This window comes from Cololabis saira, chromosome 22 (genome assembly GCF_033807715.1).
Source record: "Cololabis saira isolate AMF1-May2022 chromosome 22, fColSai1.1, whole genome shotgun sequence".
Taxonomy (NCBI): Eukaryota; Metazoa; Chordata; class Actinopteri; order Beloniformes; family Belonidae; genus Cololabis; species Cololabis saira.
Genome location: NC_084608.1, coordinates 9,460,235 through 9,597,355, shown reverse-complemented (window position 1 = coordinate 9,597,355; position 137,121 = coordinate 9,460,235). Strand labels below are relative to the sequence as shown.

General features: G+C 40.2%; 10 protein-coding genes across 12 annotated transcripts; 3 read left to right on the top strand and 7 right to left on the bottom strand.

The window, feature by feature from the left end:
- Positions 1–11,477: 11,477 nt before the first annotated feature.
- LOC133423621 (tubulin beta-4 chain-like) lies at positions 11,478–13,365 on the bottom strand. 3 transcript variants are annotated; one of them, XM_061713874.1, is made up of 4 exons: positions 13,306–13,365; positions 12,815–12,923; positions 12,616–12,726; positions 11,478–12,538 (listed from the first exon to the last, which is right to left on the bottom strand). In XM_061713874.1, the coding sequence occupies exons 1-4, from the start codon at positions 13,360–13,362 to the stop codon at positions 11,478–11,480; spliced, it is 1,338 nt and encodes a 445-aa protein (XP_061569858.1). In that variant the 5' UTR covers positions 13,363–13,365. The 3 variants fall into 3 exon arrangements, with proteins under 3 accessions (XP_061569858.1, XP_061569856.1, XP_061569857.1); XM_061713872.1 differs by having other exon boundaries at positions 12,616–12,732; positions 12,812–12,923; positions 13,306–13,362; XM_061713873.1 differs by lacking the exon at positions 12,815–12,923 and having other exon boundaries at positions 13,329–13,362.
- A 2,799-nt stretch (positions 13,366–16,164) lies between these two features.
- Positions 16,165–65,702, top strand: prkdc (protein kinase, DNA-activated, catalytic subunit). The gene is made up of 86 exons (XM_061712981.1): positions 16,165–16,471; positions 17,910–17,986; positions 18,070–18,174; positions 18,698–18,772; positions 18,970–19,078; positions 19,171–19,283; positions 19,504–19,603; positions 19,689–19,744; positions 19,843–19,873; positions 19,963–20,120; positions 20,208–20,354; positions 20,526–20,690; positions 21,746–21,914; positions 22,189–22,238; positions 22,359–22,475; positions 23,585–23,731; positions 23,919–24,028; positions 25,166–25,325; positions 25,516–25,602; positions 25,690–25,809; positions 27,136–27,295; positions 27,384–27,493; positions 28,325–28,412; positions 28,522–28,685; positions 28,794–28,946; positions 31,121–31,228; positions 31,317–31,543; positions 31,661–31,755; positions 32,079–32,181; positions 33,224–33,357; positions 34,181–34,411; positions 34,500–34,726; positions 34,804–35,012; positions 35,141–35,273; positions 37,111–37,269; positions 37,683–37,886; positions 37,976–38,164; positions 38,731–38,835; positions 38,946–39,113; positions 39,223–39,350; positions 40,226–40,433; positions 40,562–40,740; positions 40,821–40,989; positions 42,424–42,489; positions 42,580–42,643; positions 42,830–42,978; positions 43,129–43,269; positions 43,455–43,574; positions 43,705–43,848; positions 46,017–46,168; positions 46,259–46,390; positions 46,668–46,779; positions 47,467–47,588; positions 47,668–47,817; positions 48,358–48,531; positions 48,667–48,765; positions 48,891–49,101; positions 49,184–49,358; positions 50,721–50,921; positions 51,029–51,144; positions 51,240–51,371; positions 51,471–51,650; positions 51,760–51,968; positions 52,075–52,213; positions 53,182–53,370; positions 53,461–53,685; positions 54,319–54,427; positions 54,513–54,615; positions 54,690–54,852; positions 54,929–55,103; positions 55,898–56,085; positions 56,240–56,423; positions 57,749–57,909; positions 58,984–59,195; positions 59,288–59,375; positions 59,486–59,629; positions 59,856–60,063; positions 60,152–60,219; positions 60,312–60,532; positions 60,714–60,806; positions 61,184–61,270; positions 61,437–61,508; positions 61,588–61,789; positions 63,795–63,983; positions 64,776–64,915; positions 65,367–65,702. Exons 1-86 carry the CDS (start codon positions 16,309–16,311, stop codon positions 65,569–65,571), a joined length of 12,324 nt encoding a protein of 4,107 aa, XP_061568965.1. The 5' UTR covers positions 16,165–16,308; the 3' UTR covers positions 65,572–65,702.
- A 138-nt stretch (positions 65,703–65,840) lies between these two features.
- LOC133422931 (matrix metalloproteinase-17-like) lies at positions 65,841–82,632 on the bottom strand. The gene is made up of 2 exons (XM_061712980.1): positions 82,344–82,632; positions 65,841–66,100 (listed from the first exon to the last, which is right to left on the bottom strand). Exons 1-2 carry the CDS (start codon positions 82,600–82,602, stop codon positions 65,946–65,948), a joined length of 414 nt encoding a protein of 137 aa, XP_061568964.1. The 5' UTR covers positions 82,603–82,632; the 3' UTR covers positions 65,841–65,945.
- LOC133423326 (carbonic anhydrase 4-like) lies at positions 73,741–77,660 on the top strand. Its single transcript, XM_061713511.1, has 8 exons — positions 73,741–73,816; positions 73,909–73,935; positions 74,978–75,148; positions 76,382–76,530; positions 76,629–76,724; positions 76,825–76,903; positions 76,974–77,137; positions 77,232–77,660. Exons 1-8 carry the CDS (start codon positions 73,741–73,743, stop codon positions 77,415–77,417), a joined length of 948 nt encoding a protein of 315 aa, XP_061569495.1. The 3' UTR covers positions 77,418–77,660.
- Positions 82,633–87,247: 4,615 nt separating the features above from the next.
- garem (GRB2 associated, regulator of MAPK1) lies at positions 87,248–99,062 on the bottom strand. The gene is made up of 6 exons (XM_061713519.1): positions 98,735–99,062; positions 96,559–96,699; positions 96,152–96,282; positions 93,754–94,956; positions 90,747–90,901; positions 87,248–89,703 (listed from the first exon to the last, which is right to left on the bottom strand). Exons 1-6 carry the CDS (start codon positions 98,931–98,933, stop codon positions 88,842–88,844), a joined length of 2,691 nt encoding a protein of 896 aa, XP_061569503.1. The 5' UTR covers positions 98,934–99,062; the 3' UTR covers positions 87,248–88,841.
- Positions 99,063–100,717: 1,655 nt separating this feature from the next.
- On the top strand, positions 100,718–106,750 carry ncf2 (neutrophil cytosolic factor 2). Its single transcript, XM_061713420.1, has 16 exons — positions 100,718–100,900; positions 101,113–101,195; positions 101,322–101,430; positions 103,407–103,541; positions 103,824–103,931; positions 104,163–104,222; positions 104,350–104,393; positions 104,553–104,694; positions 104,777–104,842; positions 105,053–105,107; positions 105,207–105,250; positions 105,365–105,513; positions 105,606–105,711; positions 106,094–106,211; positions 106,303–106,390; positions 106,617–106,750. Exons 1-16 carry the CDS (start codon positions 100,727–100,729, stop codon positions 106,621–106,623), a joined length of 1,488 nt encoding a protein of 495 aa, XP_061569404.1. The 5' UTR covers positions 100,718–100,726; the 3' UTR covers positions 106,624–106,750.
- Positions 105,590–111,137, bottom strand: dph2 (diphthamide biosynthesis 2). The gene is made up of 7 exons (XM_061713421.1): positions 109,831–111,137; positions 109,507–109,675; positions 108,774–108,886; positions 108,262–108,482; positions 107,445–108,125; positions 106,896–107,078; positions 105,590–106,716 (listed from the first exon to the last, which is right to left on the bottom strand). Exons 2-7 carry the CDS (start codon positions 109,654–109,656, stop codon positions 106,595–106,597), a joined length of 1,470 nt encoding a protein of 489 aa, XP_061569405.1. The 5' UTR covers positions 109,657–109,675; positions 109,831–111,137; the 3' UTR covers positions 105,590–106,594.
- Positions 111,138–111,836: 699 nt separating this feature from the next.
- mcur1 (mitochondrial calcium uniporter regulator 1) lies at positions 111,837–121,888 on the bottom strand. The gene is made up of 9 exons (XM_061713700.1): positions 121,438–121,888; positions 117,660–117,776; positions 117,431–117,534; positions 116,028–116,129; positions 115,570–115,611; positions 115,360–115,431; positions 113,959–114,012; positions 113,666–113,780; positions 111,837–112,706 (listed from the first exon to the last, which is right to left on the bottom strand). The coding sequence occupies exons 1-9, from the start codon at positions 121,655–121,657 to the stop codon at positions 112,651–112,653; spliced, it is 882 nt and encodes a 293-aa protein (XP_061569684.1). The 5' UTR covers positions 121,658–121,888; the 3' UTR covers positions 111,837–112,650.
- Positions 121,889–123,810: 1,922 nt separating this feature from the next.
- On the bottom strand, positions 123,811–127,758 carry rgs9bp (regulator of G protein signaling 9 binding protein). The gene is made up of 3 exons (XM_061713363.1): positions 127,246–127,758; positions 125,532–125,838; positions 123,811–124,996 (listed from the first exon to the last, which is right to left on the bottom strand). Exons 1-3 carry the CDS (start codon positions 127,345–127,347, stop codon positions 124,614–124,616), a joined length of 792 nt encoding a protein of 263 aa, XP_061569347.1. The 5' UTR covers positions 127,348–127,758; the 3' UTR covers positions 123,811–124,613.
- A 652-nt stretch (positions 127,759–128,410) lies between these two features.
- On the bottom strand, positions 128,411–134,369 carry zgc:56231 (uncharacterized protein LOC406257 homolog). Its single transcript, XM_061714055.1, has 17 exons — positions 134,319–134,369; positions 134,129–134,221; positions 133,686–133,805; positions 133,459–133,597; positions 133,183–133,371; positions 132,426–132,587; positions 132,229–132,340; positions 132,093–132,155; positions 131,415–131,576; positions 130,242–130,407; positions 129,978–130,157; positions 129,694–129,833; positions 129,413–129,578; positions 129,118–129,238; positions 128,956–129,026; positions 128,763–128,882; positions 128,411–128,626 (listed from the first exon to the last, which is right to left on the bottom strand). Exons 1-17 carry the CDS (start codon positions 134,367–134,369, stop codon positions 128,411–128,413), a joined length of 2,271 nt encoding a protein of 756 aa, XP_061570039.1.
- Between the last annotated feature and the right edge of the window lie 2,752 nt (positions 134,370–137,121).

Sequence of the window (137,121 nt, the reverse complement as noted above, 5' to 3'; positions counted from 1 at the left end):
AAAAGCGCAACCGTTCACTTGCAAATTCGTCTCCATGGCAACGCCACGCGAGGAATCCGGGCCGTGACGCGATCTGCGTCACCGCGACCGCTGCTTTCTAATTCTAACTGTAATGATTTAAATGATTTAGTCCATGGGCCAGACCAGATATCAGCACCACTTAAGGTGACAAAACTTACTTATGATTTTCAGAGGTGTCTTCAGTATTCACATTCATTACTCAGGTAGAAGTATAGATACTAGAGTTTAAAAATACTCCTGTAGAAGTTGAAGTATCAACTCACGTTTTTTACTCAAGTAAAAGTATAAAAGTACTGGTTTCAAAACTACTTAAAGTATAAAAGTAAGAGTAATGTAAGGGAAAAAAAGCAATTAAGGACAAAAGCCATTGAAAATGAATGCATCTTAGTATAATGCAAATACATTAAAGAACCATATATGTGTACTATTGAGCATTAACATGTGTTTCAGAGAGCAGGAGATATGATGACTAGTTGCCTATAAGTATTGTAATGGTGCAAAAAGTCAAACTTCAGAGGCGTGTTATCATTTATCCTAACCTTTATTGGAATGTACATCCAAGTTTAGTTGCAGGAATCTGAGGGAACGGATGTAAGAACAAAACTGGACAAGAACATCTGAAACAACCACAACTAAATTCACTCTATCCGGATGGAGCAATTTAACTGGATAGTTTTTTTTTAAAGGCCGAAATGAAATAGAGTAACGAGGCTGTTTTTAAAATGTAAGGAGTAAAACGTACGGATAATTGCGTGAAAATGTAAGGAGTAAAAGTTAAAAGTCGTCTGAAAAATAATTACTCCAGTGAAGTATAGATAACCAAAATTTCTACTTAAGTAAGGTAACGAAGTATTTGTACTTCGTTACTTGACACCTGTGATGATTTCTGAAAAGATCCATGTCTATAGATGATATTCTGGTATTAAAACCTTCCTGAGTGGCAGCTGTATCAGTTATCAGCTCATGAAGTTCAGAAAAAATTACATTTTAGATGCTGGTGCATATCCTGGTTTAGACTCATGTACAGGAAATCTGTCAATGTGTCACAATATTGTGTTTGGTATAATTTTAAAGGGGGCCTTCTAAGCATTCATTCAAGCTAAGACGTGAATCTTTCTGACCAACATAGAGGCATAGAGACCAACACATCCCCAACAGATGACTGCAGATATGATTGAACTCCAACAGGAAATGCTAATGAAAAAATATTCAACATCTTGCTGCAGACGCTGAAGGGCGTAGGCTTCCTTAAGAAGTAAAATATAAATATACACCGCCACCACCTCCACTTCGTCTCTCATTATGGAAAAACTATCTGACTGAATCCTGGCTCTTCTACAATCCACAAATATCATGAACTTATACCATGAAATCATTGCATGAACTTGACGTGGACGTGAACGTGAACGGACGCACCCAGTACTGGAGGTGAGGGAGGATGAGGGGGGATGAGGGGGGATGAGGGAGGATGAGGGGGGATGGCATCCCCCCTGAAATAAAAACGGTCCAAATCATCCCCCCTGAAATAAAAATGGTCCAAATCACCCCCCCTGTAAAACTGCCATCCCCCCTTTCCATCCCTTATGTCATTTCATCAATGAATGTGGTTTTACTGCTATTTCAACATTTAGAGTCCTCACCAGAAAAATAACACCAGAAAAATAACTTATTTGACAATTTTCATCTGTTTAAAATAAATTCTCACTTGAAATAAGTAGAAAAATCTGCCAATGGAACAAGATTTATCTTCTCATTATAAGCAATAAAATCTTGTTCCACTGGCAGATTTTTCTACTTATTTCAAGTGAAAATCTACTTGAAACAGGTGAAAATTGTTGTTTTTTCCAGTGATGAGTCTTGTTTTAAGTGTAATGAGTTTTTTTTTACTGAAATGAGACATTTTAACTATAAATAAGACAAATATTCTTGTTAAGATTTTGAGTTTTTGCAGTGATCCATTTTACTTATCCTGTGAAGGACAGAGTCATACTGATAAGTTCAGAAAAGTGTTTTTTATTGTTGTGTTTTGATGTATTTGATGTAAGCCCAGTGGATATTTAAAGCTTACACAAGGCTGCATTGCCACAACCTAAACCAATCAGGGCAAATGCTGGCTGAGCATCTCATAATCTCAAAAGATTTTAGGCCAGAAACACCACTGTGACCTAAGTTGTGATATTTCTCCAGTAAATGGCCGGGTTTCCCAGATCCAACCTCTCTTAAGGATTTAAGAGAGGTTCAAAGAAGGTTTGAACTAAGAGAGAACCCTAAGATACGGGTGTTTCCCAGATGACTTCTTAACACCGTCCTTTAGTTTCGCTCTTTCAGACGCTCTTTGGAGCAGCTGTACGGTTCTGAAACCAAATGAATCGATGCCAGGCAAATCGATCACCGATCACTATCAGCGCATTTTCACACGCAGCACTGCCACCTAACGCACTAATTCCCTGCTGCCTGTGCGTTATAATAAAAAATTAAGATGATAAATATAATTCAATGACCCTTTTTCATCCAAACGGTGCGTTACTCCGTTATTTCTGGCTACAGTGAGGCTTTTTTTCCCCACACACGGAGACCGGGAGTAAACGGGGTGGGCGTGTGTGTGCGTTCAAAAACATGAGCCAAGAGAAGGCGAGTTTCGCAAATCGCAACGTGGAATTACAGCAAACCCTGGTTTTTCGCAGGGGTTATGTTCCAAAAAGAACCCGTGATAAGTGAAATTCTTTTTACAATTATAGAGGGCTTCAGATTGCAGAGATCATCCCCGCCTCGCACGTATTCCTCCTTTTCTGAATGATGCATCCCGACTCGCGCTGTATACAGCGCGAGTCGGCAGGTGGGTTTTTTCAAGAGAAGAAAATAGTTATGGGTCGTTGTCTTCGCTCTTTTCTCTTCTGGGCAAAAAGATTCTTTAATATAAACCGACACCATTGATTATATTTGAGACTGTAATGAACGATTCATCAAAGGATCCCGTTCTTTCAGCTGCTGCTTCCCTGTCATCACATATAGGTGCTCGGGCAGGAGGATCGGTGTCACGGCTGCCTGGACAGCGCGGTCCGACAGCACGTCCAGGGGACTGAAGTGCTGACGCACGAATGCGTTCATATAAACAGTTCTGCTTCGCGCACGGCGACGCGGTTGATTTGCAGCGAGAACATGCTGTATAGCAGCCAAATTATCAAATAAATGATATTCATGATGATCGTTTTATTTGTGCGTAAAGCATAAAGCATATACAGGAACACACTTGTTATTCCTTATTTTTCTTCTTTTTTTTTCCTTTGCTGTCACCAATACATGCTAAACAATATAAATCTAAAGTATAAAATAGATCAAAATTTGTGCGGGGTGCATTGTTTTAATATCTCATTGCTTGGTGTGATATTGATTTGCCTGACGCGGCTGGATCTGTGAGTCTTTGTTCACTAAGATGGTTGTAAAGACTGGGTCAGCAGCATCTTTCATTTCCTTCTTAATGAAAGAGATACTTAAGCTAAGAGCAACTCTGGGAAACGCGATTTTCTTTCACAGGCTCCTTAAGAAGGTTTGAAAGAAGTCTTTCGCTGTTAAGAACTACTTAACTGATCTGGGAAACCCGGCCAATATGTGTTAAATGTAAACAGGAAGAAGGAATCACTCACCTATGAACAAGAGCAGTCCATGACCAAAGCCATACGTCAATCATAGCACATGAATATGAGGCAAAATGATATTTGTAGTTTTTATTTTTAAATTAACCTTTTGCAGGTTAATGAAAATAAATTTAAGTGGCCACTGTAAGACCTCGGCAAGGTCTTCATTGTCAAGAAAGTGCTAAGTACAGTAGCAACGGTGATGACAGTTAACCATTGGATATACCTGCTGTCAATCAACACGAATCTAATTTGACATATATTTGTTACTTTTTTTACATTAAGTGGTCCAAAACAAACACAAAATAAAAATCACCCCCCTAAAGTTATCATGGATGACAACCCAGAAGTTTGAATGTTGCCCTTTGGTGGGCTCCGACTTGCACATCGATGCAAGTTAACCCATTACACAGGGTTTCAGAAAACATTTCAACCATGTACAAAATTAGGTTTAATATAAGTCAAAAATTACATTTCATTTAAAATCAGTTATTCTTTTTATTTGAAAAAGGGTAAAATAAACAAGACATGCAATTTACATACTGTATAACATCCAAAAAAAACCTTTGCACCAGCTTTTGCATGTCCAGCCAGGATTCAGAGCAGGAACCTCCTGGCTGGAAACAGAGCCATCCTCTCGATCATGCAGCCCACTCTCCGACCTCAGTTCGTAGGAATAAATGTTCATATTGTTCTCTATGAACTGAACAAAGTCCTTGACTCAGAGCCGGCTCTAGGCATAGGCGATATAGGCGGTCGCCTAGGGCGCCATCTGCTGGAGGGGGCGCCGCGAGGCGCCCCCTCCAGCAGATGGCGCCTCGAGCAGTGCAATGTTCCACAGCCTGAGGACACCCCAGGCCCATCAACACATCCTCAAGTCCATGAAAAATCTCTCAAGGCAGCACCATTGGACCCTGCTGACTGGCCTTCCCTGTCTGATAAGGTGAGGGTGGAATTAGACCACAGAGGGCCATATCAGCTGAAATCTGACTTTGAATTCCCAAAAAGAGGAGATGGGAGAAGTTGCCATCACCACTACTTCCATAGACAGTTAATCAATGGAGAGAAGTGTCTAGGCAGGTGTCATTTGATGATACCATAGATGCTTTTGCTGCAAGGAAGTCCAGACGTGTACAGTTTTAGTTTAAGTGAAAGACACTGTGGAAAGAGTTACCTGAAAGTTTGCTGCTGTCAAATTAAACTGTTGTGATTGTTCTTTTGGCTGCTGTCATTCAATACTTGAAAGTTTGCTGTTGTTGTTCAAATTAAACTGTTGTGATTATTCATTTGGCTGGTGTAATTTAATTGTGTGTGTGTGGAGGCGGGGGGGTGGGCGGTGGGCGGGGCGCCGGAGAGCAATCTCGCCTAGGGTACTAAATTAGGTAGAGCCGGCCCTTGACTTGTCTGGTCTTGTGGAGAAGGCTGATCTTCTTGCTTGTGTTTTGGTGACAAACGTCTTGTCTGCGGGTCGACCGTTCTTTTAATGCTGCATCATGCTCTTCCTTCACATTTTTGAAATTCAAGAGTTCTGTCTGAAGATCCTGAATTTTTCTGGCAAGCCCAGAGTTGTGGTTTTTAGCAGCCTCTGCAGCCGACTGCATCTCGGGACACTGGCTTTTCATGGCTTTGATTTGTCGGAGCTCATTGTGGAGCTCGTTGAATTGTGCTCTAAGTTCATTTCTCTCCACTTCAAGCGCATCAGAGTGACGCTTGTTCATATAATAATTGTCAATCCATTCTTTGGCACCGTCGTACTGGTCTTTCAGTTCCTGTACTTTACATTGGAGAATGTGGTTGTAATCCAGCATTGCCTTTCTTTGGGATTTCATTTCTGAATACTGGTAGCGCATCTTTTCTTCCACCAGAAGCTTTTCATTCAATCCCTGAAGCTGTTGCTCAAGGATGACGTTGTTCATGCGAAGAGACTGGTTCTCTTGCCGTTTTCTCTTTGACTTTTCTTCCAGATGCTGTTGTTTTAAAAGTGATTGTTGGGATTTCAAAAGTTGACTTTGGATCTCATCATTAATCTGGGTCAGGCTTTTATGCTCCATTTTTATCCTGTTGTATTCTTCTTGTAGTTCTGTCTCATCTCTTAAACTCAAATTTATAGCCACAATTTGTTGTTCGAGAGCCTTGTTGTTTCTGACCAAATTCTCCAGCTTCTCTTGCTTCTTCAAACATTTTTCCTCCAAGGTTGTTTGAGTCTGGCGCTTCATGGTCAGGTGTTCAACTTGACCTTTCAAGTGTTTGCCCAAGTCTATTGCAGCATGTTTTGCTGCTTTCAGAAACTTGTATCTGATCTTTGGGTCTTGGTCCTGTGACAACTCATTGCTTGTTTCTTCCGTTTGTTGAGTAGAAATGCTGTTTGGCTGTTGTGTATCGTCTGTTTCCTCCTCATTTCTCTCCTGTTCCTTGTTGAAAGTTTTACCATTGAAAGTTTTACGCACAAACATTGTGTTTTAAGCTTTGTAATAGCTTCTGGTTTTTAAAACGATGTTAAGTCTCTGAAAGGACTGTGAGCTTGTTTTGCCGACAGTTTGCAGAAATGGAATGATCTGGAACATCAAAGACCGTATGACATCATAGCTGACGTCATACCCTCAGCCACGCCCAGAGTTCTAAGCCTTTAGCTCCGCCCACATCACATGCCGCCGCCATATTGGATGTGGCAAGACTGCGCTGGAAACTAATACAAGTAAATGGACTTACTTTCATAAAGCGCCTTTCTACAAAGACATTTACGTTTTACGTCTCATTTATTCATTCACACACGCACTAATATACTTAGGAAACAGTTAGGCACCAAATATGATATATTTAATTTTCTCAGATGGCAAAAATAAGAACTTTATTGATCCCACATAGGAGTAATTCATGTAATATCAGCTATAGAGAACAAGGTAGTGCCGAAAAACAGTATATATCCCCCCCCTCACAAAAATAAAAAAAATAGAGAAACATATTTTCTCATCAACAAAACATGTTTTAAAATTTTCAGGTAAAAAAGTAACATATTTGAACCATTTTTCAGACAATAAAATAACATTTGAACCATTTTTCAGACAAAAAAATAACATTTGAACTATTTGATTTCATTTGATACTGGTAGCGCGGAAAACGCAACCGTATCACATGGTCCTGTTTGCGGGATGGAGTAGACGATGACGTGTCTACAAAGCAGCAGTAACAGCTTTTATTGTCTGAAAAATGGTTCAAATGTTATTTTGTTGTCTGAAAAATGGTAAGAAGCCAGATAAGATCATCAGGAAGTCCCGCTCTGTCCAGGGCTGCTCTTTGGACTCGGTGAGGGAGGTGGGTGACAGGAGAGTCCTGGCTCAAGTGTCATCCATCCTGGACAATGATGAGTCCCACCCCCAGCAGGGTGACCTGACAGAACGGTGGAGCAGCTCCACCCTCAGTGTGTGAAGGAAAGATATAGGTGTTCCTCCCTGCTGTTAAACTCCACAACGAACACTCTTAGGGTGCGTCCCAATACTCCCCCTCGCCCTCGTTTTGATCCCTCCCCCTAACTTTTGCGCGTTCCCGTGAAGGTAGTGGTGTCCCAATTCCTCTTTTCACCTAGGGGGAGGGGGCATAACGAGGGCTAGGGGCTGAGAATAGCCCCTTCAAATCGAGGGATTTCAGATGCTGACTTGGCGAGCGAGGGGGTATGAAAATCTCCCAGAATGCTTTTGCCGTAGGCTCTGCGTCGATTTGACTCGCCGACCGAAGGCAAACAGGCAGACTCGTCTCAGAGAAATAGAGAGAAATAATCCTGTGACTCGTCAGATTTGTTTTGGATGTTTCTGATATAATAGTTTTCAGAAACCACAAAGTAATCCAGCTGTTATCTGGGTAATTTACACACTTTCAAATAAAGTTGCCGAAAATCACGCCAGAATAAAGGGATTTATGGTTCCGCGTTACACCAACGCAGAGCCTACGGCGTAAGGTCTGCGTCGATGTACGCGGCGACGCGCGCCGTACGCCGTACCCTACGCCGTAGGCTCTGCGTCGATTTAACGCGGACCCAAACTCCGGAGCCGGCAGACAGAAATCTCTAAATTTCGGAGCAAATTTCTTAACAGGCGTAGCTACAACTGTTAGATTTCATCTATTAAACCAACATCTTCCTAAATGATTTATTTCAGCCAGCGTAATTCTCAACAGAGCTGCGTCCCTGGAAAGAGTTTCTCTCCCGGGGCTGACGGAGCAGCCTGACCCAGCGGATACGTCTCTTCTCCGGCTGTGAGCTGAGGCTGCTCCCCGGGGGCGGGGGCTCTTCTCATCTCCGAAAACATCGGGTCAAATTTCTTAACAGGCGTTATTTGGATAAACTGAGCCCAAGTTGCGGATCTTAAGGTTACCTTTATACCTGAAAAAATATTAAAACGTAATAAATTGCCATATTAACAGCGCTACAGCTGAAATTAAAACAGCTTTTTACTCTCAGCTTCCTGATCAGGGTAGGGATGAAAACGAGGGGTAGGGGGAGAATTGGGACAGGCACCTGGGCCAAGTGCCCTAGATCTCAAGTGCCCTAAAATCTCCCCCTTCTTTTTTAGGGGTTAGGGAAGAAAAGAAGTGCGAGTGGAGAAAAGAAGGGCGAGTGAAGAAAAGTAGGGGGAGTATTGAGATTGGGCCTTAATCTTATCTCCTATTCTGTGTTGTTGCAAACTGCAATTTCCCCATTGTGGGACAAATAAAGGTTTTCTTATCTTATCTTCTATCATATACTTAATTTTATTTCATACAATACTTGTGTCTCTTTAAAGTCATTGGCTGGGCACACCTTTTAGTAATCAGCCGGTGAGCGTATAGTATATGGAAGAGCAAGACTTGAGGCAGGATTTATGAAAAAAAATTTGTATACGTTTTAAGTTTTCTAGTAATAATGTCAGATGAAGCGTTCCAAACCAAAACGAATGAGCCCTCTAGTGTATCTGTCCGTTGCCTTGAACAGGCTGTGTGCTGCAAAATGTGCTGCAATTCCGGACCGGAATTTCCCGCGCTGTCCTGCGGATGTGATGTCAAATGACGCTGCATGCACGTTCTCCCCGTTCTCCCGTGCCGGCTTCGCTGTTGGCTGCAGTACCCCCGACGGTCGTCGTAGCGCTTATGAGTCTCATTTCTTATTCTTGCCTCAAGGTCCTTTAAGAAAGCCGATTTAGATATAAAAATATAGATTTTTGTTTACAGCAGAGTAAGTGAGGTCATGTTTTACTTGTCTACTTGTTTGCAGATGTTAATAACATCGCAGTGCGTAAAAGATATCAGCGTTGCGCGCCCACGTCTTTGCAGTATCTTTAAACGCATTTTTACATAAACATCATCTGTGATCACATGTTGTATTCGTGCTACGAGCCTATTGTAGTTTTGTATTCAATATCTTTGGGTTCAGACCTGCAGTCCTCACAGCAGCTGAATCGTGTCCTCATGGAGACTCTCTGCACTCATTTACGCACGTGGCAGAAATTCAGTGATTGGACATAAAGGCGCATTAACAAACTCCAACGAGCCTCACGGGTTAAGAGCGGGGGGTTTTCTTGATTTTTTATGTTGCTAACACAGACACCTGAAACAGGCAGAATTTTGTCTTCATTTGTTAAATTTTTAAATAAAACATGAAGATTGTAATTTTTTACACTTTAAAACGACATAGTTTCACAATAAATGTACTTTTGGTGTAAATATGCAAGGCAAGGCAAGGCAAATTTATTTATAAATCATATTTCACATGATGAGCATGGACTCAATATACTCAAATACATAAACAAACAAACAAAATTACAAGTTTACAATAACAGAAATAGACAAAAAGTATGACAAGAGAAAAACAACAATAACAACCAAAATTCCATTTTAACAAAAGTGCGATCACCCAGCCAACCATGTAGAGTTTACGCAAACGCCTGTGCAAAAAGGTAAGTTTTTAGTCTGCTTTTGAAAGAGGGCACTGTTGGAGCAGACCTTAGTTCCTGCAGAGAGGAATTCCAGAGAGTGTAGTAGTGACTGAAAGCACCATGAGCAGATTACACCCAATCCCAATACACCCCCCAGTGTGAATTCTAGGTATGATGAGAAGACTCGTATTATTTGATGATCTAAGGAACAGTGACATCTAGTGGATATATTTAGCTTGACACACATAAACCTAATGGTAGAGATGGCTCAATCAGGTTGAGGTCAGTTCAACACATTTTTCAATAAGAAATAGTGACTGAAAATTTGCTCTACCAAACGGTGGAGCAGACCTTTAAGAAAGAGATTTGGCATAGATCATAACTATCTTCTGTGAAACTGAAATTGAAACAACGGATCATCTGTTCTTCCATTGCAAATACTCTGGGACATTTTGGGAAGATTTGCCAGACTGATTGTCAACCAAAATCCAACTTGCTCCGCTCACAAGGGAAAATGTATTTGGTATCAACATAAAAGACACTAACTGTGATCGGGTTGGGAACAACCTGATACTCTTGGGCAAATTCTTCATTCACGCATCCAAATGGACAAAAACAAAACCACTTTTCTCTGTTTTTAAAAGGACTCCTCTGGATAATCACTTCAGCTCTTTGAAACTTATGGAAAAGAAACATGCAAAAGCTCTCCTGACAGCATATGAAACACTGGAAATATTTGAGGTTCCCTAGAACAACAATGAAGATCTGTACAGAAGTCTGAAAATAATTATATATTTTTTTTCCACTATCATTTGCTATATTTTACTTTAAATCAGTCAATTCCAAATGTGCTGTGTATGTTAAGAGGTCTTAATTGTTTTGTAAATAAATTCTTGAATAAAAAAATAAAAAAAGTTGGACAGTGCTCATTTTTACTTATAATGGAAAAGGGGCCTGATCACTGCCACGTAAGGGCAGCAGAAACCATGGAAAAGTGCTTCATTCAGACGTTTATGGTCTGTGTACTTCGCAGCCATCCGTTTGTTTTGAAATGACAAGATAAAAAGAGAAATAATCCGAAATAATCAGTTACCCGTTGTTTTAATAAAAACACAAACGGAAAACGGATTGTTAACCATTATCCGATTTCATTTGTGTGTTTGAAAATCGAAATTGGGAATTAAAACAGCGAGTGGAAAACTCTTCTCTATTTCCTATTCGTTTCCAAGGATACTGAAAACAAGGATTGGACAAATGGGGGGATTGCACATGCGCAGTAATAAATGAAGAAAGTTGTTTCTGGTTCTTTTGTTGATCAATTTGAAAATTAACAGTTTTACATTTTTCTTAATGTTGAAACAGAAAATAAATCAAATATGAAACCTGGGAGTGAAACACGAGTTAAATCTGTAATCTGTCTTCACTCCATCATGAAACTGCAGTGATGTTGTGACAGTCCGTTCAGCTGCAGCATAAAAAAAAAAAAAAAAAAAGCAGCGTCCAATCTGCCCCCCCCCCTTGGAAACGAATAGGAAATAGAGAAAAGGGTTTTCCACTCGTTTTAATTCCCAATTTTGATATTCCAACACATTTGTTTTTTCATCTGCATGACCAACTACAGAACAATCTGACCACGTTCACCGTTACAGCTTCAATTGCTAGTTAGCTATTCAGCTCGTGGCAATTACAGAATTAGAACTTACTGTACCGATAGTGAACAAAAACCAAGACAAATGAGCAATAGAACTTTTATTTAGAACACAAAAAACTGAACATACATAAGTTTGAGTGAGGAAGACATTACAAGAACTGCCTTTTTATCATTGAACAACAGTGAAACCTCAACTCAGAACATTGAAACAGGATGCTTTTTTTTTTTTTTTTTAAACTTTGACAAGGGAGAAATGAGTCAGAAAGTTTAGGCCAAATCCTCCTCCTCACCCTCCTCAAACTCTCCCTCTTCTTCAACAGTGGCATCCTGGTACTGCTGGTATTCTGACACCAGGTCATTCATGTTGCTCTCAGCCTCAGTAAACTCCATCTCATCCATCCCCTCCCCGGTGTACCAGTGGAGGAAAGCTTTGCGCCTGAACATGGCCGTGAACTGCTCAGAGATGCGCTTGAACGGCTCTTGAATGGCTGTGCTGTTGCCAATGAAGGTGGCAGACATCTTAAGGCCTCTGGGGGGAATGTCACAGACAGCCGTCTTGACATTGTTGGGGATCCATTCAACAAAGTAACTGCTGTTCTTGTTCTGCACGTTAAGCATCTGCTCATCTACCTCCTTCATAGACATGCGGCCGCGGAAGATGGCGGCCACCGTTAGGTAGCGGCCGTGACGCGGGTCACAGGCTGCCATCATGTTTTTGGCGTCAAACATCTGCTGGGTGAGCTCTGACACAGTCAGCGAACTGTACTGCTGGTTACAGCGACTTGTGAGGGGAGCAAAGCCCGGCATGAAGAAGTGCAGACGAGGGAATGGCACCATGTTCACAGCCAGCTTGCGCAGGTCAGCGTTGAGCTGCCCTGGGAACCTGAGGCAAGTGGTGACGCCACTCATGGTAGAAGAGACTAAATGGTTGAGGTCCCCGTACGTTGGGGTGGTGAGTTTAAGAGTACGGAAACAGATATCATAGAGCGCCTCGTTATCAATACAATAGGTCTCATCTGTGTTTTCTACCAGCTGATGGACCGACAGCGTAGCATTGTAGGGCTCAACTACGGTGTCAGACACTTTTGGGGACGGCATCACACTGAAGGTGTTCATGATGCGGTCGGGGAATTCTTCCCGGATCTTGCTGATGAGCAGGGTGCCCATACCCGAGCCGGTGCCGCCACCGAGGGAATGTGTGAGCTGGAAGCCCTGCAGGCAGTCGCAGCTCTCAGCCTCCTTCCTCACCACATCCAGGACCGAGTCCACCAGCTCCGCTCCTTCCGTGTAGTGACCCTTGGCCCAGTTGTTGCCAGCACCACTTTGGCCTAGGAAAAACATTAATTAGTTAGTTAGTTATTGGGAGGGGGAAAAAAAAACAAGACACTTTCAGATATTAACCCACCAAAAACAAAGTTGTCGGGCCTGAAGACTTGGCCAAAAGGCCCAGATTTCACGGAGTCCATGGTGCCTGGCTCCAGATCCACAAGCACAGCACGGGGGACATATTTACCACCTTCGGGGAGAGGAAGAAAAATGTATTTGATTTTTTTCAAGAAAAACAGAAATGTAATACGGCTTGTCAAATCCTTCTTTTCACTTACCTGAAGCTTCATTGTAGTAAACATTGATCCTGTCCAATTGCAGGTCACTATCCCCATGGTAGGATCCAGTTGGGTCAATGCCATGTTCATCACTGATCACCTCCCAGAACTACAGCACAAAAACGCAGAGACAGAAGAGTTAAATTAAAATGGCTTTCCCGCTTCCCAAAAAAGGCCACCCTTTTCACTTTGCAACAGGCCAAAATTTACAGGAAAAAAAAAAAAAGCGTTTTTCGATTAAACCTGTAGTGTTTATATTATGAAGCTCAATGAGATCAAATCATATTTAGGTAGAAACAACTTTTTATTAACTATATTTGGGCTTCAATCAATTTTTGGCAGGTAAAAAGACCCATTTTCAGGGGAGAAATCAGATTCTGGCAGGCAATCACTTTTTGGCATGACACCGGCTTTTGAAGCCGGAGCGCCGTTTTTAAATAAAACAAATCAAACACTCGGATTATTTGCAGGTTAAACATGTTCTTACTTACTTTGGCACCGATCTGGTTACCGCACTGGCCAGCCTGAAGATGCACGATTTCCCTCATGATTTCTTGACGATGTCACCTGTAACAGCTGAGTTTCTCCTGCACGTGTTGAACGATCGGCTCTTCCTGACGTCACTTCCTGCCGGTGGGAGGGGGAGTTGTTACCATGGTAACAACTCTTGTCACAGCAGCAGCACCGCTCCGCTCTTTCCCGTTTATCCATGGTTTATCCTGGCCCAAACAAGATGACATTATACAATATTATCAGAATCAGAATCAGAAGAAGCTTTATTGCCAGGTCAGACATAAATCAGACGAGAGAACTTGACTCTGGTTTACACCGATTTATTATATAGCCTACCAATATTAATATTATATAATAATATTATTATACTTAGATAGATAGATAGATAGATATTAAAATATATTAAAAATATTAAAAAATATTAATTAATATTAATATTAAAACCAAGCAAAAGGATAAAAAATGTGCCTTTTCATAAAAACAAGATAAAGGAAACAATACAAAACATAAATACAAAGTTATGTTGCAGTTCCCTCACTTATTAATGGCACTGATGGCTGCTGGTACAAAGCTATTTTTGTAACGTTTGGTTTTACAGGCAGGTACCCTGAACCTCCGACCTGATGGAGCAGCTGAAACTCACATTTAAGAGGGTGGGAGTTGTCTTTTAAAATAGAGCCAGCTATCCTCTGTAACTGTTTAGAAAACAGGGTTTCTGGCTGAAGCTGAGACTCACCAATCAGCTTGCTCGACCATTTCACGATTTGGTTTAAACAGTTTTTGTTTTTAAGGGACGCATTTCCAAACCATGAAGCAAGACAGAAAGATAAAACTGATTCTATAAAAGCACGATAAAACAAGATCAGCATGGTCCTGGAAATGTTAAAAGTAGACATTTTTTTTCAAACAAAACAGGCGCTGGCGTCCCTTTTTGTACACAGCTTGACAGTTTTCCTCAAAGTTCAGTTTGTTGTCGATGACAGTTCCCAGATATTTGTATGTGCTGACACACTCCACTGCCTGACCTTTTAAAACTGTAGCCTCTTGGTTGGGAGCACTGTTTTTGCGAAAGTCAATGATCATGTCTTTTGTTTTAGAAATATTCATTTGAAGAAAAGACTTACTGCACCAGTCAAGGAAATCATTGACAACTAGGCTGTGGCTCGTCTCATTGTTTTTCAGCGGGCTGACAATAACCGTATTGTCAGCATACTTTAAAATGGTTCTATCCTCTCTGCTACTACGGCACATATCCGTATAGAGGATGAACAAGAGAGGAGAGAGCACACATCCTTGTGGGGAGCCAGTGGAGGATGAAACCTGCTCTGAAACAGTTCCATTCACTCTCACTTTCTGTGTCCTGTCGGTTAAAAAGTTCAGAATCCAGCCCACAAGATTTTTGCTTATGTTAAAATGTTCTAAAAGCCTCAAAGCTAAAACATGGGGTTGAATTGTATTAAAAGCAGATGAAAAATCAATAAATAAAAGTCTTGCAAGTGTTCCTTTCCCCTCCAGATGTTTAAAAAGCAAATTTAATAAAGTGACTGTGGCATCTTCTACCCCTCTGTTGGGCCTATAAGCAAATTGCATGGGATCAAGGTCATGCTCAGTTGTCTTCAGAATTTCTGATCTTACAAGTTTTTCAAAAGATTTCATTAAAATCGATGTCAGTGCGATTGGTCTGAAGTCATTGAGGCTTTTGGGAGAACTGATTTTTGGGGCAGGGATAACCACAGCATCCTTCCAGACTACTGGCACGTGCTGCATCTTTAGAGACCGATTAAAAATATACTGAAAAATAGAGCTCAGCTCTACTGCACAAGATTTTAGCAAGCGGCCACAGATGTTATCAGGACCATGGCTTTTATTTGGTTTAAGGGAACAGAAAGATTTTTCAACGTCCTTCCTGGAGATAAAAAAGTGCTGATCATCAATCACTTTATGACTCACTTCCTGTGTTTCCTGACTAAAATCAAAAGCATCAAAGCGAGTATAAAAACAGTTAAGAGCATTCGCAAGTTCAATGTCCGTCTCAAAGCCATCAAAAGAGATGATACTGCTGGTTTTGGAGTGTTGGAGGCCTGCAATGGCTTTCATGCTTGACCAAGCAGATCCAAGATTATTCATAGCCATCTTTTTCTCCAACTTCAGTTTATAGTCCTGCTTTGCTTTTAAAAAATCCCGATTTTCACGTCCTTAGTGGCTGTGTGCAGCTCGGAGGCTGCTCCATGTTTAAAAGCAAGTCTCTTATTCTGTATGCAGGCCTTAACTGACCTAGTGACCCAAGACTTATTATTGGGAAATATTTTTACACGCCTACGTATACTTAATATACTTATGACATGAGTATCTGCGCAGCACTTAGCAACCAAACACCGCTACATTGCATTGTGGGAAGTTTCTGCTTAGCTAGTGTCCATCAATCCATACTAATACATTTCTCCGGAATGAGTATGGATAGAGCATACTATTGTGTACGTACTAATGTTTCAGACGCGCTTAAAAATTTCACATACTGTTTTTGCTACTCATTAGGGTGGAAGTATGGAATTTCGGACACACCATTAGTCTATATGACCTCTTACCAAGGCTATGACATAAAGACTTTCTAAAATACTGCTAGAGAATGCGAAAGCAGAGCTACAAACATTATCCACTGGAAACACCACTGAGACCTGTCACCTGGTGTACGGTAGGCCTTCTGACCCTGCACGATTTAAAAAAAATAAAGAAATAAAAAATAAAAAAATTAAAATCGAGACGGCTTTTATTTTGAAAGTTCTCGAGCGTAACACGCGGTAGCTTCCGGCCCTGGTTGTTCCTGGTGTGGGATTTGAGAGTGAAGTGATTGTGTGCCACTATCCGTGCAGCACTTTGTCCTATTTTTACGCTGTTGTTGCAGACTGCAAAGCGACTTTTTGATGATGCATTGGCCAAAGAAATGAGTTTATGCTGTTAATGTTAGATTAGGAGTTGCAGTTATGTCTTCTCAGAGGGGCGCCGCTTCGGGGATCCAAGGGCTTCTCATCAAACTTCACGAGTCACTTTCAGACGAAGACAAACGAGCTGCAGCTTTGACATGTCACGATATCGTCGGTGTTTTGGGACAAGAGTGCATGCTAACTTCCACCGAGAATGACCTCGGTAAGACCACGAAGTTGGTGAAACCTCAACCCCCAAATCAGTCTATTTATGTTTATGTTGTCATATTTCTCCTGTTGATATCAAAGGGCACCTTGTTGAATAAGGTGCTCTGTAGATTATTTCAAGATGGCTATCAGTTCGTCAAGCAGAAAACGTTTCAAAATCACCAATAAGGTTTATGTAAAGATAAGGTATAGGATAAGGTAAAGATTTATTTACCAGATCTTGTACTTTTTTGTCTGCATTAACACAACTTGCAAGCCACTCTGAGGGTATAACGCCGTTCTAGTTGTCCTCTTTTTAGCTATACAGGACTGTCTCAGAAAACTTGAATATTGTGATAAAGTTCTTTATTTTCTGTAATGCAATTACAAAAACAAAAATGTCATTCTGGACTCATTACAAATCAACTGAAATATTGCAAGCCTTTTATTATTGTAATATTGCTGATTATGGCTTACAGTTTAAGATTAAGATTCCCAGAATATTTTAATTTTTTTTAGATAGGATATTTAAGTTTTCTTAAGCTGTAAGCCATGATCAGCAATATTAAAATAATAAAAGGCTTGCAATATTTCAGTGGATTTGTAATGAATCCAGAATGTATGACATTTTTGTTTTTGTAATTGCATTACAGAAAATCACAATATTCTAATTTTCTGAGACAGTCCTGTATTACTATGCTTCAAAGGTTGACATCTGGCCCATTTTCAGTTCTCAAGAAAGACATCTTCAGGTTTTTCTAAAAAAAAAGGCACCTTAACAATTTATTACCAACTTTCCAGGCCTGAATGGAGAGCACCATCTCCACAGCATGATGCTGCCGCCACCATGCCTAACTGTTGAGATGTTGCTGGTGCTGGGTTCCTCCACATGCACTGTCTTCATTGATGCTGAAGAAGTAACATGAATGAAGTAACATTTGTGTCTCTTTTGACTGAAGTACATTCTGGTACAGGTTCCGGGAGTCTGAAATTGACTTTGATCAGTGATCTTGTCTAGTTTGTGTTTAGTTTGGATGGTTTTCCCTTTCTTTGCAGGCTCGGTGTGGTGCCATATTCTTTCAAGTACCTAATATTGGATTTAGTTTCGGTCCGAGGCATATTCAGAAGTCCTGATATTTGTTTTTACAACCCCAGTCCGTGCTGAACTTTTCCCTGACGTGTTTGAAGTACACCTTGATCTTCCCCTCAGCGCATGCCTGGTGGTGCCTCAATTAGCAGGCATAGATGATGTGGCATGAAATGTACACACAGGGCAATCAAATTAATTTTACAATCCTTTAAAAACCTATATTTAAAGAACATTTAGTGTAGCCACTACTACAAGATTTTGAAAATAAAGATATGCATTTAATTTACAGTTTATAAGACGAAAGCATAATACAGCAAAACACTTATTAACATTGAGATTGTCCTCTTTCCATCTTCTAATTCAGCATTACAGACTTCCTTGCTGTTCTCAAAAGACTATGGACTGCTCATCTTCCTCAGGAAGTCTTTGGCATTGGAGGAGGTGAGCAACGTAGGCCATCTCATAACTAAATGATCATGTAGTCAAGTGGGAACTTAAAGTGTTAACAGACTTATGTTTTTCAGCTACGAGACACCAGACATGACATCTTGTCTTTTCTGGAGAAGTTTCTGGACAAAGTCTCACCGAGAGTCAAAGGTTGGGAGAAAACATATGCCACTGACATAAGAGTAAGTGTTTTCATTGTTTGTGTAGTTTTCAGCATCATTGACTGCTGTTGTAGCACTAGATCTCCAAACTTTACTGAGTTAACTAGTGAAAAAATGCATGCAACCAGCTGCACAGATTGGTTGTTTTTGAGTCTTTACTTGTTCCTGAACAGTCAACTATGGTGAAACGCTCCTCTTTCAAGGTGCGGTTGGAAGTTTTTAATTTTATTATCTCCCTTGCAGGCTGATGAGTTCTTTCATGCCTTTATAATAATGCTTGCAGATACTGTACAGCTGGTCTGAGCAGCTTTTCCAACTTAAGTTATGCATTATATTGTTTTATAAGTTCAAAAATAGTGGCACTGTGTCTAAAGATGACCTTTAAATGCAACCAAGTGCTCACAGTGTTGGGCTCTGGTGTTCATCAATGGGACAGACTATGACCAAACTACTGCATGGTCCCTACTAAACATTTGCTTTTATACATGTAATCACTGGGTGCACCCAGTGATAATGTCGGGTAATCTTTCATTCTCTTTTGCAGGACTTGTGCATGACCGTGTACACAAAGGATAAGGCTGCCAAATGTAGGACTCAAGTGATCGATCTCCTGATCAAGGTTTGTTTCCTCCGACATAAATTAAGTTATTTAAGGTGAGTGTGTACTATCAGACTAGACGAAGCGATCCACGATAGACTAGTTCTACAAACTCATGAGTTTGTGAGGGATCTGTTGATCATGAAGATGACAAATACTTGGTTTGCTGTTGTTGCAGGTTTCTATGAGTAGTTAATTCTTACTAATATCTCTCACAGGTTCTCCAAATAACGAAAGCTTCCAGTGTCGCTGCAGACTTCAGAATCTGTGAGGTATTCAACAAATATTACAGCGAGCTTTGTCAGAAGAGCAGACTGCCCGATAGCGGTGAGAGAGCCTTTAAGCTCAGATTTAATTTGACATTACTTAATGTAAGAGTTAATTGACTTTGTATGCGTTTCTTGCTGCTCTTGCATTAGTTCTGGGTAAAATCTACGAGTTGCTGGGAATTCTTGCAGAGGTTCATCCCAGTGAGATGGTCAACAACTCAGATAAACTCTACAGAGCTTATCTTGGGGAGCTGAGAGAGCAGGTGCGTCTCACAGATGACAAACACTTTTCTGGGCTTTTTTTTTTTTCCTCAATCACCTCATGAACTTGTCATGAACAGATGAGGAGTTTTTGGTCATATTCCACATGTGCTTGTATGCTGAATCAATGGCATTAATATTTGAATACAGCTGCAACCTGACAGAGTTGCAGAGCCACGCAGCTTTACTGTGCTTTATTTAATTTTCCCCTTTTCTTCGCAGATGACCTCTTCAACGAAGGAGCCCAAGCTTTTTGTCGTTGCTGGATGCTTGAGGGGAATCACTGCCCTCATGGTCAACTTTACCAAAACCATGGAGGAAGGTGGCTGGCTACTTGTTTATTTAGGCATCTCTTATATATCTAATGTATTTCAGGACATAAATCAGTGCTTGTTTCTGACTTGTAGACTCTGCAACGTCCAAGGAGATTTTTCAATATGCCATGAAGTCGATCACTCCCCAGGTGAATATTGCTGAGTAAATTAAGTTAATATATTTGACATAATGTTTGCAAATTTGCAAAGTGGCACATTGAACCTGTTTTAAACGTTTTGTTTGCAGATGGAAATGAGTCGCTATGCAGTCACATTTGGTAAGAAATGCCCTTTTCTTTCTTTTCTTTTTGGCTAAATGATGTCAAAACTGATTTAAGAGTAACATTTCTGCCTCCCTCTTGATCAGCGGGGCTCAGACTGTTTTCCAGACATGCAGCCCAGTTCAGCAGCTGCCTGATGGACAACTACAGAGCTCTGTTTGACACCATGTGTAAGCTGTGTGGACACATCAATGCTGAGATGAAGAAAACAAGTTACTATGCACTTGAAGCCTTTCTCAAGCAGGTAAAAGCAGCACAGCTTTTCACATGAGAAGAGTTTATGTGTTTTTTGCTTCTGCTGTAATGATCTTATGACAATTATTTATTTTAGGTTGCAATGTTGGTGGCTGACAATATTGAAGAGCACAAAAGCAAGTTGAAGTTCTTCATGCAGAAGTTCTGCGGCATCATTAAAACCATGGATTCGACACACAAAGAACTGTCTATTGCTATAAGAGGATATGGATTCTTTGCAGCTGTACGTTAACCGCTCCCTCTATTCTGTAAACGCTAAAATATTCATTTCTGTATTGCTTCTCTTTTGATATTCTAAATGCAAAGTATTAGACGATTTCCAAGTTTGGTCTTGTAGCATCTGTTGTTCATGTGCAGCCGAGTGTCCTTCACATAAACCCCTTTTTTATTGCAGCCATGCAAGAAAGTTTGCCCACAAGATGTGGACTTGATGTATACGGAACTGATCCAGCGCTGCAAGCAGATGTACCTGACAGAGTCTGAGGAGGAGGACGAAAACTTCTACCAGCTGCCCAGTTTCTTGGACTCTATAGCCAGTGTCCTGATTCACCTGGACAAGGTTAATAAAATGATTTGTTTTTTTTGTTTTTTTGATTGATTGATTGATTGATTGATTGAACTTTTTATTTACGTGTCATGCACATGAAGTGCCCAGCCCGAGTGGGCTTACAAGACACCAAAAAAAGAAAAAGGAACATAAAGCAAATGAAAGCCAGACCACAGACCCTGTACCAATTAAACATATAAACAATCCTGACGCTTTATCCAGGCTTCAGAAACAAAATGAGCCAACTTAAAAACATTGAAGTTAAACAACCCGTCCATTCTATCATCATCAGAGCACCAGAACATTTCTGGGTTTTTAACAGACATTTCAGTAAATAATGGAGTTCTCAGTTCATCATACAGGGGGCAATATAACAGAAAATGTGATTCACTTTCCACTTGATTAAGTTCGCATAATTCACACCACCTTTCATCTTCGGGAATGTTTTTAAATCTGCCGACTTCAAGATTCAAGGGATGGATTCCTGTTCTCAGCTGAGCCATTAAAGACCTTTGATTTCTTGTTAGGTTTGCTTTGACATAAGGTTCACGGCCATAATTGTGCTTGATTTGGATGTATGTTAGTAATTTGGGTTTAAACAAAATATCATTTAACCATTTGGTCTCGAATAAAGCAAATAACCACACCTGCACAGGTTAAGTTATTACTATACATATACTGTAATCCAACCTCTTCAAATAATGCAAATATTTCTTTAGCCCATGGCGAGCCATTTAATTTACTCCAAATAAAAACTTTCTTATTGACCCCTGTCTTCTCACAATCTAATCATCTCACATTTACGTCTTATGGAACCAGGAAGCCAACCCATGTCACCTTGAACGGCCAGAATCGGAGCAAATTTATGAACCCCCAAGAAACAGCGAGCAGCTCTGTTCTCTATAGAATCTTCAATCTTAGTTAGTTTTGAACAGATCACTTGTAATCAGACGGAAGAGGTGGGAGTAGGTTGGTCTTAGCAGGGAACTGGAGAGTGCGGACGTTCTCCCCACAGCGCCGTAAAGCTTATTCTTGTATGAATTTCTGCCTCGTGTCTCCATCCTCAGATTCCAGAGGTGTACACGCCGCTGCTGGAGCGCCTGCTCGTGGTGCAGATTGACAGCTACCCCCAGTACAGCGAGAGAGTGCAGTTCACCTGCTGCAGATCCATCATCAAAGTCTTGGTGGCCGTAGCCTCTAAAGGACCCGTTCTGTGGAGTTTTATCAGCTCTGTGGGTACGTTGATCACGCTTACCCAATGAGTTCTGGATGATGGGACAGATAGATGGTGAACTTAACGCTGAAATACACCTGTTCTGTCTTGTTGTTTGAAAATATTAAAGTTGTCACCCGACATTTTGTACACTTTGAGAGTTTCTGATGTTATGTAGTATGCGATTTTCCCTTTGTTTTTTTACAGTAACAAGTCAGGTTTGTGTATTTGTATGTCCGCTTTTGTTGAAGATAGCACACAACATCAACAGAATGTTCATCAGTGCTTGTTTTTCAGTGCACCAGGGTTTGATTCGTGTCTGCTCAAAACCCACTGTGATTTCTGAGGTAAGAAGTACAATTAACCAAAATGTATTTGTTACATTGACAGTCAATCCACTCAAAGAAATATTCATGTATTTTTTTCTGTAAAAACTACGAGAACTGTGCTTCCTTTCCTTTTCTCAGGAGGCTGGAGGTGCTCCCTCTGAGTCTTCTCAGGTTCGGACGGGGAAATGGAAAGTTCCTTCCAGTAACAACTACCTTCCGCTGTTTAAAACGCTTTTAGACTGTGATCAGTTGAAGGTACCATCTTTTTACAGTTTATAACAGTTTTTTGTATTACTTTCACAGATTGTTTGCTTATAGTCCACATCACACTTGCAGCTCTGTTAAGAATAACCGCTGGCTGAAATAAATCATTTAGGAAGATAAATGTTGGTTTAATAGATGAAATCTAACAGTTGTAGCTACGCCTGTTAAGAAATTTGCTTAGAAAATTTCGAGATTTCTGCCTGCCGGCTCGGGAGCTTATTTATGGGTCCACGTTAAATCGACGCAGAGCCTACGGCGTACGGTACGGCGTACGGTACGGCGTACGGTACGGCGTACGGTACGGCGTACGGCGCGCTTCGACGCGTAACATCGACGCAGAGCCTACGGCGTAGGTTACTTAACCTACGCCGTAGGCTCTGCATTGGTGTAACGCGGAACCATAAATCAGCCTTTATTCTGACGAGGTTTGAAAAAGACTTAGCAACAACATGCAAGTGAGTGATTATGTACATCCACTGAGTGAATATTATGAAAGTAAAATATATATTTCTCGCTAGAAATGTAATCAAACAGCATTTTTATGCAGAAACTAAATCAAAATATTGATTTTATTCACTAAAAAATAAGAAATGTCCACCATGTTTTTTTTTTTAATCAGTCCGCAAATGACGACGAAAAGCATTCTGGGAAATGTTTCTGTCCCTAGATCAAACTAGTGAGCATCCAAAAACACTCGATCCGTAGGGACAGATTTATAGCCACTACACTACTTTTCTTCACTACCCCTAGGTGGAAAGAGGAATTGGGACACCACTACCCTCACGGGAACGCGCAAAATTTAGGGGTAGGGATGAAAACTAGGGGTAGGGGGAGTATTGGGACAGAGCCTTGATTAAGACTCCTCATTGACTCTAAGACAAATTCTAAAAACCTCCACAAAGCAGCTCAGATTACTAAAAGTCACTCATTATTCTGCTATAAACCTACTTGAAATGATGGTGGTGACTCTGCATGCCTTTGAACCCATCTTGATATTGTTGTTGTTTGAATGAAAGTCATCTTTTTGCTGATAGAAATGGGTTTAGATGGGAAATTTAATTCAGTTTTGGATTTGACACGTGTCCTGTCTTCTCCTGCAGGATTCGGGGTTTTTGGACGGAGCTTTTGAAAGTCAGAATGGTGCTCTCGGGTCTTTGAGCCATCTTCTGTACGATGAGTTGGTGAAATCAATTCTGCGTATCGTGGACAAATTGGACTTGTCTGTGCAGAAAATAACAGGAGAGGAGGTGACGTCTCACTCTGTCACATTACTATGCACATTCATAGAAAGCATTTAGTAGAACTGTACAAGGACTGTAAGCAAATGAACATGATTTTGTTAAGATGTATTCAGTGGGACTCATTAGGTAGTCATAAAGCTTTGTGCCTGTTGAACCGGGCTGTAATCCTCCGTACTGATGTCCTTGTTGTCAGGCTCCAGATGACTCAGCCCACTTCCTGCCCTCATCCGACCCCACAGCTCATCTCTTACCCAACAAGGTCAAAGACTTCACTGCTTTCATCAACCTGGTGGACTTTTGCAGGTACGGTCCTCCCAGGTGGTATTTTTTGTCTTAAAAAAAAAAAGACTGTAGTTTTGGACTCCTGTCCTTGTCACTCATGATAGATGTGGGGAAACTTTAGTAGTTTACACGACAGCGGACATTTGACTTAAAATGAAATCAAATGAGATGAATTAAGTTCTGCAAAATATTGCATTTAGACGCCAGATGTTTCATCCAACAAAATAAATAAGCAATTCAAGTCAGAGACGATACAAAAACAAAAATTAAGTACAAATAAAAGGCAGCTGAGAGAGAGTGCCGAAGATGCTTTTGCTTTTATTTCTCCAAGTAGTACCACTAAGAAACACTACGAAACTTAAAACCAAAGATTTATGGCTCACTATCTTTCAATTCTTCAACATCTCAACATCTCAGTGTCTATTGAACAGTTCAACTCCGATTACTGTCCAACTGTAGTTGAATCCACCTGAGATTATTAGGGCAAAATAATGCACCAGGACTTATAACGGTTCTATTAGAAGAGGGTTGCCATAGTTACACTGGTGCATTTATAACTAATAACCAAATTAACATAACATTACACTTATAATAAAATCAAACTATGTCAGTGTTTGATAATCGAACATTCCTGTGGGGGAAAGAGACAAGCAGGTTAACAGATATTAATGTTTTTAGCTTGACACAACCCTCCAGGGTGTTGTCTTCACATGTTTGTGCACCGCTGTCGAAATAGTAAGATATTTTAACTGCATGCTGCGTAGTTGCAGCAATGTTGTCATGGACTGTAGGGAAGTTTATTTTATTTGAATGCGACGTGTCGATTTACATTATTCATGTTGAAAAATGAATGTAATCGATGACTGCGACGCGTCATCCCAGCTCTAAAGACACCAAACACAAGTCCCTCTTAAAAATCTTAAAGACAACTTAACCGTTAACTGTTACCTTAAGGAGGACCCTCCCTGTTGCAAAGTTTCCTTGTTGTGTCATAGTTAAACCAACACGTCTGCACTTTTTACCTAATTTTTGACTTGTATCAACAATATCCACCCGGGAATCAAGCATCATCATATCAAGTGTCAGAGTTGTATAACTCTCATTATCCACCTCATGTAACGGTTGCTCTGTTGTTTGTCTGTTTTCATCCCTCTACAGCGAGTTGCTGCTGGTGAAACACTTGGAGTACTTCCACTCCTGGATGTATCCCTTGAGCCATGAACTTATCCTGCACTCCATACGAAACCCACTCGTCAGTGGCTTCTACAAGCTGCTGACCGTCACCATGAAAATTGCCAAAAAAGTAAAGTACTACCAGGTAAAAATGGTTTCAGCAGAGAGCTTTGCACATTCTCCTCCTCATCTTACCTTTTGTGTTTTGACAAATCTAGCTATCACGTTGGACTTAATGTCAGAGCACCTGTGTGGTGTGGTGATGGCTGCTGTTATACCACGCTGTCCTAAGATTAAATGTACAATTTACACGATCCAAATGTGTTTTTGAACAGGGAGTTGGTCTGAGAAGCTCTACATCTCCTCAGAGTGACCCAGTGAAGATGGCTTGCTTTGCCCTCTTCTCAAAGTTTGGGAAAGAGGTAGCTTCTTATTTTCTAAAGCAACTTACTTGACCAATTACCTGATGGGCAATGCAGTGTGTGTTAAAGCCGTGTGCTTGTTAATAGGTGTGCGTCAGGATGAAGCAGTACAAAGATGAGTTGCTGGCATCCTGCTTGTCGTTTGTTCTTTCACTGCACCACAACATGGTGGCTCTGGACCTGAAGGCCTACTGTCCTGCTCTGGAGGTAGGAATCCTTTATCAGCACTATTCTGTCATGTTTTCCTCATATTACAGTTTTTGTTTGATAAACATGGTTTTATGGAGCATGAAATATGCATGAAAGTGCATGAGATGGCATCAAAAGTCAAAAGGTGAGTTTGAACCTCATGCTGTAGAAACTAATCTATAAGAAAACTATAAGACTATTTTAGACTGCTTTGCAAACTTTAGAAATTCTAGCAAGAAAATCTGACTAGATTAAGGAATATTAGTCTTATTACTAGAGGGGCTGCTTTTGCAGTGCACGCTTAGACTCGTAGTTGCTCCTCAGATGATTTATTACAGATTAAAAAGTGAACATCCGGTGAGATTTCAACAGATTCTTTCAGTCCATGATCTCAGTATGCTCAAACCACAAATATTTGAATAATTTCGACTCTAATCTCATTCTTTCAGAAATTATCATTATCATCACACTTCTTTGAGATCATGCAACGCAGACGCCTCTCTCACAGTGCTTTGCAGATTTTACCTAGCTACATATGATCATCTATATTTAGTCAGTGAAAAACTTACTCAGCGATCATACGAGGCACATCCATATTTGATCCTCAATCCAAACTCTAATGCACTCACAGGTTGTTCACAGCGCTTAAACTGAGCTCATTTAGGAGACCAGAAGAGCATGCCTTCATTAATATCCATGCATCATCTCGTCAGTGTGGAATATCTCTGATGCCTCTCATGGAGCACTGCTACAGTTTCAGTGCATGAAAGCTAGAAGAACTCGCTCCTTTTAAAACCAACTGCAGTTTTATCACAAAATCAGCCTCATATTTCGTTAGTTTTACACATAAACACGACTACTGTAGATACCAAGAGTGAATATGAGTTAGCCAGAAGATGAGCAAGAGTTGGTAACAGTGTAGGCGCTAAATCGTTTTTAAAATTAAGTTATGGTTTAATAGAATATATCCAAGATAAGTGCTAACATAGGTGGAGGATCATGAATGAATGACTGATGCTGACTGCTGCAATGATTTTCCAATGGTTGGGGGATATATGGATCAAATATTCTGCTGCTTCAGCATAAATGTCAACTTTAACAAACCAAATTAAGCATTTACACTGCCATGATAAAAAATATCAACATCCACTCTTTTCTCACTTTGTTTATTATAAATAGTTTATTAATATCCACTTTAAAATCAGTGCTCTTTTGGAGCTAAAAGAGTTAAATCACATAACTGAATCTTCTTCTGACTGTACCTTGACAGTAAGATAAACGAGATTAGCCGTCTTTGAACATTCAAATACAGCCAGCTGTATTTGTGCTCTTGCCTGTGTCCAGACGGCTCTGAGGATGGGTCTGAGCCACGCTCCTCTGGCCAACGCAGCCCTGGATGCTCTGGAGGACTGGTCCTCCCACGTTCCCCTGGAGACCATGCAGCCCTGCTACACAAGCATCCTGCCTCTCCTGGATGGATACCTGAAAACCACCTCCAATAACGGTAAGACGGAAGAGCGGTGGGCGTGCTAGATTTAAAAACGGTTTAAACTTGACGTGGATTAAATTAACTTGGATGTCTTTCACTTCAGGCAAAGATGAGAGCAACTGGGAGGTGATATCTTCTCTGTCTTCGAAAACTGACAAGGGATACGGCAAAGTGATGAGAAGGCTCCTGAAGGAATCCAAAAAGCTTTCTGTGGTAACTGTTGACGGGGAAAGATGCTTTCTTGATGTTTTTTGGAGCGACTCAAAAATGTTGATCCGTTTTTGTTTGTCCCCATATAACTTTTAATTGATTTATAAAGAAACGTTACTACACCAAAACAAAGAATAATCTTAAGAGACAGGACGAGTGCTGCATTTCATGGTGCAGTTTAGGGCTGGGCGATATATCGAGATTTTAATATATATCGATATATTTTCAAACGCGATATGGTACGAGACAATATCGTTTATATCGATTTAAAAAAATATTTAATTTTTTTTATTTTTTATGATTTTGATATAGCTTATTTTGTGACAAATTGATTTGAATGTTTTATTTGAGATTTGCACAAATGTTTTGTTATTTGCACAACTGTCAACCTCAGTGGAAAAGTCTGCCTGTTACTGTCTACATTTCATTAATTGCACAGTGTATTTTAATTTAATTGTTATGCAGGAAAGGGAAATTTGTTTTATTTTATTCAAGAAGCATTTTTATTCTATATATGCAGGCAGTTTATTTTTATTTCATTTTTTTTATACATTTTGATATTGTGCAGACCTCTGTTAATAAAGGTACCTGTGTGACATTTGGCACGAGGCTTTGTATTAAAACTGACTGTTTTTTTAAGGGTTTGCCTCAGAAAAAATGAAGCTAACAGAGATGCTATGCTATAATGCTTTGGGGGAAACCCCAATTATGGCACAGAAAAAATATCGATATATATCGAGTATCGCCATTTAGCTAGAAAATATCGAGATATGCCTTTTGGTCCATATCGCCCAGCCCTAGTGCAGTTATTTATACATTTTCTTCTATTTGCAGGAAGATGCTCCTCTTGACTTAGTGAAGCTCAGAGTGGTGAAGCTGCTTGGTCACCTTGGAGGAAAGCTGAATAGAAACCTCGTGACTGGTGAGGATTCATGAAACGGCCCACAAACCTCTCTTCTAGTTGTCCCATGTATTCTGGGGTGTCGTGCTGTGTGGACGGCTTGTAGACAATCCTTTGTTTTGGCATTTAGTGGTATCCTCAGAAGAAATGATGAAGAAGTTTGTCGCCTGGGATTCTGAGAAAAGGCTCAGCTTTGCGGTGCCGTTCACCGATATGAAGCCAGTCATCTACTTGGACCCATTTCTGCCTCGCATCAGCGAACTGGCTCTGTCCACAAGTGACAGACAAACCAAAGTATGTGAGCCATTCAAAGCCTTTTTGTCATCTCAGGAAAGTGCTGGCATTCTGATGTGTCCGTAGAAATGAAGTGTCAGCATCGTCTCATTTGTCTCGTCCTGGCAGGTGGCAGCCTGCGAGCTGCTGCACAGCCTGGTGGTCTACATGGTGGGGAAAAGCGCTCAGATGGTTGAAGGGGAGAACAGATTGCCGCCTATGTACAAGCTGCACAGACGACTGTTTCCCGTGCTACTGCGTCTCGCCTGCGACGTTGACCAGGCACGTATAATCCATCAAGATAAATCCAGTTTATGACGGAACATCTAAAATAATCTCCAACATCTTTGAATTAGGAAGTTTGCAGTTGTGAGACATGGAGGTTAAAGCTGACAGACATCATAATAGTGCAGAAGGATGGATTTAACTACTGTATTGGCCTGAATATAAGACGGTGTTTTTCGCATTGAAATAAGACCGAAAAAGTGGGGGTCGTCTTACATTCAGGGTCTAGACGTTATACCCATTCACAAAGCTAGATGGCGCCAGATATCTTTAAAGCAAATGCTGAACTTAATTCCCCAGGCCAAAGCGAACCCCTGTCACGAAGAATCAAAATAAAAATAGCGGTATGAAAGAAAAGAGAAGAAAATAAGAGAAGAGATAACAGAAAAAGGAGAAACATAGCGACAATCTGGAGAAAAGTGGGCGGAAGATCGGCAGGTAAACCGGCAGCTGAGGAGAAGTTATGATGCAAACTTCAAGATGATGATTTGAATGAGGCAAAAGAACATGCTTTTTGTCTCGAATATATTGTTATAATCATTGTTTCAGATGTACTGTAATTATATTCTGTATAAAAATTGAGTTTGGTGTTCAAAAAGTCTTTTTTTAAACTTGAGTGTTGAAAAAGAGGGGGTCGTCTTATAATCAGGGTCGTCTTATATTCGGGGCAATACGGTACTATCCAGCTTCTATCTATTAGTAGTTTAACTGAGCTGCCTCTGAACAACCACAATCCATCAGGGATTTTAACCCACAACAGTTTTTCCATATTACTTTTCAAAATAACTGAACATCTGGTTAAAAAAATAATTAATACAGAAAAGTAATAACTTAATAATATGAATCTTCAGTTATTGGAAATGCGCGTTGTTTCTTTTGGAGCGATGAAGTATTATTATATTCCCTTGTGAAAACTCTATTTAAAAGGAAGGGAAGGATCTAAAGGATGAAAATACACAGGTCCTTATCCACTGTTGAGTTTTTTGTCTAACTTGGCTGCACTTTTTTATACATTTTTACCCAAATGACAACATTTCAATTTAACGTGCAGCTGTGGTTGAAGTTGAAGCGAATTGCAGCATCACAACAAGCACAAGTTGGGCTGCCTTTTACTTACACGGTCTGAAGTTGGTCAGTTTCAGAGCTGAAGTTAGTTCCTGAGTCGTCGTCTCCGGGCCAACTTCAGTTTTATAAAGTACGCTGAGGTTTTGGCACCTTTTTGGGTCAAGACTGGCTGAATTATATACCTTTTTATTTGCATTTTACACATTTTTCTGACTGCTTGATCCTAAATGTTACACGTACTTCACCAAGTAGACGAGACTAAAGGTAGCAGGATTCAGCACTTCAGCATTTCTTTCCAACAACAAAACATAAATGTGCAGTTTTCTGAATAATTAAATAATCAAATAAAATGAAATTAAACTTAAATAAATTAAATAAAATGTAGCTGCTGAAACTAAACATTCATATAAGTACGATCTATGTACGTGTCATCCATCAGCAGTACATTTAAAGTGAGGGGATCAACTCATGGATTGATATACTATTCCCATATCTGATCAACCTTTTTTTTGTAAATATTTGGACTGATATCCGATTCAAATACTACATAGGTGTATCTCAAGTGAGATACATGTCTTCTTGGGTTACAGAAATGACTTAAACCCTTGTTGGCTGTATCAAACTTAAGAAAAAGACCTCTGGTGTCTGTGGCGTGTCTCCAGGGCACAGTGGTTAAGGTCAAGCCAACGTGCAACTGCAGGTGAAACCACAGACGCTAACAGCAGAGAAAAGGCGTTTTGTCACGTAGTTTCAAACTCTGAATTTCATTCAAGCTGCAGACGAAACAGATATGGTCTTATTCATACAACGAGCAGCATACGCACCAGAAAACCAGACACATGAGTGCTGGGTCAAGATTGGGCCTTTTCACCTTGTAAAAAGGCGATAAACCATTGTGTCACTTCATATAATAATGTGTGAATAGAATCAGGGACGGAGATTTCATCTGTCTGTAAACTGAAGTAAATGTTAAATATATTGACTGTATTTGTAAGCAGATACCGGGTCTCTGCTGTCGCTAAAGGTTGTAGTATTGTGATGCTGGGCTGGTGCAGGGGATCGGTGGGGGTTCCCTCCATGTTTCTCAGTTTGAGCTTCCTTTCCAGGTGACCAGGCAGCTCTTCGAGCCACTGGTTATGCAGCTCATTCACTGGTACACAAACAACAAGAAATTTGAGAGCCAAGATACGGTAGCTGTTCTGGAGGCTATTCTGGTATGTTTTATGTTCAAATGAAAGTTACGTCGCTGCGTCAGAGGTTCAGTTGAATTTTCCTGATGTTTTCTGCATTCTTGGTCTCCAGGATGGTGTGATCGACCCGTTGGACAGCACTCTCAGAGACTTCTGTGGCCGCTGCATCGAAGAGTTTGTCAAGTGGTCGATCAAGCAAACCACCCCCAAGCAGCAGGAGAAGAGCCCCACCAACATGAAGTCCTTGTTTAAGCGTATCTACAGCCTGGCTCTCCACCCCAACGGCTTCAAGAGACTTGGTGCCGCCTTAGCGTTCAACAGCATCTACAGACAGTTCAGGTGTGATACTTTTCTCTCCGTCTTCACTTCAGTTAACGTTGAAAAAGAAACGTTCAGTGCAGTGAAATGTGTGACTTTTTAGCCGTGCTTGATATTTGTATTTGTTGAACTTCTCAGGGAGGAAAACTCGTTGGTGGAGCAGTTCGTCTTTGAAGTTCTCGTCATATTTGTGGAAAGTCTTGCTCTGGCCCACTCGGACGAGCGATCGATGGGTAAATGTTCCTCCACATCTGTTTTACAGATATTACATTCAGATTTCAGTCTATTTTCAGTGTAGTGCTGCATCACTCACTCACTGAGGTGAAATAAATAAATAAAATATAATAATAAATCAGATTTGTATTTAATACATTTACAATTGTATGTTGAAATATCACATGTAATTATGATTAAAATATTTAAAAACTACAAAAATTGATATGATTTGCTGATATTCAGTGTCTGTTGATAGTATAATTGGGGTAAGCGTACGATTAAAAGATAATTGTATTTGTAGAAGGGTGAAGAGCTTTTGTTGGTCCTCTCTGAAACGCAGGTACGTTGCAGCAGTGTTGCAGCGCCATCGACCATCTGAAGAGGATAATCAAACACAAAGCCGTCAGTCTCAACCAGCACAATAACAAGAGACGAGTCCCAAGGTCAGCGCTAGTTTACTTGTCCCTATGGGGGGAGGTTTTATCAGCTGAAGCACTTTTATACCAACTGTCAAACACTGGGACGGGCTGACATCTGGGTTTGCTTTGGCAGCAAAAAGTTCCTTTGAAGTCCTCTGCAAACCCAAGTATTAGAATATGAGACCCAGATGCCAAGACAGTGATCCCATGCGCAGCAGAATGTGTTTAAAGATAAAATGAATAATAAATAAACTGAAGCACTGTTAAGAAAAATAGGCTAAATGTTCATGGGAAAGATTGATAATGTCCTCTTTCTTCCTAGTAAACAGTGTGATGTGTTTTGGTGAGCGGGGCGTAGCTGGAGGCAAAGCACCACCGTGGGTGCAGCGTTATCAGCTCCAAGTTAACTAGTTTTAAAATGATGGACAATAATACTTGTAAAACTCACACCAGTGTCCTAGTCTAAGTGCATATGTTTATTTAATCACCGGGAATGTGAGTGTGAAATGAACCCCGACAAATGCAGGATAGCAGACTAACCACTGACCATCATTCAGTGGGAGGATGATTTAATCATCACCCTCATTACTGATCACGTTTCTGATTAGATGGAAACAATAACCACCAGTGTACATGCTGTGATACACACAACGGTAAATGCTTTTTCTTTTTTTTTTTTTAACCTGCCTGATCTGACGCCCGCGCTGCGGATACAAGCATTTTTGATCATTGCCTTTCTCCGGTCTTTTCGCCATAACACTTTAACCAGAGTTACGGGTGGAGCCATTAACAATATTTCCCCCATTCTGGCGTCTAACAACACGTTTACCCTGCTAAACAGCGGTGACTCTTCGTATTTTTCATTCATCTGTAGGCCCCGAAAGGGACAATAAGAGAAAATGATTACTTTAAGAAACTGTCATGAAAGGTGACTCATGTTCTTTTTAAACACTTCTGCATTTTAGCCAAAGTTTCACGTAAGATAAAGCGCAACACCTGATTTGTTCAATTCAGAGCTGAAATACTGGGTTCTTTATGTTTAATTTTCTTGTTTTATTTGTTTCAGGGGGTTTTCCCCCGATGAACGCCTGTGTCTGCCGAATGTGGTGGCGTGGCTGCTGGAGCAGTGCGGCCGACCGCAGACCGAGTGTCGCCACAAATGCATGGAGCTCCTCTTTGAATTTATTCCCCTGCTCCCAGGTGAGGAAAAACAAAAAAACGGCAAAATTTTCCTCCTAAATGGAGTACAACCTTTAGCGTTGCATTTATTTTTAATCAATGATCCCGGCCACAGACCAGCGTCACATGCTGTTGGGTTAGAACAGGGGTCGGCAACCCAAAATGTTGAAAGAGCCATATTGGACCAAAAACACAAAAAACAAAATATGTCTGGAACCGCAAAAAATTAAGTGTTGTATAAGCCTTAGAATAAAGGCAAACACATGCTGCATGTATCTATATTAGTTATAACTGGGGGAAGATTTTTCTTTTCATTATGCACTTCGAGAAAAAAGTCGAAATGTCGAGAAAAAAGTCGAAATGTCGAGAAAAGTCAAAATATCAAGAAAAAAGTCGAAATGTCACGATTAATGTTGAAGTACAATCTTGAGAAAAAAGTCGAAATGTCGAGAAAAAAGTCGAAATGTCGAGAAAAAAGTCGAAGTTTCGTGAAAAAAGTTGAAATGTCGAGAAAAAAGTCAAAATCTCGAGAAAAAACTCAAAATGTCGAGAAAAAGGTCAAAATTTTGAGAAAAAAGTCGAAATGTCGAGATTAGAAAGGAAAAAGGAAGAAAAAAGAGAAAAAAAGGAAAAGAAGAAGAAAAAAGAGAAAAAAAGGAAAAAAGAAAGAAAAAAAGGACAAAAAAGGTCAAACATTTTTGAAAAAGTTCCAGGGAGCCACTAGGGTGGCGTTAAAGAGCCGCATGCGTCTCTAGAGCCGCGGGTTGCCGACCCCTGGGTTAGAAGAAGCTCAGCTTTATATTTTATATCTTTCTGACTTATCTCCTGAATGTGTGTGAGTCAGGAAAGCAATCTCCACCTCAGTGGTTGGACGACATGTTGAAGGAGCACGGCATCGACTTCCTGATCTCGCGGTTGGAGGGTGGGGGTCTCCTCTCCCAGCCCACTCTCAGGAACCTGACGGGTCCTTTCAGCGTTCGAGCCACGCTGCAGTGGATGGACCTGCTGCTGGCCGTTCTGGACTGCTACAACACCTTCATCGGGCTGCACATCGTCAAGCCTCAGCACCTTCTGAGTACGTCCTGTTTGTGTGATTGTGGGATGATTCTTTTTATTTCAATATCAGGGATTTACAGAACTCCTCTTTTACTTTTACGTCTCAGGCTCAAAAGACAAATCGAGCTTCCTGAAAGCCACACATTTCCTCCTAACGGAGCTGGCAGCCCGTGACCTGGCAGCAGCAGAGAGCTGCTTCCCTCTCGGCGAGCGGACGTCTCACTTCAGCCCAAGAGAGGTGGAGCAGTACAACTACAGCAAATGCACCATCGTCGTCCGGCTGCTGGAGTTTGCCTCGATGATTCTTGTCAAAGGAGACCAGGAGTTTTGGAAGGTATCCCATCACTGCAGACTCGGTCCCGCCTCTGCTTTTGAAAGTGGTCCTCATGACTTTGAAACATTTATCGACAGCTCCTGGAACAAGACGTCTTCTGTGCCGTATTCTTTGAGTTGGTTGCAACGGTGGTTTGCGAGCCATCCGCTGTCGGTTTCAACATGGCCGATGTGGAGGTGATGAAGAAGCTGCCGGAAGTCTGCGTTCCCCTGCTCAAAGCTGTGCTGGCTTCGCCTTATAGCAGTCATCTCGAAAGCAGCTTGCGGGCAAAAATTTCTCATAAAAGGTACGAAAGTTGAATTATTGAATAAAATCATTGAATTTCTTTAATCAGATGGATGTCTTTTTGAATTTAGACAGAAAAAAACTCCTCTGATCTGATATCCTCCTGTATTTCTTGGATGCCCACTGCAGTGTGGAGGACTTGTGTGCTGTAGACCTTTACCAGTCAAGCGCAGTCAGCCGCCACGACCAAATGGAAATGCTGCTTTCTTCCTGTAAACAGATACATAAAGCAGGTTTCCTGAACTCCATTCTGCACAGCAAGGTATGACGATCGACCAAAATGTTAATAGTTTATAACGATATTTCTGAAACATGTGTTTTACAGTGTTGTTGAAAATTGCAATGACAATAGAACTTAGTATTTAATCAAATGACTGAAGTATACCGGGTTTATATCTTTCTGCTTTGCTGCCAACATCCACTCACACATGTGTGTGGAGGCCAGCCTATGGCCTCGGTCGGAAAGGCAAAGGATGTCCTCAAACTGTTGCAACAAAAAAAGTCCAAACAATAGATCCAGTTGGGTGGAGTTCCTGTTTATTTATTGGAAAATGATCAACGATCCTTTAGTCCAGTGGTTCTCAAATGGGGGTACGCGTACCCCTGGGGGTACGTGAAGGCACTCCAGGGGGTACGTGAGATTTTAAAATATACATATATTTAAAACGTAGCATCCATGCAAAAATCCTTTAAAAATAAATATTTCATAAATAATTGAGGAAAATATAAGTCTAAATTCATAAAATTAATTGTATCTTCAGGAGTAGGCTATTCAACTTATTATCCTAAAACGGCAGAGTATCCCCCACACCAGGATGGTTCCACCTAACCTGTCAATCACCTGGCTTCACCTGTCAATCACTTGGACCAACGATGGAGTCGTGGTTGAAGCGTAGCAGCAATATTTTTATGTTTAATAAATCAGTTACTGATGGCACAGTGCTCTGTTTTAGGTCTTTTTTTTACAACCAAAAGTGCTTTGCGCTGGTTAGGAGGTACTTGGCTGAAAAAATATTTCACAGGGGGAACATCACTGAAAAAAGGTTGAACAAAATGCAGTTAACATCCAACTAGAAGTACAAAAGTGCAAGATCCTCAAAAATGTGAGCAGTATTTACCGGATGTTTACAGTTTGTTAATGCAAACATCATATTGTGCAAAACATTGTACAAATGCTGTGGTAAATGTATTGTTACTCAGTATTTACATGCACTAAGAGAAAGTCGAATTACTGCTTTAGTCTGACTGATATTGAGTTTTTAAAAGTTATGAATACACCTCAGTCGGGTTGTAGCTGAACCGAACTGGAGTTCTTGAAATCAAGCTATTAGAGCCAGATAATGAGGTTCTGACTCGAGCTGTTCCAGCACGTATACGCAAACCACAGTAAGCCGAGCTGTTGACTGGCCTGGGAATCCCTCTGGAAGTGATGAGACCACGGAAGTGGGAATAACAACAGTCAGGGCTTGACAACAACACAGTAGCAGATAAAGAAGTTGTTGAGTGGATCATGAGGGGATAAGCGGGTTCTTCCCCGTGGCCTCCTCCCTTTTGGACACACTCAAAACACGTCCCTGGGGAGGCGTCCAGGAGGCATCCTCACCAGATGTGGAAGCTCCGCTCGATATGGAGGAGCAGCTACTCTTCTCTTGACTCTCTTCAGGATGACCGAGTTTCTCACCCCATTTCTAAGGGAGAGTCCAGCTGAAACTCATTTCAGCTGTTTGTATCGGCGATGTTATTCTTTTGGACCCCCAAATTCTTTCAAAACTTAATATATACGTGCTGTATATCCTTACAAAACAATAGGGCATCCAGACATTACCAATAAGAGCTGAGAGCTGTCGTACAATCTAAAGAAAAAAAGAACACGTTTGTTTTTACAGTGATGGGACGACAGAGGTTATTGACATTCAGACCGTGAATACAAGGAAACGTTATGGATTTCCACTCATTGCATTTCAAACAGTCTTTGTAATATTAATACAATGATACATTTGCAGCCCTGATTCTTTATGTATGCAAGTTACTTTTCTTTAAATACCGAAATACTGTTTGATTAGTCTACTCTCTCACGTGTCTGTATTTTTCTCTTAAAGGATTCCTCTTATAGCAGATCCCTTGCCTCCCGACTTCTGATGACGGTGTATAAAGGCATCGCACCAGGAGAAGAGAGGAAGGCTCTTCCATCCATGGACGTGAACACCAGGAGAGTGGCCGATGGCCTGCTCCAGCTCGCCTTTTCTCTTAGTCAGCAGGTTCGTGACCCCACTTTTTTTTATTTTTTTTTATAAATCTTTTTATTTGTATTTTTTAGGCAATAACAGAATGGTAAAAAAACAGAAATCAACCCTATCGAATATGCCATCTTTTAAACCCAACCCACCCACAATTGCATGGCTGTACAAAATAATATATAAATGTGCAGAAGAAAAAAAAAAAAAAAAAAACCTACAGTACAATAATACAAAAACAGATTGTACGCAGATTGTTGTGACCCCACTTTTCAGATTAAACCGGACACTGAGGAGGTGTTTTTGAATCAGTGGAATAACAGTCATCTGTCTACAGATGAACACATGTGTGTGTGTGTGTGTGTGTGTGAGAGAGAGGAAGAGTGTGTTCCACATGTTGTGCTACATTACTTTTATGTGGGATTGTTTCTCTCCAGAGTGAACAGCTGGTGGAGTTGCTCTTGAACACCATCATGCTTTCTGTGCCGGTGTCTGACACTCACAGCCGCAACTTCCTGAGCTTCTCGCATGGCGAGTACTTCTACAGCCTCTTCCAGACGACGATCAACACCGAGCTGCTGAGGAATCTGGAAACAACAGTGCCACAGCTCATGAAAGCCTCCTCTCAGAATCCCAGCATGGTTGTTCCCACCGTCGTCTAGTTTCAGATACTGCAGCTGCATGTGGTGGAAGGAGGCCTCAGTGTTCCTGACTGTTCTCGTGTGTTCAGGTGAGCGTGCTGCTCAACGGCATGCTCGACCACAGCTTCAGAGAGCGCTCTGTGAGGAAGACTCAGGGGAAACAGCTGGTTGAAGAGGTGCTGAGAAAGTGGATCAGTCTGCAGTCGTGGTGGGACGGACATTCATCCACTCCAGAGAGCAAAACCGCCACTCTGCTGTTGCTGTCCAAGCTCCTGCAGGTACGATGTTGTCACCCAACAAAACTGCATTCATGAAAACCCACAACTAGGGCTGTGCGATTAATCGATTTTAAATCTAAATCGGATTTATTAATCAAGACAATGTTAAAAAATCGGAAAATCGATTTTCCTTTTTTGCAGCTGGCTGCATTACAGACGGAGCCCGTCTAGTCATCTTTGTTTGGTCAAGAAAATTGTAAATGTTGTCACTTTACTAAACTTAAGGAGAATTTACAGTATCTTTCAATTGCACTTAATTCCCAATAGGGAAATGTGTTTGCTATTTTTCTTTAAAAATAAAGATAAAATATTTGAAACAATTTATTCCATTGTCTTTTGTAGTTTTACCAAAAAAAATCGAAATCGAAAATCGGGTTTTCAGAGAAAAAAATCTGGATTTTATTTTTGTCCAAAATCGCCCAGCCCTACGCACAAGTAATAATAATAATCATCATGAAATATGTCGAATGAAAGCCGATGAAAAGAAAGCAGCTCAGTCTACTATGACAACTTTGTTGTTTGAATGTCTTCTTCTTAATTAAAATGTGACTTTCTTCCCTCATCAGATTGATTCCTCTGTCTGCTCCGATATGAACCATGAAGCATTCAGACCGGTGTTTTCCACTTTCACTCTGTTGTTGCTTGACATGAACCTGCCGCTGAATCTCAAGGTAATGACACACACATCTGTTACTACCGCAGACCGCTGTGCAGCTTTGACCTTCTCGAGGCTCATTGAATTATGTGATCAGTTCTCATGTTTGGTTTTGGTGGACTTCAGAGTCAGGCACTGTTGGTGTTGCCTTTCTTCACCACTCTCCCGGAGGAGCCGCTCGCTGAGCTGCAGAGAGCGCTCGACGCTCTGGTCGCGTCCCACTTTCCCATGCAGTCGGATGAGTTCGCTAAGGGCTCCCTGCACCGGAACAACTACATGGATTGTGTTCGGAAGGTCAGGATGGAGATGATCAGGAGATTGATGAGTGGCTCTATTTGATTTAATGACGTAAGTTAATTCTTTGATTATCAAAACTGCCAGCCTGACGTGTCCATTGTTTTAGCTGCTGGATGCCCTGGAGCTTTCGCAGAGCCCCCTCCTGCTCAGACTGCTGGCATCGGTTCTGTGCCGAGACAGTAGACACATCATGGAGGAGCAATTCATGACCTGCTTCCAAAGAATTGCAAAGCGGTAAGTAAGGTTTCCATTTCTCTTTAGATGCTCTTTTAGGATAGTTTATCAAGAGACGTATGGTGTGCCGTTGCAAAGAGGTGGGAGTGCTAGTCTATTGGCTACAGAGGTGGGTTTGGGTGTGGAGGACCCAGGTTCAAGCCCGGAATGGCAAGATGGCCCCTGATTGCTCCCCAGGTGAAATGGTGTGTTTGTTCTCTCAGATGTAAGTCGCTTTGGATAAAAGCCACTGCTAAATGACAGCAGTAGCAGTAGCAGTAGCAGTAGTAGTAGTAGTAGTAGTACGCGATATGGTACGAGACTATATCGATATAGCTTTTTTTTTAATGATTTAGATATAGCTTATTTTGTGACAAATGGACTTGAATGTTTTATTTGAGATTTGCACAACTGTTTTGTTATTTGCACAACTGTCAACCTCAGTGGAAAAGTCTGCCTGTTACTGTCTACATTGTATTAATTGCACAGTGTATTTTAATTTAATTGTTATGCAGGAAAGGAATATTTGTTTTATTTTATTCAAGAAGCATTTTTATTCTATATATGCACGCAGTTTATTTTTATTTCAGTTGTTTTATACATTTTGATATTGTGCAGACCTCTGTTAATAAAGGAACCTGTGTGACATTTGGCACGAGGCTTTGTATTAAAACTGACTGTTTTTTTAAGGGTTTGCCTCAGAAAAAAATGAAGCTAACAGAGATGCTATGCTATAATGCTTTGGGGGAAACCCCAATTATGGCAGAGAAAAAATATCGATTTATATCGAGTATCGCCATTCAGCTAGAAAATATCGAGATATGACTTTTGGTCCATATCGCCCAGCCGTAGTGCCTTTATTGCATCTACTTGTCTGTTGGTCCGTGTTTGATCAGGTCGGACAGTGAGCGGCAGCTGCAGCTGCTGGGTACGGTGTACGGCCTGATCCACAAGGGTGACGTGTCCTCGAGCTCCGTGCTGCAGGCCATGATGGAGAGGGTTCTGCTGCCCCTCGTCTCACACTGTGGCACCAAGGCCCTGACGGACTTCTTCGTGGCAAATGTCTTTGACATGATGGCTTTCTTGATCGCCCGCTTTACCAAGGTTTGTGTCTTAACTGTGGTTACGAAGAGTGAAACGTTTTTGCAGCCCTTTTCTTTCACTGTGTTTTACTTATTTATTTCTTAATTTGGACATGTATGTTAAAGATTAATCAAATGGTTTTGTTTCAGTCAAGTGAAGCAGCGTTTGAGGTCCAGCTGCTGAAGAAGAACGGTTACTACAAGCTGATGGAGCTCCTGTATTCACGGCTTCCCAAAGAGGACCTTTATTCCAAGGAATCCCGCGTAAACCGAGCCTACTGTCGCTCCCAGACAGCGGAGGGGAATGAGTTGTCTAAGACTCTGATCAAGTGGGTCTTCACAGAATCTTGGTCATTTCTATCATGGTGTATTCACTGCATGAATGGTGATGGAGTTATGTTTGTGCTAGGTCATGCTTCGAGGCCTTCACTGAGAACATGGCCGGGGAGACTCAGCTCCTTGAGTTCAGGAGACACTACCACTGCGCTGCTTACAACTGCGCCATCGCCGCTGTCAGCTGCAGCTTCAGCGAGCCCAAGTTCTTCCAAGGCTTCCTCTTCAGTGAGAAACCAGAGAAGGTCAGGCCCCGATTAAAGTGTGCTGTGTTGTTATGATGTAAATACATCCATTTATCTGCAAATCATTTAAATCCTAAAGAAAACACAACCGAAAGAACATAACAGTAAATCTGGGTGATTTTTTTTCTTCTTTTTTTTTTTTTTCATTTTTACACTTGTATGTGTTAAGTAATTGGAACTTCTGTAGTTTTAATCATACTTTCCTTTATTTATTTTAAAGCACTAAATGTTTTTAGTGAGTAATGGATCTGGATTGCAAATGGGTCAGTCAGGACCTGGACCCGTGCACTCATTGTGTAGACAGTCGCACCGTATTTATTCGTTGTTTAGCTTTTATTTGTTTGCAATTCCAAATATACAAGTTACTCACATCATGTGCAGTAATGTATCACCACACGGTCCCAGGTGACGGCTTTTAAATTTTATTCAGCAGACAACGTTAGTTAGTTAGTTAGTTAGTTAATATTTATTTCAGTCAATCACAAACATAAAAATCAACAAACAAGATAACACAGGTTTTTCCCTGGTCATCATTGTGATTATTTTGACCAAAAAGGTCTGGGCTTGAAGCATAAAGCTTATGTTGCCCACCTTTTAACAGAATAGAATATACAAAAAGAACAAATGAAGTATCATGAAGCTACACAAAATAATAATAATAGTAATAATAATAATAACAATAATGGCGATGATGATAATAATAATAGTAATAATAATAATAATAATAGCTTAAATAACTCTAATAATAGTAATAGTAATAATAATGATAATAATAATAATGATAGCTCTGAAAACAGAAAGTGAAAAGATGCTAAGGAAACCGACAAAACCAATTTAAGTTGTCATTTTATCTCATGCATGTGTGCATTCTTCTTTGTTTGCTTATTGTGTTTCTATATATGTGTCCATTACCTTTGCTTTGAATAATATCTTGTATGCTTTTATTGAGTTTGCTAGTTTAAGGTCGTTGTGTAATGAGTTCCACAGTTTTACTTCTAAAACAGATATACATCTGCCCTTTGTATTTGTTCTTATTGCTGTTGTGTCAAACATTGCTGTTCCCCTGAGGTCATGTTTGCCCTCTCTTGGCTTGAACAGTTCCTGCATGCATGTTATAAGCTTTGTATATTATTACAGTGGTGTTCAGATTAACTATACACTAGTTCACCTAATATAAGCTCAGATCAGAAGACCTCTGCAGCATTTTCAAATGTTTTTATAAATGTATCTGCTTTTTCTTTGAAAAGATATATCGATATTTCCAATCACAGTTTATTATATTATTACTATTGGGTTTATATTATTCTCAGTTTGACAAAACAAATCTGCTGGATGTGCTTTTATTTAAGTCCAGTTGTTGCAAAGACGCGAGTGGTTGTCACATCTCGTGCTTCAGAAGGACATTACTGATTGTGTTTTTCTTTCTGGGTCCAGAATCAGTTCATCCTGGAAAACCTCATTGATGCTGAAAGGACCTACAACTTTCCAGTGGAAATTGAGGTATGTTTCTGTTCTGTTTGTTTAGTTGGTGAGTGTTTAATACGTTTGTTTGTCTTTCATCATTTCTTTTTTCTCCCCTCATCGTTTTAGGTGCCATTGGAGCGAAAGAAGAAATACATTATGATTCGAAAAGAAGTTAGAGAGGAAAATGGAGGTATTACAACACACCACTATGTGTATGAGCTGTTGGGGTTCATTCATATTGTTCGTTATGACTTTTGTGACGCTTTTGCAGTTACTGGACTTAATTACGAGAATTATCTGAACTTCATTGAGCGGGAAAAAAAAGCCTGGATCTTTAGAGTCGTAGAGGGTAATTATTATTTGATGGTTTCCACAGATGCGCCCGTCTATCTGTCCTCTCAGTCCTACATGGCCGACAGCAGCCTGAGTGAGGAGATGAGTCAGTTCGACTTTTCTACGGGAGTCCAAAGCTTTTCCTTCAGCTCACAAAACCCCCAGGGACAAAAACGCACTGTTGCCAAAAGAGTTAGTGTTTGGTGTTTTTTCTTTACCTTCTTTATACACATTTCTGAGTTTGCGTAATTGAAGGTTTGAGTTTGTGACGGTTAATTATGATATCAATACTTGTGGAGTTGATGATGTCATAAAAGCGTGTCCCTGTGTCTGCACTTGCAGGAGACGGAGGAAACAAATCCAACCCAGGATTCAGGCGTGGATTTGGAAATGGATGAGTTAAATCAGCATGAATGCATGGCAACCATGGCTGCGCTGATTGGACACATGCACAGGAACAACATAACCCCCCAGATCAAAGAGGTTATTCGCAGTTTAATTTTCCTAAACAGGTTAAAAATAGATGCAGATGTCTGTACGGCTTTGAATAAAATATTTTTACATTGCAGATATTATTATTTAACTGCCTTATTTCATGAATATAATTATTACAGAAATATTAGATCAGAATTTAAGTTTTTATAGATGTTATCATTTTAATGAAACAGGGAGATGTACCTAGTGAGCTTCCTCCCTGGATGAAATTCCTCCATGGAAAATTGGCAAACCCAGCAACGCCTCTGAACATCAGACTTTTCATCTCAAAGCTGATCATCAACACAGAGGAGGTGAATGACACTTTTAAATCTGAGTCAATACATAGATGCTGATTTGTTTGTTTTTTCATATGGTTCCTCCAACTTGTTCATTTTTTTAAACCGTGGGCTTAATCCTTGTTTTGTTTTTTGATTTTTCAAGGTCTTCCGGCCGTATGCCCGGCACTGGCTTGGTCCACTTCTGCAGCTCATTGTCTGTGGAAACAACGGAGGCGTGGGGATCCATTTCATGGTGGTGGATGTTGTGGTCACAGTGCTGTCCTGGACGAGCCTCACCACTCCCAAGGTTGGTGAAACCTTTGCTACAACATAAACATGGAGACCAAACCAGCCGGGATTCAGCTGTGTTTGCTGACATCCGATGCCAGCAGGAAGTAGAAGTTAATATACAAACAACTATTGGGGTGCGTCCCAATACTCCCCCTCGCCCTCCTTTTCTTCCCTAACCCTAACTTTTGCGCGTTCCCGTGAAGGTAGTGGTGTCCCAATTCCTCTTTTCACCTAGGGGGAGGGGGCATAACGAGGGCTAGGGGCTGAGAATAGCCCCTTCAAATCGAGGGATTTCAGATGCTGACTTGGCGAGCGAGGGGGTATGAAAAAAAGAGGCTCTGCGTCGATTTGACTCGCCGACCGAAGGCAAACAGGCAGACTGGTCTCAGAGAAATAGAGAGAAATAATCCTGTGACTCGTCAGATTTGTTTTGGATGTTTCTGATATAATAGTCTTCAGAAACCACAAAGTAATCCAGCTGTTATCTGGGTAATTTACACACTTTCAGATAAAGTTGCGGAAGATCACGCCAGAATAAAGGGATTTATGGTCCGCGTTACACCAACGCAGATCCTACGGCGGAGGTTACGCAACCTACGCCGTAGGCTCTGCGTCGATTTAACGCGGACCCAAGCTCCGGACCCGGCAGACAGAAATCTCTAAATTTCGGAGCAAATTTCTTAACAGGCGTAGCTACAACTGTTAGATTTAATCTATTAAACCAACATATTCCTAAATGATTTATTTCAGCCGGCGTGATTCTCAACAGAGCTGCGTCCCGGGAGAGAGTGTCTCTCCCGGGGCTGACGGAGCAGCCTGACCCAGCGATCACGTCTCTTCTCGGGCTGTGAGCTGAGGCTGCTCCCCGGGGCCGGCGGCTCTTCTCATCTCCGAAAACATCGGGTCAAATTTCTTAACAGGCGTTATTTGGATAAACTGAGCCCCGGTTGGGGATCTTAAGGTTACCATTATACCTGAAAAAATATTAAAACTTAATAAAGTGCCATATTAACAGCGCTACAGCTGAAATTAAAACAGCTTTTGGCTCTCAGCTTCCTGATCAGGGAAGGGATGAAAACGAGGGGTAGGAGGAGAATTGGGACAGGCACCTGGGCCAAGTGCCCTAGATCTCAAGTGCCCTAAAATCTCCCCCTTCTTTTTTAGGGCTTAGGGAAGAAAAGAAGTGCGAGTGGAGAAAAGAAGGGCGAGTGAAGGAGAATTGGGATTGGGCCTTAGTCATCCATCCAGCCATTAGAAGTTTCAAACTTCTCTTGTGCCTCAGTTGGGGAGCGATGGTCTAGTGGCTACAGAGGTGGGCTTGGGTCTGGAGGACCAGTTCAAGCCCTGGAATGGCAACCGAGATGAACCACCTTGGGCCCCTGAGCAAGGCCCTTAACTCTCATTGCTCGCCGGGTGAAATGGTGTGTTTGTTCTCTCAGATGTAAGTTGCTTTGGATAAAAGCGTCTGCTAAATGACGTAGCTCTCTCTCCTTGCTCTCTGGTCGTCAACTACGACCAGAGAGCAAGGAGACAAATGATTTCCTCTTTCTCCCCACTGCTGCTTTAATGTCGATCCCATGGTTCTACTCTTTGTCGTTGTGACTAAACTAAACTCGCAGAAGTTGTTCGAATACAGCGGTTGCTTTGTTTTGGTTAATTACAATGATCACGCTCCCCCACAGAGGGCGCATCGGTTCTTGCATCTGGCCCAGCGAGGCTTTGGGCTCAGCGTAGCACCAAGTTTCTTGCCACGGAGTCGGTGCTTTTTTCACAACCGACAATCAAACGGCAAAAAACTGGTGCTGAGTCTGGCACCCGCACCAAACTACCAGCGAGAACCATTGTGGTCGAAAAGCAATTCCACAAATTGGACGAGGTGATCTTAGAGATGCTTGATTGTGTTGAGAGCAGAGAGGCAGGACGCCTTCTCCTCCCTGGAAAGACATTAACAAAGCCTGTTTACATCGGACGGTTTTCTAGATATGCAAAGTTTCTGCTGGTTGTTACATAAATATAAAAGCAAAAGCTGAAGATTTTCCTCCAGAACAAAACTTAGCTATGTTTGACCTATTTAATGGTGTAATTCTGTTGCTGATGTTTGTTCTTACATATTAGAAATGAATCACTTTTTAGGTGAACTTTCTTGTACAAAGTTGTTATAACTTCATGTGTTTTTTATGTCAGGGTAACCCCAGAGATGAAGTCCTTGCCAACCGGCTTCTAGAGTTCCTGATGAGGCACAGCTTTCACACCAAAAGGGCCGTTTTCCGCCACAACCTGGAGATCATTCGCACTCTGGTGGAGTGCTGGAAAGACTGTCTGCACGTGCCCTACAGGTATCGCTGACACCACCAGAGAACAACTGAGCTGAATCTGATCCACGCTTTGCTCCTCATTGATCCCCTCTCTTCTCCTTCCTCACATAGTCTGATATACGAGAGGTTTTGCGGCACTAACCCGGACAGCAAAGACAACTCAGTTGGACTCCAGCTGCTGGGAATCATCCTGGCCAACAACCTCCCCGCCTACGAGGCTTCTTGTGGAATTGAATATGAAAGGTAGACTCCTGCATATATATATATACATATATATATATATATATATATATATATATATAATGTATATATATATGTGGACTTGTGCCTTACTGTTTCTGCTGACAGCCTTTTTAGTTTGCCACCTTCAGATATGTTTGTTTCCCTTTTTAAGCTCCAAAATGCTTGTTGAATGGCAGTAAAGCAGAAGCCAGGAGGTTGGACTGAGTTCAGGGACGTCGGCTGTGAAGTGAAAAGTCTTAAATCACCTCAGTCACATCTGTGTTGTGTGTCTTCTCAGGTACATGCAGTCCCTCGCCAACAACCTGTCATTCGTGAGGTATAAAGACGTCTACGCAGCTGCTGCTGAAGTCATCGGCCTCGTCCTGAAGACCATGACTGAAATGGGCAACGTAGGAACTTCCATTTATTCTTATTAGGGCTGGGCGATATATCGAGATTTTAATATATATCGATATATTTTCAAACGCGATATGGTACGAGACAATATCGTTTATATCAAATTTGACTTGAATGTTTTATTTGAGATTTGCACAAATGTTTTGTTATTTGCACAACTGTAAACCTCAGTGGAAAAGTCTGCCTGTTACTGTCTACATTGTATTAATTGCACAGTGTATTTTAATTTAACTGTTATGCAGGAAAGGGATATTTGTTTTATTTTATTCAAGAAGCATTTTTATTCGATATATGCAGGCAGTTTATTTTTATTTCATTTGTTTTATACATTTTGATATTCTGCAGACCTCTGTTAACAAAGGAACCTGTGTGACATTTGGCACGAGGCTTTGTATTAAAACTGACTGTTTTTTTAAGGGTTTGCCTCAGAAAAAAATGAAGCTAACAGAGATGCTATGCTATAATGCTTTGGGGGAAACCCTTATAATGGCACAGAAAAAATATCAATATATATCGAGTATCGCCATTCAGCTAGAAAATATCGAGATATGACTTTTGGTCCATATCGCCCAGCCCTAATTCTTATGAATGAGTCAGACCTGAAGTTGTGTCTTAAAAAGTTAAATTACAGATGTTTTTCATTACAATCTCTTTCTTTTCTTGCCCTCACACGCCACCAGCACCAAGAACTTCTCAGTCTTACTGCAAGTAAGATAACACTTCTGAAGAAAAAGGATCTGGATGACAAGTTCATCATTTGCTTGAACAAAGTGTCCAAACACTTCCCTCCATTCATGGATCGGTGGGTTTCTTTTTTGTGTATTCCTCTAACATAAAAGATTTTTCCTAAAGAAATTGTCTTTGACCTTTCTTCTCTTCAGGTTCGTCAATCACGTGTTCAGTCTCCTGCCAAAGCTGCACGGCGTCTTGAAGACGTTTTGTCTGGAGTGTGTGCTGAGCAGAGCTGATGTGATTCCAGACATCTTCCTGCAGCTGAAGATCACGGGCTTCATCCAGACGATGGCCCAGCGGTGAGTCTCACACCGACTCGGTTTACATGGAAATAGTGGTTCCGAGGTGTTTTCTTATTCCTCACATCATTGCTGCAAAAGAGCTTAACACATTAGTTCGTAAATCTGAAAGTTAATGTTATTTATACACTACGTGGACAAAAGGCTCTGTGATAGGATGACACCTATGTAATAAAACCTTTTAATGAAATTTGTTATAAATCACAATGAAATAGCAAAAGAGCATACTAAGTGCTAAAGTGCAATTCCAATGGTTCAGTTTAGTCCACGTAAAATGTTAATATGCAGACGAGTTTACATGTGCTGCAAAAAAGGGGAAAAAGTCCATATTAAAGTCAATGTATTTATTGAATGCAAAGTCATTTCAGCCCCTGTTGGTGTACCGTACTTGGCGGGCATCACATCATTCTTACCTATACAGAGCAGTTCGTGTCGCAACAAAATACTGATTTTTAACTGAAAGTTGGCTTAAAAACAAGTGTAAACGAGTGTTTGGAGTATTTCATGCTGAATGAAGTCCCTATACACTCCTCTTCCCAGGGATGAAGCGAGACAAAGGGTGTGTCTGGACATCATCCACAAGATCATCGCTCAGCTGACGCCGGTTCAGCTTCAGGAGCTGCTGGGAGCCGTGACGGCGTTTGTCTCTCACCCTTCACCTGTTTGCAGGGAGAGGATGTACGACATCCTCATGTGGATCCAGGATAACTACGGGTCAGCCTTTTGAGCTTTTAATAAGACGCATTTGTGATCCGGATAGTGGTAATGATGGCATTCTGCAAAATCTCTGTTCAGGGTTTGTTGTTGCATTGGTCATATAATGAGATTTGTGTTTTCTTTTTCTTCCAGTGATGACGAGAGCATGAAAGACGACACCTCACTTGAGATTTTGAGGGCAGCCAAAGAAACCCTGCTGCAGGGACTGTCGGAGGAAAACCAAGGCCTGCAGTAAGTCCACATATCAAAGAAAATGCTGTTTCTTTGCGTTTTCCCTTCTGACGTTGACTTCTTTGCAAAGTGTTTTCTGTTCAGTCTTCAGCTGTAAAGACCAGCCATCTCTGTCGTCTTTTCAGGCTTTATGTCCGTAACTTCTGGAGTCAGGAGAAGCGCCTCCCCACTGCCACCCTCGAGCGAATGTTGATGGTGCTCCGTTCTCTGTACTCTTGTCAAATTGAAAGGTGTTTTTTAAGCTTGGCAACAAACCTGCTGCTGGAAATGACCAGCCAGAGTCCTGACTTCCAACGACACATGTTCGAATATCCGCTGTCAGAGTGCACCTTCCAGGTCAGCGTGGGTTTTTCTTATCCAGACCAAAAAAAAAGGTCTGTTTAGGATTTTCCCTTGATATGCTCTTCTCTTCTTGCAGGACTACATCATCGATTCCAACTGGCGCCTCAGGAACACCGTAATGACGCCCATGTTTGTTGAAACCCAGAGCTCTCAGGGCCCAGAGAGCGTGGCAGCCTCCCAGTCTGGAGCCATGAGGGGGAAGATCCGAGCCACTCAGACATCATTAGAGTTCACGCAAACACAAATATCAGGTGCTGCTGTCGCCGCGTGTCACCATGTTAGAGGATCAAGGCGCCGCTGTGCAACAAACCTGCTTAAGATGCTGCATGACAAGTCCACAAACTTTAATTTACAAAAAGAGAAGATGGAAATTAAATCAAAAACTCACAATCCTCTTGCTTGGTATTTGACCGTCTGAATCTGACAACTGACACATTCAGATTTTCAGAATACTGTGACATCACAGACCCACATCAGAGTAAAATAATTCAGCTTCTGCATTTTTATCTCCACCTAAAATTCACATCTACACATTGGCTGTAACTCAGAAGTGAGTAACACAAACCTGTGAGTGACATGGGAGATGTTACTCCAATTCAATTACATTCAATTTTATTTATATGGCGTCTAATACAACAGATGGTGTCTCTAGATGCTTTCCAGAGAACCAGAACATGAACCCCGAGCAATTATTACATAAACAATGGCAGGTAAAAACTCCCATAGTGGGAGAAAAACCTTAAGCCAAACAGTGGCAAGGAAAACTCCCCTTTAGGAGGGAAGAAACCTTGAGCAGGACCAGGCTCATAAGGGGGGACCCTCCTGCCGAAGGCCAGACTGGGGGAGTCAGGGACGTCAGCAGCACACAGCAGGCAGGTGGAAGCAGCAATGGGATGACCAGAGGGGGGGGAGGGCCAGGAACACAGGCCAGCACGCAGCTCCTGAAGCTCCGGCCTGCAAACATGCACAAAAGAGAAAAAAGGGGGGCCGGCACAAGAAACTACAGGAACGATGAACAAAAATGATAGCTATGAGATATTTATAATAAATAAAAATGGTAATGGAGAAGAGAGGCAGGGAAAAGGAGAGGAGAAGAAGGGTGAGAGGCACCGCCCAGCGGATCATGTCGGTGCCCCCCTGCAGCATAAGCCTATAGCAGCATATCTACCAAGCTATATTTGAGACTAACTATTATAGTCTTGTTCTATAGCTGCAACTATGACTACTGACTCTAACACACTAGAGTTTACACTACCTAGAGATTTACCAACACCAGCTAGAGGTTTACTAAACACTAACTATAGGCTTTACTAAACAGAAAAGCTTTAAGTTTAGTTTTAAAGGTGGAGGTGGTGTCAGCCTCCTTAACCCAGATTGGAAGTTGGTTCCATAGTAATGGTGCCCTCCAAATCTACATCTACAATTCTTAAATCTTTATTTGTCCCTGGGGTGGGGGTGGGGGGTCATTTCACCCCCAAAAAGCTGGTCTTATGAAAATGGATCTGTTGCGCTGTATTTGTTTGGTATTTAAACATCTCAAAATAATAAAAAGGTTGATATAAGTCAACTTTAAATGGTGTTGACACAGGTATTTTGTACTTTGCTTTCCCAAGGTCGACGTACGTCGTACAACTGGCTGACGGGCAGCAGCGTGGACACGCTGGCTGATTATTCGCTCGGCTCCGAATCCCTTTCATCGTTGCTGGTGTTTGATAAGAAAGAGAGGCAAGCGCGAGCGAGGAGACCGGTGGGAGAAGGGTTTGGTCTGCGGCGCCTGACTGCACAGACGGACGAGGTGGACAGTCGCACCAGAGGTCCGTCACCACCTTTGTTTAAACCTTAGCAACATCTTATGGTTTAGTCTGGAATAACTTTAATTGAAAACGGTATAATCTTTTCCAAACGTTTGTTTTGTTAACAGCTGAAAATGAGCGACGGAGTAACATCCTGAGACTGAGACGCAGGTTTCTCAAGGATCAGGAGAAAGTCAGCTTGAATTTTGCACACAAAGAGATACAACAGCAGAGGCAGAGAAAGGTATCCAGCCCAGACGGCCAAACACGAGGCCTGCTGGTTTGTGTTGATCGATAGCTTTTGCTTTGATATTACTTTTGTATTTTTTCTCCTCACAGGAAGAAAAAGCTGATCAAAGGCTCCGAAAAGAGGCCCAGGTGACTCTGTATCGTAACTACAGAGTTGGCGACTTTCCAGACGTCCAGATCCCTCACAGTAGCCTAATCGCCCCCCTTCAAGCACTCGCGCAGGTACGGCAGCTTTTGTATGGAGACGTTGTAAAAATCCCTGAAAAGAAAAGGGAAAACTTCTGCTTTTGATCATTAATATCTTTGTTTCCCCTCCTAAAGAGAGATCCCATTTTAGCCAAACAGCTGTTTAGCTCCCTGTTTTCCGGTATCCTCCAAGAAATGGAAAAACAGCGCAATCCCGAGGAGAGCGGGAGGATTAAAGAGGAGCTGCGCTGCAGCATGAATACGTTCCTGAGCAAGAGCTCGCTCTGCTTCCCCCCGTTCATAGCATGTGTGCAGGTACTGAACTGTTTGATCACGGCAAAGACCATAGTTTTATTAAACCTGGCACTTATAATCCAGAAGAATCGAGGCTGACAGGTTGATGTTCTGCTGGATGTTTTGTTAGGAAATGTGTTATCAGCACAGGGAGCTACAGCAGCTCAGTCCATCAGCCATCAGCAGCACGTGCCTCATGAGTCTGCAGCAGCCGTCGGGCATCCTGCTGCTGGAAGAGGGTTTGCTCCATGCCAGCGGGCTGGAAGAACAGCCTGCCAAGAGACCTCGAGGACGCAGAGAAATCCCCCCCGACACCAATAAATGGATCCACCTCGCAAGGTAACCAAAGCAAACTGTAGTCTAGTAGTTCACTCACCCTTGGATGATTAGCATGCGATTGCTTCTAAGTGCATTCCTTAGTAATTCATCTCCATCTTTTCCCCAGGCTTTACAGATCTTTGGAGGATTATGATGTCGTACGGGGAATCTTTGGTGGGAAAGTCGGGACGAAGCCAATCACCTCCACTGCACTTCAAGCCGAGGCCAACACTGACTTTTCAGAAGCTGTGAAGCGTTACAACGAGGTACGTGCGTCCATCACGACACTCGCAGCTGCTGGAGCAATCCTGTTGCATTTGTACAGACATTTAAGGTAGAGGAGGACAGGGGCGTCAATTGGGTACGGCAAGGTACGGCAGTCGCCACACTTTGGCTTCAACGGGAAAATGTAAATGTTTGTTTTTTAAATACATTTATGGAATTACTCTGTGTCTATTTGTTTTGATTATTCTATTACGTTATACATATAGAATAACTACCAATGCAAATCAGAACAACAGGATCGATTTCACTAGTTATTATACACTGCAAAAAGTCAAAATCTTAAAAAGAATATTTGTCTTATTTCTAGTTAAAATGTCTAATTTTTAGTAAAAAAAAATCTCATTACATTTAAGACAAGACTCAAAAACAACAATTTTCACCTGTTTCAAGTAGATTTTCACTTAAAATAAGTGGAAAAATCTGCCAGTGGAACAAGATTTTTTTGCTTGTAATGAGAAGATAAATCTTGTCCCACTGGCAGATTTTTCTACTTATTTCAAGTGAAAATGTTCTTGAAACAGGTGAAAATGGTCAAATAAGTTATTTTTCTGGTGATGACTCTTGTTTTAAGTGTAATGAGATTTTTTGACTAAAAATGAGACATTTTAACTAGAAATAAGACAAATATTCCTGGTAAGATTTTGAGTTTTTGCAGTGAGCGAGACTGCATTTGAAAAAGTTCCAATTTTCTTGACCACACAGATAAACTCCATAGCAGACTTCTGTGATGAGTATTTGCTGGACGTGTTGATTGATACTCTAGTTAAGTTCTGTGACTTTTAACCTTGCCATACCTTAGCTTCGACTGAATTGACGCCACTGGAGGAGGAGTGGAGTGGGTGTGGCTGGTTTGAACATGTGAATTAATGCACCTTTTCCGTACTGTTTGCTCTCTTTTAACGTAGAAATGTAAAGAATTTAAATGATAAATCATGCTCCATACTTGTAGGCTCTTAACACTGAGGACTGGCCTGATGGGCAACCCACTGACTCTGAGAAAGACTTCTGGGAAACGGCTGCAATGCAAGCCTACAGTCAGCTGACCGAATGGAAGTCTCTCCAGTACTGTTCAACTGTGTACATCGATGAAAACACTCCACCCGACCTGGACAAGATGTGGTCCGAGCCTCTCTACCAGGTAACAGCCGGGGAGGTTGGACAGTGAGGGAATAGCCAGCAACATTTTAGTGCCTGACCCTGACTTTGGGGGCTTTTGTGTTTGCGTCAGGACATGTACCTGCAGCACATGATCCGCAGCATGTTGAAGCAGCTGCAGCTGGGCGAGAGGGACCAGACGCTCCTCAGCTTTATTGACAAAGCCATGAGGGTGGACGAGCGCAAAAAGCTGCTGGAAAGTCAGTACAGCCAGGAGCTCAGTCTGCTCTACATCCTGCAGGAAGACTACGACCGCGCCAAATACTACACCAGCTACGCCATGCAGCTCTTCATGGAGGTCTGCTGAAGCACAATCTTCTTTTTTTGTTGTAGCATTTGTTCCCAGCTGTATTTTAGATCAGTGGTTCCCAACCTTTTTTCCTTGTTTCCCCCCCTACTTGTGTCTAAGACCAGCCAGGCCCCCCGACCCGTACGTACTAGCACCAAAATAGTCTTTAATTGAAAAAATGAACATTAATTATGTTTTTTTGATACATTTCTCTTTGGTTTACTCTGTATACATATGACTTTGTTTTTCTCCAATGTCACCAATGTATAAAATACGCACAAAAGGACATAAAAATATTTCTGAAAAATGTCTCTTTTAATATGAGACCAACATTTTTAACATTTTTCCTTTAACAACCTGTCGGAGTAGATTAAATGTTGAGTAATGATATAATAATAAGGAATTAAATCATTTGCTGTGTTGGTCACCAGTGCATAAAAAACACCAAAAATATTTAAGACATTCATAAATTATTCCTAACAATGTCTTATGAATGACTCATTCGCAAATATAATTTTTACAACTGCATATCCTCAAAGCAGACAAAGTTTCGCGCCACCCCAGTGGGGGCCCGGATCCCAGGTTGGGAACCACTGTTTTAGATTAACAAGCGTTTGTACCGGGTCTGTTTGCCTCGTGCAGAGTTACTCCAGCGTGGACACGCTGCTGACTCAAAGCCGTCTGACCATCCTCCAGTCAGTGCAAGCCTTGACTGAGATCCAGGACTTCCTGCTGTTCATCAAGGGAGAAGGTCTGGAAACAGTATGGAAATCTCAAATAATGTTTATTAAAAAAGTGAGCAAAGTATCCACTCAGTTATTCGTTTCATCCGCTAGTGTCCGTGGGTTCCCTCAAACGCCTCATTAGGTTATGGACGGATCGGTATCCTGATGCAAAAGTGGATCCGGTGAACATCTGGGATGACATCATCACATCTCGGTAAATGGAATAACAAGCTTTGTGAGTTTTCTGAACCGGTGAGTAAAACTTCAGCTTCGATCTCTGTGGTTCAGGTGTTTCTTCTTAGACAAGATCAGTGAAAAGCTGCGAGGCCAGGCTGCCGGTGACAGCATGGAGGTGGACGAGTCACAAGACCCCGCAGGTGACGTGGAGACGATGGTGAACGACTGCAAGTTCAACATGAAGCTCCGCATGGCTGACAGCGCGAGGAAGCAGGTGAAGCGTTGTGGCGTGTGGAAGAGGGCTCTTCTCTGCCGTGGCACCCTGTTAAACACGTTAACTGTGTCTCCAGAAAAACTTTCCAGTCGCCACCAAGCTGCTGAAGGAGCTTCACAGAGAAGCCAAAAGCAACCGAGCCAGGCTGCTGCGCTGGGTCCACTGCTTCAGCCGCTACACCCACAGGCGCTGCCTGGCCCAGGGGCCGCTGGAGCAGATCAGTGCTGTGCTGAAGATCGTCCCACTCCTGGGTAAGGACCAGAGGTGTCAAAAGTATTCATCATTCATTACTCAGGTAGAAGTATAGATACTAGAGTTTAAAAATACTCCTGTAGAAGTTGAAGTATCAACTCAAGTTTTTTACTCAAGTAAAAGTATAAAAGTACTGGTTTCAAAACTACTTATAAAGTATAAAAGTATAAAAGTAAAAGTAATGTAAGGGGGAAAAAAGCCAATAAGGACAAAAGCCATTGAAAATGAATGCATCTTAGTATAATGCAAATATATTAAAGAAGCCTATATGTGTACTATTGAGCATTAACATGTGTTTCAGAGAGCAGGAGATATGATGACTAGTTGCCTATAAGTATTGTAATGGTGCAAAAAGTCAAACTTCAGAGGCATGTTATCATTTATCCTAACCTTTATTGGAATGTACATCCAAGTTTAGTTGCAGGAATCTGTAAGAACAAAACTGGACAAGAACATCTGTGCCACAACCACAACCAAATTCACTCTATCCGGATGGAGCAATTTAACTGGATAGTTTTTTTTTAAAGGCCGAAATGAAATAGAGTAACGAGGCTGTTTTTAAAATGTAAGGAGTAAAAAGTACAGATAATTGCGTGAAAATGTAAGGAATAAAAGTAAAAAAAATAATTACTCCAGTGAATTATAGATAACCAAAATTTCTACTTAAGTAAGGTAACGAAGTATTTGTACTTTGTTACTTGACACCTCTGGTAAGGACAGACTAAACTGGCTGGATATATCATTTCAGTTTCTCTTGCTGAGAGATCTCAAGACACCTCTTGTCTCTTCACAGAGGACATTCAGTCCGACTGTCAGAGCGCCTCATCTAAAGTCTTCAGATCCCAGAAGATACTCCAGGGAACAACTTTCCATGTCCTGGCCACTGCTGTGAGCAGAAGCCCGTCAGTCCTGGGAAGTCTGGACTCAGAGAAAACAGAGAGAGTTGTGAAGCTCTCAGGAGCTCCCGGGCCCAGTCCAAAGGTACTCACCATATATGCGCCTTTAAAGCCGTTCCTACATTTATGATGACCATTTTCAATCGCCTTTTTAGTTATTGAATTGTTGAAATGTGGGGTTTAATAGTAGGTAAAGTATACACACCTCCTGTATTCAGAATTAGTTTTGTTTTGTGCAGGAAGTTGAAGTCGGGTTGCAGCTGAAAGCTCTGAAGCTGCTGCGTGAAGCAACCAGGAAGGCTGATGAGGAACTTCAGTCTTACGCTCAGGACTTCGTGGAGAGCAGCAGCATCGTGGAGACGTACATGGCGCTGGCGAACTTCTGTGACAAACTGCTGCGAGAGGAGGAGCAGAGTGATGCTGGTGAAGTTACTGTGTTCAGTGAAATCTCACTCTTAGTTGCAATTCACTAAAGAAATTCTAAACATATTTTTATTCTTTACTGTCACAACTCTTCTAACGTCCAACATCTCCTACCAAACCTTTGTAAGGGACAAATAAAGGAGGGTTTCTAGTTTTCTCTGGTTGAAAGCAGCTATGACATGATTTAAATTCGTTGCTGTTTGTGCTGAAAATATCTACTTCAGTGAGCTTTTTATATTTTATTCTGACATCACAGACCCAGATCAGAGTAGATTTTATCAGACCGACGCATTTTTTTCTCCACCCAACTCCACATCAAGCTGCATTTGTTGCAAAACTCTTAAACTTACCGTATTGGCCCGACTATAAGACAGTGTTTTTTGCATTGAAATAAGACTGAAAAAGTGGGGTTCGTCTTACATTCGGGGTCTAAACGTTATACCCATTCACAACACTAGATGGCGCCAGATATCTTTAAAGCGAATGCTGAACTAAACTCCCCAAGCCAAAGCGAACTCCTGTCACGAAGAAGAAAAATAAAAAATAGCGCTAAGAAAGAAAAGAGAAGAAAATAAGAGAAGATATAACAGAAAATGGAGAAATGAGAAAAGTGGGTGGAAGATCGGCAGGTTAACCTGCAGCTGAGAAGTTATGATGCAAACTTCAAGATGATAATTTGAATGAGGCAAAATAACATGCTTTTTCTCTTGAATATATTGTTATAATCATTTGTTTCAGATGTACTGTAATTATTTTCTGTATGAAAATTGAATTTGATGTTCAAAAAGTTTTTTTTTTTTTTTTTTAACCTTAATCTTGAAAAAGAGGGGGTCGTCTTATAATCAGGGTCGTCTTATATTCGGGCCAATACGGTAATTTCAAAGGAGGCACGCTGCATGGAAGACAAAAAGTGGCGCTGAGATGATAACTCCTCCCCCATAAACCAGCGGCTATAAACAGAACTGAAAAGGTGCAGATAGAAATGGAGCTGTTGTACTGTATCTCAATGATGTTTTGACCAAAATACATCATAGATACTTTTGGAGGGAAAAAAGTGCTTAATATGTCAAACTGTAGAAAAATGGTTACCAGATAAAAGTCAGACCAACATTTAAACTAACAAATGTTCTCAGTGTGCTTTCACACAGTGGAGCTATCTCATACCTAAGTGTTTTTTCAGCTACACAACACCTAAAATAAAGAAACGTAGAAAGATATCAGTGACTTCCAAGATGTGAAACTAATTACGGGCTCATTATAAAGTGAATCTTTGTTGTCCCAGCTGGTTTCATCTGTAAGTGGTCATTTCCATCGTTTGATTGCAGAAAACCCGTCTCCAGAGCTGCAGGAACTGCCCGTTCATGTCATGCAGTGCATGTCGAAAGCTCTGAAGCTGAACTCGGATGAGGCTCGTCTCAAGTTCCCGCGTCTGCTGCAGATCATTGAACTGTATCCATCCGAGACCCTGGATGTCATGACAAGAGAGGTTCATTTGTTTATGCAGTAATCTTAACTTTGTCCACAGCTGCATGGTGAATGTATGACTCACTTTTTTAAATGATTGATTGAGTAATACTACATACAGAACCTGTTTAAAGGACACCACATCTGCTGCAAAAATACACCGGTTGAATCAAACTATAAAAATGATTGTCAAACCTAGGGCTGGGGATCGATTCAAATGTCAAGAATCGATTCGATTCCGATTCTTAAGATTCAGAATCGATTATCAAGATTTGATTCGATCCGATTCGATTCCGATATTGATTTGGGTTAGTGTTATTAAAGCTGTTTTTTGAGCTGTTGCATGAATTATATCACTGTAGTTATGCAAAATATTACTACTAGTATTATATTGAGATTAAACAGCAAGTATTGGCAGCTAATGATGCTGTAAGGACCAATCAGCTCCCAGAATGCTGATAGAACTACTTTCAGAAACATCATGTGGGTCAGAATTACCAAACAGATCCAGGCAGGAAACAGAGACGGAGGAAATCGGTTTTATTTTTTCCCACATTCCGTTTTTACTTGTTCCATTTTCGGTCTATTTTGGTTTTTAATTTTTGAGCATTTGGTTTTTAGCATTTTTTGCAAATGTAAGCCCAAGACAGTATATAAAGTAATGAAATATAGACAATTTATGCAATTATAACCAACACTTTAATATTTTCATACCTTTAAACATATTTAAAGGCAAAAACATGGCGCCAGTTATTCTCGTGTCCAACAAAACATTCATTTTTTGGGGATAAACAAGTTGTAATGTAATGATGAAAAAAAAAATACATAAATAAATAAAAGAAAAAAAAAAGAAGAAAAGACCCCCCCCCCCCAAAAAAAAAAAAATTGATCTTTAGACATATGAATCGATTTTTAGGAATTAATATGAGAATCGATTTAAAATTGGGAAATCAATTTTTTCAACACAGGCCTAAACCAACACTGCAAATAAACGTCCTCTCTGCTTATCAGGAGTCTCCACCTGGATTTGATCCAACATCGTATAACGCACGTGTGCTTCAGTTGTAAACGGTGACATCACTCTGTTTTTATTCAGATGACGTCGGTTCCTTGCTGGATGTTGATTAGCTGGATGAGTCAAATGATGGCGTTGCTGGACAAGCCTGAAGCCGTGGCGGTGCAGCACTGCATTGGGCAGATAGCGGAGAGTTACCCTCAGGCCCTGGTCTACGCTCTCATGATCAGCAGTGAGAGTTACCAGTTTGAGGACTCGGCCACGGGACACCAGCAACGGGAGTTTGTCAACCGGTTAGTCCCCCCAAATATTTAATAAGTAGATAAATAATAAAGGTCAGTTTACAAAACTGCTGTTTAAAATGGTCTGTTTTTTGCATCTTTAGGCTCAGGAGCATGCTGGATAAAGGGAGCGCCGTGAAGAACTTTGTGGATGCTCTGCAGCAACTTACAAACCCTGAAATGCTTTTTAAGGTAAAACAACAAAAGTCTAAAATGCAGTTTTAACCACAAATCCATCAAGATGAAGTTATGTTGGATTTTTGGCCCAACATCAGTGGAACATGTTCATTTATTTCATGCAGGATTGGTGGGAAGGTGTGAAAAATGAACTGGAGAAGCCAACTTTTGACAGAAAGCAGATGGGTGTCGTGTACGAGGAGATGCGTTCCTCGCTTGGAGATCGAAGCGCTGACGGCTACGGGGCGTTTCGCAAGAAATTTATCCAAGTTTGTATTTTTCTCATTTAGTTGCCATTGAAATCCTTGATTTCAATATTATCTACTTATGTATGTGTCCCAGGTTTTGTTTTATTGAAATTCACTCGGTAAACGAATGGATTGACAAGTGGCTGATAAACTGATTTTCACTCGCTTTTTGTAGTTTTGGACTTTTCTTACGCAGATCAAACATAAATAAGCAAATAAAGGAGAATTATTATGATTCTCTTTGCAGAAATTCTTCAAAGACGTGGAGAAACTGCTGGGAACCAATGGTAGCAAGCTGTTTGAGAAGAGGACGGACAAAAACTTTCTGAGTCAGGTTGATAAACTGTCAGCATCCATGCATGGATTTCAGAAGGAACCGGGGAACCTGAAGGAGTACTCGCCCTGGCTCAGCGGATTTAAAGCAGACTCTTTCAGCAATGAGTTGGAGATCCCAGGTCAGTCAGCTGAGACCTCATGCAGGAAAACAAACAACTGTGAAAAACCAAAACGATTGTGTTTACTAATGAAGCAATTGTCTTGTAGGACAGTATGATGGCAGGTCGAAGCCATTACCAGAGTATCACGCAAAGATTACCGGCTTTGACGAACGGGTAAGCCTTTTATAAAAAACACTGCACAAACCAGGTTATTCCGGGTAAAAGCGTGCAGAGCTGTAAAGTTGCTCCGGCTTCACTTCCTGCAGGTGAAGGTGATGGCTTCTATCCGTCGGCCCAAGCGTCTGATCATCCGCGGGGATGACGAGCGGGACCATCCGTTCCTGGTCAAAGGTGGGGAGGACCTCCGACAGGACCAGCGCATCGAGCAGCTTTTTGCCGTCATGAACATCTTGCTGAGCCACGACACGTCGTGCACACACCGAGGCTTGCAGCTGCGGACCTATCAGGTCATTCCCATAACCACCAGGTACTATTTTTTGAAAGTGGATCAGGTAGGTAAGAGATAACACACAAAATGGTGATCTCACACCTGAATCTTTGTGTTATAAATTCAGAAACCATGTACATAAATACTTGCCTGTTCTTAGCACCCGTTGATGAGCACTCAGGAGTAAAACTGCCATAAACCGCTCTGATTTTGTTTACAGAATTGGTCTGATTGAATGGATGGAAAATACGTGCACTCTGAAAGAGTTCGTGACGAACACGATGACTGATGACGAGCGGCAAAGGGCAGGGGGGTAATGTATATTTCTTTCAATCGTTGATGTCAGTGATGATTAAATCTCACCTTCAGAGCTTCAAAAACCTCTTTGTGCTGTTCAAAATGTAATTCTTTATCCATCTTTTCTGAAGTGAATTATTTTTTATATTTATTTTTGTTCCTTTTTTTTGGTTTTTTCTTCTTTTCTTTTTTTTTCTTTTTAAAATGTTTTTTTTTCCTTTTTTCCCTTTTTTCTTCACTCTTTTTTGTGTTTCTTTTCATTTTTTTTTCTTTTTTCTTTTTTAGGAAAAAAACACCAAAATGAAGTGAAATACTTAACAGCATGCTCAGAGTAGTACATTAATATTTACCTTTAATTTTTCGATCAATAGCAGCAGTTTCTTTGTCTTTTAGGGCTCTTGAAGTTTACCATAATTGGCTCTCAGGGTTTGCCGAGAAGTCCAATACCCCTGATATTCACCTGTATGGATCAGCTTACCGGTAAGATCAATTTTATGTTCAACTCTGGGTGCAACTATAGCTTATGATGACTTTGTTCTTAAGACATATGTTTTTTAATATATTAACATCTGCCACAAGTGAAATGTGGTCCCTTTATAGCAGATGACAAATGTTAATCTCAAGCTTGCTCTTTATTCTTGACCAGGAAGGCAAACCGTGACAATGCGGTCAAGAATTTTCTCAGAGTAACGCAGCAGGTGCCCAGCGATCTGCTGAAGTGAGTTGAATACCTGCAAAGCAAGACTGCTGGTGAGTGGTACTGGCCTTGAAACATTCCCTTCTCTTCTTTTTTCTAGGAGAGCTTTTCTGAAGATGTGCAACAGTCCTGAGGCCTTTCTGTCCCTGCGCTCCCACTTCACCAGCTCTCACGCGCTGCTGTGTGTGAGCCACTGGATCCTGGGGATCGGAGACCGCCATCTCTCCAACTTTATGATCAATATGGAAACGGGAGGCATGATTGGCATCGACTTTGGTCACGCGTTTGGCTCGGCCACACAGGTACATCCAATGAAGAGCATTGCATTGTAACTGGAAAGTTAAAGATATGAACCGTATTCCCACGAGAACAGGTGGCATTAATTTTTGTGGTAGTTATTTTCACGTCATTTTCATTTATTGATTCATTTCAGACATGTCAGATCTACTGTATAACAACGTTAACTCTAGTATGAATCTATGTGTATATTCGTGTATCCATTTCTATATACATATATATAAACACATCCACACACCCACATTTTAAACATACAGAATCCCCTGTAAATACATTTATATAAATAAATGAATCTATTTTAACTGAATGTACGCAAAATAAATAAATCTATAAAATAAATCTATACCCAATGCGCACTCACCTATCTATATATACACATACCTCATTATATACATGCATACGCATAACAATACACAAAACACATAAATACTGTGTAACATGTCTGAAAAGGGGTAAAAGAAGTAAAACTTATTTAATCCTACCCTTTTTCCAGTAGTCCATAGTTACGCTTTATGTCCATCTGGTTTCCTGAGTCTTATGTATTTATAAATAAAAAAAAAACAAAAAAAAAACAAACATATAAAGTAATGCAGAAAGTAATCTAATATCATTTTAATGCTAAATTGTAATTTTGTAAATTGACATTTATTTATTTATTTATTTATTTATTTATTTATTTATTGGATCCCCATTAGTCCTCATAAATATGAAGACTATTCTTCCTGGGGTCCACATTAAATCAAACAATTAATCAACAATACAGCATTTATACAAAGAATTCCATGGATCAATTAACCTCAAAAAATATTAACATGAATTTCTCAGTGCATATGAACATTAAATAATACTAATAAAAATAATATGAACATTGAATAATACAATGCAAATTAATGTAAATTATAGAGTAGACTGTAATGTACCTAGTACAATGTAAATTAATAAGTAACCTGATTGATAGAAATATTAACATGAATGGATTCCCTTAACCTAGTTTTCTAATTGACTATTGTAACATAATATTATGTCGAAACACAGCTTCTCTGTTTAATTTTGAAACTAGCCATTCAGATATACTTTCACATCCAATTACACACTGATACTCATATACACACTCACACTAGTGCACCCTGAGAGCACCCAGTGAAGGAGATCCAACTACCTCCCAATTATTTACAGCGTTAGAGACGCCCCTTTAACTTCACCTCACATCCTCGTCCCTGTACTTCATCAAAAAATCATCAGTCTGAGTCTTTAATTAAACAAACTCCTGCTTGAACATTGCTTCAGTTCTTGGCTGAGTTTATTCCAGACCTTCACATCTCTGACTGAAGTGCACGTTCTCTTCATGGTTGATCAAACACTCCTGGTTCTGAAGTTCAGGCTTCCCCAGTAATCATAACTCCCCTCTCAGTCAAGAGTTTCCGTCTGTTATCTGGTAGTTGTTTGTTTCTGGCGTCATACATCAGCTGAGCTGTTTGAAGTTCTACCAGATCTGGGAGTTTTAGTGGGCAGGAGTTTATAAATAACTCATTAGTGTGGTCCTGGAAACCTGCCTCCGTTCTGATGGCTCTTTTCTGGAGTTTGCACAACGGTCGGGGTGAGGATTTGTAGGTGTTACCCCAAACTACCATACAATAATTCAAATATGAGGGAAAAATAAGTGAAAAATATACAATAGGTATGCTTTGATATTCATTAGATATTTAGCTTTACTGAAATACTTGTGGATACTTTAGCTTGAACATGTTGAATGTGAGGTTTCCAGCAGATGTTGTGGTCCATCATCACACCCAGGACCTTAATTTCATTAACTCTGTCTATATTTACACCCTCTATCATGACTTTTAAATCACTGTTTCCCTCACAATTTCCAAACAACGTGAAATTTGTTCTGTCCAAATGTAATGGTTTATTTGTATCAAAAGTATGATCCTGTTGTTGAGGTGATGATGAGGTAAAAGTGCATGAATGTAAAGTTGATGTGTGCGTGGTGATCTCTTTTCCTCCCAGTTCCTCCCTGTACCCGAGCTCATGCCCTTCCGGCTGACCCAGCAGTTTGTGAATCTAATGCAACCCTTGAAGGAGTCGGGCTTGATCCAGAGCATCATGGTTCACTCCCTACGAGCCTACAGGGCCGAGCCGGACCTCCTGCTCAACACCATGGACGTGTTCGTCAAGGAGCCCTCGCTGGACTGGAAGGTGACGAGAAAACTTCTGCACATCTTCTCCACGTTGCTTTAAAATTGCCAGTACGCTGTTAACAATCTGGATAAGACATTTATCCAGGTTTAACTACAGACTGTATAAAAAAGAGGACAAGGCGTTAGGTCACGTGATCATTGGTTAATGAAAACTTGGTTTTGAAGCCTGTTTTTTTTCATACGGAAGAAGTCCCACAAAACACTCTGTCAGTTAAAGTTAGCTCTGCTCCCCCTTCCTTCGGTCGAAGAACTGCAACGAATCTTAGTTCTGTGTGAGACTCGATGCGGAAGTGAGAAGCTTTGGTGTTTTTGTGACATCGTTGGGGTGCAAATCTGCTCATGTGCAGTTTTACTGTTGCAGATGGCTTTAAGTTGGCACGGATATACAGATGTGGGTAAATGTGCTGCTACTCTTCTATTATAGAAAAGGCAGCAGCACAATTCAAAAGCAGTATCTGGTTTGTATTAGTTAATGTTCAGTTAATAATCATCTGTCATTCATTTGGTCAGTTTAAAGTTATTTCAGTGGCCACTGTGTGGTTTTCCTCTTTAATAGAAGAGCATCAACACATTTTCCTTGTGTGTGTACTTGTGTTTCTCTTTCTTAGACTCAGTCATTATGTTTTGTTTTTTATTTTTATTTAACTTTGTGTTTTACATTTTTATTTATTTTTTTGTATAAATTTAATTTAAATCTGCAGTTGTAATGTTTGCTTATATTTAAAAAGAAAAACTCTGAAGTCGTTTCCCAAAGTTGAGATAATCTTTGTCGTCACTTTGGGTCACACAGAACTTTGAGATGAAACAGCTGAAGAAAGGAGGCACGTGGACCGACTGCACAAACACCAAAGAAATCAACTGGTATCCGCGGCAGAAGGTGAACTTCGCCAAAAGGAAGCTGGAAGGAGCAAACCCAGCTACTATAACCAGGTACCCGCAAATTAAGGCCTTGCGAGTTGAGGGTTTTATTTTATTGATTGATCTTTCACTTCAACCTGAGGTGGAAGCTTCTTTCATGCTATTATGGCTGATATATAATGCTTAAAACTTTATGTTTTTGGTATAATTAACATACTTATACCAATGTCTTTACTATAAGTCTGTTTTTGGAAAGTCATGTTTCTGAACAAACCAGTTTGTCCAGTTTGCTTGTGTGATTTGAAGCAACCTTTTGGAGACACTGTTATAAATATCCCTACCATTTTTCATGTTGGGACAGCTTTTGTGGTGGACATTGATAGATCAGTATCTCCGTATTGAAAACAGACCTTTTTCCCTCTCCCGTGCTCATGCTCGTCCCATATGGGGGTCATAGTCTGCATTATTGCTGTGTTTTTATCCCCCGTTGTGCCTGTGTGTGATGAAACGTCTGTTTCGTTAGCGAGGAGCTGAAGCTGGGCTTCGAGAAGAGCCCCGCCTTTCCAGGGATGCAGGCTGTGGCTTTGGGGAGCGAAAAGCACAACATCCGAGCAAAGCTTCCTGTGGACGGCTTGACGGTGGAGCAGCAGGTGGACTGTCTGCTGGACCAAGCCATGGATCCCAACGTCCTGGGCAGAGTGTGGCAGGGCTGGGAACCGTGGATGTGAAACTTCTGTGAAGAAGGATCGTTTACAATAAACCAGGGTCAGGAAGGCAAAAATGTCATTTGGGAATTTTAATACTGTAAAATTACTGGAAGTGCTTGGAATTAAATAAATGGTGACAAGTTTGTCCACTATGTGGCTTTTTTTTTATTATTAAGTCAGCCATGTGAGTTTCAAAACTAATTAACTTTATTTTTAAAGCATTTATTTAAAGCTGTCCTCCAGCAATCATTAACTTCCTGAAAGCACATCTTTGTTCCTTCCCCTCATGGCCCGACATCAGCGTGCTTATGACCACACATTTTTCTTCATTATAAACATATTCTTCGCGTATATTTACGAGTGCAGGACGTTGCCTCGGTCAGAAGGTTCCTGGTTCAACTCTCAGCTGAGGCCTGTCTGGAGTTCAGGCCCCCCCAGGTCATCGTTGGTGCTCTCTGGATACTCCGACGTCCTCCTGCAGTTTTACTACGGTGGTTTCTGTGATCTACCATGGTCTGCTCCTTCTCTGCACCTGGCACAAACTCTGCTTCTGTATAAAGAGATAATGTTGAGATTTATATATATTGCCATACCAGAGTATTATTTTTTATTATTTTCATTGTTATTATTATTAATTATTATTATTATTATTATTATTAAGCTTTGACTGTATTTTACTGATTTATTTCCTATTCCAATCCTGGAAAAAAAACAACTTCAAATCTTAACTCAACTCAAACTTCATTTATAGAGAACAGTTTAAAAGTGCTGTATAGTTCAAAAACAGCTGACTAAAAGGCATATATTACAAAGATAAAATGAATAAAATAAGATGAGTACAAAAAACAAGAATACAATAAAATAAAAAATAAGAGTAAAATAATTAAAAATTAGAATATGTTTGAAATAAACATTTTCAAAATTCCACTAAAACTAATCAAAAGTGGGTAATGAGCAGAGGTGTATTCACATTCATTACTCAGGTAGAAGTATAGATACTAGAGTTTAAAAATACTCCTGTAGAAGTTGAAGTATCAACTCAAGTTGTTTTACTCAAATAAAAGTATAAAAGTACTGGTTTCAAAACTACTTAAAGTATATAAGTAAAAGTAATGTAAGGGGGAAAAAAGCCATTAAGGACAAAAGCCATTGAAAATGAATGTATCTTAGTATAATGCAAATATATTAAAGAACCTGTAGCGGCTAAGCCTAAAACTTAAAGCCACTGAGGGGCTGCATAGACAGGCTAAATTTAATGGACGCGCTTGCTGCTCTACTGAACTTTGTGTCCGATGAAACAAATGACCTTTACGATTCACTTCTTTTGTGATGTTCATTTATTGATCACCTTTTCACCACTACCATACAAAGTGACAGAGCGGAGCAGAGCGTAGTGATCAAAAAACTATATGCTCCTCCGTCTAGCAACACCTGACAGCTGATTGCAAGCTCTCACCTTTATACTAATTACAAGTGAGACAGTGAGGACACCTACTGGCCCAATTTGGTACCATACACAAACACACACCCACATAGAAATGGCTCCTACAACGCTATATAAATAAAATTGAATTGAATTGAATTGCTAATTTTACCTGCCATTATTTATTTAATAATTGCTCATATGTCGTGCTCTGGGTCTCTGGAAGGTACATAGAGACAATCTGTAATAGAAGCTATGTAAATAAAATGAAATTTAATTAAATCATCTTTTCTTTGATCAAAAAACTAAATGAAATCCAATTTGAAATGTCAAATGAAATGGACGATAGATGGTTAAAGCAGCACAATGTAACTTTCAGCTTTTGTTGAGTTTGGCGGCTCCTTTGGACAAAAGCGGTAGTGCTTTACCAGAAAGAACACTACGTTTCCCATGAGCACCAGCGCGTACTGCTGGAAAACTCCTGTCCACGTCACTGCATTTGTTTTGATAGAAATAAGACGGGACGGACTTTCAAAACTACTTTTCTGTTTTCAGCGGTCGTTTGCAGGATGGATAGTGAAGAGGTAATGTATCTATTTTTGGCTAAACAATATAATATGACGAAGTTGAAAATCATTAAGTTCAACTTGGTTTTATTAGTGAAGTCACCCCCGCCCCCTGTCCTGTTTCAGCGTTTCTACTGCACCTTTTTCCAATCACGTTTTTTCCTCCGATAAAACTTGTATTTTCTTGGGTTTTTCCGCTGCTTTGGCCATGATACCAGCTTCTGCTGAGCTCTGTGCTCCACGCCCCGCCCAGCTTTGGTCTCCACTACGAATCGGGAAGGAGGGGGAAGTGACGTATGCCGTAAAGCAGTCAAAGCCGTAAAAATGTGTAGTTTTTTAGTGTGGCAGGGTTCCTACCATGCTCCTCAAAGTTACATAGTGCCAGTGAAGGCGATACAGACCCCTCAGACCATGACAGAGGTTCATTAAAGGAGCATGAGGCTCCTTTTAAGAAATGAGACTCTCTAGCGCCACCCTTCGCCATGACGGCCGTTGGGGGTACTGCAGCCAACAGTGAAGCCGGTACGGGAGAACGGGGAGAACGGGGAGAACGTGCATGCAGCGTCATGTGACGTCACATCCGCAGGACAGAGCGGGAAATTCCGGGCCGAAATTGCAGCACATTTTGCAGCACACAGCCTGTTCAAGGAAATGGAGAGATACACTAGAGGGCTCATTCTTTTGGGTTTGGAACGCTTCATCTGACATTATTACTAGAAAACTTAAAACATTTACGAATTTTTTTCATAAATCCTGCCTCAATCCTTCCTCATGCTCCTTTAAACCTGTTGGAAGTTGATGTACCATCACAATGATGATGATGAAATATTAGATTAAGTTGGAAAAGTTACATAGTGCTGCTTTAAGATGACAAATAAACTTCCAAGTTTTGTCTTGGAGATATGACTTGCTTTTACTTTTTTTATCATCTACGTCACAAACAAGCAGCTCCCGTCAAGAAGAAGAACAAGAGGCAGGACGTTCCAAAACAACTGATAAGTTGCTGTGTTGAGAACGCTGAGATAAGGACTGAACAAGGAGAAAAAAGTCTATGACTTCTGGAATTTACTGACAGGATGAAAAACTTGGTGAATAATGGATTACAACTAACACCATGCCAAAATCCTTTGTTTAACCCCCCACATCACCCAACCCCTCCCAAACCACCACCCCGGAAACAGCTAACCAAAAGTCACCCCCCCCCCCACCACCTCCTCTGAACTACCATATCTGTGATGTCTGATATGGGCCGGGTTCAGGCTGTGATGTCAATATTAACATTGTTCTGTCCCAGGAAAAGTCTGGGCCACATGGAGTTAAATCAGCTTTCTCTATCCCTGTGATGATAGGTAACAGAAAACGTATCAAACTGATGAGAAATGAAAAAATTTCAATTAAATCTGCTAATCTGTTGAGTATAGCATGTCATCCTCGAATCTCAGTGTCTCCTGTTAAGGATTTACATTTAGCCCTTTTAAATATCAGGTCTCTGGTTGGCAAATCTTTCTTAATCAATGATTTTATTAACGAGCACAACTGAGTCAACACCCCAGAATTTTAGTTTCTTTAGTGAAGCAAGAATACATAGGAGAGGAGGCGGAGTTGCCTCTCTGTTCAAGGACAGCTTCCAATGCAAGAAAATGTCTTATGGTCAATTTGATTCCTTTGACTATGTTGCCATTCAGTTAAAATTCCCCTGTCGAGCAATCTTAGTGACCATCTACAGACCCCCCAAATATGATGCAAGGTTTTTTGATGAGTTTGCCAAACTACTGTCAATTGTGTGCATGGATTTTGATTGTGATTTAGTGGGTGATTTTAACATTCATGTTGATAATCCCAAAGATGGATGTGCTAAGGAACTTTTAAATATTCTGGATAATTTTGGGCTTTCCCAGCATATCAAAGATTCAACGCATAACCGAGGACATGTTTTAGATTTAATTATTTCCAAGGTTCTTAATATCTCAGAGGTTGTGGTGGACGATGTTGCTCTGTCTGATCACTACTGTGTATTGTTTAAAATGACCACTGTTGCCAATCCTATGAAAGGTGAAGCAGAGGTAATCAGAAAGCGTTATATAAATGATAACACCTGTGCATTATTCATCCAGGGTTTTACACCATCACCAACCCATTCCTCAGTTCTAGTTGATGACCTTGTTAACAGTTTCAGTTCCAATGTTATGACTGTTATTGATTCTATCGCCCCAATTCGGGCATACACTGTGCGATTATCGGCTCGTTTTGAGCCGATTTTCCAGTCGTGCGACTTTTTTTTGATCGAGCCCGATTTCGACCCAATCGTTGCTCGTGCCTCGTGCAGTGTACGTGGGGTAAGGACGAGAGATTAACACCTCACGACGAGCTCCCGATCACGAATCGTGAGGTCGCAAGAAAATCAAACGTGTTTGAAATCCTGGTCGCTCCTCGTGAAGGAATCACAGTTGAAGCAGCTACGACCCGATTGGACTCATCCTTTCGCAGAGAGCATGTGCAATCTCTGATGTCACGTCAAAAACTATTATTTGTAGTTTAAGTGTTGCAAATTCAAATTACAAATCATGTTTTAATAGCAAAAAAAAAGACTGCATTTCCACGTACAGTGCGGGTCGCCGCGTACCCTGCGCCGTAGGCTCTGCGGTGGTGTAACGCGGAACCATAAATCATCCTTTAGTGTGTGCACTGTCTGCTGTTCGGAACAACTCTTCTTTTCTCTTCTCATTTTGCTGGGACGCCGCGTTCCTCCGCCGAGACACAACTTTTGCGGTATGCGTTGTGTCTAAAAATGATGCGCAGTGCCCACCCAATCAGATACGGTACAGATATTTTTAGGATGTTTTTAATATACATATATATATATATATATATATATATATATATATATATATATATATATATATATAAATATATATATAAAAATTTAATTATAAAAAAATAAAGGATCCCCATAACCTTTAATCGGGTGGGCAGGACGCACGTTTGGGTGGCCACAGCCCACCCCTGCCCCAAAACCGGCCTCGAGTTCCAGCACACAGAGGAGGATAATGATCGTATAGTGTGAGCAGATGGGTCGCATCCGAGCATCGGGTCGTACAGTGTGAGAACATAAATCGTGGGCTGTGAACTTTTGAACTCCGCGATCTAGTCGTGCAGTGTGAGATGGGGCAGTCTCATATTAAAATATCGCACAGTGTATGCCCAGCTTTAACTATCTCTTGGTGTTTCTTCAATGCAGTGTGAGAGTTCATAAGATAAGTCATGACTTCTAAAACATTCTGCATTGAAAGATACATTGAATTGGAAGGCGTTTTATGTCAATTTTGAACAATGTACAAGGTTGACTTTGAATAAATGGAAAGATCCTTTAATTATTTTATTTTCAAACAGTGATGAACTGTATGGAGAAATACATCTTAAAAGTGACCTACTTATTAACTGAAAACACTTATCTTTTGACTGAGAAACTTGATTTATACTTCCTCTTATTAAATCAAATCAAATCAAACTTTATTTATATAGCACTTTTCATACAAATAATGAAACACAAAGTGCTTAACAAAAAAAAAAACAAGAAAAGCAAATAAACATAAAACTTATTAATGCATTATTATTAACTTATTAATTCCGCCCCCCCCCCCGCAGACACAAGCACACTACAATTCACCTATACACACAGACACACACACAGACACATGGTGTAGACATGGCTAGGCACAGAGGATCCAGGTGAGGAAACGGTAACAGGGAGCTGTCCACGCCAGGAGGTCCCATAGCCCGCAGCTAGAAGGGGGGGGGCCCACAGAGACCATCCCGGCCCGGACGGATAGAGGAGTCCACACCACAGCGGTGAAGCCGTGGTGCAGAGCTCCACAACCATCCAGGCCAGAACCACCCCCAGGACGACCCCCTGCAGGCCAGAGTCACTCCCAGCATGGAGGCTCCCCATGAGGAAACACTGGAGCTAAAAGCTACAAGAAAGCAGGATAAGATACATTAAAGGAGTTTATAAAAAACATAAAAACATAAAACATACAAACATAAAATCCTAAAAGTATGTCTAGAAAGTAAGACATTAAAAACTAAAATAATAAGACAGTAAAATGTATAAAATAGACCATAAATAACAACTAAAATATTTAGATAAAACATTGAGATTAAACAAAAATAAAATACGATAAGAAAGGATAAACTAAATATAAAACAGAGCAGTAAGATTCAATAAAAATAAGGGTGAGCATAAGAAATGTAAAAGAGTTAAATGAGTCAGTTAAAAGCCTGATTAAAGAGATGGGTCTTGAGCCTCTTTTTAAAAACATCAACAGTCTCTGCAGCCCTGAGGTTCTCCGGGAGGCTGTTCCACAATCGGGGACCATAAAAACTGAATGCCGCCTCCCCGTGTGTCCTGGTTCTAACTTTTGGTAAGGTTAAAAGGCCAGCACCGGAGGACCTCAGGGTCCGTGAGGGTTGATAGGGTAAAAGTAGTGCAGACAAATAAGAAGGCCCAAGACCATTAAGACACTTAAAAACTAGTAAAAGAACCTTAAAATCGATCCTGAAGCGCACGGGGAGCCAATGCAGCGATTTTAAAACAGGTATAATGTGCTCCCGCCCTCTGGTCCTTGTCAGCACGCGTGCGGCTGAGTTCTGTAATAATTGTAGATTGTACATGTTCTTTTTGGGAAGACCAGAGAGCAGGGCGTTACAATAATCTAAACGACATGAGATAAAAGCATGCATCAGCACCTCCGTACTAGCCTGAGAGAGAAACGGGCGGACTCTGGCTATGTTCTTAAGATGGTAAAAACCTATCTTTGTTATGTTTTTAATATGTGGAATAAAAGTGAGCTCAGAGTCAAAAATCACGCACAGATTTTTAACTGATTTTGAGGGTTTAAAATCCTGTAACTTTGGTAAAAGTTTCTCTCTCTGGCCTTCGGGACCGATGAGTAAAATCTCTGTTTTGCCCTGGTTGAGCTGTAGGAAGTTTGCTGCCATCCATGACTTGATGTCTAAAATACAGTTAAAAAGGGCATCAATTGGCCCAGTGTCATCAGGAGACACGGCGATGTACAGTTGCGTATCGTCAGCGTAACTATGGAAGCTGATGCCGTGTCTCCTGGTGACGTCCCCAAGGGGCAGCATGTACAGATTAAAATTGACCCTTGGGGAACCCCACACTTTATCTTATAGGTTCCTGAGGAACATGTATCCATACTTACGAAGAAACTTCGATCAGTGAGGTAGGACGTGAACCATTTAAGAACAGTACCAGAGAGGCCGACCAGGTGCTTCAGTCTGTTTAATAAAATGTGATGGTCTACTGTATCGAAGGCGGCGGTTAGATCCAGCAGAACCAAGACTGTGAGTTTTTGGTTATCTAAATTGCACCTGATGTCATTTAAAATCTTTAAAAGTGCTGTCTCTGTACTGTGGTTCATCCTATTACTCATGTGGAGATTCCTAAATCTCTCTCACACACACACACACACACACACACACACACACACACACACACAGTTCCAGCAGGGTGGGTTGAGCATGTCTCACAAGAATATAAAAGGGAGGCAGAACACCTGTGAGTCTTAGAGGGCAGAAAGGACGGAGTTTACCTGTGCTTCAAAGGTAGGGTGCCACTTTTCAGGTGGACTTTTATTCACTTACAGCACTACAACTGACTGAAACCGGCTTTCTTTCTTTCTTTCTTTCTTTCTTTCTTTCTTTGACTGATAATTACTAAATGATTGTGATATCACTGGGTGACATTTTAAATTCATATAAGAAGGTATAGATGATGGGGGGATATACCTTAATCAGTTTTTCCCACTGCCCTTCATGTTCTGCACGGTCCCCTGCTTCAACACACCTGCTTCAAACCAGCCCATCAGGTTTTCAGCCAGGTCTGCGCGAGACCGTTAAGGCTGATTTATGGTTCTGCGTTACACCAACGCAGAGCTTATGACGTAGGCTTCGCCATACACTACACCCCCGTCGGCTCTGCGTCGGTTTAACGCAGAAGCATAATTCAGGCTTTAATGAGCCTGTCGCGCAGGTGTGCTGCAGCAGGGCGCAACCGCTGGACTAAGTTCATCCTCGACTTGTGGCAAACGATGGCTTGGACTCCGCCAAAAGACTTGTTTTAACGATATTGCAATGTAGTTAAGCTGTTCATTGAAACACCCTGTACTTTTAATGTTTCAGATGAACTCGTTTGTAGCAGTTGTAGTTGCGGTGAGCGTCTTTGCGCCAAGCGCTCACGGTGCCGCAGACTCAGTCGGTATACTTGTCTTTATTATTTCAGCATCCATCTTTATTATTGGAGTATTTGTGAAAGTGGGGCTCTAATATGTATTTATTTTTTTATTCTAGCTTGGTGTTACCACAAACCAAGTTGCAGTAAGTAGCCTATCCTGTCGCATTTTTTTTTTTTATTTTTTTTTTTTTTTAATGGCCATGTCGGTATTATCCCAGCTTCACCGCGGTTGAATTGGTTTGATATTGGATATTCGACATTCAAATTCAACACTCATAAAGCCTGTGATACATACCACTGATTTTGGTCATATTGCTTGTGATGTGTTCATGGTCATCTAGACTATATATCACAAGAGACGAATTATTATAAAATCATATTATGGGCTGATTTAATGAGGTTTAGGATGACCATGAACACATCACAAGTGGTTTGAAAACAAACAAAGTGTTATGTATCACAAGTTTTATGGGTGTTGAATTCATTAAACCTCATTAAATCAGCCCATAATATGATTTTATAATAATTACTCTCTTGTGATATATATAGTCTAGATGACCATGAACACATCACAAGCAATATGACCAAAATCAGTGGTATGTATCACAAGTTTCATTAAACCACATTAAATCAGCCCATATATATGATTTTTTTTTTCATAATATTTTATTGATTTTCAGTATTAACACAAAAGGTATAAATCAAAAACAGAATACAATACAAACGAAAAGAAAAGAAAAAAAAGGAAAAAGAAAAGGGCAATCGACACATCTATAGATACAACACAGTTACTGTGTAAATTAAAAAAAGTTATATTGTGTAGTACACAGCACACACCGAGCACATCAGAAGGTAAACTGCAAGAGTACAGCTGGGGGTCTAAAATCCAAAGAATCGCTTCCTTTATAAATCAAGGCAGATAGATCCCTGGGCAAATGGTTTATGAGAGGCCAATATATGATTTTTTTTTTTTAATAATTACTGTTTTGTGATATATAGTCTAGATGACCATGAACACATCACAAGTGGTTTGACCAAAATCAGTGGTATGTATCACAAGTTTTATGGGTGTTGAATTTGAATGTCGAATATCCAATATCCAATATCAAACCAATTCAACCGCGGTCCCAGCTTCTCCATCAATCCCCGTCCTTACCAGTTGCTCAACACTCTTTTGTTTTATAGATGACAGGACCTGGCCGACTATTGCAGCGAAGTTTTGTAATGGCATGCGTCAGTCTCCCATCAACATCGTCTCAGCAGACGCAACTGCCAACGACAACCTGGTTGCATTCAGCTTTGAGCAGTATGACAACCCCTATGCTCTGGACAAGATCGAGAACACTGGAAAGACTGGTATGAAGTTTCATTAGTGCAAAAAAACATTCTTGCATAAATGGATAAGTTGAATTAAGTAATGCTATAATTATGAGCTACTAATGGTGGTGTTGTAGTGGCCACTCAAGAGCAGGACACTGTTTAGTTTCAGTGGGTTAGAATTCACAAGAATCTAGCCCTTATTAATGTTGACGATGATTTTTCAGTTAGTGTTCTGTTACCGTTGGTTACGGTGCAGTTGTTTAGTTTTTATTTAGCACATACAATAAAAATAACATCACACAAATAAGTGCAGTTAAAAGAAACTGTGCAGGGAGGAACGAGCAAGCCAGTAGGCTTATGAGGAGCCCCCACCTAATATTTTTCAATATAGTTATGAGGATACAAAATATAAAATAAAAAATAATACTGTACATCATAAAAATTGCATGTAGAACATGAATGAAAATAAAAATTACTGTTGATCTATGAAAATATGAATATTATGCTGAACAAGTGGCAACACAAAATATGAAGTACAAAAGAAACATTAACAGTGGGAAAAGCAAGACCTTTCTTGGCTACACTGTTGAATTAAATGTTCTCTTGAGCGACTTTTGAAGATGGATAGGGACCTACAATTGTTTGCAATATGGTACCAACTATTCCAGACTTTGACACCTCTATACCTAAACAAAAATTGGCTTCTAGATTCCAGACATTTAGGCGGCTGTAGGGCTAGGGCCTGCCGTGTTGAGTAAGAATGAAATTGAGAGTTTTTAGCAAAGTATGTCCTAAAGTGCTCAGGAACATTTCCTTCTGAGGAAAATATCTGGTAACTGTTGTCAAAAATAGCAAGAAACTGGAGATTTTTAAATAAGGGAGCAGCAGTAGCATCCCAGACAGATCGAGATCCTATTTATCAGATAAATCCTTGTTGTATGATTTTTTTTTTTTTTTTTTTTTTTTGCCACTAAAGATAATAACATTAGATTGTTTTATATTCAGAGATAACTTGTTCGTTATAATGAGAGACTGAAATAAACAACACAAGTTTTTCCTTCGTCCACAAAAAGCGTTTTTCAGCTCTTTTGTTCCCAAACTCCTACATTGGTGACCCCGATTGTCTTTGGACGTTTCGGACAAGTTTTCAGTCTCTCGTTACAACTGCCCCGTTCAATTCCTTATATCCTTGATATGGACAAATGACAAATCCAGTGTTCAATAATTGCAACGCATTTATAGTTTGATTAATTCCCCTAACTCTTTTAGTGAAAGTGGCATTGAAATCTGGTGTCAAGATTTCTGGAGGTGCCTTGTCTGAAGCTTACGACAGCCTGCAGTTCCATCTGCACTGGGGGAAAGGCTCATCTATGCCCGGCTCTGAGCACACTGTGGATGGCAAACGTTACCCTATGGAGGTGTGAATACATAACTTTTTTTTTTTTTCCTCTTTCAAAGATCTATCTTGGGCTCTCCTCCAGTATATTCACACTAAAAGTTGTTTAATTTCCTCCAGTTGCACATCGTAAGCAGCAAGTCATCCCTTAATAAGAACTTGCCTCGTATTCTTGGAGACCCTGAAGGACTTGCTGCTCTTGGGTTCTTCATTGAGGTGAGAAAAACCTTATATGCAACTTTGAAATCCAAGTTCAAAAACCTTAAGTATTTATGGTTTACTTGAAATAAAAAATGATATAATTTTTTTCATTCAGGCAACATCAGGTTATGAAACTGGCCAGCCTGCTAGCTGGAACACTTTGACCTCCTACTTGAAGTACATCACACTGGCAGGTACAATGATTTCCTCATTGCATTTTACTCTCCAGTTGGAATGCCAACTCATCAGTGGTTATGTCCTTAGGTCAGTCAGTTGCAATGAGACCTGGGATTTCTCTGAATGATCTCCTGGATGGGGTGGACCGCACAAAGTACTACCGCTACCTCGGCTCCTTGACCACCCCCCTCTGCAATGAAGCTGTGGTATGGACTGTGTTCAAGGATCCAATCAGAGTCAGCAAACATCTGGTGAGGACTTTATTTTTTTTTTTTGTCTGTACTAGATGGGTTATTTTTGACCAGTGAAGCTAACTGTACTTTTTTTATTTTTTTTATTTTAAAGATTGATCATTTCAGCACAACGCTGCACATCTCCAACACTACAACATCGCCTTTGATGGTCAACATCTTCAGAAATGTCCAGCCAGCGCAGCCAGTCTCAACACAGCGCGCCAGTTGCAGCTATGCCACCAAACCTTCCCCCCGTGCGGGTTGGATGCCTTTCAGCCTGCCTCACTGGTGGCATTAGAGTAAAATATATCCAAAGCTAAGGTTTAAGAAAACCAGGCCAACCTGTTGGTGGGATTAATTATTTAAATGTTTAAGTATTCACTGAGAGCTTAAATTGGCACCCTCAAAACAGCTTGTGTAGCAGTACTAACATTTGATCTATGTTTTCTAAATGACTGGACCAGAAAAGACCATTCTGATTCTCAGTATGGCTCTCCATTGATGAAGTTTGGAGATGCCAACTCTGTTCTAATAAAGTTGCCCCTGATGTTGTCAGCCTGTAACTTTGCTCATCCATTATTGCAGGGATTAAAGTTCTCCGTCTCTAGACGGATTTCCGTCAATTCGAAAATTAGGAAAAAAAAAAAAAGAAAAGTACAAAAAAACATTTGCACGTGCGTTATCATGTTAAGCCTGAATTATGGTTCTGCGTTAAATCGACGCAGAGCCTACGCCGTAGGGTACGCGGCGTGGCGCACCGTACGTCGCGCGTCGCTGCGTAACCTACGCCGTAGGCTCTGCGTTGGAGTAACGCTGAACCATAAATCAGCCTTTAGGCATTAAACTGGCGCTATTGTAAACCAGAGCCTTGGTATTAGCCAATCAGGAACAGAGGGGTGCGTGTTGGATCGAGGGGGTAGTCTGGGGGAGCAGTCGCCCCGTCGTCCTCTCCCCGCCGCCGGAGCGCGGCATTTGGCCCGCCGCGCGGGGCCTTTGTCCAGCGGCGTCCCCGCGTCGTCCGGCGGGGGTTTTCACTGGGCGGTGTCCGGCGCCGCGCGGAAGGCGGGCCGGCGGGGGGGATCGGGTACGGCGGATGGCGGCGGCGACTCTGGACGCGCGCCGGGCCCTTCTCGCGGATCTGCCCAGCCCGTCTGCCCAGCCCGTCTGGGACCCGTTACTGCGGGTCCCCGGCGGGTCTCCTCTAGGGTTGCCACCTTTCAGAAATAAAAATAAGGGACGCCTGATTTCAGCAGCGCAGGTGCCAAAAAAGGGACATCCCCAAAACTTCTAAACTGCATAGAAATGTATTTATTTTATATACAAAAAACTAAATGCTTTGATTTAAAGTGCTTTAATAGCATTGAACTTGCACGACTGTACAGACAGCCAACCATACCAATAACTGAAATAGCCTATCCTCCTATGTGTCCACATCGGCCCAGATGTAGAATATAGCTATAGGCAGTACTGGAGTTGAGGGGGGTTGTAGGGGGATGAGGAGGGATGGCATCCCCCCTGAAATAAAAACAGTCAAAATCATCCCCCCCTGAAATAAAAACAGTCAAAATAATCCCCCCTGTAAAACTGCCATCCCCCCCTTTCCATCCCTTATGTCATTTCATCAATGAATTTGGTTTTACTGCTATTTCAACATTTAGTCATCACCAGAAAAATAACTTATTTTAACTAATTTTCACCTGTTTCAAGTAAATTTTCACTTGAAATAAGTAGGAAAATCTGTCAGTGGGACAAGATTTATCTTCTTATTACAAGCAAAAAAAAATTTTTTTCTACTTATTTCAAGTGAAAATCTACTTGAAACAGGTGAAAATTGTTGTTTTTTCCAGTGATGAGTCTTGTTTTAAGTGTAATGATATTTCTTTACTAAAATGAGACATTTTAACTAGAGATAGGACAAATATTCTTGTTAAGATTTTGAGTTTTTGCAGTGATCCATTTTACTTATCCTGTGAAGGACAGAGTCATATTGATAATTCAGAAAACTGTTTTTTATTGTTGTGTTTTGATGTATTTGATGTAAGCCCAGTGGATATTTAAAGCTTACAGAAGGCTGCATTTAACTGCTGCTATGTCATTCCTGCAGTATTTCTGCAGGTGTTTTGGTCAGTGCTATTATTTGTAATATATTATATTATTTGTAATCAGCACAAATTATCTGTCCCCATATGATAAAATCCACCATCCCCCCTGATTTTTTCTTCTTTACAACTCGAGTACTGGCTACAGGTGAAGGTCGGAACATTAGAATATGGTGTAAAAGTTAATTTATTTCAATAATTCAATTAAAAGGTGAAACTAATATACTACATAGTCTCAATACATGCAAAGCAAGATATCCTAAGCCTTTATTTGTTATCATTTTGATGGTTGAATTGTTTGTTGATTTCATAAAATATTTCATTTCATAATTTTTTTAGATTTTTTCATTTGGGGTTTTCATAAACTGTGAGCCATAATCACCAAAATTGTAACAAATAAAGGCTTGAAATATCTCACTTTGAATGTAGTGGGAAATAAGATATTTGTTTCACCTTTAGTTGAATTTACTACAAATTAAGTTTTGCGATATATTCAACTTTTCCGACCTTCACATGTTAAAGGGGACCTATTATGGCATCTAATACCTATTTTAAACAGGCCTTGAATGTCTTAAAAACAAGCTTTTGATTGTTTTTGCTAAATAAATTAGAAATTCAGCCTCTGAACCATGTCTCTATCTTCCCATTCTCTAACCTCATTATCTAAGCAGGATTCTAAGTGGGCGGGCGGCTATGATAATAAGGCTCTGTGCTGATTGGCTGCCTGAATGACGCCATACACTGCTATGAAAAAATGGAGGAAGCTCCGGCTGGCGGAGTTGTTGTTGTTCCGGCCAGAGTTAGTTGTGGGCGTGGTTTCACGCATCGGAGGCCAAACTATGTAAATCTGCTCCCCAAAGTTCCGTAACTTTGGGGAGCAGAATCTGAACGGCTCGTAGAAGTCACATCACACTGGACGGCTCATCCGGGCGGCTGTACAGACACTGCAGAATTTGGTTGCTTTCCTCCTTCTCTGAATTGGCAGGCTGAGGGGAGACCACTTAACATATGTTAAAAACAGAAAAAACCTGGTTTTCACAATAGGTGCAGTGCATAGATGGAGGGGGAATATGAACTGGCCTGAAAAAAATTTTCAGTCAAAAATATTTTTTTTGCTTTAATCCCTGATTATTGGTTATAAATGTCAGATGGTGTGTACTTTTAACCCTTACAGCTCAAGTTGTCAGCTCTGTTCCAGAAGAGCCTCCTTAACCAATTGGAATAATGGACAGCTCTTTATATGGACAGCAATGTGGAGTGTATAGGTCACAACTTCCAACTTTATTAAATGTCTTTATTAAATACATTTTTTTAAAACCGGAAGTATTACACATTGCACAGAACTTAAGATTCTGAGTTCTAAGGGTTAAAGGATGAATAGAATTGGGTTTTTATGTGAAAATAAGCTCTCCTTGCTATGCAGTACCAAGTGTCTGACGGACGAATGCCCAAACTTTACTGGTTTAATTAATGTGGTTGAGATTTGGCAGTCTGTAACAACACTTTACTGTATTTATTTGGCAGTCTTTCCAGTCATTTCTCATTAATTTCTGTTTCAAACCTATATTTCTATAAAGAAGCCTGACTTTTCTTATAGCTCAACAGTGGCTACATCTGTAGCTAAAATATACTGCACTGATCTGAAAGCACAAGCTGACTTTAATAGTTGGTGTAATGAAGACTTGAAGTGTAACTTTGTCAAAAGATTATTTGATAGTGTGATGCATAACTTGCACATGTAAAATGTATATGAAATAAACAATATTAAAATATTTGTCTTTTTATTGAAATGAATCCATTGCATTGTGGAAGAAACTTAAACACAAACTGTGATCCATCATGTTAAACTTGAGATGCTTGATTGTTGTGAGAGCTCGTGTTCACCTGACTACGGTAAACACACAGGTCATGAGGCGGGTTTACCGTATTTAACAAAGGTCTGCATTTTTTTTTATCCCCCGTCTAATGTCCTTTAGAACGGAAGTGAAAATGCATTTGTTCCCCTTTTTATGTTAACCTTCAACAAAAACCTAAAAGCTTATTTGAGTAACAGAATAAACATTGCTTTACAAATTGAGATGTATGTTGAATTACTAGATTGTGAATCATTAACTGACAAATGTGTAACCCAAAGCATTATCTAACTTGAAGAATTGTGAATGTGGGAGGTTAAAATGTTATGAAAATTAATGCTGCAAAGGTAAGGTATTTATTTTTCAACGCTCTACATTTACCACTGAAAAATATGAATTTGTTTATAAGGCGATACGTTCCAAGTTCACTCTGGGTTTGGTCATCTGTGTACTTCTCTTCAGATGGCAAACAGAAAACAAAAGGCTTTAACAAAGCTTTAACACAGGCTAGATTAAATTTAACATTGAGTATGTGATGATGTAAAGAGTCTCTACATATTGTCCGGTGGAATGATAAAAGTAGCACAAAAACATGAACAAAAACAGCTGAGTGCAACACAGAAACAATATAAAACAGTATAAGTATGACTTGCTTTCTTTTTACTTCACAACATCTGACAGCTAACTTTGCTTTGAACTGACATGTTTGTACAATGATGCTGCAACTGTGGCTCTTCTGGATTGATATTTAGGAATCTTCTAGCGCCACCCGCTGGCACATCATTGGTACTGATGTGCACAGGAAAAATAATAGATGTTTTAGTTTTCACGTGGAGCGCAGCTGAATTCATCATCCGACTGCATAAGACTGCAGATGCTCTAAATATAACCTCTAAGTTGTAATGTTTGTATGGTGGCAACTGTGCTTCTCTACATTAAATCTTTCAGACAAAGCTGCTAGAATAGATGTTTTCTGAAACTTTTTTTTGCTTGCTCAATGATTTACTTTGAGATAAAGTGACTGTGGGCTATAGTCAGCATCAGTGTGTCGCTTGGATAGGTTGAAGTTTCCCAAGCGCTTTAGTTCATGAGAAAATGCCTTTATCGCATGTGTCACACGTTATTCTTATTTTAATTTCCATTGCATTGACCACATTTCATGCTGCATACCAGTTAAGAAACATCCTCCCCCTGACCTAACCACTGTGGTTTCATTCATCCGTACTCTGCCAGACATTCACTACATATTTATACATCTGGGCTCAGTGTTACCTTCTCTCGAGCTAATGACGTCATCCATATGGGTGGGCATTCCTCCCCAGAGGCTGTTGTCCCGTGGGTAGCCTGACTCTGGCTGCTTGGGCACCTGCTCATCCTTGCGGCCCTCATCGAACCTCCAAAACTCCCCTTCACCAAACAGGTAGGTTTTGCCATTATGGGCCCAGATGAAGGCTGCATCCACCTTTCCCACCGGCGCCCCGGCTTTTGTCCTCATACCCCAGTCAGAGATGGGCCGGGGATACCCACCCATGGCCTGAGTGTCTTTAAAAACCCAGTACTGAGATCCTGGACAAATGGAGGACCATATGAGAGAGAATATGTGTCAAGATCAGAGTTATCAGAGTCTTGTGCTAGCCTTAGTTTGTGTAGGTTTATGTCAAGATTTTTGTTTGAATTTAACTTGTTTCATTTGTAATTCATATTTCTGTGTCACTATATTAAGATACATTTCTTAAATCAAGTAATCATAACAAATTAGAAACTGTGTTATCTACAGATGGGTCTTGAAGTATTTGGAGAGTGACAGAGTTTTTAATTTGATTCGATTTTTTTTTTTTGTATTGTTATTCGTCCCGGTCGTGGAACACTGGACCAGCTCTACACCCTCCGCAGGGTGCTCGAGGGTTCATGGGAATTTGCCCAACCAGTCTACATGTGTTTTGTGGATCTGGAGAAGGCATTTGACCGTGTCCCTCGTGCCATTCTGTGGGGGGTCAGTGAGTATGGAGTCCGGGGCCCTCTATTAAGGGCTGTCCGGTCTCTATATGATCGGAGCAGGAGTCTGGTTCGCATTGAGAGCAGGAGATATGATGACTAGTTGCCTATAAGTATTGTAATGGTGCAAAAAGTCAAACTTCAGAGGCATGTTATCATTTATCCTAACCTTTATTGGAATGTACATCCAAGTTTAGTTGCAGGAATCTGAGGGAACGGATGTAAGAACAAAACTGGACAAGAACATCTGAAACAACCACAACCAAATTCACTCTATCCGGATGGAGCAATTTAACTGGATAGTTTTTTTTAACGAGGCTGTTTTTAAAATGTAAGGAGTAAAAAGTACAGATAATTGCGTGAAAATGTAAAGAGTAAAAGTAAAAAGTCGTCGGAAAAATAATTACTCCAGTGAAGTATAGATAACCAAAATTTCTACTTAAGTAAGGTAACGAAGTATTTGTACTTTGTTACTTGACACCTCTGTCAATGAGTGTGTTTTTAAACCTGATTTAAAAACCTCAAGTGATCATGCAGATAGTGAAACGGCAGGTTATTCCAGAGTCTAGGAGCTGCCGCCACCTCTGGTCTTCAGTGTGTTTTGGGGGCGACCAGCAGCAGCTAACGGGAGGATCTCAGTGACCTGGCAGGGTTGTGGGTGTTGAGGAGCCAGTCAGATAATGGGGGGCGAGTCCATTAAGAGCTTTAAAAACAATCAATAACTTAAAATCCATTGTAAAAAGAGCAGTGCAGCTAGGACCGGGGATCTGAGGTCACGTTTACACTCGCCAGTAAGGAGGCGGGGGAGTGAGTGGTCCAGGCCAAACACCTGTACCTGTAGTTGAAGTGATGCTCTAGTCCTGTTGCAAGGTCCTGCTTGTCACCTGGTAACAGGCTCAGTCATGGCCTGTGTTTGTTTCCTGGTTTAGGATCTCACCTGCAGAATTGGACACTGATTTGTAAATGATTTGTGACCACACTTTTGCCCAACTTAGTAAATGTGTCACTGAATTTGCCGTGGCAGTGAGTGTTAGGGACTGTGTTTTTGACAGATGTTCCTCCCTGCATCCCTAATCCCAGCTGGAATGAGCTCCAGTTACATGTAGACCTTGAAGGAGAAGGAGCACATGCAGTACGGACCAAAGGTTTGGACACACTTCCCCATTTGTTTGAATGAGAAGGTGTGTCTGAACTTTTGGTCTGTACTGTAGATGCACGTGCTGTGTATCTTCAGTTCTCTGCACCAGATGGACGGTTTATACTTAGGTACTTCAGAGACTGGAACAGTAATGACCATATGACATGAAAGCTTGTGAGTGTGTAGCATTCGACAAGCGTTTGTTTGACTAATGAAATTCAACATAAAATATTAAAGACAGAAATCGCTGTCAAAGATGCAAATGCTACAAGATAGACTGCATTGGATGTAACAGAAGTTTCTGAGGAATCTTTGAGAAGAATAAACACAGAGTTCATCTCCATCATGTGATGGTCAAAGTTTCCTACCAGCACTAGAGAGCATCAGTTAGATGAGGGGGGAGACACGATTATAAACACTTTAACAGTGTTTGGCCTGACAGAGCTGAGGAGATGTTACAAGAGAGAAAGGTTGACCTGGATGAAGGTTATGATGAGCAACTCAGTTCTCTTCAATTCAATGTTTTATTCATCCCTGAAGACAAGCGCTTGAAATCGTTATTTGACGTCATTATCTTGACTTCATGTGTATCTCCTTAAAAATACCAGAGCTCCTCTTTAGCTGCTGAAAGAAGACGTCGTACATTATCCTCTACAGGGGTGACGGCTCGAACCCGGGGGGATTACATGAACTCCACCCTGTGATCGCTCAGAATTACAGAAATGGTTTATCAAAGAATTTTAGAAAAAGTAAGTTGAATTAAATGTGATACGGTCTTGAATAAAGATTCTTATCACCAACCAGTTAATGTACTATTTTTGTGTTTATTAGACTTTTTGTCTATAAAGTTTTATCAAAGCAGTCTTGATTATTTGCTGATCTTATAATCGATTAGTTGCAAATCTAAATGATTTTAATAGTTACCGTGTTGACTGTCTGGTCACTGAGGCAGCACCCCGTCCCCGACCATAACACTTCTACCTCCATGCTTCAGTTATAGTTCCTCCACTCGGCCACAAACATGTCTGCTGTTCTTTGGTTCTCAATTGAATCCCCCCAAAAAGCCATGTCTTTGCCTTTAAAAAAAATAAATGAATAAAAATTTTCCTGGTAGGCCATGCAGGTCAAAATTATGAAACTTCTCAGTGTAGTCAAATAAATTTGGAGGCCGTCTACAGTCTCAGTTTGTAACAGAGACAATATTACTACACTTTATCGTCCACATGTCGATTAAAATCAAGGATAAAGTGCTTGTTTCTTTAAATACGCTTAACAAGATTCATTCTTGAACACACTTGCTGTAATGAACTGCTTCAGTCGATCATAAAGCATCTATTTCACATTCATGAAACTGATCATTAGTGGCATCCTGAACGCGTTATTAACAGTATGTTGATAAAGAATAAATAAAAACCCAAGCATCAGTTAATCCATCTTTAATAGATAATACCATCAAAATAAGGGAGGGGGGGTTAAACAGATACCTGTTCATAACTCAACATTTCAATAATGCCGTCAAACCCGGTGTCACAGCTATTACATCCTTTGTGGACAAAAAAGGGCAATAATACATGTTGGCCTGTTTCTGAACGCAGAAGATCCTTCAGCATCGTTTAGTCTCACGATGCTGAGTTAGTGAGACGGGGTCAGATGTTGCAGTTAGATCACAGTTCACGTCTCAGACACAATAGAGTACAGTTACTGGTTAGGAAATCATCCTGGTGAATCCAGAAACCAACACCGTTACAGTTTCTAAGATGATTCTTGCATGTTCTGTTCCTTCTCTTTGGATCTCTAAGACATGAACTTGAAGGGACAGACGCTGCTGCTCAGAGAACAATGAGGACGTGGACGAGGAGGACGTCCATTTACCAGAATTACTAACATGTTTTTGGTCATGATGGAAATATCGTGACTGAGGCCTTCATTTATTACATTTTTTTTTAAGCATCATCTCAATACGTGGATTTAAAATCCAGACATTTTAAAAAGTAAAAAATAAAATAAAAGGATACTGAACATTGTTTTTTCTCAACAAAAATAAAAATTCAAACACCATTAATCATTTTCTTAAAAAAAAAAAAAAAATTACAAAGATTTAAAAATAAAAAATTAAAATATCAAGTAAAATATGTAACAATCCATGGCAAAGACTAAAAAGTGTCAGGAGAAGGGCGACAGCTGCGCGCCAACAGTCTGGACACGAGTTACTGAGAGGCTGAAACGAATCCCGGAGAATTACGGTCCTGCATATGCCAGTAAATAAATCCTGAATCAAAGAGACTACAAAAATAAACAACACAAATATTTCTGTTAAGCAGATCAGAGTCAGACTTAGCTTCACGACTCCCAGGGTCGGAGGAAAGACCAGCCTAACATCTTCTCCTCAGTGCGTCCCGAGGTTGGACAGTACCTTCTTGTGGCAAACGAGCAAAACATTTCGTCAAAGTATAAAGTATTTTAAGGGCTTTGGGTTAATGCGCAGAGAAACCACAATCGTTTCTTGCATTAGAAGACACTTGTAAGACATAACAATGACAGTGAGACATAGTACCATCGTAATTTTGAAACATGTAGTGCATCTATTCATTTTTAAAGTAACAGTGTGCAACAACAACATAGCTTTAGATTTTCTTAAATCAGAAACGTTTTGATTAGACTCCAATCATTTCGTTAATTAAAATTGTATCTACGCAGTCTATCCACACAGGAGAACAGACATATTACACCATTCTGGACAGCTGCTGCAGTAAAATGTGCATAAAAGACCTCTGCCCAGAAGGGGTCCGCTCTTAAGAGTGCAGTTTTACGACGTCTGAAGGTCCAAATTTGAGGGAAATGTATTTATTGCAAGAACAGACGATGACGTGTGACAAGGTGGCCATCTCTGCCGCTACGGTAATTTTCAGTAATTGTTACACACTGCTCTTTAAATAAGTTCTTATCTAACGGCAACGACTGCAGTTATATAAAGTGAAATCTGCCAAAGTGCACGATGCATTTGTGTTTAATGAAAGATGTAGTGTTGGATTAGCTGTGTTGGTTACTGGGTTAAGGACATGACTGTGACGCCTGCCTTCATTCACGCTCAGCTACAAGTAACTTCAGTTAGGTCTAACCGAGACATCGCAGGTTCAAGTAAAGACATAAAAACTTGCATTAAGAGTTTTCAAGATTCCTCTTCTTGCTGAAGATACATGACAACTATTTGATTTTGGCTGATTTTTTAATATAGTTCTGTTAATTAGAACATCTAAAAGGATTTTTGGTGGCTATCAAAGCTTTGTTGGTTTATAAAATTATTATTTTTTATGATAAGAGAATCCTTTTTTTTTTTAACTTTCAACCCAAGTTTAATATTGATATATTTATCATATTCACTGATGCCAAACCACTTGCGTTTTGTTCTCAGATTCATTTTCTAATTATATATATATATATATATATATATATATATATATTAGATACACACATATTGCTCAGGCAGGCCAAACTTGGAGCTCAAGGACTCTAAGGGATGATTTATAAGAGAACGGGAGTAAAACTTTAACAGTAGAAAACGTAGCTATTCTGATGCAAGTTCAGGTTTGTGCAGTAACATTTTCTGTTGCATCTTCAACCTCAAGAAACCTGACTGCCTGACTAAAATCCCAACACAAACACCCTTGTGTCCCTGTTAGGATACATTAACTGGACTGGTAAGTTCTGGACATACGTTTGTCATTCTAAAAGCTTTACAAATTAAAATACTATATTTGTTTTGTTATGAAATCCATCAATCTTGGGTTAAATAGACAAACATTACTAATCAGTGTTCTGTTAAAAAAAAAGGAATACGTTTAGGAAGAGATGACGTGCTCTCCAAGCACTCCTCAACCTAATGTGTCTAATCATAATCTTTTACATATGTCAGCTTGTTTAAAGACAATAACACTCATAGGCTGTGAGGGAGAAAAAAAAAAAGGGGTTGACTTAAAATAATCTATGAAAGTGCCAAATGTTTCATTTAGATAGCAAATAGCAACCAAAGACTTTAAAGCAACACTGCCTTACTTTTCTTTTTTTAAAACCTTCAAGTTTCAAGATCCTGTCATTGGGTGAACCTGCAGCGACTGATGGCGACTTTGAGCTCCATCCTGGATCACTCTCACAAGAACACACATCACATCACGGCAACATCCCCCCCTGTGGATAAACAACGCAGCCAGCTCAATTAAACTTGACGAAACCAGAGGAGCAGATCTGAAGAAGCTAGAAAGAGCAGCTGGGAAAAACTAAAGCTTGAACTGACTTTCACTCGCTGGCAAGAGTGAGAACTGAGATGCGAGACTGATGCTGAGCCGCCACCTTCCTGCTGGACAGGTAGGTGACGTCTTCATACTGGTGGCAGATCGAGTGCATAGACGACGTTACATCTAAGTCTTTTGTTGCCTTAAAGGCCAGTGCTCTTGTAAACTAAAAAAGAAAAAAGTCTGCAGTGTTGCTTTAATTGGACTGACTAGAATTACTCAACTATCTTCCCAACAATGTAGTAACAAGGAAACGAGTTCATATACAAAAGAAACTCTTTGTGGCTTGATGTGCATAGCATATATACTGAAGGCATTACGTTGTCACTCACGACAGGTTTCACCGTCTTATATCTTGGGCCTCCACCCACTTATGAACTGCATCAGTTTCGTCACTTGCAGTTTGCTTAGCTTGAAGTCCTCCGACAAAATCTCCTCGGTGAGCTGCGGGAGTAGATTCCCGTCGATCTTTTCAGACACGAAAAGAGAAACGATGTCGTCTGGGAGTCCAATAAACCGTAGACATTTGGACACCTCTTCGATAGAAATGCCAGCCAAGCTGGACGGCGGCTGCCACTGTGCGGCGGGAGGAAGCGATTGGCAGTTTAAGGTCAATGAGTTGGAGATGCTAAATATCTCCTGCGTACCTGGCTCATGTTGAATAGGTGAGGAAGTCACGGTTTCCTGCTTAGTGTTACATACTGACTCTGGTGGTAAATCCGTGCACTTCTTTGTGACGTTGGATTTGGGCGTTCTCGGGGGTAAGCTGGGGCAAGAGAGGCTTTGCTTAGCGTTAGATTCCTCGATGGGCTTGTCTCTGTACATTTCTGAATTGTAACTTGAGGATTTAGTGTAGATCTGGTTCAGAGAGGCTTTCTGCAGGCTGAAGTCCTTGCTGCTATGGGCATGCTCTTGTACGTCAAAGTCAACGAGGCTGGACGTGCAGGTTTTTGGGATGCTTGGAGTTCTCTTTCTGGGGTAACTGTAGTAACTCCTGCAACCCGCTGGTAGAAACTCCTCCATGCACTGAGACTCCCCTCCGCTGAAGTTATTCGGCCAAGACACGCGTGAAGACAACCCATCCGAGGGAAGGCTCCCGCAGGGCGAAGCAGCGCTTTGTTCAGCGCTGCTGGATTTCCCCCAGTTGCAAGGGTAGCAGACACGGCTTTGTTCTTGTGGGTCAGCTCCTTCCTGCTCACTCGTGCCACTGCTGATGGAGAAATATAGGAATTACGAGCAAATTTCAAAGAAATCCTGTGTGTTAAAGGGGACCTATTATGAAAACCAGGTTTTCTCTTGCTTTAACATATATAAAGTGGTCTCCCCTCAGCCTGCCAACTCAGAGAAGGAGGAAAGCAACCAAATTCTGCAGTGTCTGTACAGCCGCCCGGATGAGCCGTCTAGTACAGGGGTCGGCAACCAAAAATGTTGAAAGAGCCATATTGGACCAAAAACACAAAAAACAAATATATCTGGAGCCGCAAAAAATGAAAAGTCTTGTATAAGCCTTTTAATGAAGGCAACACATGCTGCATGTATCTAGTTTTTTCATTATGCACTTTGAGAAAAAAGTCGAAATTTCAACAAAAAAGTTGAAATGTCAAGATTAATGTTGAAGTACGATCTTGAGAAAAAAGTCGAAATGTTGAGAAAAAAGTCAAAAATTCGAGAAAAAAGTCAAAATGTTTGGATTAAAAAGGAAAGGAAAAAAGAAAAAAGGAAAAAAAATAAGAAAAAAGAGAAGGAAAAAAAAGAAAAAGAAAAAAAGAAAAGAAAAAAAGGAAAAAAAAGTCAAACATTTTTGAAAAAGCTCCAGGAGCCACTAGGGCGGCGATAAAGAGCAGCAGGTTGCCGACCCCTGGTCTGGAGTGATGTGGCTTCTACGAGCCGTTCAGATTCTGCTCCCTTTCGTTACGTAATGAAAATGCAAAATGCGTGAAACCACGCCCACAACTAACTCCGCCAGCCGGAGCTTCCGCCATTTTTCCGTAGCGGTGTATCGCGTCATTCATGCAGCCAATCAGCACAGAGCCTCATTATCATAGCCCCGCCCACTCAGAATCCTGCATAGATAATGAGATTAGAGAATGGGAAGATAAAGACATGGCTCAGAGGCTGAATTTCTAATTCATTTAGCAAAAACAATCAAAAGCTTGTTTTTAAGACATTCAAGGCCTGTTTAAAATAGGTATTAGATGCCATAATAAGTCCCCTTTAAGTTTAAGTGTGCCATGAAATGGTTCAAACACTTACATGTTGTGGAGACCAGAAGAATAATAGGAGAGGGTTGGACTCGGAGAACGAGTGTCTTGCTGTCGAGGCTTCGACAAGACGGGCACCGACGGGAGCTGTTTCAGACTTCGTGGAGGGATTGGCGGAGCGTTCAAAAGACGACATTCTTCCTTCACCTAAAATTAAATGACAAGACTTTGACACTGCCAGCAAACAATCTATTACACACTGCTACTAAAGCTTTAGATAAAAAAAATAAATAAAAGCTTTGTTATAATATCTTTTGCAGTGAAATGCAGTGAAAAGAGATCGTCTGCAACTCAGAAACTACGCAACGCGTGCAATCAAACGCTGCTTCGCCGTGTCCCTCTCTCTCTTTACATCAGGTCAGAACTGTAGGATTACAAAACAACTGCTGTTGTTTCACGTTTAAATAGTTCAACTGTTGAAATACGGGAAGCCTTGAACTGCAAACAAACACAGAAACCAGCTGTTTCTGTCGGGGTTATAAGACAAGTCAAAAACACTAAACAAGTCAGTGACTTTCTGTGTTTTTAAAAGGTCAAGTGGAACAGAGGCAACAAAGGATAATCAATACCATTACTCCCTGCCAAGTGGAAAAATACATGTGCTGCTCGCAGCTAGAAACCCTGTTACAGCTGCAATTAACAATGAAACAACTTTGTTAAAGTGTATGATTTTCATCTACAGTGAAGAAGGATGCCAACTGTGAAAAAATTATCCTGTTAAATGAAATAAAAATAAAAACATTTTTTTTATTGAACAAAAACTAAAATGAACAATGCAAAGCTAACTAAAAGAAAATAAATCAATTTTTATTTTCACGCCTTGTGTTTTTATGTTTGGCACTTTATTTTTCTAATTACTAAAAGGAAAGAATAAAGGATTGTACTGCTTGGTATTGTTGATGGGTCTCTGCAGGCATGTATTAAACCTAGTAGAACCAAACTCAGCTCAAAATCACTCATTTGCTCGACAGTTTGTAGAGCAAACTGTCTGCATCTCATTACGAGAACCTGGACTGTATTTAGTGGAGGGAAAAACCCGAACGTTTACCCTGTACTAAGTGACAGAAATGCATGACAAGACCAGCTGGTACGCCAGAAAACTCATACATCAGGTTTACAAGACACAAAAGGTGAAGACTCCAATCTAGTAAAAACAACTCTGCACCTCTATATTTAGACATGGCAAATGGTTCTTCCATGCCACGTTAAGACTTGGGGGTTAATAAGTCAACCATAGTGAACCATTTTAGCTTAAGACTCATCAAAACTGCAGATGTTGATGTTTGACATCAACGTTGTTTTTATTCTTTACTGGCAGCAACAGTGTTGCCTTTTGTTCCGATAACTTTTCTCAATCTTTCTAGCTCGCCTCAACAAGAACCTGTTCATCTTGTCTGGAGCTGTCAGCATGCCATCAGTGCAGAAGAAGTGTCAATCGATGCTTCAAATGTTTAATCAAACTGCACACTGAGCTGGAAGAAGGAAGCCTGGGTTGATAAATAAATGATAGCCATTATCTCTGATTGCAGCTTTAGCTTTTGTTGAGTCAGCTGAGCACAAAGAGCCCCTGAATGTGTTCGATTTGTTATGAAGCGCAACCCACAGATCTGCAACTGTATTGAGGGGGTGCAGCTGCAGCATCAACACTGCGGAGGCGGACTTTTTCAAGAACAGGAAACAAAAATGCAGCGGTTAATTTCTACATCGTGAGGTCCAGGAACATAGAGCAAGAGTTCTTCTTTAAATGATTAACACTTAATTGGAAATGTTTGTTACATCACAAGTAGAATGATTTCTTTTCAACTGCTTGAGTAACCAAAGCTTTCTTCACAAGTCCCTCATTGCTCTTTTTATTGTGTCTGTTTTGAGACTCTTGTGGCTTCTATAAACACACATTTATGGCGTGCTGCTAAATGCCAAACCTAACAAGTACCACTATTTATCCCCTTGTGTTTGATATGTATGAAACTAAATGTTTGAATGTGTGTTTTTGTTCTTTTTTTAACTGTAATGAGTAAAATGAAAATCCAAGCTGGACCTGTACACACTTGACCTGACTTTGACATTAAAAGACACCTCACAACTCCAATACCTGGAAGGAATTTAAGTGGAAAGTAATATCCAGATTCTTTAGGACACCTCAAATAGTGGCCAAAATGGGTCAAAATTATTCAAGCGTATGTTGGAGGGAATGTGGGGCACACATCGGGAACCACTCTCATATATTCTGGACCTGTACCAAATTAAAACCCTTCTGGGTGGAGATATCTGAAGCATTAAAACAAGTTTTCGATCAGCCTGTCACAGTCGACCCTGTGGTGATGCTGCTGGGAGCTATACCGGAGGGTTTGGGGAGCAGAGCCAAAACATATCTATTGCATATATTACTTACAGCGGCTATAAAATGCATTACTATAAATTGGCTAAAACCAGATCCGCCCACGTACAATTTGTGGGTGGAGAAAGTAAGGGACATCTACCAAATGGAGCGAATTACTTATTCTTTGACACTGCAATTGGATATATTTTGTAAGAAATAGAGTCCTACAATGCCCCTATTAATGGAGCGGTAGACTCAAACCATTATAATTCGGTAATTTCTAGATTTGCTATCCTACACTTCCCACCAGACCTACTGGCAGGTTTGGGTTTGCCTTGTCCCTTAATGTAGTTTCTGTCGATGTCCTGTTGTACGTGTGTTTTTGTTTGTATTGTCGGACGCTGCCTTCATGCTGCTACTGTGGATACTTATGTGTATGGAGATGTGTACAGGTATATACTGTATTTCATTTTTTGTAGGGAACAGCTGAGTATGTGTAAAGGAAAAAAAAAAAAAAGGAAACAGTTGTAATACGTGGATATTGTATTCTATATGAAGTTGCCTAATAAAAACAAAGTAAAAAAAAAAAGAAAAAAAGACACCTCACGAACACGTTATCAAGTCTTAAAAGCTTGATTTTCACTTAAAGCCGCTTAAAGGGATGGTAGTTTATACTCACAGCTTCAGACTTGGGTGGGACGGGCGGGGGAGTCAGAGGCCCGTCCACAGTAGTAACAGGACTGACGGGACAGGTGACCGGGTACGACAGCGCGGCGGTGGGAGAACAGCCATTGTTGATGCATCGGATTCCTTCACTCGAAGAGGGTTTGGGGCTCTGCTCTCTCAAGTGATCCAGCCACAGCTCCTCGTAGGGAACGTCCAGCTTGTTGAGGGTTGGCTGCTGGGTTGTGCTTTCCAACAACTCAGGGAACATGTGTTCACTTTCTCCAGATTCTGAATGGTGGCCATCAGAAGGCAGAAGAGCCCAGTCTCCGCAAAATGTCATGCATCCCTGCAAATTGACTTCACTGTTACCGTGCAGATTGCTACTATACACACACACCGATAGTCTATGGAAAGACTGGGTGAGCTCATCTCTGGCATAAGTTAAAGAGTTGGGGATCTGCACGTGGCTGGTACACCCATTGGAGCTGCCGTTGCCGCCACTGTTTCCGCTGCAGCCGCCATTCCCGCTGCTTTTCTTTGGGCTTTTTCCGTCATCATTCCAGTCCGTCCGCACATCCCGGACAGCACGAGAGTAGTCGTCTATGTCAAACTGATCCTGGCAGAAGGAAAACCAGCGATGCACCATAGTCTCTAGCCACAACTCCCCCTGCAACAGTTCTTCTGGAACAATGAAACTCGGCATGGCCCTATGGAAGGGGAAATGAATGGGGATAATTTTGTTGCTGCGCAATATGCAGCACACAACCACAGTCTTTGTCTGGATGTTAACCAATTTGTAGCGATGGCCCTCCCGAATGAGGTGGAGGTCATGCTGGTTGCGCGGTGGACTGCCGGGCACTATTACATTGACTGGGAGCCGGGTTTTTTCCACTATGTTCCTGATGGTGTGTTCGCCGTCCTGCATCTGAAGCTCCAGCGGGCTGCACGTGCTGAACCGGCCTTTGCACTGAAACGGCAGGCTGATGCTCTCATTCGTGCGGTGGTTCATGCAAATCAAGCAAGGCATCTTGCCTCGACCAATCTTACTGATGGAGTTGAGCTTCCCGATCTTCTTAAAAATAGTGTTGAGTCTTGATTTTTCTCTGGAGCTCTTTGCATAGAGGATTTCAGCCTGGCCCATTAATGTCAGCTCATCACCGGTGCTTAGTGTTATGTTGTAAACTTCTGTGTCCTCGTTGCATTCCCCTGAAGCCATCTATGGAAAAAATGTATAAATAGCATAAGGACTAAAGATATTAAAGGGTACATCCTTATTGTGCAATTTATGTTAAACACACATACACAAAAAAAGGCTGTTAACCAATAAAAAGTGTTTAGAATCTAAAAAGAAATAAATAAAACAGTTATATTGGGGAAAAAAAAAGAAAAGAAAAAGACACCTCACTGCCTTTTTCAAGAGCTCCCTGTGTCCACCTTCGTAACATTGCAAAAATAGGAAAAATTTCTATCAGAGTGATGCAGAAAAACGAGTCTATTCAATTTGTTACTTCATGATTGAACTGCTCCAATTTCTTTTTAGCAGGATGTCCTAAAATTACTTCAAAATGCTGCACACAGTTCTGATGAGGGTTGACAGGAGAGATCACATTTCTCTAATCTTAGCTTCCCATTACTGGCTTCCCATTAAATGTAGGATAGAGTTTTAAATTATTTTTATTTCATATAAAGGTCTTAAGGATCTAGCTTGCTAGTCTTATCTTAAAGAACTCAAAGTTTTCACATTATTTCTTAAGTGAACTTTAGTTTGTGATTAGGCTGATACTTATGCTGCTAACAGGCTCTGTCCTCGTTGCTCTTGTGGTATATATGTCTTATTATCATTGAAATTAATATTTTCCTATTTTGTGTCTCATGGATCGACATCCCTGGGCTAATCCTTCTGGTTTTGTTGGTTTCTCTTTCATCTCAGACCCCCAACCGGTCGAGGCAGGTAGACGCTGCGTAATTCTGCTGGACGTTTGTAACGCTGTTAAATACATTTGTCTTCCCCAGTCTCGCCTCTCGCTGGCTCAGGATGGGGGACTGCACCGAAATAAAAGATTTGATGCAATTTGTTGGGGTCCTTACTTAGGCGGTTTTTATAAACTGGCAAGATATGAACATTGAATATGGACTCTGTTGGAATGAAACCGATGAATTAATTAAAATAGAATTGAACAGGATCAGACTGTCTTTGATTGGACTTGTCTTGCGTAAAGTTGCTTGAGATGCCTTTTGTTGTGAACTTGTTATATAAATAAAAGTGAATTGAAGGTGAATTGCCCAAGTACAGAGGTCAACAAGTTAGTAGGAACGCTGACAGTGTCCGTAAAATATTTTTTTCTTAATTAATGCCATAAATCACACACACAAAATAAATCTGAATAATCTCACTGGTCATGTAAATGTACCTTAACATTGAAGGTGATTTCCTCCATGACATACACCCTTTCAGGGAAAGCTTTGGCCACCTCCTCCACACTGTTGAAGTACTGCACAGGCTCCTTGACATCTCGGTCCTGTTCAAGTAGCTTAAACTGACCTGAAGCCCAAAAAACCACATCAGTACAAAATAAGAGTTAAGCCTAATATCAACTGTCAGCTACTCACATTCTCCACTGTATTACCAGACCAGTGTCAGAGATGTGAATGTTAGTTGTGCATTAACCTTAAGAATGACCCTTCATTTTTACAGGTGTTAAAAAAGATTTAAAAAGCTGTTTGCATGGTATAACAACTGACAAAAGACAAAGAAACATCATCAAGAGACAGCAACTATGTTACACAAACAACAAGCATGTTTAAGGTTTGAGCTTACCTTCATAATGTACTGGGATCTCTATTTTAGGCCCAATCACATAGTGTCCCTCTTCTAAACTGTGTGCGGTAATAGTTGTCCACTGGCGGCAGGAATGAAGTAAGAGGTAGTCGTTGTCTCTGAGCCCCTCAACTGTCTGACCTGCAGGAAGGAGGGCAACCCAGGTTACGATGGGACATATAACACATTCTGTGATTACATTTCAGACTAGTACTAAAGATGAAATCCAAGAAAAAGGTTTAAATCACACTCAAAGATGGAATAAATCAATAATTTCAGTTTTGGCAAATTACTTGCATTTACACCTCGATTTGTGACTGCTGTTTAACACTGTTTTATTATAATGTCGGCAGAGAGTAGTTCACACAGATAAGTGTCCTTATGAGGCGTACAATAGCAATTGTTTCCATTTCTTGAGAGTTTTACAAGCCACCGCAGTCAAGCCAAGCCAAGGCATTAAATTACAGAGCACTCGAGACAGATTTCTCCTTGGACAATGATTTATGCCTAATCCATAACTCTCTAAATAAAGATGTACCATCACTGAAGGTACAACACAGCAACATCCATCATGTGGGAGGCTGTGCAAAGACTGACAGTGAACTGGAGCACAGAAACCAAACTAAGCAGTATTTCTCTGATCTCAGATGTTCAATCAGAAAACACAAGCAACTGTTGTGTTTGGACACAACAGTGCACGTCTGTTGTTGCACAGACACATTTCCCTATATTGCTGTAGTCTGATTGTCTAATATATGAGGATCTTATTTGAATGTTTTACTTAAATCATGTATTACATGCAGTTTTTTTATAAGATAAATTCAAGTGAAGGGAATATTCCTGGACAGTTCAAAACTTACTTTAAATCAAATTCACAGGTTCATTCTTATTCAACTCGACCATCCTCAGATCTTCATCCTCCTAAATTTCTCACTTGCAGACGTCAATTTTCGATGAGATTTAGGGACTAAATTGTGGAATGATTTTTCCCACCTGGCAAAGAGCTCTTCCTCTTTGAAATGTTATAAAAGACGTTGGAAGGACCACTTGACTGCTTTTTTGTAACTTATTTCCCAATGTATTGTTGTACATGTATCCACGTTTGTTTTGTTGTTGTGGTTTTTGTGTTTCACTCATAGTGTCATGATCATTTCTACCATTAGTCTCATTTTCTCAGGAGTCAATACAAGTTGTAAAAACAATATCCCATGCACACTTACACACTTATTTTTTTTTGTCTTTATTCTTTATTATTATCTATATATTGCATTATTAGTTTGCCATAACTTTTGTGTAGTTATACTTTTCTTTTTTGTATGTTAATCTTGTGTTCTTTATAACATGTGAAATTTTAATAACTTCGGTGGGTGTTTTGCCTCTTCCTGCACCGTATAGTATTTATCTTTGATATTTTCTTGTATACCTTTAAAACTGTGCAAAACAATAAACTAAACTGTTGTGTGTGTGTGTGTGTGTGTGTGTGTGTATGTATGCATGCATGTGTATGTGTGTTAGTATAATTACAGTATATAAAATAGTAATAATAATAACAATACTGTTACTTAGCAGTGTGAGTACAGTGTGTGAATAATTATAAATACAGGTTAAATGATCAGTGAATGGGGTTAGGACTAAATAACTTTACACTTCTTCCTACTCCTTTTTTGGCACTTGTTATTCAAGTTAGCAAGTTTTAAAGGATGAAATTCCTTGTTTTGTTTTGTTGTTGTTTTCTTAAACTTCTCATGAAGTGTTGTTTCTTTTTTTTTTTTTTTTTTTTTACATGTACAAAAATAAAATAAATCAATTCAAATCAAAACTAAACTACATGACTATGGTGCTACAATACCAGCTGCATCTTGGCTCTCATTGTCCTTGTTTTAAGTTGCCCTCTGCTCCACAGGAAACACAGAAATGGTTCTTTTAACATTAAGTGCAAAGCTATTTTGATAAAGAAAAGTTTGGTTTTCATTTGTTTTGACATCTTATCTAATCAGCAGCTGTAGGATACAGGCTGTAAACCAGAAGGATGATTTATGGTTCTGCGTTAAATCGACGCAATCCTACGGCGTAAGGTACGTTGCGCGTCGCCGCGTACCCTACGCCGTACCCTACGGCGTAGGCTCTGCGTCGATTTAACGCAGAACCATAAATCAGGCTAGACCCCGTTACTCACCGTTGTCCAGCCTGGCGATCTGGGGCAGCTTGTAGCTGCTGACCAGCTGGTCCAGGGCTAGGGCCGTGTTGCTCCAGGTCACATCTTTCAGGTTGTTGTACAACATCGCTCCAAGGTCCATGTTGCTAGCTCGCAGCAGCAGCCCGGGGCTAGCTACCAGAACACACGGCCGCTGCTCTCCAAGACCCAGATAAACCATACAGCTGACCCCCCCGCTACGGACTCATGTCTTGCACAACATATTCCGTATTAATGGGTGCATGTTTCACTTTTTCGCCTGCCTACGCATCGTAAAGGTGCGATTAAGCCGCCGTGCCATGTTTGTTTAGCCAGATACGCGGCTGTGGCGGAAGTGGGTTTGTTCTTTCAGAATAAAGGCACGCTTTACTTCGGAGTGAAGGATAAACGATGTTTCCAGCTAAATAAATCCTCTGCTCCTTCTGGAAACTGGACAAATATATATGTTTGAATGTGTTGTACTGGAGTGTAGCATTTTTTGGAACGGACTGGTACTGAACATTTGTATATTTTGAAAATATGCCGGAAGTTTAATTTTCGTTAAAAATGATGGCACCAGCCTGATAAGCAAAACAGCAGGGTCAAGGCAGTGTAATGCAAAATAAAATGTTCTCTTGGTGCCGTAGCTGCAGAGGTGTCAAAAGTATTCACATTCATTACTCAGGTAGAAGTATAGATACTATAGTTTAAAAATACTCCTGTAGAAGTTGAAGTATCAAGTTTTTTACTCAAGTAAAAGTATAAAAGTACTGGTTTCAAAACTACTTAAAGTATAAAAGTAATGTAAGGGGGAAAAAAGCCATTAAGGACAAAAGCCATTGAAAATGAATGCATCTTAGTATAATGCAAATATATTAAAGAACCATATATGTGTACTATTGAGCATTAACATGTGTTTCAGAGAGCAGGAGATATGATGACTAGTTGCCTATAAGTATTGTAATGGTGCAAAAAGTCAAACTTCAGAGTCATGTTATCATTTATCCTAACCTTTATTGGATTGTACATCCAAGTTTAGTTGCAGGAATCTGAGGGAACGGATGTAAGAACAAAACTGGACAAGAACATCTGAAACAACCACAACCAAATTCACTCTATCCGGATGGAGCAATTTAACTGGATAGTTTTTTTTTAAAGGCCCAAATGAAATAGAGTAACGAGGCTGTTTTTAAAATGTAAGGAGTGAAAAGTACAGATAATTGCGTGAAAATGTAAGGAGTAAAAGTAAAAAGTCGTCTGAAAAATAATTACTCCAGTGAAGTATAGATAACCAAAATTTCTACGAACGAAGTATTTGTACTTCGTTACTTGACACCTCTGGTTTTCAGCTAAATAAATCCTCTGCTCCCTCTGGAAAATTGACAAATGTATATGTTGTACCATGTGTTGTACTGGACTGTACCGTTTTTGGGAACGGACTGGTACTGAATATTTATATATTTTGAAAATATGCCGGAAGTTTAATTTCCGTTAAAAATGATGGCACCAGCCTGATAAGCAAAACAGCAGGGTCAGGGCAGTGTAATGCAAAATAAAATGTTCTCTTGGTGCCGTAGCTGTAACTTTTTAGATTATGAATAGAAACACAAAAAGAAATGAAAAATATGTTTAAATTTCTGCTTTAGCATTCTTTGTTTATTCTTGCGTTATCCGTTTACAAGTTCAAAACTTTCCTTTATCACACTGAAGAACAACAGATAATGGGAAAAGATCACTTTTATGACAGACAATCTAGCTCTTAGGTTACCGTAAATATAAGATTATGATGAGACAATATACCTCCATTAAATTACTTCTATCTAAATATCACACACATAACACTATGATTTAACTCAACTCCAGAACAAGGTATTAAGATTTGAATATGGGGAAGTGTGAATCGCATCAATGACTGTCATCACACTTCCTGCTCTCACTGGTATAAATTAGCAGAGCTTCCTTTATTTAGTCTCAGTATTATATCAGCCAGCAAATATGTCTTATGTGGACACTCTGCGCCAGTGGGATGAGGCTATAAACAGTGCTGACAAGCAGGATTTCTCAGAGGCCTTAAGGATCCTCCTGTCTATTCAAGAGCCCAACTCCAAAATATGCTTCAACATTGGCTGCCTCCATCTTCTTAACCAAGACTTGGATGATGCTGAAAAGGTACGTCAGAACTGCTGGGTAGTATGTAGGTGAAAACAAAACAATGCTCAAATATCAACCGCATCAACTTTATATCTATATATCAGTAAAATCATCAGGATGCCGCTGGTAAAGTGTTGTTTAAAAATGCAAGTCACTCTGAAAGAAGAAGTAGTGTTAACCATTTCTGTCTTCTTCTGGAGGAAGTTAGAGTGTTTCATTCTATTTCTCAGGCGTTTGATTGCAGCATTCGCAAGGATGAGCATTTGGCAATCAGCTTCTTTCAAAGAGGAATCACCTATTACAAAAGGAAGAGGCAAGTCACACAAGTAAATTCAATGAAAGCGTTGCTGTTTTGTTTCAGATTTAACACTTTGATTTCATATTTCAATATTGACCTTTCATGTGAAAGTACTTACTTCATTTTTTGTTCTGTTTAAAGGTATGAAGAAAGCTTGTATGATTTCAACAGAGCCTTGAAAGCACTAAGGGGCAATCAGCTGATAGATTACAAGGCACTTGGTCTTCGATACATACTATATGCATGCGAGGTAAGGAAACCTCTTTACCATTAAACTTCTCCTAAGTGATCTTAAATAAATAATCTGATGCTGACAACCTGTTTCCTCTAAAAATGTCCACGATCCAGTGGAACAAGAAGGTTCATGTTTCACCTTTCTGTGTGGCATTAGTGGGTTTTCTTCTTAAGCTCAGTTTTTTGTTCTGCAGTGAAAAATATGCATGGAGTGAGTGTCAGTGTGCAGATTGATTTTGTCTGTGCAGGCCTGTGTCGGACTGGTTACCTGTCCAGGGTTTAGCTCACCGCTCACCTGGGATAGGCGCCAGCTTACCTGTAAACCTAAACATCAACAAACATCATCATTGCCATATTTTGAAGAAGTATAAACTGCTGAGTTGGGAAAATCTCATCATATACAAAACTATTTGTCTAATATATAAGATCATGCATGGTTCAGCTCCTCCTCCACTATCCAGTTTCATAAAATTCAAATCCCCTGCTATCAGAGCCACCAGAAGTGCGACTAAAAAAGATTGCTCAATTCCATTCAGGAAAACCACATTCAGCCAGGCTGTGTTCTCATTCAGAGCATCACACCAATGGAATATACAGAACCACAATCAGTCAGAGAATCTCCATCATATCACTCTTTTAAAGTTCATGCAAAGGACTGGCTTGATGACTCACAAAGATGGGAGCACTAGTAGTACTACTACTAGTGGTAGTGCTAGTGGCTCTCTTTAATACAAGCTATTTAAGATGATTGTACTGTACTTTTATTCATTTGTTTTATTCTATTCCATTTTTGCACTGTATCTGTCTTTGTCTTGATATGTCATGCATGCTGTATTTGTGTTTATGTCTATTGTGCATTTTTTATTTTATTTTTCAAAAAAGTCTATTAACATCTGGCGAAGGGACTGCCGATGAAAATTAGCCTTTCGGCTAACTCGGGTACATTTACTTTCTGCAAGGAAACGTTGATCAATGTACACGGTCCCTTTTTAAAAATAAAGAATTATGAAACACGACAAAGTGATTACAGAATATGGATGACGGATGGATGGATGGATGGATGGATGATGGATGGATGGATGGATGGAGGGATGGATGGATGGATGGATGGATGGATGGATGGAGGGAGGGATGATGGATGGATGGATGGATGGATGATGGATGGATGGATGGATGGATGGATGATGGATGGATGGATGGAGGGATGGATGGATGGATGGAGGGATGATGGATGGATGGATGGAGGGATGGATGGATGGATGATGGATGGATGGATGGATGGATGATGGATGGATGGATGGATGGATGGATGGATGATGGATGATGGATGGATTGATGGATGGATGGATGGATGGATGGATGGATGGATGATGGATGGATGGATGGATGGATGGATGGATGGATGGATGGATGATGGATGGATGGATGGATGGATGGATGGATGGATGGATGGATGGATGGATGGATGACGGATGGATGGATGGATGGATGGATGGATGGATGGATGGATGGATGGATGGATGGATGGATGGATGGATGATGGATGGATGGATGGATGGATGGATGGATGGATGGATGATGGATGGATGGATGGATGGATGGATGGATGATGGATGGATGGATGGATGGATGGATGATGGATGGATGGATGGATGATTGATGGATGGATGGATGATGGATGGATGGATGGATGGATGATGGATGGATGGATGGATGATGGATGGATGGATGGATGGATGGATGGATGATGGATGGATGGATGGATGATGGATGGATGATGGATGATGGATGATGGATGGATGGATGGATGGATGGATGGATGGATGATGGATGGATGGATGGATGGATGGATGGATGATGGATGGATGGATGGATGGATGGATGGATGGATGGATCACTCTTATTAAACAGGGGGCAAAACAAAGAACAGCATAAAGCCTTACTTACTCTCAAGTGATGTTTTTAATACAATATCATTGTTTTCTATCAAAGGTCCTCCACAACGTGGCCCTGACTGAGGCTCAGCTGGGGAACTGGGAAAAGGCCCAGGAGAGCCTCGCAAAGGCACTCAACTACAAGACAGAGTCCAAGCTGAGTATCATCGACAGAGCTCTGCAGTCCACCCTGGTCAGTTGTGACACGGCCCCTCTTGTAAAGATATACTCCCTGAGCTTATAAAAACATTCATATTTCACCTGTCAATGACACTTCTGAATCAGTATATTACACTATATTACACTTCTAGCTCAGTATATCTAAATATAATTGTATTCACAACAGTAAATGATTTGTATTTATCCTAATAACCTTTTACACTTTCCTGGTTTCGGTTCGGCATTTGTCTTCAGAGGAAATGAAAGGCGCAGTGGAACATTTTCAAAAACATTTATGATCAAATTTCCCTGACAGAAACAAAAGCTGTTCAAACCAGTGGAGTTCCCATCTAAGATGCTGTTTAAACCGAATAAGAACTATGTTGCCGAGCTGGAGAAGAAGGACTACCTCGGCAAAGCAAAGGTAATGAAATATGTCTTTGAATGAGTAAGAAATAGTACAACAGCAATATTTATCAGCGTGATAATGAACTCTGAAACACTGAGCTTCATTCCAGCTTTTCCATATGCATTTCTATTTTTGTATCATATTTACCTTTTTCATTAAAAATCCCCTGGATAAACAGACTCATCGGTTTTCTAGCTGGCATTAATAGCCTATTTTTTTTTATCTTTGTTTTCCTGTTGTGACCAGGTGGTTGCTTCTGTCGTTCCACAAGATGCCTTTTCTGGATTTGCTCCATTACAGCCACAGGTGACAAACAGGCTCATGCCAACCATAAAAATCACAATATCTCTCAACAAATGAAGAAAATCTGTGCAGGAAGATTATTACATTTAATCATTCACCTTACAAGGTCTTTTTTTTGGTCACCTGACAGGTTGAGGATGGTCCAGCTATGCCAAAAGAACCAGAGGTTCTGAGGTATGAAAGCCACTCTGAAGCTCAGTCCACTCAGCCATATTTCTACAATATACTGTACATCTATGCCTGCTTTCATATGAAGGAAATGAATCAAACTGAGTAGAAAACTGTGATCAGGCTATAATAAAGTGTTTACTGCATGTGGTGGTCTGGTCTCAGGGCTCTGGAAGGGGAACCGCACACTGTGCTGTTTCAGTTTGATCCTGAGACCAGTGACGAGTTGGCTGTGGTGCCGGGTAATATTGTGTTTGTGCTGCAGAAGGGCGCCGACAACTGGGCATACGTGGTCTTCAATGAAAGAGTAAGAAATACAGAATCTTCATGTTTTGTTTTCTTCTTTTAAATAAAAATCATAATATTCACCATCATGGCTTAAATTTCAGCGGGGACTCGTCCCTTACAATTACCTGGAACGTTTGGAAATCCCATTGGCTTCTAACAAGAACAAGGTAAAGAGTATTTCAATATGTAATTAGTATCACAGATATATGAATGTCTTGTGAATAGTTTCTTAAAGAATAAAAAAGTTTTATATATGCTTCTTTTGAAATATGTAAAGTTATCCAAACGTTTGAAAATATTTATATATATGTGTACTTGCTCTAAAACGCTGCACTTTGACCTTTTCTGTATTTTTATATGGTAACAACTGTCAACAGGGAGTGACTGCGCCTCCAAGTCGAGAACCACCAACCAGACCCGAAAGGATTCAAGGTAGATTATCTGACAGTTTAAGAAAACTCATTTAGTACAGTCAAACTTCATTCAATGTGGGATAATTTTTAAAAATGGCATTATTTTTCTGTCTGTAAGGTCTTACTCCCGGGAATACCAGCAGTGGAAAAGCCCAGATAAAGGTGTGCAGAGACAAGTCCTGAGTTTTTCTTCAGTCCATTTCTGAGCCACATTTAAGATGGACGATGTTTTCACTTCTGTAGCTTAACTCCTCTGTTGTCCTTTATTAATGTCAGGAGGCAAAGCCTGCAGACAATTCGTGTATTGTCAAAGTCCATTTCACGTTCAACTTTGCCGTCTCAGTGCCGTATGGGTCCCCCTACGCAGGATTGATAGAGAAAGTCAGTAAAAAGCTCAGCCTCCCTTCTACCACCATCTCGCTCAGGTACAGCTTCAGATTAATCTCAATCAACAGTCTGAAGTGGTTAATGTGTTAATTTACTTCTTAGAAAGTTACACACCTTTGTTTAATTTCAGTTCAGAGGCACATGGACAGAGTCTTATTGATGGCGACACAGAGATGCAAGATGTGTGGAGTCTTGCCACCGGTGGGCGCATCACCCTGTGGTGTTACACCAAAGAGGTAAGGAAGTAATGAATTATTTATAATAAAATATTTAAGTATCATGACGTAACACTTACAGGATAAAAACATTTACATTTTAATTACAGTAGGGCAGATATACAGACGCTACTGAAAACTTAGCAGCTTCGACAAACGCGTCTCCTACTCAAACATAGTCGTCCTGCAACTGTAGGGCCTCCATGAAGAAAATCAAAAAACTGATTCATTTATAGACCTTTAAAAAGAATGTAAATACAACTTAATTTTTAAAAATATGAAAGGCAAAACTTCCAGTGAGTCATCGACCAACAACTCTGATCTGAGTTCATATTTCAAAAAGCTTCAGTTCCACTTTTCTGAAAATAAACACTGATCTGATTTTGTGTGTTTGTGATTTTAGCAAAGTGACGCAGAGCCACAGACTCAGACTCAGCTGGTGGCACTTCACTCTTACGAGTCCCCAAATCCAGAAGATCTGAACTTTCAACAAGGGGATGCAATCACACTTCTCTCCAGAAGTAAGGCTTCATTCATTTGGCCATGTTTTAACAACTCAAAAACATGCAATCAAATTGAGATACAGATTTCTGGTTGCCTCTCTTTCTTTAGTAAACCAGGATTGGCTGGAAGGGCGGTGTAATGGGAATACTGGGATATTTCCTGCATCTTTTGTAGAAGAAGTCCCTGCGAATGGCCAGTAAGTCAAGCACTGATTTAAATGATAGATTACATTTTATTACATTATTTGACTCAGTACATAATGCTGTGGTAGAAACTTGTGATACCTGGTATTTTTTTTGATAATTATGTATTAATTGCAGCAGTTAAGATACATTCTTTACATTTGGTGCATTGTTTAATCAATAAATATGTGACGAAGACGTTGGGTTTTGCTGGTGAATTATGATCCTTCCTCTTCGTAGGCAATAGCGATGCCTCTCCTGCCCTCCACTGCCTTCACGACCGGCGTCTCTCCCAGCTTCTGCTCCAAACCACGCCAACTCCGACCTGCCAGAAACGATGCTGGGCAAAGAAAATAAACCAATGAGAGAAAAGCTATAGATAGATATATGTGATGTAATATTATACATTTACAAGAGTTTGTTCAATGCAATAATATACTGTACATGTTTTATTTTAAGCTGCAAAATCCAACAATAAAGGTATGGTCAGTAGTTGTAGCAGATATTTCTGTCTCCTACCAGCTGAGTTGGTGCTGGCTACAGTCAGAGACTGGTTCCTCAGGACCACGGACGAGCCGCACGACGACTGTGCAGGTTCACGAAGCAGCAGGTTCTGGCTCCGCAGAGCTCCAGTGATTAATGAAACGTCGGTGTCATCACCGTCCTCCAGCTGGTCAGACAACGGCACATGACTCTGTCCACCTGTTTGGGAATTTAAAAACAGCTTTCAATACACTCCTGAGAGTAAAAATGATTAGAAATAACATGTTCAACGTGTTTAGCAAATGCAGATAAATATACTCTTAACATTTTTGAACTGGTCTAATCAACACACAGGATTCATTCATAGATTAATTAGAGGGGGAATTACAGATTTCCATAATAATGACAAACAAACTACATCACAATTAAATTAGCATACATTACTTTCCAGTCATTACAAGATCAAAACCCTTTTTCAGTTTTGCAAAGCAAGGCCAGAATTGTTCTGTGCAAGTAAAAATGAAATGAGATCAAAGTAAAATAACAAAACAAAAAAATGTTTTTAAGTATAAATCCAAGTCAAACCTGGCAGCAGATGTCGGAAATCTGTGACGTATTCCTGCGCCCACTCCCTGTTCTTGTTGCAGGCCACCTCCATCTCAAACGGCGTGACGACAGGTTTGTAGAATTCACTGGAGTCCAGCAGACAGTTCTCCGGACAGGCGACGAGCACGAAGATGTCAATTTCAATAAAGTTTGCTAGTTTGGGTACATTCAGTTTCCCCATGGCGAACATGTAGCTCTTCTTTCCGGCTCTGTGGATGGTTTCCTTCAGCTGCTGGATGATGCTGAGGTAGTCGGCCACCCCGAGAGTGCCCACCAGGATGCCGACCACGCCGGCATCTTTGGCTCTTTCTATGGCATAATATCGCTTCATCAGCGCACGGTTGACACTAATCGACTCAGTCCTCCCTTTATTTGCCACGGGGTCAAAAGAGCAAAACGAGCATCGATTCCAAGTCATCATGAAGTTTCGCAACGTTGCCCCCTCCTGGCCGACAAAGAACATACTGTAATCTGTTATACTGGAAGCGTCTTTCAGGGAAAACTGCCTCCCAAACTGACAAATAACCTGGTTGCCAGAGAGACATTCATCACTCCCTCGTTTTTTAATCCGGCCTCGACTGTAACACAAATCTCCTTCAACAACTAGTTCTGAGGCAACAAGGTTTGGATACTCTGGTGATATCAGCGTTAGAAGATCATCTGGAAAGACAAAAAAATTACAGATGCCGTTGATACTTTGACCTTCTGACATTAACCTGACAAAGTTATATTGACATTTAGGTTAATTGCACTTTCTACACAAAACAAAAGGAGAAGTCTTGTTGGAAACGCATACCAATAACATGATCATAGTTGACGTCATAGAGGATGACGATGTGACTCTGTGAGTCAGGATAAAGCTCTCTGAAGGAGGAAGCACACGCCTCCACATCCAATGGTCTTTTCTCAAAGATGTAGATCAACGGCAGCCTCCTGGACGGGCTGAGGCAAGCACTGCCGTAGTGCACGATGCAGTCGGCTCCAACGTGCTCTGCAGCCACCTCGTCCACACAGCAACTGCTCACGAGAGTTCAACAAAAATTATGAGTGCATGGAAGAGCGACATCTGTTGAATTAATGGACAGCCAAAACACATTCCTTGTCTTATATTAGGGTGGCTAAATATAAAGCCCAAAGCTAATTACAGTCTGTGGCAGGGTGGAGGTGCAGCCACTCAGGCGGATGGGCCACAGGTGCGTGTGTCCCATCAACCTCTCCACCCTGCCACACAGTCCAACATATTTGAAGTCATAAGGACATAAGTTTACATAAGTAACTTTATTCCCAGAGTTGAACATGACATGTTACCTGCCATAAGATGTGTCTCCCAAAATAAATGGTTTGGCATTACTGGTCCTCTCAAGCTCCTCAGCTATTGCCACTGAATCCACGAGCAGCTCATCAGGAAACTGCAGAGCAACCTGTGAGTAAGAACCATAAAGACAGTTATGGCAAAAAAATATACACAAACAGGGATTGAAATGAAATATGCTATTACTATTTTTGTTTGTTTACTCAACATGTGCACTAATCATTGCAGTAATCATTAATAGACGATTGATTCATTATTTTTTATAAACACTGACTGTTGTGATTTTTTTTGGATTGGCTATTTGGTATAGAGGTTCCATTTGGGTACAATAGGTAATTACTACAGTAAAACTGAACTTTAAAAAAGGTCTACTACGTTAGATTTAGGGTAAAAACTGCATTTAAAAAGTAAGTTCATGATAGTGTGGTTTTAAAACAGTCGGAGCTTTTATTAATTTAAAAGAGATCCGGAATAATTAATTTTAAGTTATTCAGAGTTAATTAAAATAACTCAGAAGTCCTCCTGTCATTTACCTATACAACGAGAGGACCACTACATAAAATGGATAAATAAAATAAAATAAAAAAATAAAATAAATAAATAATAAATATATAAAATAAAAATAAAATAAATAAAATCACTTTCCCCGCTTTAAAATAAAACAAATAACTATTTAACAGAACAACAATAAAGGCAATTTTTAATAATAGGTTTCAAACATGTTCCCACCTTTTGAAAGTTATTTTTGTGAATGAACTCACAAGTCTTCTTAATTTCATACAACTCATCGAGTTTTTCCACAGGGGTATTTGATTTCACCGTCACGTCGACCACACGCTCCAGTACAGTTTCCGAGCTGCTGCTGAACGCATCACTCATGGTTTTAGAATAAAAGTGCCTGCAAAAACAAATAAAGACCAGCATTATAAAACAAAGTTGCTGTATACATATAATTTACTTCACCAAAAACTGAAATATGAATTACGGAACAACACTTTTACTGAGTTGCAATGTGAAAAACCTATATGTCGCACATTGAATAAGATTGTTTACCTTTGATGCTGTCACTGGGTGTTAGCTTTACCGCTAACTTATCAGACTCTGCTGGTGGATCACATAAATATACAAAATACTGTCTCCAGAACTGCAATATACGCTATCAAATCCACGTAAACTTAGTTATCAGTTCCATTTAGGGACTTGTTAATCTGTAATAACTACAGGAAAGCTAGGCACGTGTCTACAGCACAGAACATTAGTTCCCATGAGATCACTTCCGGTTCAAACGCTTTTCAAAATAAAGCCCAGAATAAAATCACAGTAAACAATACATATCCATCCACACAGTGCTCTTCTTCTTTTGCTCACCACTCACTCAAAGCACGTTGACCCTACAAATCACACAATCTCTTTAGTGTATTTAAACATTTTTATTCTTATTTGATGCAGTACTTTTACCATCATATACAAATAAAAACACAGACATCTTGACATCAGAAATGCAAGTCCAGGAACCAAACCAGCTCTTCCTCCTGAGCCGTTGCCACCTCAGTGTATTGCAGTACTGCAATTAATATTAATAGAAAATACACATTCCATATTTTTTTTCAGCAAACAGTTTCTTTATTGACAATAATTTACTTAGATAAGAATATATTATATGAGGATAAACACAAACATTACAAAACCAGTAAAAAGTATTTTAGTGGCTTGGTCAAAGCTTGCACTGATCTCAGCTTTTCTGATACGTTTCTCACTATATACAGGTTCATATATATACACACACAAATATTTACAAAAGCTGTACAAGTTTATCCCGTCTGTATTTTTGCCTGGGTATGGACATAATTAAAAATAAAAGCAGAAATATATATTTTGTTTTTCCTTTACCTTATACATGCATTCCTTGTTTTTAGATTCCCTTGTCTCCTCTCTTTACTTTACCTGATGCATTTCTGTCTCGTTATGCAAATTAAAAAGGCTGCCCTTCTTGGTCCAGCTTCTCTACTATTGGTCAATAAACAGGAAGGAGCAGGATTGGGCCAAAATCAAGACTATTGTGCAACCGGTGGTGTCCACATCCTTGTCGCAGGAGGGTATATCTATTGCATAATGAGGCAGAAATGCATCAGGTAAAGTAAAAAGGGGAGACGAGGGAATGTAAAAACAAGAAATGCATGTAGAAGGAAAAGTAAAAAACAAATTTTAACTTATCTTAAAGCTAGGGTCTACAATTTTACATATTGTACATTTTTATCAAAATCATTTATAAGGTTGTTATGGCCCAATGGTGTTACCTATGAAATATGATTAGTAAAAAGAACCAAAAGAAAATATTTCTTCTATCTGCTGTAATCCTGTAAAGAAGTCAACCAATAAGCACCATTCGGCCCGAACGGCGCCTATTGGTCAACCTGCTTGAATGTCAGTGATTGGACAGTCCTCACCTACTCCCCGCCTCCCAAAGTACGGCAACACCAAGGACATATTCATAGAGAGTATTTTGTGAAGCGGTGCTTCGGCAAAGGCGCCGCTTGTTTTTGGTCCTGCTGGCTCCCGTACCAGAGGGGGGGTGTCGGAGGCGGGAGCTTCATGTGAGGCGGAGCACAGGAGGGAGGGAGTTTGCGTGGGGAGTAGGTGTCTTTTTTTTTTTTTTTTTTTTAATTCAAGATCGTAGACCCTAGCTTTAACTGTTCTGTTGCTGGCTGACAAACCGAATCTCCCTACGGGGACAATAAAGGTTTTCATTCATTCATTCAAATAAATATATTTCTGCTTTTATTTTTAATTATGTCAGTTTTGATCCTTGAGAGCTTAGATAATGAATACAATTCAGACAGCAAAGAACAAAAAGGGCGCACATTACATTCTTTAACGGAAGATGGTGACATTTATAATTTCAAAAACATCTTAACAAGGGAATTTTTCACCTTTGGTCAAAATAAATTCAACAAACACTTGAAAAACATTAATGTGACCTGAATTTAATCTACAAAAACTTTCATCATTGACCAGGTCGAGCTTATAGAGCCCCCAACATCTTATGATGAGAATTTCTTTTGAAGACATCTTCTGCGTTACCTTACGACTTGTTTTGTGTTATCTCACAATTAGTTTTGCATTATCTTGCAAAAACATTTAGAGGGATATTTGGTTTTATCTTACATTAGGTGGGAAGTACTTTTGAGTATGTCGTGTCTGACGTGCCGCCTACAGCGATCACAGAGCTCAGTTTACGTATTGAACAAATACAAATCATTTTTTGAAACACCAACCCTTCTTTATGTAATAGTGGAAAAAGCGGTTGTGTGTGTGTGTGTTTTCAAGCTGGGCACCATATGTAACATTATGAATTACGGTGCTCCTGTCAGGGATGATTAGGGAAAAAAATAGATTCACATAAAATCTTGATTCTTATATTCAACAATTAATAAAGTATTCACACGATAGAAAAATATATATCCTTAAACACATTTTGAGGCTGTATTGGCCTTATACTCACCACAATCAGATAAAAAAGCTTTTTCACGTGCATGCGAAAAAAAAACCCACAGGATTAAAAGGCAGAGATTTAAAAATATCTCCTCTGTTTGTTATTTGCAGAACAGCTACTTTGAGCGGGAGAATAAAAGCTGGATGGGACCAAGACATTTGTTCTTATGAACAGAAGGAATGAAAACTATAATATTTAATTGCAAGGAAATGCAAAACCATCACAAGTTAGTTAACACAACAGTTATCTTTAAAAGATATCGAGTGATGACTCTTACAGCCCCCATTAATGCAAACTGAGAATAAAGGGAATAAGGTCCGATTATAAAAAATAAAAATGGACTTTGAATGTTGCATGATTCACAAGATCCAGATTCGTGTTCACATCCAAATGCGATAGAAGCCCAAAACTACCGTGAGACAGGTGAAAACTGAACCTGAAGGAGAAAAGACAGAGTACAGCGATAGTTTGAGTTTCTGTGATGCTCCTCTTGACTTCTCTATTCTCATAAATACTTTTTCAGCATCTTTGAAACAGCTGAGATCTCAGTTTAATCTCACTTAAGTTACAGGATCCACCATCAAAAGCACCACCTCAACATGCCAAATCAACATACCACCAACGTTTTGACTTTCCTAACAAGCACATCTACTGCATTAACATGTATGAACATAAACCTACCAACTCCCAAAAAGTTAAGCTGTGCAAAATGTAAAAAAAAACACTGATTACAGTGATTTGCTAATATCATAAAACCACCCTTTATTGCCAATCATACAGAAAATATCAAAATGTTAAGAGACTTTTTACCATTTCATGTTAAATTTAGCTCATTTTGAATTTGACGATATAAACATGTCTCAGAGACATTGATACAAGGGCAGCAGAGGCTTGGAAAAGTAAGTAATAATTAAAAGAAAAACCTGATTGCCTCAGCAGACAGACAGACAGACAGACAGACAGACAGACAGACAGACAGATAGACAGACAGACAGACAGACAGACAGACAGACAACGTACTGCTAATGAAAGAACTGGAAATGCTTCACAGTGGTAAATAAACACACAAGTTTTTTGAGACGTGCTAATCCAATCAAGTTAAAAAAGAGCCGATATTTTCATCAAATGGTAAAATGTTTCACTTTCAACAACTGATATGTTTTCTATGTTCTGATATGAGTCAAATATAGATTTATGAGATTTGCAAATTATTGCATCCTGGTTTTATTTACATTTTACACAGTGTTCCAGCATTTGTGGTGTTGGACAATCTTTAGCATTTGTGGCTTCAGAGGAGATTAATCATCCATGACCTAAATACTGCATTTGAGAGGTGTTTCTTCCCCACTTCAATAAAAGCTCTGTGATCGCTCAAAGAGTACCTGCATGTCTTACCTGCAAGATATTTTATAGTGTCCAGTTTATGAGACTCCAACATGGTTTTCAAACCAGCCACTTCAGTGTCTATCTTCATGTTCGTCTGGGTCAAATGACGATCTTGTTCTGCTGTCTGAAAAAGAAAAGACATTAGACAGACATTAGAAAAAGGCCCCAACAAAGACCAACCTGGCACTTTAATACACTTTAAAGTTGAAGGTTTTTTTTAAATCTATTTGTCACTATGATCACATATTACATCACAGGTTATACTCTCTAAGATATTCTAGGTGTTTTGCACCAATACAAACCATTTCCATAATCTCAGTTCGCGCTTGTAGAAGTTTCTTGTCATGCTGCGCTTTCTGGAAGTACAAACAATATTTTATAAGTGAAGTCATGAGCCTCTGAACAGTTTACATCTTGAGCCATCGTCCCACATGAGCACAGTAATATTTGTATAATGTAAGGGCGTATTCCAGACGTTCTATGGAGATGCTGTTCAAACTTTCATCATTATATTTCTCCTCACAGCTCTCAAACACCCTCTGTATTTGTCAGACAAACAAAGTAAGCTGCAGACTCACATTTTCTCCTCATTTTTGCTAAATTTCTGACCTATGACTTTGTATTTTTCTCCAAAACAAATCCTGTACAGTTAAATGTTGTAGGTTTAAACAAGAACTCAATTTCCCTTTTTCATGCATGTCTTTTAAAATGGCTATTTTTTCAAAATAAATGTCAATATGACCGAAGGAGAAAGAGATGACTAACTGTCTTTTTCATGTTTATTTCTTGGACCGGCACATGCAACCTGACAGAAGGGAGCAGCGTTTGCTGTGTAGAAACAACAATCCAAGAAAAGATAAGCTTTCCAGGAACGTCGGAGAGATAAGAAGGACGTGCAGGCCATCCCTCTGAGAAAGGCCGGCACTAGTCTGATGTAGAAAAAATAACATGCAGCTCTGGGAAAGTCAAATCACCCGGAATACCCGCAATACAACACTAATAAAGAGAAGTGAGGAATAGATTAATAGAAGAAATTAAAATTCATTTAAATATACATACTGGAGGAGACATCAGTTATTCTTCTTTTAGATACAGCAGGATGTTCCGTTTATGAGGTTTAGACTAAGACCCGTTTTACATAATACATCCATGCTAATATATTTAGACTATTACTCCTTACAGAGCTGTTTCAGCTCTGGTACAAATCTGCTCTCCACTCTCACTGGGCCACAATAAAAGACACATTTTATTTTTCTGAGCTAATTTGATGCTCGGACGCATTGCCAACATGAATCTCCATGTTATGAAAAAAAGAATTAAAACAGCAAACTAAAACCCTCAGAAGTAAACGAAACAATGAGCGATTACTTCACTGCGGACTGAAATCACAAGAAAATGTGTTTGAATCATCCTTCACTTTCACTAAAAACAAACAAATAAATGAACAAATGATGGAATTTTTCTGAAGAAATAGCATCCTCCCTTTGATGTTTATAAAATGTTTATAAAACTGACAATACTAATGGCATTGTTTTACATTACTGTACTGGTTTTACTCTACTGCTGCATGCTGGAGATAAGTGGCAAAATTAGATCAGGCTTAAAGTATAATGTTTCTACAAATTACCTTTATTTGTAAAAGTAAAGACTATATTGATTAAATTTGCTTCACTGACTTCCAAACAACTAATTCAAACACTCACCATTTCTTTTACCCGGCTTTTCTCCAAATTCATATCCAAAATATTGTCAGAGCGCACTTTATTCATCACATCCTGTAACGTGGAAGAAGACACGCAAGCAATGTTGCAACTTGTTTGTCACACACACATTTTATATGTGTATACAAATATATATGTTTTAAAAAAAGTGTCAACAGGGATTTCATTAAGTAAATCACAATAGCCACTTACAGCAATTTGGACTTTGACTTCTAATAACTGGATCTTGAGTTTCTGAAAAAATAAATACATTTCTGAACCTATGAGGTCTGAAAACACACAGAAATGTTTCCGCAAACATATGTACGGTGATTAAAATGCCTAAAAACACGGCATAAGAAAGTCAAACAGTCGCTTATGTCGTGTTTCTTCGGGTTACTCCACAAACCGAGGTACACGTCACTGATGTGATTGATATTGATTTATCTAAAATTGTATTATTTGATCATAAACTCAGATTATCTAGATTTCAGGAAATATTTGTTATGGTCACAGAAAAAGAGTAACAGTTCAAGCATCATATTAATCTCCACATCAGTCAAGTCTTTATTTAAAAGGTAGAAGAGAGAGCAATGTGAATTCAGTAGCTGTTGTATGGAAATACAATTACAACCTAAAAACAAATTAAAATGAGTGATGATCACATTTACCTCATTCTCTGCAAGCAGAGTGGAAAACTCGCTCTTCTCAAGGATGATCATATCCTTCTTTACTGAGGCAATTTTAGACATTATTTGCTGCAACATGATCTCCTGTTTAAAAAAAAAAGCACAAACAAGAGTAAAAATTAACAGCAACAGTGAAAGTTATACAAAAGACAGAACACGTGGACGTAAAACGTAAGCCCTTCCAGATCTTGAAATACTGTAGATGTTGCAAAAGTATGATCAACTTTTGGGAATTCAGGAGTTACTGAATATCTACAATAAACCTCTTCTGAGAGAGAACCGACACTATCTTGTCACATGCTGGAAACACTCATGACGACAAAAATAAACAACTTTATACACTTTATAAACACGTTTCAGCATTGTTTAAATAAATAGCAAGTGTCAGGGACAATGAAATGCGCTTTAATAACCCTTATTCTTAAGAGTAAACGTGCTGAGAAGGATAAGCCCAATGTTCAAAGTGCAATGGATTTTGCAGAATTAAACACATTTTCAGTGATTGAAGAGGACACTATCTGCGTTAGGCCTGTGTTGAAAAAATCGATTTCCCAATTCTAAATCGATTCTCATATTAATTCCTAAAAATCGATTCATATGTCTAAAGATCGATTTTTTTTATTTTTTGGGTTTTTTCTTTTTTTTTTTTTTTCTTTTATTTCTTTTATTTTTTTTTCATCATTACATTACAACTTTTGGTTATTTTTTTGTTTATCCCCAAAAAAGGAATGTTTTGTTGGACACGAGAATAACTGGTGCCATGTTTTTGCCTTTAAATATGCTTAAAGGTATGAAAACATTAAAGTGTTAGGTTATAATTGCATAAATTGTCTATTTTTCATTACTTTATATACTGTCTTGTGGTTACATTTGCAAAAAATGCTGAAAACCAAATGCTCAAAAATTAAAAACCAAAATAGATCGAAAATGGAACAAATAAAAACGGAATGTGGGAAAAAATAAAACCGATTTCATCCGTCTCTGTTTCCTCCCTGGATCTGTTTGGTAATTCTGACCCACGATGTTTCTGAAAGCAGTTCTATCAGCATTCTGGGAGCTGATTGGTCCTTACAGCATCATTAGCTGCAATACTTGCTGTTTAATCTCAATATGATACTAGTAGTAATATTTTGCAGAACTACAGTCATATAATTCATGCAACAGCTCAAAAAACAGTTTTAATAACACTAACCCAAATCAATATCGGAATCGAATCGGATCGGATCGAATCAAATCTTGATAATCGATTCTGAATCTTAAGAATCGGAATCGAATCGATTCTTGACATTTGAATCGATCCCCAGCCCTAATCTGCGTTGTGCTCATTGTTTACCATTGCATGTGAAATCAATAAGCTATACCCAATCACCCTCCAACAGTCTCACCTGTTGCACCTTGGTCACCATGTCGCTATAGATGACCTCCATATTAGAGTTTGTCGTACTCACTAGCACATTAACCAACACTTCAGACTGCCGAGTAGTGAAATCTGTTGATGGAAAATAATATAAACACTAGGTATTTACAAGAGAAAAAATAAATGAATGCAGCTTATTCGTAGTTAAGCAGAAGTATAGGGAGGAAATACATTTGTGACAACAGAACAAAACAAACCATTCTCCTCAAGGATTCGCACAACTGCATGTGTATCAAAGAACATCTTCCGGCCTTCAGTTTTCGGTACGTTTGGTTTCAGATCGTACTGGAAGGCTTTGAGAGACGTACATATCCCTGAAATTAAAAACAACAAAATGCAGGTTATATTATTACTGGGAAATCGGGATTGCACTGTTGTTGCCTCTGTAATGCAATCCACAGCAGCTCTGTGGGCCAGGTTCATCAGTTAAAAGGAGATTGAGGCAGGATTTATGAAAAAAATTTGTATACGTTTTAAGTTTTCTAGTAATGTCAGATGAAGCGTTCCAAACCAAAAAGAATGAGCCCTAGTGTATCTCTCCGTTGCCTTGAACAGGCTGTGTGCTGCAAAATGTGCTGCAATTGTGGGGCCGAATTTCCCGCGCTGGGCTGCGGATGTGACGTCACATGACGCTGCATGCGCGTTCTCCCCGTTCTCCCGTGCCGGCTTCGCTGTTGGCTGCAGTACCGCCGACGGCCGTCGTGGTGAAGGGTAGCGCTAATGAGTCTCATTTCTTAAAAGGAGCCTCATGCTCCTTTAAGGTGTGACGTGGCACTGTAAGGCAGTAAAACACGCAGCGCTCACAAGAAATGGCTGGAAATGGGGATTGTACCGTAAAGTCAATCACCTGCAAGAGTGAACCCACCTCTGAGGTTCTTCTGAGGAAATGGAACGAATAAGTGAAGGAAACGGGACACCAAGGATATGTGCAGCACAGGGGCCTGTACTACGAAGCAAGTTCAACATACCCAGGATATATTTTCCTTATCCAGATTCACTAACCCGGACAATTGCAATCACGCTAAGCGGTCACACGACGGTGGTTATCAACTCGGTATATCAACCCAGGTTTCTCCAATCTGGATATGAGCGCGTGCACATAAAAGGGGCGGTGTTTTCAGCGCATGACCAATCGCAAGCATGGAGAAGTCCGCTGTCAGAGCCGCTTATTTCAGTAGCGAAGAGCAAACAATAATTTTACGGAAATATGATGAGTATAGGCATATAATACAGGCAAAAAGCAACACAGTTGCAGCTGCAAAATGCAGGAAAGACAGCTGGCAAAAGATCGCTGACTGTATAAATGCGTAAATTCATAGGGATATAAACATATATTTGAATATTCCGGGAATCTTAATCTTAAACTGTAAACCATGATCAGCAATATTAAAATAATAAAAGGCTTGCAATATTTCAGTTGATTTGTAATGAATCCAGAATGTATGACATTTTTTTGTTTTTGTGTTTGCATGTTAGAAAATCACAATATTCTAATTTTCTGAGACAGTCCTGTATATATTGGTTCTATAACTATTGTTGTTGACCGATAACTTGTGCTGATGCTGTACCAAAGAATTGGGTTTATTTATTTATTTTATTTTATTTTTTATTTTTTCAGGAGGGGGGTATTTAGTATTTTAAAGTGACTTCTCAGAATGTTCGAGGGACGAAATTGAAAATCCCTTTTTTGCTATCCCCTTACAAATGCATCTTCTTTTTGATTTCTTCTGGATTTATTTATTTAATTGGTATTAGTTTTGGATTGACTGTACATCGGATTTTGGGTGATGATTTGTTTTATTTATTCATTGATTGATTTATTTTTTATTTTCTCCTCCACCTCTTTTTTTCTTTTTTTCCTTTACGCGTTCTCTTCGGAGGGATCCTCTCACGATCCGCGCACCAAGCTCCACTGGATTCTCTTCGAAAGGGCATGCCATTTTCAAAGAGAGCTGATTGGTCAGTGGGCGGTGCTTTTATACCCGGCGATCTGTATCTCGAACATAACCTGCTCCGGAGCAGGTTAGCTGTTCAGCATAAGTTACCATGGCGATGTACCCCGGTAAGAAGTGAACCACCGTCGTAGTCCTGAAAACCCAGGGTTAAACCTGAAGTTACCTCGCTAACCCCAAATCCCGCTTCGTAGTACAGGCCCCTGATCTGGGTTGCTAGGGCAACAATAAAGATGGACAAATGCAATCTTACCGGGTGAAAATGGACTGGAATCATGCTAGAGGGTTGAGGCTGATGCTTTTGTCTCAGAATGGTGATACCAGCTCAAATAAAGAGAGTTTCTGCTCAGCAAGTTGCTGTTATTCACCATCACGAGGTTCAGTGTTTTGTTTTAAACGCAAAATATTGACACGTGACAGTGATTATTGTGAGACTCTGTCGCTGAGGGTGGTGGGGGCATTACAAAATGTTTCAGCCCGGGGCCGATTGGCAAGTTTTTTTTCCGCCGGTCAGTAAATGCATCATGATGGCATGTTCACTTTCACTCTAATTTTTTTATACATTTTTTTTGGAGAAAAATTGTTTATTGAAATGTTTAGTTTGACAACACAGAGACCTCTCAAAGTAGTACACACATTAAAATAGGTGATAATAGCACAAAGATGAAGTTAGTTTGTGATTCACAGCCTCAAGGTCGCCAGAAGATTAAAGGACCATTTCACTGCATTTAAAACCAATGAGGCCACATTAGACCAAAAATCACAATACACACAACTCAAACTATCTATTTGAAAGTTAAAAACATATAAAACAGTGTTTATGATTTATGAAACCTTTATTCAATTTGTGAAAAATGATAAATAGGGCCATTTCCCTGTTTTTATTTACGGTTAGACCACTTTAGGCCAGGTCCCAATATGAAACCACAATAATAAAACAGCTGAAATAAGAGTTAAATAATCTCTTAGAAAGTAAGGAACAAATAAATCACAGTTTGTAGTTTGTGAAATCTTTATTGATTTTCGTCACATGCAAAATAGGCTAATTTCACTGCGCGTTTGACAGTTCTGGGTCTGATTTTCATTTAGTTAATTTTCAGGAAGATATTATCTATTATCATTTTCAGTTTCCAATTTTTTTTTTTATGACAACTGGGTTCTTTTCCCCTTTTTTAATGGAAGGGTAAATGCATATTATGTAAATACAGTGTGGGATTGTGGCAGTGGTTTATATTGCAAACATCAGGGTTTGTCTTGTCCCATGACAAATCGGTCTCCAGTTTCCCTCGGGGCACTTTTTTCTTTCTTTCCCATAATGGAGATGAAGGTGAACACCACAGATTATAGCTCAGATATAAGGTTCAGATACAGATCACTAACCTTCAGGACAAACAGAGCCATGTCAAGCTTCGTGCCCTCATCCATCAGACTCATAAACAGCTGATTTTATCTATTTATTTTTGTACCCGCTTTTAAACATATTTTTAAAATCATTGTATTTATTACGCACTTAATGGGGGACTTATTTTTTCTCTCTTTTTTCTCTCGTATTTTATCTATGCTATGGTTTACAGCATCTAAGTCCAGCAGTACTTGTGATTGCCCAATGTATGTTGTTTTATATTGATTGTTTGGTTTGTTTCTGTACCGTCCTGTTGCATATGTTATCTGTACACGCACTGATGCTGATGCTTTTACACAAATGAAGTTCCTAACGGATAAATAAAGTTATTATTATTATTATTATTATTATTATTATTATTATTATTATTATTATTATGTGGAGAAAGTTGATCAGAAGACCTGACTTTAACTTTTATTTTTGAAACCCCGCAGACAGAAGGCGCAGCTAAATAATTAATGAGGCTGAAGGCTGATTTATGGTTCCGCGTTACGTACGCGTTACGTCGCCGCGTGCCCTACGCCGTAACTACGGCGTAACTACGGCGTAGGCTCTGCGTCTATTTAACGCGGAACCATAAATCAGGCTTGAGAAGCGCCATGTGACCGCATGTAAGATTACCTCTCGCTGCCCCCGTCCCCGGTGCAGGGGCTGGCCCGCCCAGAGGTGACCTCTCCCCGCAGGCCCGCCGGGGGCTCGCAGAGCCGCTCACAGCTGACCACGGCGCTGCTGCTGCGGCTGGGAACCCGCAACCTCTGTCCTGACTTAAAGGCTGGCACCACTTCTCTGGGTAGTTCAAGCCAAATAACTTAATTCGCGACTTGCAAAGTTTTAACACCATCGTTGCAGCGTGTGTGTGTGGAGGCAGGGCTGGTCGGAGTGTGCTTGTCTGGGAAAGACTTCAGAGGACTTTCCTGTCTGTCAGAGTCGCATCGTTACTTGTCACCGAGCTCATTGTTGTCTCGCTGTGAATGAAGCTACACTTCCGCTCCAGCTCTTCACAATAAAACCAAAGCATTGTTCTACTATACAATTAATTATTTAAAGCAGTACAGTCAGTACTCGATGAGGGGGGATGGCATCCCCCCCTGAAATAAAAACGATCAAAATCATCCCCCCTTTCCATCCCTTATGTCATTTCATCAATGAATGTGGTATTACTGCTATTTCCACATTTAGTGTCACCAGATAACACCAGAAAAATAACTTATTTGACCATTTTCATCTGTTTCAAGTACATTTTCACTTGAAATAAGTAGGAAAAATCTGCCAATGGGACAAGATTTATCTTCTCATTACAAGCAATAAAATCTTGTTCCACTGGCAGATTTTTCTACTTATTTTAAGTGAAAATCTACTTGAAACAGGTGAAAATTGTTTTTTCCAGTGATGAGTCTTGTTTTAAGTGTAATGAGATTTTCTTACTAAAATGAGACATTTTAACTAGAAATAAGACAAATATTCTTGTTAAGATTTTGAGTTTTTGCAGTGATCCATTTTACTTATCCTGTGAAGGACAGAGTCATATTGATAAGTTCAGAAAACTGTTTTTTATTGTTGTGTTTTGATGTATTTGATGTAAGCCCAGTGGATATATAAAGCTTACAGAACGCTGCATATAACTGCTGCTATGTCATTCCTGCAGTATTTATGCAGGTGTTTTGGTCACTGCTATTAGTTGTAATATATTATATTATTTGTAATCAGCACAAATTATCTGTCCCCATATGATAAAATCCACCATCCCCCCGGATTTTTTTTAAAAACTCGAGTACTGAGTACAGTTATCATTATTACTATTTGTGTTAAAAAAGACAGTTTCAATTTTATTTTAATCGAAAATAATGCCCTATTTTTAGAAGTTACTTCCTAATGTCTCCCATCCCTATCCCTAGTTTTGCAAGTTTGCAGTTCATCAGTTGACCACTAGGCGTTGTAAGGCTCTTTAAAGCCTCCATTTCCATTGACCTCCATGTTAAAATGTCCAACTCTGCAGCAGCAGTGAACACATTTACAGCCTGTTTTAAAAAAATAGGTTTTGATAAAATCATATATACCATTAAATGTGTGTATAATGTATGTATGATTTTTGATTGGTGGTCAGCTTAGCCAATGGACAATTATCATCGCTTCCTTGTTAGCTGTCAGCTTTGCTACAAAGCTCACCTAAGCAGCCGGAGGCTTGTGGTAGCCCAGCTGGGACTAAACACAGTGGTCATTTTAGATTTTGCCACCAAAATGTTTGAAATGGGAGGTAAATGTTGCAAACATTCACTGTAAATTCACAGCTCCTCTGGTGTGGATGTGAAGGATACAGGAGCCCTTTGATTGACATAAAGTGCGTGTGTTCCAACTAGGTTCCCAGGCGTGATCATTCCCATTTGCAACATGTCACTACGCAGTATGAGGCTTCAAAACTACTCTAAGAAAAACCTATTGTGACTTCATGGTGGGATTGTTCAGTAATAAACAGTCTTTTTGAAAGTTTGCAGAGAGAATTAAAATAATCAATAACTTAATGATGGAATAGAAAAAAAACAAGGTTGATCAAACAAGAATAGTGTTGTAAAAGTAACTTAACTTCAACATCCATAGGAGGAGCCGCTGAGCAAATAAATGCAAAAGTTTTTGAGCTGATTTTATGATATAAACCTGCAAGACAAATATTTGATAAAGAGGTATAATTTCAACAACTAGGTAACTCCATAACTAGATGGTTTGTACTCATATGACCCCCAAACTGCCCAGTTTTATATAAAATGTTAAAAAGAACAATTGCTTTATTTAAAAGTTTTGTTTTAAAAGGGACTGATTATTTAGATGGTCTTTATAATGAAGTAACATTAGGTAATGTAACCGCAGTTTCATATTTGATGCGAACATTTGTACAGAGAATAAAACAATGCTTAATCCTAATGTATCAGAGAAGCAATTCATTTGAGTTTATTTGAATGTGGTAATCCATTTTATCATTGCCAAACAAATGTTTTGTTTTGTCATCTTTCAATCACTTTGAATATGCAAAGTTGGAGTTGGTATATCATGGTAAGATCTTTTGGCTGTTTTAGATTATGAATCTAAAATCCTTGCAACTTATTTCTTTTATGAAGTTGTGTCCAAACTTACAGTGATGATCGATCCAAACATGCAAATCAATAAAAGTTAACAAACAGCAGTGTCATATCAAAGATGATACTTTTATAATGCATATGCTGTATACATTTTTAGTTCCTATAATGCAGATTATATACAAAATAGATAATGAATCCAAAAAGTTATTAGAGTACGTCAACTACCAAGCGTCAGTCAGCCCGTGTCCTCTCATGGCAACAAGGAACAAAAAGTGACAAGTGTCTTTCTCACGAGTTTTTAAATCAAATTGTTCCTTTCATGTGTCACAAACCAGTCCGGAAAATGTACAGGAACATGTAAGCTATCATTTTACATTTAAGAAGGTAAAAATAAATCGCCTCTCCTAGGATTTATTTAATGAGTTCTACCTAGCAGCCATTTCCTTTTAGTATTATCAGAGATGTTTTAAAGCATATGGCAGCTTTGGATCCACTGCAACCAATGGCAAACAGGTCTGCATATAGATTATCTTCAATGCCTTTTGTTTCTGTTTTTAAAGATAATTGACCTTATTCAATTGCGAACCATTTAGTTGCCTTGAGAAAATGTGTAAAGAATGTAAATGTTATAAAGAAAGAGCTACTGCAAATGGAAATCTCGCCATTTTAACAGCCTTTCTGAGGTTGTACGGAGAAAAATATGTTGAGAATATTAAGGTTTTTTTTTCATGAGAAAATGAAAACACATACAGATAAAGTGGCAGCCACTAAAATGACAGCAAACAGCATTAAGAGCACAAAGAGGACACTGCTCTGGCAGAGAGGCTGGTTGGCAGCGCCGGGCTGCTCCTCCATGACGGAGAACAGAGCTAGAGAGGTGCTGTCGGTGCTGCTGAGCGGGTCTGCGTACTGCGGCCCGTGGGGCTCCACCATCCAGCGCAGCACGTTGACCTTCATCTCCATGTCGTCGATCATGTGGTTAATTTCACTGATCTCCTTCTCCAAGGTGCAGTTTTCCTCGCCCTCCAGGTCGGCAGGGAGGCTCGCTGTCTCGGTTTCGTCCAGCTCTGCCAGGCTGAGCGCTCGAGCTGCTACCAAAGTTCCTCCCCCTGTGTGACCAACGTTTGCGTTAAACTACACGTTACATCGATTTGGTGGCAGAACCTTATGATGCCATTACACCATGAAACCAATCTTATTCCATAAAAAGACTTTAACTCTCTCGTAAGGTCCATAAATACTTGCGTCAAAGTTTGGGTCAACAGGAGAGACATTTCTGTATCATATAACCAAACAAAGACGAGTTACGGAGTAAAATTACTGAATCTTAAGGGTCTACAGTAGATCTATATATCCCTGCTGTGGCTTCAATTTGAAGAAATTAACCATGAAATCCAAATCTATGGGAGAGACTTTTTAGCCTCAGATATTGTAGCGTTTGAGGAAAATCTGAGTTAAAACTGTGTACCGTAATTCAAGAAATATTGACCCTCAGTCACTAACTTCAAGGTATGAAGTGGCACTAAGGCATCAAAACAATCTGAAAACTGGGAAACCATGTTTTGAGGGGTTTCTCCCATATGCTTTACTCCGGTGACAAACATCCCGAAGTGTGATGTGTTTAGACGCATAGACGTCCTTTACCTTGAAGGCCAGTTTGCACCAGCGATGTTGTGTTAGCCAGTGAGAAGTTGTCTCCGATGTTGAAAACTTTACACATGTCTATGTGTAGGAGCTCCAGACTAGAAGAGAAGGCCACCCAGAGGAGCTCCATCTCTCTCCGCTGCTCCTCGGGCAGGCTCTTGTCCCGCAGATGTGATGTCAGGTGATCGCAGAGGGCCGCGGCCAACTTTTGGGCCTTTTCCCTCGTTTGCCGCAACTCATCTCGCAGCTGCAAGCCGTCCGTGCAGCTGCCAACGCACGAGGCCAAATGCCGGTAACATGCCACCACCTGTGTGGAAAAAGTCACACGTGCACTTGTAGAAACAAACTATAAAAGAAGAGATCTGCATGTTTGTTTTGTGAGGTTTTAAAGTGTCCTCATTCTTTCACACAGGTATGGATATACATGCCCTTGCTGTCCAAATCAGCTGATCGAGTATTTATAAGACCACTAATCTTAATCATGCATTGAGCGTTTATAAGCCTTCTGATCAGCTTCACACATTTGAACAAATGACCAGGAAACATCTTCACATCTATACACACACGGAGTCAGTGCACCAAAACATAAACTATTAAAATATTTTAGAGTTGTTAAAAAAAAAAAAAAAGGATTAGTAAACATTTAAGTAAACCTCCTTGAAACTATGTCTCTACAAAGTGAAAAAAGTAACTATATATACAGTTTTATGATGTAAATAATTTAACAGTATTTTATTAATAGTCATTAGCTTAACCAAGGCGGATTAGAAAGTGTGGTTTCATTCATTACAAATATTATATATAATCTCATTATCGTTGATCTATTTCTAGATAAGCCAAAGCAACCTTGCACACTCCAAGTTTGAGTGGCCCATTTTCCTGCCGGTGCCAGGTGAAAGTAACGATAACTGTAAATACATTATTTTTTTTATTGTCTACCTTCTAACATGTTGACTCAGTTAAAAAAAAAAAACTTTAAAAATAAATGATATGAAATATCTAATTATCTTTGTTACTGTTCCACTGCGAATGTATGTGTCTAACTCACAGCACACATTGTACATCTGCTATAATTTGAACCTTTTAATCATTTATCAAAAGGGACTGGTTCTGTGTGACTAAGCAGTGATGACGCACAGGTTTTCCCAGGGACTTAATTCAGCACCAGACATTTGAAAATTTCAAGCTCTTGTAATTCTTTTTTTTGCTTCAAAGTCTGCAAAGAACTACTTGTACCAAGAATAAGGTATATATTTGTTCACTGTATGCAAAGAGTTATTTTATAAAAGTAACGAGTTGTAATGGTCAAAATAAGGGAATATTTGCTACGGTCCAGGGAAAGATGCGAGGCACGGCATTATTTAACAAAGATAGATTCACTGGACCGAGAAACTCCTTTCAATGGAGTGCTTTTTTTTTCTTCTTTCATATGAGAGTGCTTTTTTAGCTGCAAGGGTATTTCTGTGTTTTTGTTCATGTTCAGCCTTTAAACTACCATGGTGAAAATGATTTCAGAAAAAAAAACAAAACATTTTACACATTTTCAACCTTCATCTAGTCCCAACCTACTTTCTTTTTACTCTTAAAGTCCAATATTTCCATATCAAACTCATACAAATACATTAGACCCTGTTCAGACTGCTGTTAAGTAAATACAAGAGAATTACAGCAGACAAAATGATACAATAAAAAATGAAAACCTGCAGCAGCTTACCTTTATTAAAGAATCCACCAAAGCCTTTCCATCTGCCAAAGCCTCGTCGTTGCCAGCTGTGCCAACATCCCCATCCCCAACTTTGTTATTTACAAGTGGCATGAGGATGATTTCTCCAGAGTCTGAGACTCTGCCACAGCAGGCAAGATTTCAGCCCAACTGCCCTTCACTTCTCTGGCTGCCGCTGCTCCTCTCGTCGCCCTGGAAGATGCTTCATTCAGCGGCTGAGAGTCCCAGGGCAGCATGTTGCATTCTCATATTCCCCTTCTGCAACAAAATCACACCTAAAAGTATAAAACATTCTTCAGAGGCCAGCCCATGAAAGTGAAAGTAATAAAGAAAAAGTATAATAAACTGATGGAACTCTTAGGCAAGGTGCTAATCCACTGATTGACCCCTTTGCACTGACGCAGGCTAAGATGAACTGCTAATCTCATTAACCATCCCTCCGACCGGAGGGACAGAAGCTGGCTGTGCAACAACAGCCCCTTCACCACTGAGGAGGCTGGGCTCTGATACCATAAGTACTACACTGGCTACACCTCTTGAAAAACAGTCCATGTGATACAGAAAATATCCCACAACTCCACAGGAACAGTTTTACACGCATGCATCAGTTGCAGTTATGGATGCACTAATGGTGGGACTCACTTCTTGTTGTATATCATTTTGTCCCATGAGATTACTTTGCTTTATTCACCCTCAGGCTCTTGAAAATGTTTGGCCTTACTTGACTTGGATGATGTACTAACTTTATGCTCGGGGGGAAGTGGGTGATGCTTGCAGTCGTAACAAAAGGTGTGTAAAAAGCAGACCACACAGAAGCCATTCACCGCTTCATACTGTGAGCACTGACCATGAACTGAAGAAATGGATAACTACCGCCAGTTGCTAAAATATGAAAATGAATACACATCAAATTTCTAAAAATTTATTTAAACAGAACATGGCTACAAAAACATTTTAAAAATGTATATACATACACGCACACAATATACCCGAAACCAGTTATTTTTATAGTTTGAGAGGAGTTGGACATCATTTTGCCAAAAAAAGAAATGGAAATAAAATGTTGCTCTAGGGAAGCTTTATAAAAAACAAACCGCAACAAATTCCCCTCATAACCACTTATCTAAGAGCAGCGGGTCGGTAGATGCTGGACTACTCAAGGTTTTGGAGTCTTAGGCGTTTTCCTCAGACTTCTGCTGGCCGTGCTCTTCCGAGGTGACGTGACCGCTTCCTTGATGTTGGCGAACAGGCCTCGCTTGGTTTTGGGCTGCACTGGGGACTTCTGGGAGGGTTTGGAAAGTTGAGCCTTCAGTGAGATGATCTCCCTGTCCTTTTCTGTGTTCTGTCGTAAGAGGTCCTCTAAGGATTTAGCCTTTTGAGTGGAAGAGAGAGAAAAAAAAAAAAAAACCACTAAATCTTTTAAAACAATACACACCAAGTGACGATGAAAATTGAGACCCCTCAGGTGCTTCTGCAATTAAAACCTCTGCCCCCATTAACGTTCTCACCTGATCATCAGCCTTCTTCTGCAGAGACTCCAGATCAGCCGATTTCTCCAGGTAACTGTCTCTGACCTGCTGGAGTGTTTCGCTGAGCTCCATCAGCCTTTTCTCTAGAGACAAAATTAACTGAAAACCAGAGATAACAGGATTAAACCAACTAGACTTGACCAATGTTTAACCAAAAAGTCACACTTGTTACCTGCTGCTTATCCTCACAAATCCTCTCCATGATACATTTTTCTTTTTGAAGTCGCTTGTATTGTTCGTCTCCTGTGTGGACAAAGGGCAACATTTGTTACTTTACTGTATAAATATTGAGAATTTGATTTAGTGATGTCAGGGAGAAAAAGAAAAAGTTAACCTGCTTCATTTGCATCTCGATAAGGTTGAGTCTGGCACGACTGCGCCGCTGTTGGGAGCACAGAAGCCCCTCTTTTGCTGGACAACAAGGCCTCCAGCTCCGAGACAGTACGCTTTAGGCCCTATGAAGTTGATAAGACATGAATGACTTTCAAGACAATGAAATGTGAAAAATATCAATTTTACAATTAAAGAAGGCATTTGCGTCTCAATATCTTAGATGTATTTCAACATGAGAACCTCCCTTGAACCTTCTGGACATTTCCACCATTGAGCAACCAGTTAAAACGCTTTACCTCTACTTTCTCCTGTTCTGCAGTGAACTCGTCGAGTGGTACGTAGTCATCTTCCAGGTTGTTCAAAGCACACTGGTAAGCATGCTCTTTGATGGCATCTTTGTACATCTCAAAAGTGTTCTCCAGTTTTTCGTCATAGCTCTCTTTCAGCTCTTCCATCTGTCGGCTTAACATATTACATTATTAAAATCAACTTCAGAGACCTTGCCGAAACAACAACTGACCCTTGAATGCACAAGAAAATCTACCTCCTTGGTCATTAAAAATGAGTGTAAACGTACGTGCGGAGCTCTTCACTCTCCATGAGCTGTTGCAACATGGCGTCGCCCATTTCCTTGCGTATTTCCATTTCCTGCACCAGGTTTTTCCTACGCTCAGCCAGTAGTTTAGTTCGTAGCGTCTCAATCGTATTCATAAGCTCCTAGAAAGATTATGAAACAGTAAAAATAAAGTGAAGACAGTCAGTTAAATTATATTTGTCTAACTGGATCTTTGTCAGACATCTCATTTTTACAAGTGCCAAGTAAAATGTATAACTAAAGAGTGAATATCGCAACTGTCGTACAGTCTGTGGCAGCAGAGACATGTCAGCCTCATTTTCGTCGTCGAGCAGCTCCTCTTCAGACAGGTAGCTCTCCAGAGCCTGGTTGTCAATGACACCATTCCTGACTAGAGCCTTCCCATCTCGACCAACCAGGTAAGGCGCCAGAGATTCCACAGACCTGTCTGGAATCACCTGCACCACCTTCAGGAAGAAGTAAAACCAGGTGAGATTAGTGTGTCGCCTCACAAAGAAGCTTTCAGATCAATCTTATACTCCCAGTCCCACCTGTTTGGCAACCGCAGAGAATTTCATAACGTGCAGAGTCTCGTCGTAGGTGGATGCACACTGGTTGATGTTGACGATCATTGAAGCGCTTCCTTTCCCACAGAAAAAGGCCTGGAAGAGTTTGGTGAGCTTGCTTTCTCGGAAAGGAATGTAGCTGCTCCTCATTCTTGTGGATATAAAAGCAGAAACAGCCAGATTAATTGTTTTATATTACACGTAAACAGGGATTTTCACATGTGCCTTTCAATATAAAAAGTTGTGCAAAATTAAGCACCCTTCCTTTTTTGGCGGAACATCCAAGTCACATATCTAAGAAAGAGTATTAGGGCCAGGGAGGAAGATTTTTTCTTCATTATGCACTTTGAAAAAAAAGTTGAATTGTCGAGAAAAAAAAAAAGTCAAAATGTCAAGAATAATGTTGAAGTACAATTTCGAGAAAAAGGTTGAAATGTTGAGAAAAGTCAAAATTTCGTGAACGTTGAGAAAAAGGCGAAATTTTGACTTTATTCTTGAAATTGTATTTCAACATTAATTTCGACATTGACTTTTTCTAGAAGTGCACAAAAAAATAAAAAAAAAAAAAATAAAAAAATCTTCCCCTCATATTTTTTCTCCTGCATGGCCCTAATACTCTTTCGTACATATCTGATGGATTTCTGGATTAGGAAAATACAGCATCATTTTCCAAATTTGCCATTATTTAACAAAAAGAGCCAAAAAGAAAAAAACCCTTTAGCTAATCCACGTACTCTTACTGCCTGTATAAGATTTTAGATAGGTTGCAGCAAGTGCAGCACATTTGGCATTTGGAGTAATCAGATGTGTGACGGACAAGCAAGTAAAGCAGTTACTGTTGACCTCTACTCCCATGAAAATGCTGAGATGGGACCTAGAAAGACCTGCAGAAATTCAAAAGCCTCAAGGAACTGAAGCAGTATTGTAAGAAATGATTGGCCAAAATGTCTCCACAATGATGCAAGACTGGACTCATACAGTAAAGATTACTGCAAGATATATATATATATATATATTTTTTTTTTTAAACTGTCAATGTAAGAAAACAAAAAAAGAATCATGCTGACACCGGTCAAAGGTTGTATTTGCAGAACACCAAGGCCAACTATAATCAAATGCTTTTTATTATATTAAGAAGGGGTACCAATTGTTATATACCGACGCCCCCAGTACCTGTCATTCTGACTGTTGCGAAGGGCAGTGATGCACTTCCCCAGAATGAGGAGAGAGTTGTTTATGTTCCCCGCCTCCTTCAGCCTCTCTCCAAACGTCTTGGTTTTGTTGCACCTTTCTGAGCCCGCCAGGTCACAAAGAGAAAACCTGAGAGAGACACACGTTTATAACTCTGCATTCCAGCCACGATCCATCCATTAAAGGGTTTGGGTCTCCAAATTCACCGTGGACCGTTTTAAGTTTGGTCCAGCAATTGAGCAGCAAGTCACTTCTTTAAAAAAGGTATTTGAAACTTTTTAAATTGTGCAGTTTTTGAAGCAGTTGCCTTTTGTGCAAGAATACTAACAATAATTGGCATTATAATTGTAATGTTGAAACTACAACCTTTATTATTATGAGATTGTTAACTCTGCAGGTGTGACGGGACTATTACTATGGGATTGAAGTATTTTATCACTGCTTCCATCATGGTGTCAACTTATTTCTAAATTTAAAAAGGATTTATTGCTTTCGTGGAATATTGTCAACAAAAAGCTGGACCAAAACTAAAGAGCATATTTCAGTGTTCATAGAAAATCAATAAGTGTTATGCTAAATTAACAGATTTCAGAGAGTTCAGCACATCAACATAAATACTTCTCAGGAAAATGATGGTCAACTCACTCCGAGATCCTTTCAACTGTGCCTCCACCAATGTTCAGTAACTTCATGGTGAATATGCTGTGGCTGCAAGAAAAAGCTGGTATGAGTTTTGAAAACGCAAGTCCAAATTAAAGTAAAGATCAGTTCAACTAATTGCCTCCTGCTGGACGACTGGTTCATCTTCGTGGCTGCAGCACTTCTGTTCTTATTTCCAACTTGGAGCAGCTTCCAGGCTTCACCCAGATTCTGGATGTTTATCCACCTGAGGTCTGAAACAAATCAATACAGTACTTTGTTTTGTTTTTAAAAAAGGGAGATGTTGGATTTGTGATATTTCATGCACATTTTTTATACCTTTAACGTAAGCGTTTCCAGCACCATCATCGCAAATACGAAGAGAAACTCGCTTCTTGGACAGGGAGGGCTGGAGCAGGTCATACACGTATTCATTGTAGATTTCAAAAAAAGCCACCCAAAGGGCAAACTGGTTACCGCTTGCTGGTTTACTGACAAACACTGTATGAAAGAAAGGACATGCTGAGCAACAGAGAAGAGGGTATTTAATAGATTTTTTGGCAACTGCATTACAAGAACTTCTCCCAGTTCACTTGTTCTGTTTTTGAGAGTGGTTGTTGAATTATTAAGGACGAGACTTGATTGATCTGTCATCTCCTCTCACTTAAGAAGAAACCTGCTAAATGCCTTAAAAAAAAAAAAAGAAAGTTGGTCCATCATGGTAAGCATCCTGAGATGTCAGTCTGCATATGAGGACGACAAGTTCATTACACGAGTCACCTCCGGGGCGTTTACTGGTTAAACCATCACCTGAAAACTGGGCTGCATTGGCAGAACATGGTTCCACATAAATATTTTTTTTTCTTTCCTTCCCATGGATAGATGGAGGAAATGTGTGAAGATAAAAGTGAAGTGCTACCTGTCTGACTGCAGAGGAAAGTTGGGGATGAGGGAATGGTGTCAGAAGTGCTACTGCTTCTGGCCCGATCTCCTTCCTGGATATGACAAAGCAACATTTGTGTTGTAGCGCTACACCTGCAGAGAGCACTTTGTGCCACTTCTGTTTCAGTAGTTAATGGAGACAAAACCTGCTCACTCACTTCTCTGAATGAAGCAAGAATGGCAGCTTTGGCGGTCCTCTCCTGCTTGACCTGGTCAGGATCCAGACACTGAGCTCCGTTCCTCAGGTAGGGCTTCAGATCCATCCCCTCGTAATGCTGACCTCCAATGTAGTTAAAGGTCAGATCCAACACTTGAGGTAGCATCCCTGGGTCTTTTGGTGTTCCTGATAGGATTTAATTGGCCAGTATTAGGACCTGTATAACTTTTCACGGTGACGTCAGCCCAGAAAGCTTCGGGGAGCCATACCCACCTTGGATCGTGTAGGTTTTCCCAGCATTCGTTACACCGTAACTGAATATCAGCACGTTCTTCCCATCCAAGAAGTCTGACATTTGGCTTTTGACCGTGTCCTCAAACAGCTGAGTTTGTGTCGTCTGTGGTCCAAAAATCTGGTGGGCAACAAGGATGGAAGCTGGCAATGTGCACACTTGCTGAAAATTGTTTAAAATATCATATTTTTTTTTTAATGCTGCTGACCTGTGAGAAGGAGAACTTGTGGATGGACATCCCAACCCCTTTCTCACTGCTCTTCATGGTGGCCGAGCCCTTCGGTGCGTTCAGGGACACCGTCTGGCTGTTTTCAATTACAACACAACCCTGAAGAGAGGTTTTAAAAAAGGGAACATTAATGTTTGTGGCACCTCTCAGGCTTTATTCTGAAGGAAAGATAAGAGCTACATCGAAAAACATGAGGCATTACAATATTAAAAGTATGATGTTACTCCCGCTTGTATTCAAGTCCTCATTAACCAAATGTTAATGAGGATAAAATGCCTTTAATTCCAACGGGTACTTCAAAGTCCTTTACTTTGAAATACCAATGAAACAGATGAACAGCAACCACAGTAACTCAGTATTTGAGATTAATTTCTCATAAAGATAGCACATGTTTAAAACTGTATATAAACGCTCTACTGTACCTGGTCTTCGTGGCCAGAAAGCTCCTCTTTAGAGAAAGGCCTGACTCTGAGATAAACTCTCATCATCTGCTCAGCCCCAGCATGCACCTCAGTCTACAAAGACAAGCATTGTTCCCAGTCAGCCAATTAAGCATTGCTATCATGTTAATGCTGGTTAAATAAAAGGAAAGAAAGGTACAGTAAACATTACCTGCTGCAATACAGAAGTCTCGCAAGTCAGGTCCATGTCCACAGACTGCATGCAGCCACTCGCCCTCTTGGTTGAATCAATCACTGTGGCCATCTTCAAGTGAATTGTTCACTCATAAGACGAAGTAATCAAGTTGTCCACACAACTTATGAGTTAAAATCCCCCCTTTGAAATCACAAAGCAGTTCTGCCTTGCGTGTACCTCAAATTCACACAAGCTGCAGGAAGGTCTGTCGGTTTTCTGACTGAAAGTCCCAGGACTCTTAATCAGCTCATATTGGCAGCAGCTGTGAGCTGCAGCGGGTCATCAGGTACAACCCACCTCACTCATTCTTCTGGGACGATGCTCCACCACAACACCAACTATTTTTTTTCCACTTCTTTTTTGTCAAAATTAATTAATTTTAATGTAAAATTAGCTAAGTAAATCGACCAGTTGTTCAATCTAGCCACTGTGAAATCGCATAATGCTCCACATACAATATAAATGTTTGTTTTTTTTAAAGTTGGTCAGCAAGGGAGGGGGTCAGAGACAAGTTAAATAGGTTTCCTGAGACTCTTGGGGTTTTCTTCCCATCATACCAGGTGGGATCCACAACTCAAAGTTTCCCTAATAAGACACATTTAGATTTATTTAGATTAATTTTATTTGTCCCGTAGGGAGATTTATCTTCACTGGCAGTTCATTTCATCAACACCACCAATGAATAAATGACGTACACACACACATATATATATATATATATATATATATATATATATATATATATATATATATATATATATATATATATATATATATATATATATATATATATATATGTATGGTATAGCCTATTATAGATTAACATGAAAATAGCACCACTATATACCCCTTTTTGCATTATTGGTATTATTATTTTTATATAACATAATGCAATGACAGTTTCTCTTTGTTTTCTTTTTATATATTTCTTTTCTTATTTGTGTATTATCATCCACCGGATGCCATATTGTGTGAATGATATACACTGCTCAGGATAGGCTATAATAAACCCTTGGCTTCAGCCTACTCCTTTTTCTGACATTTCTATTTACCTTTTATTTTATTTGTGAAATGAACATGTAAATGTCTCAATGTATTCTGTCCGAAATATACCATTCATTCATTCATGCGGGGCTGCTGTTCAGGGCAGCTACGACTGCAGGGGATCAGGCTTTTCCCCAGCCGGGACTCAAGAGTTCAGCCAGGCCCTGAAAGAGTTCTGTACCTGCACCCTGAGGGTCATGGGGGGATGTGTTGGTTCAGGGGGTGAGGGATGTCTTGTACTATGGTGTTCGCTATAAATGGACTTGTTATTTAGTTCTGTCAGGTTGGGTGTGGGGAGACTGATTATTTTAGCAGCTGCGTTTATGATGCGGGTGAGTTTGGCCCGGTTGGTGACAGATATTGAAGAAGAATGCTGAACAGTACAGAAGGATGGGTTTAATGATGCTTTGGTAGAGTAGTATGCTGTCGCCAGAGTCCTTACAAACACCAGGAAACTGGACCATATTACACCGGTCATGAAATCACTACACTGACTTCCAGTGAGTCAAAGGATAGAGTTTAAAATCTTCCTGCTGGTCTACAAAGACCTGAATGGTCTTGGACCAGAATCCATGCTGGATCTGTTAGTTCCTATGAAGCTCCCAGACCCCTGAGGTTCATCTGGATCTGGTTTGTTGTGGTTCCAGAACCAGAACCAAGCAAGGTGAGGCAGCGTTCAGTTATTCTGCTCCTCACCGGTGGAACAAACTTCCTGTAGACCTGAGGTCTGCTCCAACTGTCAGCTCCATTAAAGCAGCACAATGTAACTTTCAGCTTTTGTTGAGTTTGGTGGCTCCTTTGGACAAAGGCGGTAGTGCTTTACCAGTAGTGTGGAAGGGTTCCTACCATCCACCTCAAAGTTACATAGTGCCAGTGAAGGTGATACAGACCCCTCAGACCATGACATAGGTGTCATTAAACCTGTTGGAAGTTGATGTACCATCACAATGACTCTGGAAATATTACATTAAGGTGGAAAAGTTACATAGTGCTGCTTTAAATAAGGCCTAAAAACATTACTGTTTCATTAAATACTGACCTGCTGTACTCTACTGCCCTTACTTTTTAACAACTTGTGCTTTTCATTATTTTACCTTTTTTCTTATAATTTTATTTCATTTTATTTGTTATTTACTGTTTAACTGTGTCTTGCCGCGTTTAATGTTGATGTAAAGCACTTTGAATTACCTTGTGTTGAATTGTGCTATACAAATAAACTTGCCTTGCCTTGCCTTGCTTTGCCTAGTAACAGGAAGTGCGGTGCAACGTATAGTCCTTTAAGTTTGTGAATGGCTGGCTGTGCGTGGTGTGCTGATCAAAGGTGAGTTTATTGTCCAGAATTATTCCCAGATATTTGAAAGCGTCCACTTTCTCATCTGTTCGGGTGTTTATGATGGTGAGGTTATGGGGTGAGGGAATTGGCTGATTAGTAACTCCTTTGTTTTATTGGCATTGATTTGGAGATAATTGTCTGAGCACCACTTGGTGAAATGAGTGACTGTATTGTAATAGTCCAGAGTGGATTTATTGTCTGAGAGAAGAGCCAGAATGGGTGTGTCATCTGAATATTTGATATATGATGTCGGGGAGAGATGCTAAGGCAGTCGAAGGGAGTAGGGAGTCGAAGGCGGAGCTGAAAGTCCATGAAGAGAATCCAGGTGAAGTTACCTGGGTTGTCCAGGTGCTGGGGGAGGAGGTGCAGCAGACTGGCCACAGCATCCTCTGTGCCCCTCTT

What these genes read in the sequence shown, in the direction of transcription:
- LOC133423621 (XM_061713872.1), bottom strand. Translation starts at nt 13,362, where the DNA reads ATGAGGGAAATCGTGCATCTTCAGGCTGGCCAGTGCGGTAACCAGATC. An exon ending in GTAACCAGATCGGTGCCAAA is followed by an intron (nt 12,924 to 13,305) that starts GTAAGTAAGAAC and finishes TTTGTGCTGTAG; the next exon opens with TTCTGGGAGGTGATCAGTGA. An exon ending in GCCCGACAACTTTGTTTTTG is followed by an intron (nt 12,539 to 12,615) that starts GTGGGTTAATAT and finishes TGTTTTTCCTAG; the next exon opens with GCCAAAGTGGTGCTGGCAAC.
- prkdc (XM_061712981.1), top strand. Translation starts at nt 16,309, where the DNA reads ATGTCTTCTCAGAGGGGCGCCGCTTCGGGGATCCAAGGGCTTCTCATC. An exon ending in GAGCAGACTGCCCGATAGCG is followed by an intron (nt 19,079 to 19,170) that starts GTGAGAGAGCCT and finishes CTCTTGCATTAG; the next exon opens with TTCTGGGTAAAATCTACGAG. An exon ending in TGTCAGAGTGCACCTTCCAG is followed by an intron (nt 49,102 to 49,183) that starts GTCAGCGTGGGT and finishes CTCTTCTTGCAG; the next exon opens with GACTACATCATCGATTCCAA.
- LOC133423326 (XM_061713511.1), top strand. Translation starts at nt 73,741, where the DNA reads ATGAACTCGTTTGTAGCAGTTGTAGTTGCGGTGAGCGTCTTTGCGCCA. An exon ending in CGGTGCCGCAGACTCAGTCG is followed by an intron (nt 73,817 to 73,908) that starts GTATACTTGTCT and finishes TTTTTATTCTAG; the next exon opens with CTTGGTGTTACCACAAACCA. An exon ending in CTCTTGGGTTCTTCATTGAG is followed by an intron (nt 76,725 to 76,824) that starts GTGAGAAAAACC and finishes TTTTTCATTCAG; the next exon opens with GCAACATCAGGTTATGAAAC.
- LOC133422931 (XM_061712980.1), bottom strand. Translation starts at nt 82,602, where the DNA reads ATGGGTGGGTATCCCCGGCCCATCTCTGACTGGGGTATGAGGACAAAA. An exon ending in CGTCATTAGCTCGAGAGAAG is followed by an intron (nt 66,101 to 82,343) that starts GTAACACTGAGC and finishes CTCTTTATACAG; the next exon opens with AAGCAGAGTTTGTGCCAGGT.
- garem (XM_061713519.1), bottom strand. Translation starts at nt 98,933, where the DNA reads ATGGTTTATCTGGGTCTTGGAGAGCAGCGGCCGTGTGTTCTGGTAGCT. An exon ending in GATCGCCAGGCTGGACAACG is followed by an intron (nt 96,700 to 98,734) that starts GTGAGTAACGGG and finishes TCCTTCCTGCAG; the next exon opens with GTCAGACAGTTGAGGGGCTC. An exon ending in AAATCACCTTCAATGTTAAG is followed by an intron (nt 94,957 to 96,151) that starts GTACATTTACAT and finishes TTTTTTCCATAG; the next exon opens with ATGGCTTCAGGGGAATGCAA.
- ncf2 (XM_061713420.1), top strand. Translation starts at nt 100,727, where the DNA reads ATGTCTTATGTGGACACTCTGCGCCAGTGGGATGAGGCTATAAACAGT. An exon ending in GAGCTCTGCAGTCCACCCTG is followed by an intron (nt 103,542 to 103,823) that starts GTCAGTTGTGAC and finishes TTTCCCTGACAG; the next exon opens with AAACAAAAGCTGTTCAAACC. An exon ending in ACGTGGTCTTCAATGAAAGA is followed by an intron (nt 104,695 to 104,776) that starts GTAAGAAATACA and finishes CTTAAATTTCAG; the next exon opens with CGGGGACTCGTCCCTTACAA.
- dph2 (XM_061713421.1), bottom strand. Translation starts at nt 109,656, where the DNA reads ATGAGTGATGCGTTCAGCAGCAGCTCGGAAACTGTACTGGAGCGTGTG. An exon ending in ACAAAAATAACTTTCAAAAG is followed by an intron (nt 108,887 to 109,506) that starts GTGGGAACATGT and finishes TCTTACTCACAG; the next exon opens with GTTGCTCTGCAGTTTCCTGA. An exon ending in TTTCCGACATCTGCTGCCAG is followed by an intron (nt 107,079 to 107,444) that starts GTTTGACTTGGA and finishes ATTCCCAAACAG; the next exon opens with GTGGACAGAGTCATGTGCCG.
- mcur1 (XM_061713700.1), bottom strand. Translation starts at nt 121,657, where the DNA reads ATGGTGTTAAAACTTTGCAAGTCGCGAATTAAGTTATTTGGCTTGAAC. An exon ending in AAAGCCGGGTAAAAGAAATG is followed by an intron (nt 114,013 to 115,359) that starts GTGAGTGTTTGA and finishes TTGTACTTCCAG; the next exon opens with AAAGCGCAGCATGACAAGAA. An exon ending in CACTATAAAATATCTTGCAG is followed by an intron (nt 112,707 to 113,665) that starts GTAAGACATGCA and finishes TTTCTCCTTCAG; the next exon opens with GTTCAGTTTTCACCTGTCTC.
- rgs9bp (XM_061713363.1), bottom strand. Translation starts at nt 127,347, where the DNA reads ATGCCACTTGTAAATAACAAAGTTGGGGATGGGGATGTTGGCACAGCT. An exon ending in TGGTGGATTCTTTAATAAAG is followed by an intron (nt 125,839 to 127,245) that starts GTAAGCTGCTGC and finishes TTTTCCACACAG; the next exon opens with GTGGTGGCATGTTACCGGCA. An exon ending in GGTGCAAACTGGCCTTCAAG is followed by an intron (nt 124,997 to 125,531) that starts GTAAAGGACGTC and finishes TTGGTCACACAG; the next exon opens with GGGGAGGAACTTTGGTAGCA.
- zgc:56231 (XM_061714055.1), bottom strand. Translation starts at nt 134,369, where the DNA reads ATGCAGTCTGTGGACATGGACCTGACTTGCGAGACTTCTGTATTGCAG. An exon ending in TGGAAACGCTTACGTTAAAG is followed by an intron (nt 132,341 to 132,425) that starts GTATAAAAAATG and finishes GATTTGTTTCAG; the next exon opens with ACCTCAGGTGGATAAACATC. An exon ending in AGAAGAAGGCTGATGATCAG is followed by an intron (nt 128,627 to 128,762) that starts GTGAGAACGTTA and finishes TCCACTCAAAAG; the next exon opens with GCTAAATCCTTAGAGGACCT.